This window comes from Ictalurus furcatus, chromosome 11, assembly GCF_023375685.1.
Source record: "Ictalurus furcatus strain D&B chromosome 11, Billie_1.0, whole genome shotgun sequence".
Classification (NCBI taxonomy): Eukaryota; Metazoa; Chordata; class Actinopteri; order Siluriformes; family Ictaluridae; genus Ictalurus; species Ictalurus furcatus.
In genome coordinates, this window is record NC_071265.1 from 24,322,998 (window position 1) to 24,467,176 (window position 144,179).

Sequence of the window (144,179 nt, forward strand, 5' to 3'; positions counted from 1 at the left end):
AATATTTGATGTAAAGTTCAAACTAACATGTTTGGGTATACAAAATTAAAATAAAGTAAAATAAATAAATAAACAAACAAACAAACAAACAAACAAACAAACAAAGCTGTCTGTAACTTTACCCACAAGCCCACAAGAAACCAAATGGAAAAGCTATCCCTTTCTAAGTTACTTCATCTATTTGTTTAATTCTTGCTAATTTCCTTACCAGTGATTTGTTGTTAAGGCCATTAAAAGCTTAATATTTTGCCATTTTGGGATTGGCCTTTATTTTTTGGCCAGGAGTGTACATTAAACCTACACTATACCTACATTATAGTGGCACTCTATCTACTATATACATACTTTACACCTACACTATTCCTATATATCTACATTAAACCTACATTATAGTGACACTCTATTTACAATATACATATTTCACACCTACGCTATTCGTATATTAAATGTACATTAAACCTACATTGCAGTGACACTAGATCTACATTAAACCTACATTGCAGTGACACTAGATCTACATTAAAAATACTTTACACCTACACTATTTCTACACCTAGACTACACCCTCATTATACCTACAATAAACCTACACTATTCTTATACTAAACCGACATTATTAGTAGTAGAGATTGTTGGTTTTCCTGGTGAGTGTATGTAACTAATAGCTAGCTTGCTTTATTTATCTTCCAGTGAAGCTAAGACAAAGCCTAGGGTGTAACATCAAACTTAAATACAATTTAAACATAAATCATATATTGGGTTGTAGGCTATACATTTTGGCTAATACTGTTTATTATTGGAACTAGAAAAACAAACAAACGAAAAACGCTGGGCCGCGAATGCCTACATGAGAGATGCCTACAAGTGACTTACCGCTTGCTAGTGTGAACATAGGGTAAGATAGTGGTCAGGAAATGTACACACTGTTTAAATACCCCAGCAACACGGCTGTTCCTGATGTTCACAAGGCAACACCCACTACCGCATGTTGCTGCTGTGTTGGGAAAAAGCTCTGGTCAGCGTTGCTTGTTACAGTGGTCCTTTTCTGATGATGGATGGTGTAGAAGGGATAACAAATGAGCTACAGTCAGTAAATGATTACCAAAAAAGTGCACCTATAATATGTGGAGAAGCTGGCCGATGAGTGAATATAAAAGGTAGGTGTAATAAACTGGCAACTCAAGAGCTTGAAAACAGAGAACAGCCTTAAATAAAGAGAAACAAAGATTTCTAGAGTTAATCAAATGGTAAATTTAAGGTAAGTGGCTAATTATGAAGTAGCTTTCTCTGTCTTATTACCATTTGTATTTCAAGGGCTACAATCTGGCTTTAATAAGACCTCAAAAATAGAAGCACAGGTCAAGCGGTACCTCAAGGCATACAGTATCATGTGGGGCCCTGTATCATGTTCCCCAAAGCAAACACATCAAGTTCTATATTGTTTTCCTTGTCCTTGCTTGTTGTTTTTAAGACATGTACCTAAATGCATGTCCAAGCCATGTATTACCTTTAACCTTTTGAAGATATGAAATACAAGCATAAATATAACTCTCCAACACACAGGCTCATTACTGATTGAACAGAAGAAGAAATAATAATAATAATAAAAAAAACCCTCAGAATCCCCATATCTTTCTTTTAATCACAAACCTCTGAATCTTCAGCTGGCTCGAGTCCATTTTTCTTTTCTGTTCTTTACAATGAAGTATGCAGTTAATCTTGTTTATCTTGCAGGGTCAATATTAGGACTGTTAATCCTTTTTGCACATGTGGAACGCAAGTGCATCAAGTGGAAAAAGGCAACAGCCTCATAATTAAGCAAACAGTGAGAAGAGGCCAAGGGCTTTGCATGCTAAGCTTCTATTGGGAAATGTGCCAAATAATATGGGCATCCATACGGTGTGAATTATGCCTTTTTCGGATGTTCAAACTCAAATTCTTTTAGCGTGAAAGCAGAAAGGCAGGCTAGATTCAGATAGCTGGCATTTTTTGCGCAGATTCTTTATCTGTCTGGATTTGTGCATGTAGACAAGCTCGGGCTCACTGAAATTGTTGAAAAAGCCCGTCATATGAACGTGATCATGACATTTGAATTGTTTTTATGACTGTTGATCCTGTTATAGTTTTACACACATTATTACATTATTAAAAGGAACATTACATTGTCATCAAAAGCAACAATAATTAATAATGATCCCAAGTAATGATTTAATAATAATCATTAAGTACTTATTTACTGGGACACACCACAACATTTAAAAAAAAAAAAGATTTTATTGTGCAAATGTTCTATATACAAATCCCATACTCAAAACAGAATTATGCTTAAAGGTATAAAAGATATATTCAGTGTTCATTTTAAATTGAGTCCAGCTGTCATGCTTGTTCTGTCTAGGCTTGAGTGCATGGTCCCCCGCATTAAGAGGATTCAACTCCCAGGAGCCTGCGGCTCTGCGTTAGCCTCTTGGACTCTGTGGAAAGAAAAATCAGAGTTGACTTGTCTGGCCGAGCAGTAGTGCCTGAGTTTTATCAAAAAAATTAAAATAAAATTAAATAATCAAACGTCTAGACTTGAAAAGCGTACACATCGACCAGAAGTATACCGCACATTGAAATAAGTCAGTGTCCCCAATCTGTATCCTTTTCTCTGTGAACACCCATCAATCAGCTGTACATACAAAGTAAAGGATAGTACCCGACCAGAGGACCAGATTTTTCCCCATCCCATTTTCAGAATCAATTCAAAGGTGGCACGGTGGAGAAGTTGGTATTATTGCTGCCTTACAGCTCCAGGGTCTCCGGTTCAAATCGGGTTACTCTTTGTGCATGATCTTTATGCATGTGTTTCCTCAGGGTGCCTTGTTTCGTCTCACCTAACTGCCTATGCTAAACTGACCCAATGTGTGTGGGCAAGGTGCCATGTGATGGACTGGTGCCTCTCTAGGGTGCATTTCTGAGATAGGCACTGGATCCACCACCACCACCACCCTGACTAGGATAAAACAGTTACTAAAGATGAAAGAGCTTCAATTCAAGTCTAATTCTGTTTGCATAATATACACTAATTGAGCACTTTATTAGGAACACATGCACACTTACTCATTCATGCAATTACCTAATCAGCCAATCATGTGGTAGCCGTGCAGTACATAAAATCATGCAGGCATGGGCCAGCCGCTTCAGGCAATGCTCAAATCAACGAGCAGTATGGGGAAAGTGTGTCCTTGTTGAAGAGAGAGGTCGACAGAGAATAGTCAGACTTGTGTGAGCTGACAGAAAGGCTACAGTAACTCAGATAACCACTCTGTACAATTGTGGTGAGCAGAAAAGCATCTCGGAATGCACAACACACTGAACCTTGAGGCGGATGGGCTACAACACCAGACCACATCGGGTTCCACTTCTGTCAGCCAAGAACAGACAGCTGAGGCTGCAGGGGGCACAGGCTCACCAAAACTGGACAGTTGAAGATTGAAAAACATAGCCTGGTCTGATGAAACTCAATTTCTGCTGAGGCACACACATTTCGGGTCAGAATTAGGCACTAGCAGCATGAATCCATGAACCCAACCTGCCTTGGGTCAACAGTCCAGGCTGGTGGAGGTGGTGTGATGGTGTGGGGAAAGTTTTCTTGGCACACTTTGGGCCTGTTAACACCCATCATCCCTCCCTTAAATACCACAGCTTATTTGAGTATTGTTGCTGCCCATGTGCATCCCTTCATGAGTTTTCTGTGACTGTTGCGGCCAAAAAGGTTTGTTTTTACTGTGGCTTTTTTCAAATTCTGCGATGCAACTTGCTGAATTTTTTGTGGGTTTTTTTTTTTTTTTTTTGCAGAGAACTACTTGAATTGGTGAAATTGCTACTGCAGGAAATTGTTTCGCATGGTCTTTTGCAGTGATGTTTGTTGGTAAACGATACCTTTAAGCTGTACTCATGTTCCACACACATGAATCGAAAAGGGCTTTGGCTGAATGTGTGTTGTGATGACATCACATGACTCACCCAGGCCCGGATCTGCGGAAAATCTGCGTTAATTTTGAAAAATTGCAAGCTCCTTCGAATATTACAGCGCTTGCTTTATATTGCATTCATTTCTGCGATCGCAAAATCCTGGAGGGACCGATTTACCCATCTTCGAATTGCTACTTCCAGCAGGATAATGCACCATGCCACAAAGCAAGTCGTCTCAAACTGGTTTCATGAACATGACAATGAGTTCAATGTTCTTCAGTGGCCTTCCTAGTCACTGGATCTGAATCCAGTGGAACATCTTTGGTGTATCCAGTATTAGTATAGTGTTCCTAATAAAGTGCTCAGTGAGTGCATAGTTCCATTCTTACACCTCAACAGCCCACCACCAAAAAGTAATTTTGCTTAATCAGTTATTATTATTAATAATAATAATAATAAAATCATTAGGTTTCTTAAACAAGATTACACAACTCTCCTCTAATTAGCAAAAGCTGTATCAGTAGAGACAATAATATAGTAATCCACAGAGGATATTCAAATTTGATTTCATTTTAATAAGAGGATTCCTTGGATAGCTTTAAGTAATGTGTTCTGACATGTTATTATATACAGGGTCTTACATTCCTCTTCAGCTGCAGCCCGTTCACCTTTTTTTTTTTACCCTTCTCTCTGTTCAAGTGCTCGTCAGAGCGCTTACTGAAACATTGAGCCAAATCACATGGCTCTCATAAGAAAACTTCTCACTATTAATTAGCACTACAACTCAAGCTTTGCGGTCAATAATCCACCTACACCATTTCCTGCAATCGCTTCAAGCAAGACAACTTTGAACATTAGAAAGCAAGTGGGACGCGAAGCAAGCAGGAGGCAGTGAAGTGAAGAAAACCTGCAGGAAGGCAATTTCGGAAGGTTCGGTACACAGCACCTGTGGGAGATCACAACCTGTGAGGAGGTATAAGGCACCGATGTATGATTTGAAGCAGAATTAACCAGTGCAATCCAACATCGGTTTACTAAATGATTCTGCGGAGTGTATTAATGCATGCGGCTACACTTCATAACTCTTCGCTTTAGATTAGACGTACGGACTTGCCAGGGCTGCCAGAGCCTCATGAATGAAGTAAGGCTTCTGTCTCTAATAATCTGGGTGGATCAGGAGTTATGACTCCTGGTCTCGATTCTGAAGTCTGAGTGTGTCTGACATATGCTAAAACCTAATTTCATCAACTCATGCATTTCAGCTCAGCTGTTAAATACACTGTGTAACCTTGAGCAGTGACTTTCCTTCACAGCTGCTTTTAAAATACACTTCACGTTCAATCAGCAGAGAGAGATACAAGGACAAACACACTGTGGATTCACCTTGGAATGCGCTCAACAATATTTAAGCACCATTTAAAGATACAATTGGTGATTTCTTACTGGTACAAATAACCTGCAAAATATGTAGAAGTGATTAAAAAAAATAATGGTTTAAGCCATAGCCTCAGCAAGTGTATTATGTAACGGAGAAAACCCATTTTGAAAATGTATTATGGTCTGAAGTGCTTGGTTGTGTTTGGATGGGTTTCTTGTCATCTGCTTTATATATACTCCCTAATGACCGTTCACTCCACACACAATTCAGTCTGAAATTAGCAAGCTCCCAGCGCAGCCAAATAATTCTCTTGTGAACAGAAATCTATGCGGTGCTTCAAAAAGAACAACAAAACCACAAAAAACTAAAAGACAAGAAAGTAGCAAAAGCAGAATGAACGCTGCCAGCAATTTCCCATGATGGAGTAATTTATTACAGACCTCCTGGAAAGGTCTGTAGACTCAATCTTTATAAAGCTTTGAACTGTTTGAACGGCCTGCTTTACATAGGACATCAAGTAGATATGTTTTCTTTCCATTACAAAGAAAAACAGGGAAGTAAAATCACTCGACCATTCTCATAAATCAATATGAGCAAAATTTCATGTGTTTAGTGTTTTAACTTCAAGCAGTTACATCCCTATTGTTACATACATTTAACATGTATGTAATGTAATCTTTTTTTTTTTTTTTTTTAACTACACAGAAAACTGCCTGTTAACACATGAATGATGACGGAGTAGTTTAGGATGCTCTGGGGAGAAGTCTGCAAAAGAGAGAGAAAATAAAATAAAACTTACCACCTAGATTCAGCACTACAGAGCACAAACAAATAAATGAGCTGTAATCTGAGCACATCTAAAAATGGGATGCTGGGTCACCCGGCGAGACATGGTGGCGGTCGTCTTGCTACAAAGCTGAATGGTAAAGGCCACTAAAACCCACAGTGGGTGAAGGTTTGAAGGTGACACCTCCTCTGCACAACACACTCTCAGACTGATGACACTTTTATTACAACAGCTTTACTGTAGGGAAGCGAAAGGGCCTCACACGCATGTTTTCATTACTCCCAGGATGGCTAAAGCTCCTCAAAGCCGCTCCTCAGTGGAACCAGGCAACCCGACTATTGATCAGAGTCTTGAAGCAGCCATGGAGGACAACATGACCATTTGAAATACCAGAACAATAACACTTCTCTCTATCTCTCTCTCTCTGGACAATTATCAATGGAATTATTCAACAAATTAGCCAAGTCAAATAATTTTCAGATCAGATCTTAACTAGTAGAACTAATCAATTTGAAATAGAGAACCCTTAAGCAGTGAGAGATCGTGTGCCAAGGACTTTTCTCCTTGACTGTGATGGCAGAGTTAAGGAGACTGCAAATCTAAAGAGACATGCATAAACAGAGCATGACCTTGGATCATCTATGCAAAGCTTTTTGTAAGACTAGAAATAAATGGAATGGTGCAAAAGTGCTGGACATTTGAGAAATTGGTTTGTAAGCCTCTGGATAAGTCTACTGAGGCAATTATGTTTAGAAAACGCAATAAAGAGCTATTTTTCTTTTTGCATTCTAGTATCTTTGAAGACCTTTAAAGGACATGTTAAGTATAATTTAAGACCAAAATTGGCAGTGTATATAAACTATACCAAAAATATAAAAAACTAAATTTGCCAATTTATTGTCTGTTTATCCGACAACAAAAAAACAACAGCAACAAAAAAACATTTTTAAACCTTCCCCGCTGGTTTACGGTATGTCAGTGGTTCTCTGCCTGGGGGCGCACTCAGAGATCTGAAGGGGGGCGCAAATTGTTTTCTAGAAATAAACACAGACAGGGCATCATTTGGGACCATCGGTGCATGTTAATGCTTTTCAAATAGAATGTTGAAAAACTCCGGTTCCCTCTGTATTTTCTTTTTGCTGGGGAGAGGCGGAGCTTAGCCTGCCTTTTATCTAGCTGTCAGTGCGGACCAGTGTTGCCAACTTTGTGACTTTTCAGACCCCTTTAGCGACTGTTTGTTTTTTGCAAAAAAAACCAACAACAACAAAAAAAACACCTCGCGACAAATCTAGCGACTTTTTGGACAAACCTTAGCGACTCACCCCCCATTTCCAATATTGTGTGTGTGTGTGTGGGGGGGGGTGGGTCACATGATAGGGGAGGCTCGGGGGGGGGGGGCTTTAGTGACAAAAGGTTGAGAACCTCTGCTGCATGTTATCGCCAGTGGAATGCCATAATATTCAGCTTTTATGTAATGTGATATTTAAACATAGTGCTGACAGGTCAGTGTCAGGTATCAGAGGAGACGTATAGTTCAGACATCGGAATCAGGTTGAAAATGAACGATTCCCAGCTGCAATTATGCCCAATATTGAGGTGCCTATGTTGCTGACAAAAAAAAAATCCTGCATAGAAAAACCCTAGCGTACGTCGATGGAAAAGACGGCTAGTTTCATTTATTTATTTATTTTTAGATGTGTGTCAAGCAGCAATGAGAAAACAGCGAGGCTAAAGTTTGGTGTGAGCACTGCACAATACTTAGCAGTTCCTCTTTTTTTTTGTTTAGTTCTCCTAGATAAAGTTTGTGCAAAGCAAAAATGAACACAACCGGACACAAGTCTGCTTCCTCCATATCCTGTCCATTCAGTGAACCAGCTTTTTCTGCTAAGTGAATTTTACTCACCATTGGTCTGACCACCGATTTAGCTGAAAAAACTAGCAGTATCATTTTTTTTAAGGAGTGTCCCTGATCAACATAGCAAGGAGTCAAAGCTTTGTAAATTTGACATCTGAATTTTACATCTAACCCATCAATTTCCAAATCGAATGGGCAGGTCCATGGATTGTACACACAACGTCACAGCCATAATTCACCTTCCGCATACCGCTTGCGGGAAAAACAAACAAGGTGTTCAGATGATTGTGATTATTGCCGAGGTCAAAAACAAGAATGATGAAGCTCCTCACACACAAGCTCTCACTGTTTTTCCTCCTCCATCACCTTTTCCAGCTCTCACCAGACTGACAGCGTTTCAATTAATAGTTGTGTCTGAGGGTTTATGACACAAGCTGAATGTTGCAGATAAGGTTTCTCAGTGAAGAAAAACTCACCTAGGTGAAATCTTACCCAGAATGCAGCACTAAGCAGTCGCTTCCCACTCCCAGAGCAGACAGTTTAAAAGGAAAACAAATAATGCAGCAGGGGTTCGGTGACATCAATGGTTAAATTACCCTTTAGACAAATGTGAGATGGAGCAGGGAATGATTCACAAACACAATGGTGAAGTCACACTGAAGACAAATCCATTATCAAAACACATCATGACACTAAAACCATTTTAATTCAGTGGGGGTCATTAAATCTGAGGTCTTTATAGATGTGCCTTTCTCCTTGCACTTCCAACTACTGTATGCATCATTAACAAGATCGAGATCTATTTTCTTTTTTAAATTATGAATCTTCCACTCATAACTCATCATTCTATTATAAGCAAAGGGACCATTTGTGCCTCTGTAATTTGGCCTGAGGTCACATCATGACAGCGTCCAGAGAAAACGAAGCCAATTATGCCGTGAATAATTATAATTAACATTAATTAACAGTGCTGTTTGTGGTCAGGCTTCAGAAAAGAGGCGAATTACAATATATATAAATAACGGTGATGTCTACAATGACCAGTTGATTTTTTTTTTAGGTCTCCTTTTCTTTCACATCTATTACTAAGGGCCATATTTAGAATTAAACTGCCTGAAATCAGCTCAAAAGCTATGCAAGTAGACAAATTTTTCAACTTATTACTCTAAGAAGCCTTGGTATAATTGGTATTCTTGGTATTCTCTTGCCTTTGAGGTTGCCAGATTTTATTTGACTATAGGCCACTTGCCTTAAAACAAGCAGAATTAAAGAATATAGCTTTAAAACATGCAGACTGATAAAGCATATCAAACTTACTAAGCGAAATATGCTGTACATTGCAATATAAATATACAGCATACAGAAAATTCCTCAGGTTTGAATATAGATGTGAGCACTTTTGACAATAGATACCTACTTAAGTGCCACCTAATAACACCACCAAGTTATGCAATTAGGCAAAATATATAGCAACAGAAAGACAGAACAAGTGTTTATGTATCAGGGTATATCAGAGATATTTGAAATGTAATCCAAGTTACTGACTACAAGAATTCTAACTGAGCACGATTACACAGTAATCAGAAATTGTCTACAAAACCCAGGCTTTATGAAGTACTCAGAAAAGCATTCCATGTGACAGCAAATGATATCCTGACTAATATTATTAAATTAAGATCTATCAATATATTTGGTTGAAATAGATCATTATTAACCCTCCCTGATGGCCAGACTTTTACAACTAGTCTTCCAAGTAAACAAGTTAGCTATAATAGCAAGCTAAAAGATGCCTGATAGTCATTACTGCAAGTGTATTATTTCATGAAATTGTATCTCCAGTCTTCAATTTCGTACTATTGTTTAACTTGGTCGCACAATTGTAATTCATCAGCGTTCACATTAGCCAAATGGTACAAAAAATTTGCAAACTGTTCATGTTAGACTAACACAACAACAGCCATTGTTTTTCTTATGCTTTCTTTCTTGATATCCACCATAAATCACTCATGCTTGTTAAAATTCTTATGAATTTCAGAGCAGATTGGGCTGATAATTTTAACAAGCTTACAACATTACCAGTAATAACGAATAAATAGTGGAAGTAAAAAAAAAAGAATTGAGATACTGGATAAAGATCTGGTTCAGTTCTATAATCCAACTTCGGTCTATATGTAGCAGAGCAACACAAACAGCTTGCCTAACCACTGGGTAAACTCTTAATTTAATAGCTCTTGAGAAGGCAAATTTAATAAGCTAAGAAACGGTCATGGATATGTAGAGGAAGTGAATGATGAAATAAAAACTGGCAAGTAGGAATTACACCAGAACAGGACATTACCATGAATAATAGTGTACTTGTGTTAGGACAGAATATAGTAAGATCTCTCGAGAGATTGATTACAACCTATTTGTAAGTAACTGTTACATTAACATTTGACCTGTCACATGGATATTTTGATAGATCAGCTCAGAAGATGCACTGCAAGGAAATGTGAGGCAGTGCAAGGGAAATTAAAAGTCCCCATTCTCCTATAAACGGTTGTAAGTGAAGCCTGCAATCAGTCCAAGTACAACATTATTAGGTCCTCAGTCTACTGTTTCTTTTTCCTCTGTAAAGTATAGGCTTAGAAGACAAACTTTCATGGAAAGCATCCATGTTTCCCGACTTTTGTAACTAGAAAGCCTGGAGGTCGAAAATGACTTAATTCGGAGTCTCAATTTCCCACTTTGAAGTTAAATTCAACAAAATCCAGCCCAAAGCGTCATATAACTCTCCTGCTAATACACATGCAGTCACATTGCACTTAATCATACAGAGAAAGATGTTAGCAAGACCTGAATAATTTCTTTAACATATGACATGAGAACACTATCGCTCATAGAGAAAACATTCGAGAACGACGTTCTTACTTCTTGTCGAGAGCGTAAATAAAATGTGCTACCTCAAAAATATTATCAGGAGAGGAGAATTACTATAGCTACACAAAGTCGGCCCCTTCGTGGAAATGCATATACATGTTTGTTTCCTTTAGTCTTTATTAATGATCGGCAAACATTTAAGTCAAATCATGTCAGTTAGAACTTTTTTAGGACGGGGCTTGAGTCTATGCAACAGTTAAGCTTACTTGGGCTTCTGGCTAGCTAATTTATCATCATTTATCCAGCTGGTTAATGTTAAATAAAAGTCAGAATGTGATTAAAATGAAGTTTTTTATTATAATAAAAGCAGACTAGAAGAATAACTTACACAGGTAGCGTCCTTATGGTCTTCAGTTGAAAACATCGGAAATGGAGCTACAACACAAAACCAAAGAAATGTTTACTTGGCATTTATACGATGTGGAGATTCAACAGTGAGACAGGGCTTTTTGGCATATTAGAACAAGCGAGCAGTGATCACTAGCCCTTGTACCTTGAGATACACCCAGAATTCCAACACTAATCCAGGTAAGCTGATCCAACTTATCAAGCAGACGGATTTTCTGGAGCAGGTGTGTGGATTAAGGGCTGGAACTGATCTCTGCAGAACCAGAGCTGGTGATCACTACTTCAGGGGGTACAAAAGGACACGAATGCCATCATGACACATAGGTTTATGCAACCTTATGAGAGTAAATACACGTCAAATGTGTTTGGAACGAAGCCGTCTGCTTAGATTATTGCGTCTCAATAATCGGTCAATAATTGAAAATTTAGAAACATCCGATGATCAGGGCCGATTATATCCTGTCAATCAAAAGAGGGCGGGAAAACATGGATTTCGTGCTGTGTGTAAAGATGTCTCTTGTGTGGAATGATGACAAAACTGACAAGCTCTGCACTGCTAAAATTTTACACCGGAAGTGAGCAGCAGTGAAGTAGGAGTTTCGGCGTCGAGTCAAAAATTTTCCCCCCGCGCTGATCATGCTGAATTAAAGCGCCAGTACACCGTTGAAAGATTTAAATGAAGATGAGTTGACAAAAAGGTATATATATATATATATATTTCACAGAAAAATATATTTGTAGAGTAGTATAAAGTTTATATTAGGCCTATATATGACCAGTTTGTTGTTCAATGATGAAGTAGAAATGCTTGTGTTCGTGGTGAGGGAATGTGAGACTAACAGGAGGTTTTTTTTTACAATTCAGTCAATGTTAATATGAATTAATAACATTCAATAAGTTAAGAAATCTTACTTTAATCATCAGAATTTACTTCATGTGTTAATGTTAATTAGAGTAATGTGTTTTCTGTTGATGAGACCAGTTACTGTGAAAAAACTTGTTGAAATGGAGAGAATAAAGTTTTATATGCATTTTTTTTTCAGAATTGTGGAATGAATTATTATTCATTTAAACGAAGGTATAAAAGGCAGAACTATCGGTATCGGCCGATATCACTCTGAATAATCGGTTATTGGTATCAGTTGAGAAATTTAGTATTGGTGCATCTCTAGTCTCAAGCATTGGTCGGTTTTTCAAATGCTAATCTGTATCACCAAAGAGGGAGCAGGCAGAGCCATTCTTTGAGATGAAGGAAGATTAAGGAGCTGCCATAGCAGACAAAATTAGTCAATGATGGACTGCAGATGTGACCATTTTTCTTTAACAGTTTCATCAATCACTGTTCAAGTTTTCCACATTGAACTCCTATGTAATACCTTAAAAACACAAACATGAAGAAGATGAGGAAAAATATACTAAAGCAGTGTTTAGGCACTTACAAGTAATACAACTCTTGGAATTCAAGAATTACACATACACAGGTTCTCAACAATCAACTTCTGAAGGTGGCACGCACGGAAAGAGAACGACGCGCTTATATCCAGGTCTACTTGTGGGATGATTACAACGTTGTGTTGCACTAATGAAAAAGCATACATACAGAACAAAGCCACTTTCGGGCCAGGACAAAGTGAGGAAATCGCGACACTGGAGGTGGGGTGGCAAGCGAAGGGCCAGTGCAAGCAAAATTGAAGCAGTGGAAGGAAAATTGAAAAAGTCTTCGGCTTCCTATAAAGTTGAAAAGATTGCAGGTGATTTCCTGCAGTCACTCCGAATGCATTATTTGGTTCTCAGTCTATTGTTACTTGCTCCTCCATAATATAGATTATATGCCTACACATTTTTGTCCTTAGTCATGCTCTACTCTATTCTTAATCTCTGTCCATCCACATTTCCTCTTCTTCCTAATCTCCTTCCACCTGCTCTCTTAACCAATAAACCATAAACAGACTGCTTCAAGTTAATGCTACTACCACTTTGCCTGTTTCTCAGCAGCTCTGTGATTCTTTTCTACGGTTTTTTAACTCTAAGATTGTTAATGTTCGCAAAGAAATTCCTGTTAACCCTGACTGTGCCACTTCACTCCTTCGTCCATCTGGGTTCACTGGTGCTTCTTTCACTCATTTCTCACTGCTTAATTCTGCGGCTCTCACAAGGAAGGTATCCAGCATGAAATCTACCACTTGCTTGCCGGATCCAATTCCCACGAACCTATTTAAATCGTGCTTCGCTGTATGGTTCCCTACTATCCTCAGCATTATAAATGAATCACTGGAGACTGGGGTCGTTCCAGCAGTACTAAAGACTGCTGCTGTTACACCTGTACCAGAGAGAGAAAATGTTTCTGTGGATGATTTTAACGATTTTCGTCCCATCTCAAATCTTCCGTTTTTGGCAAAAATACTTGAGCGTGTTGTTGCCTCTCAACTCTGTACTCATCTTACAACCAATAACCTCTTTGAACCCCTTCAGTCAGGTTTTCGTAAATTTCACAGCACTGAAACGGCGTTGGTCAAAGTCACCAATGACTTGTTGATGGCCTCTGATTCTGGAGCTACCTCACTTCTTATTCTTCTTGACCTTAGAGCCGCCTTCAATACTGCGGATCATGGTCTTTTACTTACCCGCCTTGAAAGTGTTTTTGGTGTGTCCGGGACAGTTTTAAACTGGTTTAAATCCTATTTTACTGACCGTTCCCAGTTTATTTCTATGTGTGACTTTAGGTCTGACACTTGCTCGGTGCTCACTGGTGTTCCTCAGGGTTCAGTTCTAGGCCCTCTACTCTTCAATATTTATCTATCTCCACTTGGGCATCGGCTGCGATCGCTCGGCCTCCATTATCACTTTTATGCCGACGATACCCAAATCTACATTCACTCTAAATCTGGTGAAAACATTGATGCTTGTTATCTTTCTGACTGTATTTCTGAGATAAAAACATGGATGAACAATAACTTTCTGTGCCTGAACAGCGGGAAAACCGAGGTTATGCTTATGGGTTCCCGTCATCAAATTCGCAAAGCGGCTCCACTGTCTCTGTTTGTTGATGGCTCTGTTTTAGAGACCCAAAGTAAGATGAGGAACCTCGGTGTAATTTTTGACCCCAGCCTCACTTTTGATTTTATTGTTCAGGGCACTGTGAAGGCATCCTTTTTTCACCTCAGAAATATAGCCAGACTACACCCAATGCTAAACTTATCTGTCGCTGAAAAGTTGATTAATCCATTTGTTGTCACACGGCTGGATTATTGTAATGCCGTTTTAGCCGGAGTTTCTAAAACCGCAATAAACAAACTGCAATATGTTCAGAACTCTGCCGCCCGGATCCTGACGGGAACCAGGAAATGTGACCATATTACTCCTGTTTTGGAGTCCTTACACTGGCTCCCGGTCAGGTTCCGTGTCGATTTCAAGATCATGATGTTGACATATAAGGCATTACATGGATTGGCTCCGCAATACTTATCTGGCTTATTAATCCCTTACACCCCAAATCGCAGACTGCGCTCCTCACAGTGCAATCTGTTAACTGTTCCACAAACACACCTGAAATCTATGGGTGACGGGGCTTTTTCTGTCTACGCTCCTTCACTTTGGACCTCTCTTCCTCCTGAACTCAGGGAAGCCAAGACTTTTGGCATTTTTAAAGCTCTTCTCAAGACACACTTTTTTAAACTTGCATTCGACTGCTGATGTCTTTTTAGAGTGTTTAATAATTATTTTTATTATTAATGTTGTTGCTTTTGTTCTTATTAACTTTTATTTTTCTGTGGACTGTGATTTTATGTACAGCGCTTTGAGAAGCTGCTTTAAAGGCGCTCTATAAAATAAAAGTTGTTTATTATTATTATTATTATTATTAAAATAAAGCTGCTCTCAGTGACCCAAGCTCTGAAATCAGCAGAGCGATTGATTTAATTTTTGATTTAAAAAAAAAAAAAAAGGAACAAACAAAACACACACAATTATTATATAAAATGTTCAAAAACATAATAAAAAAGAAATTAATTTAATTAACTTTAGAAACTGTGGCTTTAAACACGGTGGCTTAGTGGTTAGCACGTTACCCTCACACCTCCTGGGTTGAGGGATCAAATCCCACCTTCACCCTTTGTGCACAGAGTACTCCAGTTTCCTCCCTCAAGACATGCCTTGCCGGCTGATTGGCTTCCCTGAACTATCTGTAGTGTGCGATTGTGCAATGCGATGGGTTGGCACCCCGTCCAGGGTGTTCCCTGGGATAGGCTCCAGGCTCCCCGTGAGACTGTGTAGGATAAACGGTATTGAAAATGAATTTAATAAAAAAAAAAAAAAAAAAAAAAACCGCACACATTTGCCTTGTGATGACCCTGCAGCATACACGCACAGCAGGACTGCCTCACCATGGCCATGAGATGATGAAATGAAGCCGCAGTAACATTACCAGCGTAACTTGACAGACTGCATCTGTGATCAATTTACTTTCAGCCGTTTTATCCCTCATACATGTCCATATTTAGGAAACATTTTTCACACTAGATTCATTTGAAATACTTGAAAGGAGCATAACACAAGTATGGAGAATTATCCGAATAAAGTTGGACTAACATTAAAATGAGCAAAACTAGCAGGAAAAAAACTGAATCAAATGTACAAACACAAGGCAATGTGAGCAGCTTCACACTGGTGCTACAAAAGTGTACCAACACAGTCATCTGAAACATGTCATGACCTGAGCACTGCAGTACCATCACGTTTAAGTTGTTATAACAGTGAAAACTGAGTGCCATGACAGCAAATTATTAATAATAATTTACATGACTGCAAATTATGTGACTGATGGGCAACCTGTACACTACAAAGAGGAGAAGGCCAAGAACAGATCTCTGGGGAATGCCTTTGCTAATATTATACCAATGAACTGTTGTCTGTCTGTCTTTCAGGAACATTTCATATAAACACTGATATATACTGAGCAGGTAGGAAGAACTAAATGAGGACTGGGGCAGGTGCAGGTCTGCAAGGTTAACTCGCATCAGGAGTTCGTTCATAATGCGATACCTAACTAGTTTCAGCACGCAGATTACACAGCTCCAAGTAATTCCCTCCTGCAATTACTTTCTCATTTTAGACAGACAGCGCAAGGAACCTACGACCATATCAAGACAGCCACAATGCAAGTCTGACCCATGTGAATTTCTGTGTGCACCATGTGTGTGTGTCTAGAAATATGTTTCAGCCACCAACTAACTGATGTATTTTACTTATGATGACAACAAATGGTGGTCTAAAAATAGAAAAAATGCAGTAATTACGTTAAGCACTGCTGTTTTTCCCCTTCTATGTTGAGACAGCCACGTGATCCACGTGAATGGACAAAAATAAACCATAAAGTATTTTCTAGCACACCACGCAAGAATATTGAGTACATTATCTCTGACTATCTCCCTTAAAGTTAACCAAACTGCAGTATAAACTGTACACTCACCTATCCAAGAGCATTATGTATTAATGCTCCAGGTTTTAAACCAATAAAAGAGTTACCCTTAAGCCATTGCTCTGTCGGTGAAATGCCCATGGGTTTCAGGCCTTCTTCACATAATACCAAAAAACACCCTTTCACATGATAAATTCACTGCGCACCTTCTCATGGCTTATCGCTTTATTTTTGGTGAACCAGGATCCTGATAAACTTTCACCAACTGATAATTCACAATTAAACCTAATCCCAAATGACTTTCTATTCACAATATACAGTATCTCACAAAAGTGAGTACACCCCTCACATTTTTGTAAATATTTGATTATATCTTTTTAGCAAAGTGTCACTTCTTCAGTGTTGTCACATGAAGAGATATAATCAAATATTTACAAAAATTTGAGGAGTGTACTCACTTTTGTGAGATACTGTATATGTATGAGCACTGCATAGGGTTTGCAAGGCTACTTGTTCTGCAGGGCGCATGTGTCTTGCTGATCACATTCTACAATCCATAATGTCAATAATCCGAACTGGCTTTCCGGTGTGTAACTAATTCCTTAAAAAAATTCCTTTGCTCTAAAATCAAGGAACAACAACAAAATTTACAAAGCTTTCATTATTCAGAAGTCAAAGGCGTAAACAGCAAACTGAATTATGCATCAGGAGCTGAAGATGTTTACTTTTATTTTAGCAAAGGCCAGAAAGTGAGATTCCACTGGAAATAGCAGCATCTCAAGCAGTTCAGAGAAACTTGAATTTCTGCTCTCTTCAGGTTGGAGCAGTATTCAGTTTGGACCATTTAAGAAAACTTACACACACTGAAATAATATTAGATTAATAAATGGTAAATATGACGGTTTAAGTTTGCTAGTGTTCCAGCATCAGACTTTAAGATTAGTGCTGCATACAAGCAGTGGGTCTTAGTACTGCTACTAATAATAATTGTGGAAATATCTGATACCAGAAAAACATATTGGATAATGAATCCTGTAACAAATGGCAAAGACTGGAAGTGGATTTGTAAAATATAGCCTATTTATTTTTGGAACTGAAGTTTATATATAAAAAGAGACTTGATTTTAAAATGTAGCTGACTGGCATTTCCAAATTGTCTGTAGTGTGTGAGTGGGTGTGCGAGTGTGTGCGCGGGTGTGCGAGTGTGTGCGCGATTGTGCCATGTGATGGGTTGGCATCCACGGTCCATGGTGTCCCCCACCTCGTGCCCCTGGAAGTGAAGTTTGCCACATCTTCACTTTGCAATATTTTGCCATTCTTCCTTGCAAAAGCATTCTAACTCAAACTGGCTAGACATCTCCTGTACACAGCCCTCTACAGGTCACCCCACAGCTTTTTGATTGGGTTTAGATCTGAACTCTGGCTGGGCCATTCCAAAACATTGAACTTGTTTTGGTGAAGCCATTCGTTTATTGATTTGGTGGTATGCTTCAGGTCATTATCATGCTGAAAGGTGAAATTCCTTTTCATCTTAAGTGTTTCAGCAGAAGCCTTAAGTTTTTTTTGCACCAAAATTGACTGGTATTTGGAGCTATTCATTATTCCCTCCACCCTGATTAAAGCCCCAGTTCCAGTTGAAGAAAAACAGCTCTGAAGCGCAATGCTGCTGCCACCTCCATGCTTCAATGTTATGGTGGTCTTTTAATGTTGCTGTAGGCCTCTTGGCAGCCTCCTTGCCAGTTTTCTCCTTATCCTCTCATCAATTTTAGAGGGACATCCTGTTCGTACAGTCACTGTTGTGCCAAATTTTCTCCACTTGTTGAATACTGTCTTTACAGTGTTCCATGGTATATCCAATGCCTTGGAAACATTTCTGCAACCTTCTCCTCATTCTTATTTTTCCCCACAATGAGATCCTGTACCTGCTTAGTAAGCACTTTGTAGCCCATGGAAGAATTGCAAATAAAGGGACACAAAGGTCAAATTAACATAAACAAAATGAAAAAGATGGATAAGCATGCAAACAAAAGGACATTGTGTCGCTATTACACAGCGTGGTTATTCAGATGCAAATGAATTGGAATAGCACTGACTGAAGAGATGTGGGTTTCGTTTTTGGTCCAGCTTTAAATTAAAATATTTAGGAAGGGAATTCCAAAGCTTGGGAGCTATAATGCTAAATTCCCACCACATACTGAGGGCAACCTAAAATGAAGCATCACAAGAAGACAGGTACCAGAGGATTTAGGTGTGTGGGCAGGGTTTTAGAGATGACCTATGGATGGCATTAAAGGTTTTTTATAAGAAGGTTCAGCAGGACAAGTTATACAGTAAAATAGTCAAGACGGAAACTGATGAAGGGAAGAACTAGCGTTTCTGTATATTAGCTGTTGAGTAGAAGGTGGAGTCTATCAATATGGTGAAGGTGTAGGAAGGCAGTCTTGGTTAGTGAGCTGATGAGTTAACAAGTAGTACACCACCACCAAGAAGGACTCTAGTCCTACTTGTTACTAAACTAGATATGACCAGAACCATATCTACCTGCAGTTCTCACCTGGTGTCCCACTGAAGCTAAGCCGGGGTGAGCCTGGCCAATACCTGGATGGGAGACCTCCTGGGGAAAATTAAGGTTGCTGCTAGAAGTGGTATTAGGGAGGCCTGCAGTGGGTGCTCACCTGTGGGGTCTAATGCTCCAGTATAATGATGGGGACACTATACTGTAAAAACAGCACAGTCTTTTGGATGAGATGTTAAACTGACTATCTGTGGTCATTAAAAATCCCAGGACACTTCTCATGAAGAGTAGTATAGCCTGGCGAAATTCCCCCATTGACCCTTATCCATCATGGACCCCTAATAATCTCCATCCCTGAATTGGCTAGATCACTCTCCTCTTCTCTCTACTAATACCTGGTGTGTGGTGGGCAATCCTGGCACACTATGGCTGCGGTCACATCATCCAGGTGGATGCTACACACTGTTGGTGGTTGAGGAGATTTCCCCCATACAGTGTAAAGGGCTATATAAATGTAACTAAGTAACTAAATTTGAATGCTTGAAATACCCTTAAAATATACTTCAAACAGGAGGAAGCTATTAATGCATTTGACCTTGCAATGACCTTGAACCTGTTTGGATCAATTCCAAAATATAAGTTCAGCTGCTAGTTACAATGATGATTCCACATAAATCCAATAAACATCCCGCCACTCATTTTGTGCTAACGTGAATCTTGGAAGCTATAATGCCACCAGCACCTAGTGGTGCTGATAATACCAGAGGCATGATAATACCAAGAGTACAGACAGTTAGAGAGTGTGTAAACTGGACTCTATTCACGTCAATACACAGGTCAGAAAGGGCACTAACAAGGCAGACCAATTACAAGTTGAGGAAAAGGCGAACTGGGGGTAGAACTGATATAGATCTGAATGTCATCAGCATAATAGTGAAAACTGAGGCCATGATGGTGAATTATGTACCCGAGAAGAAGTTAAATGTAAATTATGAAGAAAAGAGGTCCAAGAGGAGATCCTGAAGGGCTGCTTTGAATGACATGCTCAGTGGGGGATTTACTGTAGCATAGCAATGAAGTGTTGTATGTCTAACGTAGGACATAAACCAATGAGGGCGGTACCAGTAATGCCTAAAGCTGAGAGGAAATGTAGAGCAAAGGTCAAAGAGAAGAGACCGAGTGTCAGTCGCAGCAAGAAGGAATGTCTTAATGACCCTTAGATGATCACTCTCAGTACTGAGGAGGGGATGGAAACCAGACTGGAAGTCTTCGAAAAGATTATTTGCTGCCAGCACTTGGGAGGCATCGACTCTTTCCAGCAGTTTAGCAACAACAGGTGGGTTTGGGATTGGCCGATTTGGGACCAGCAGGACCTAAATCAGATTTCTTAAGAATTGGTGTGACTGCAGCCATTTTCAGATGTAATCATACAGAACCTGGGGCAAGTGACGCACTAAGTGACATTAGACAAGCATTCTTTAAACAGAGCAATAAAACAACATTGGCATGGTCAGGGATTGCATTACCTCTTAAGGTATTAGTATTATTCTATTAATAAATACTCTAAATAATATAAATAATTGTTGCTCTTTTTCAATTGGTGTGATAATTCCTGCGACATATTTGCTTATTTGTGTTGTTCAAAATTAACATAAAATTAGAAATCCTGAATTAATTGTGTTATTTGCTGGAAATTAATGCATTGATCTCACAAAAAGTCTTGCATTATGTTGAGTTGAATTTCTTAATTAACTCCTTTATGAGTGATGGAGAGGTGGAAAGTCAGCATAGAATTCAGGAGAAGAAAACCCTGAGGTCAGATATATGTTGTTAGTAAATAGAGTCAGTTTTATTCTAAAAAAAAAAAAAAGTGAACAAAAACAAATTCACATAGCTCAGTAGAGCCTGAGCTGGTTAGGGGCAAGGTTTATTTATAGGCAGTTTATTTACAATAGAGAAAAGGGTTCTGATTCGGCATTACAATCGGTTACCGATGGAGGAGAAACAAAATGAGAAGCGTAAACAGTGACACAAATTAAGTATGTGACCATGATGCCGAGTAGAAAAATTCACATTGAAACATGTATAAACATGCATAATAAAAATCACCTAATAGTAATTGGGCAGAGGATAGCACAGAGACAAGAGCAAGTAGACCACAGTAGTTTAGGTAACAAGTCAAAGTGTGGTTTAGGGGGCAATAGATTAAGATCACAATCAGTGGGGTTAGCTTCACAGTCTTATATACTATATGCTTTGTGCAGGTTCAGGTATAAATAGTTATTACCTGCTTGCCATGTTTCAGTAAGAAGCAGCATATCTGATTAATTGTTGGGGGTTATGTCAGTGTGGCTTTTTCAGCTACAGACAATTTAACAGACGTCGTGCTTGATCGTCTCACAACAGACAGGGTCTCTAGGGAGAGTTGTCAGGCCACCAAAGTTTATTCCATGGTACGTAAATAAATAAATAAATAAATAAATAGAAAGAAAAAAATGTCCAACCTGTTGGATTAGTAAATGTCCAACCTATTGACTAGACAGAAGGGACTGCATTGGGCAACAAACAACAGCTGAGCAAGAGTGTCTGGAATTCCCATCTCCTTGCAAGAACCATAAATTACAGTTTTCAAGAAGGGGCTGAGTTCAAACTGCGAAGTTGCGACATAGTACACTCGAACACTGTGTCAATGATGTAGCTTGCCAACAACTTTGCACAAGCACTCTGATACAGGTTAATTGTTTATCCAAAGAACGCATAGTTGTCCACTAGAAAGAAGGCACTGTAGTGGCCAAAGACACGCAAAACATATTGCTAAACACCTCACATACACTGCTAGAACATGGCGCCTCACAGCACCCGAAATTAGAAACAGATAGACCCCTAACAGAAGACTGATACGGGGAAGAAAAACCACCAAATAAAAACTGTCAAACGTGGTTAGAAATAACGGAGGCTCAATCACCATCCATGCTGAAACGATGTGCATCACATCGGGGCAGCCAAGCAGTAATTACTGGACTTGTCTCAGAAAATGGCGACAGTGAGAACAACTCTCAGTCGGTCACATCCAGTTCAGACACAGACAGGAAAGACATGTTTTGTGTTCGGGTGTAGTGTATGGAAAGTGACAGTGGTGTCCTATTAGGATTTCATATATAGTGCTGGTACTCTTCTAGAAGACCAATTCTGTTAAATAGACTAGACAATGTCTTCAGTGACAAGTCTGGGATTTCTTGTGACTAGTGAATTTGTGCAATAAACTGAAAGAAAAAGTCCCACTGCTTCACAAAAAAGCTAATCAATGACGGTAATCACAGGAAATGAAATATCCTATCTTCAAAGAAATGTCCTTAAAATTACCATTACGATATAGTCACTGTTGAATTTAAGGTGTTTGATGGTATATTCATAATTACAGCAGTGCACACAGCCATCTAATAATACTTTTATTGCTGCTTCAACAGAGCATCTGGACCAAACACTTGACACAAAAACCGGACTGTTCTTGACACTAAAGAAAAAAATAGATTTAAAGCATCTAAAATGAAGGATTAACTAGATATCATGCTTATTATTATTGAATAGAGTGTCATTCATTGACGATGGCTGTGCAAACAGTGATAACCTACAATCATATGTCAGAATCATACAGAACCATAGATTCTACACATATGCTCAATCAATATTCCCACTGATAAGCACACTGCACCTCAGCAGAAAAAACCCAAAAACAAATAGATGGGGGTAATATTAATAACCAAGTTGTGTCCTACAACTTAAATTAGACCAAACGCTGTAACACTGTATTCAAAGTGTCCGAGGTCAGCATCATCCATCGGTAGAAAAAAACTGTACGATTAAGCATAAAGTTGTTTTGGAACTAGAACAGAAGCATACTTTTCAGCTGTCACTCTAATTGGACAAATCCCGCTGCATAATCCTGCTTAATCCAATGTGAGCATTTTCAATGGCTAAGAAGCATGATTAAGTGCACGGTAAAGAGATAAACCTTGCGGTTATGTGACTCTGAAACCTGCTTTGAGGTCATAAACAAATCATAAAACATTTCAATGCAATTAGACCACAAAAACGTAGCATTAAATGAAACATCTGTCGTTCGTTATTATTTTGTGAATGCGTTTTAATGAGACTAAAGTAACCTATTAGATGGTATAGGAATCACTTATGTAACAATGAAGGAGGTGACATTTCAAATGCCACCACAGCACTGATGGGAAAGTGCTTGGGTACAAAAATGCAGCCTTAGGAAAAGAGAATAAAAAGGGACAGCATGAAAAATGTCAAACTCATGACAAACCTGTGCCTTAGGAATGTGTGGATCTGCCTGACAACAATTTCAAACAAACCACACCAACCAAACATCTTTTACAATTAGGCTCAACACTATCATACAGAGCACAACTCTAATGGCAATCCAAGCTCTATTGATGCCTTGGTGTGGACAAAGCAAACAAATCACTATCTATCATTTCCAACGGTGCTGAAGAGCCACCTAACTGTGTAGAAAACTGTTCACACTTGGATACAATTCTGAAAAATACAGGCTTTGCTGAAGTGAAATATCTTTCTCTAGATTTCTTTTCATTAAAGTTTTTATTAGGTCATGTAAACATTTGTTTAAAAAAAAAAAAAAGTGTGTAAGCTCTCTTCTTGGTTTTGAAGATGTGAATAATGCATCTCAAACTTTTTGACAGCCAGTACAAGATTACACACTTAAGTCTTTCAATTTCCTTATTGCATGGAACTATCCAAAAACTAAATCAATTGTGAGAATAACCCATTTAGCTAGCAAGGTTTTAAGTTATCTTTAGACAGACTGACTGTATTACTTCTGTGTTTGTTAAACTGGCTCCTCAAACATCTACAAATAGATTTGGTGAACTATAATTGCAAGTATATTGTTGTCAAAATTGGCAGCAAAAACTCAATTTTGGTTAAAACCAGATTTATCATGGCTCTTTACCAGAATTCAGTCTGAGCGACTTCCTGCAGGTGTTTCCAGGCCACCTCACCAACTGCTGCACACCAAATTACATGAGGTACAAACAGATCATTGGGGACTTGCCCAGACTCAATTCTATGTACATGTGGAATGTGTTTACATACTCTGTAATTATTTACTGGCATTAAAGCCTAAGTTTTAAGGTTTGAGAAACAGAACAAATTCCACATGTATACTAATTTCAGTAATGAATTACTCACATTAAAACATTAAAATTAAAAAAAAGTTTTAATGTGTGAGGAACAGAAGAAATAAACATGCAGGTTACACGCTATCCTAAAACAGGTACAATCCATCTTGGCTTCACGTCTTTGATCGATTATACAAAATTCCCTAAAGCCATTATGCGGATAAAGAGATCAATAATTCCCACAGCAAGGGAAGCTGTATCGGAGGTTTACTTCCATTAATAGTGTTGCACGACATGCATCTCTGGCTGTGCAGCGCATGGTTTCCGAAACAATAATTAGAGCGATCAACAACGGTTCATCATCATGATGACATTGATCGCTGCGATATGAACCACAAATAGGACAAGATATAATATCATGAGTAGTAATCATATATGTTGTGCATTCTAATAAAACTGAAATGCACTAATAGGCATAAACAAATCATGAGAAGAGGGTTCGCATATTCGGAAGCACATTAATATCTGCATAGAGATACCCGAGTCATTTAATAGTGATTTAATAATTTAATAGTTGAGTAGTTAGTCACAGGAATTTCTTAGTATTAGTTATATCCCCTTTTGCTTTAATGACAGTGTGCACTCAAGCTGACATACACTCCAGAAGTTTGTATAAAACCTGATAATCCATGTTAGATCAAATCGATCCAGAGTGTTGCCTGAACACACACACACACACACACACACGTCAATAGAGGGGATAAGCCGTGGGCTTGCGGATGGCACAACAGAAATGCATTCGCTGTATCGTCTGAAGAACCCAAGATTGAATCCCAACGATGCCACGACATTAATTCCTAATACTGACTTGATGATTTTGGGACACTACAGTCATTTTAATGGAAAGTTAATTGCTCCTCAGCAGACTGTAAACTAGTCCAAATGAGTGTGTGAGAAAGTGACTGACAGTTGAAGAAACACAGTACTCCTCTTTCCACTCGTTTCACGAAAAGGTCTTATCGGTGTGACAACTAATAGAGCATAAAATGCTAGAAGCATAATTAATCAGATTGCTCACATACCTGAATGAGTTTTCGACCATGCATTTCAAAAGCTGTTAATATTCACTGCAAGCAGAGAAATAAGAGTCAACATGCACTCCACGTATTAAAAAAAAAAACCCATCCCCATACTGTACTGAAAAAGACCAGGACATGAATACAGAGTGCACAGCACAATACAAGCTCAGTCTCAATGCTACATTTTGCTAAAATGTTTCTAAATTGTCATAATACATCATCTCTGATAGACAAGTTTCCAATTACCATTCTGCAGAAGCTTGTGGATACTTGCATCTCTCGTGTATGTGCATACCAACAATGGTGAACCAGTCAGCCATGTATGCTAGAGATGACACACTCTGCTTATTAAAAATCATAAAGAAATAGCTGTGCTATGGCATAAAATGTGGTATCTGGTGTACTCATCATTTGACTATTAAAAGGACACAAGGCTTCAAGCTTAGAGCCTATAAATAGTATGGCTATTAAATATTAAAAAGTTCAATACATTAATTTTTACCTTTACCTTTCAGATAAACGGTGTTTCATCCTCCAGTAAAAGTGAGAAATGACGGGTGAAATATACCAAGTCAAGAAAACTCAAAACACTGCAGAGCATTTCATTCTAGATGCTTATGTCATTAAACATGCCAGTTAGGGTTGTCATCACGGACGCTAACGACTAGTCAATGATCGATTAATTGTCGTTAATAATCGAATCGATAAAACGTATCGATGGTCGATTAAACAAGGTCATCATTAGAGCGTGTAGTTTTGAAGCGTGTGCCGACTCGTGCGCAAGACATGCGCAGCAGACACACGAGGAAAATATTAAGCAAGCGCACTGTAGTTACGTTTGGGATCATTTCAGTTTAAATGGCGATAATGTTAATCGCCAACATTGTGACTGCGTTTTAAAATACAATACGACAACGAGCACCATGATAGACCGTTTGAAAATGTGCATCCGGCAGCCTCCGTGTCAGGATATGAAACTACACAACCAACGATGACCAACGTTTTAGCCGGGATAAACAGTGGAGCTCAAAAGGCAGAAGGAAAAACTGAACGACAGTGTAAAATGATTGCAAATGACATGATGCATCAACTTTGACGACACCAATAGGCAACGTCGTTTTCGAGAGCTGATCGATTTCATTCGGACGAACTACAACATTCAGTCAGGAATGGATTCCGAAATGGATTAGTGTATCATCTAACGGGTATGTTTAACTTCTGATCCTGTGATATATAAATAATGATATGTTCCCCATGTGAGGTATGTACAGTATCTCACAAAAGTGAGTACACCCCTCACATTTTTGTAAATATTTGATTATATATTTTGATGTGACACATTGTATATTATAATCATTATATTTGATTATTAAATGTCCTTTTATCAAATGATCATAATCACATCGAATCATTTTACAATCCTACTAGCCTATTATTTACAGTAAAAAATAAAAATAAAAAAAAACTTTTTAATTGGGTGAGGAAGCTGGCATTTTGAGTAGGATTTTCACCCTGTCAAGACGGTGGCTATTTGCCACTGCAGTAGAAGCATCTTGTGGTATTAAGGTTAACGATTAATCGATCACTAATTTAAACGATGGTCGATCATGGGAATTTGAGTAAACTGACATGCCTAGTTGTCATGATAACAGTATTTTGGCCTCAATATCAATACCAGGGGTAGTATAATAAATTTTGATACCAACATGATACTTTGACAATAAATACATAAATAGATAAATAAATGAAAGAATGAATAAATTAAATACCCAAACTCCTACTGTTAGGGCCAAAATACAATGTCATACTTTCCATGAACAAAAATGTAAACAGAATAAATAAGGAACTAAAATAAAACATGGTTTCATTTAATACACATACACAAAAACATGTACGAAAACTTACTTATAGCAGTTATAGTCCACTACTTTATGACCATAAGCTAAGCTAATAATAGCACCCTGAGGTGGAACATAAAGGTTATGATTGCATTTGTCCTTGTATCTCCTCCTTGGAGTATTACATTTTGTAATCTTTTGAGCCATGAGTCTGATTTGTTTTTGGCCTGCTCAGCTAGCTGGCATTGTTAAATGCACAAAATCTTTGAAGTATGGGGCAAGTCCAAATTTTAAAATGCAACTGGTTTTGTTCCGTGGTCACTACAGCAGCAGTTTTGGTGTTTGTGGCGGTAGTAGTAGTTGCTGAAGAGGTTACTTTGTCGGTCACGACAAAGTAACTAGACAGTTTTACAGCCGATTTGTGGCTATCGGACTCCATATGAGATTTAGCAGCGTTGACACCCATTGTACGTTTTACAAACAACGCAAAATCCTTCTCCATTTTGACCACCAACAGGCTGCAACCACGTCCTAAATTCTTTGCCTTCCAGCCACTTTTGCTGGAATTTGCACTTCCCTATTTCTTTGCGACTTTACGAAATTTACTTTCTCTGCTCCAAGTTTTACTCCTCCAGGTACTAGACTGCCGCTGTCCAAACATTCGGCGTTACGGCAATTTTGCACTGGCAGGAGGCAATTACCAAACTGGTTCCGCGTGTTTATCACGCCAATGTACAAATTTTGCGACGGCAAATCAAAGTTATTACTTATAAAGGCTTTAGTCAAAATAAATTGGTAATATTTTTTCTTCAAAAAGATCTAAAAAGATATTAATGAGTGTGTTAATGAAATTTAATGCTTTTTAATGCCATTGAAGACCTTGATTTTCGCTAAATTCATTTAATGACGATGCTTTTCAATGCCCCGCTGAAACCCTGTGGTCTATAGTCATTAAAACCTCTGTGCAATCATTTTGATGTCAGGACATTTTCCATAGTACAAAGACTTTGTTAAAACATTCATTTTGTGCTGTTACAATCCACTCAGCTGCTCTGGCCAAGCCCTCATGATTCTGAGACAGATGTAGTCCAATCCTGCAGTGTTGCTGAATAAAGTCTTTTAGAGCTTTTCCGTCATTTGACTGTCTGTCATTGTGATAGTATTCACCACCGCGCCACTGGATATCACGTGTTAATTATAAATACTGATAGGCAAGTAATTCATGGTGGATTCAATAAAATGTAAAAAAAAATAAACTAAAATAAAAAAAACACAAAGGACACAGAGCTGCCACAATAATAGGCAAGGATAGAGATTACCCATGTGCTGATCTCACCCATGAACTCCCTCTATAGGGAACAATTACATGAATAAAAAGACTGCGTTTAATGACTTTAAAGATGTTTTAGCCTTAAAAGTGAAATACACAATTCTGATAATGTTTTTGATTTGAAAATAATCTTGTTTGGGGAAAACAAGGAAAACTTCACAAATGATTCCAGCACCTTTATAGCCTGTTGTGTTACTCTCTAGGAAGCATGTACAGCATATGATTGCATTTAATTTAACTCAAATACTTTACTTATCCCTTGCACCTCAGGGAAAGGCACAAAATGTGGCACTTTAAGCACTTTAAGACAAGAATTCAACAGTTTCCACACGTTTTCTTGTAGTAATGTAGAACATGAATCCCACTGTAAGGTTTTACTTGTACTGTACTTTAGTGGGCACTTTAGTTACACTCTGTGCCAAAAAGCAAACTTGAAAATCGGAATTTACCTGCTGTCAGACACTTCACTGAGAATCGGGCTTAGTGACCCTGAGTCAAGTTCGATAACAGAAACTGCCTCATCGTTGTCAACTTCCACCATCAAAGAAACTGGGGGCTGGGTTGTGTTTTGGACTACTGTGTCATCAGCTGAAAGACAATGGTCAAGCAGTGAAAATATATAATGAATGTACAGTATAACATGTAACTGATCAATTGTTCAAATATTTATGCAAAAATTAAGAACATGTCTCCTTCACAAACAGATTTTTATCCAAGACCTACTCGGTTTCCGCAGAAGACGTGTCGTATATTTTTGGTCGCCTCACACATCCACAAGTATAAACTGGTTTCCTACATTACGTTACTTTGTGACAACAAATCAAAACTTCTTGTGGAAAAGCCAATTCCCTCTAACCATTCGATTGAATATGTGGAAATATAATGTTTTGAATTCATTCATGTGAAAAGAACTCTTTACTTTATCTGACAAGGAATGACCCCATAGGCCAATGGGACTGAACGGTATAAGCCATAATCCACTTTTACTTATTGTCCACTCCTTGACTACAGTTCACTTGTTTTAGACAGAAGGTCTATCTCTGACAGAACTAATGCAGTCCTTACCACTGCAACATGATGCCTCCGCTGATTTCCCTCCTTCCTGCTTAATTTGTGTTCTCCTGGAATTTTCCAAACGACCTCTGACTTGAGCAATTAAACGGGAAAACTCACCGTTGTGTTGTTTCCCTAAGAAAGACATTGAGAAAGATTAGCGTGGTTAATATAGTTGAATGTTTCGGTCATTCAAACTGGAATACAGAATTAAGGGGTTTTTCATAATGCCAGAACAGAACTACAGGACACCGTTAGGTTCTAAACATAAGTTAACAATAATTGAGCCAAAAGCACATAAATCAGTAGGAAAATAAAGCCCATGTGTGTTGTACAAAAATCCAAAGATAAACCAACATGATAAGTTGAAGTTTAAAAATCAGAGCAGATCTTGACTAGTGACCATGATGAATGTGATCTTGTATTTCCTTAACATATGGAGTTCATACATGTGAATATGATATGACTGAGTAATGCTTTGCATATGGAATTACTGCAGTGTGTTAGAAAAAGCAAAAATCTAAACTGATATCATGGTAAAATGATATAAACTATGAGGTTATTCACGAGACCTAAAGTTAAACGTTAATGGATATATAAAAGTAGCCATGTATGTCCAAACACTTGAAAATGCCTTTCTTTGGACACGGCTGTTTCATGTACTACAGTAATACAGAGCCTTGTCAAGGGCAGTGATGGTAATACAGTAAAAAGGAAATCTGAGAATGTTAACATTACACCACACTTTTCTAGATGCAGTGGAATTTGTGCAATATCGTACGACATAATACGTGATGCACTACGAAAGCCAATAGAAAACAGTACATGTACATCTGTACTGATTTGTTAAACAAGTCAAAAAAGTCTAACCACAATTAAATGCACTAGCCCTGCAGTGTGTTTCCCAAAACGGTGGTCATAAAACAGACACCAGAATATAATGAAAACCCTGATATTAGGTTGTACTTTTATCACAAAAGTTTCCATATTTTCCTTCCCTTATTCTCAATGTCACTTCTTATCAGTGCTCCAGCTTGGCCTTGTGTACTATCAACCATCTCTCCTTAAAAATATCCTTGAAGCCGAAAATGTTTCAGCTGAGGAGCCTTAAAATTATACATCATCTCAGTTTCTATCTTTCTCCTAATAAAGCCAAAAATGGGGAAATATCATGTGTCAGATAACTCAAAAGGTACAATCATATACAGCAGGATCTTGTGCCTGGCTGGAACTGGAAGATGCGAAGATGTAGAGACGTGCGCAAATGTCACATTGCCTACACTGAAGAAATGCCACATCTCAGCTCCTGATGTCAACGGCTTTACATTTGTTTCTGTGCAAGACTTGGGTATTGCCTTATTATTATTATTATTATTTTAGTGATATGGGAATTGTTACAGTAATATACTGAGATTTGTTTGCTTTTAATATTGATAGATGTGTGTTAATGATGCTTCAAATAAATGAGCTGAAATGCTGAATTCTTGAATCTGATTGGTCAGGAGGTGTGCATTCATTTTCTCGAATAGCTCTGGCTGTAATTTAAACGATTTCTATTATGGTTACACAATGGTTTAAATTAATGTGCTCGTTCTATAAATGCTCTCATTTCTGTAGTAACAATTCACTCAAAAGGGACATATATGGTGGAAACTCCACATAATCTAAGGCTACAAATAAAGTTTCTTTTTAAAAAAAAAAAAAAAAAAGTGTTATTTAAAAAAATGTCTATGGTAAAGATTTCAGATTAGACATTTATTTAACATTAATAGAAGAAATATCAGGTGTTAGTGCTTTGTTAGGTTAGGGTTTCCACCACGGGAGAGTCTTCAAACTAGAGGAGTTTGTGCCAAGCTGCATTTCTTTATCTTATTAACTTCAAGGAGAGGGGGGGAAAGAGCGAGCGAGCGAGCGAGAGAGAGAGAGAGAGAGAGAAAGAGAGAGGTTGGTGATTGCTGCTGCAACAGAAGTGATAATAGGAACTAATGTTACATTCCATAACATTAACAATAAAGGGTTAAAAAGCAGGGAGATTCATTGATTAATAAATTATAAAACGTAACTGTTAGCAAATCCCTGTAGTACAAGAGGAATAAAATGCTTTGATATGTGCTGCTAATGGAAAATAATCCACTCTGTGGATTTTTCCACCTCACCTTAAGAGTGATTATTTTTCCTATAACATCATGCTTCATCATATTTTGTTCCTTACATAGAATATACCATAGCTTTATTGTAGTGCAGTGTATCTCTGAACTACAATACAATAAAATACAATAAAATCTGCCATGCTTGGGACTTCTGCAATCAAGAACCACTGTTCTAGTCGTTGATAAAGATTAATAACAATGATATGACCTACTAGCCTTAAAATGTGGAAAAAGTCACGTAACACAAACAAACCCATTTTAAATATCGGTGGATTTAAGTGTGAAAATCCTCACAGTTTGAACTCTAGTATTTCAGTAAGACAGGGTTTTAGACAGTCTGGAAACTGCATGTCAGCACAAAATCTATTGGAAATGACTGTCAGGTTTCTGCAGTTTCTCTTCGCACTACTTTGCGTGTGACCTTCAGTTCAGCACATCTGCTTATTATGTTTGACGCCACTTATTCCATTTTATTGTAGACACCAGATGCCACAAACACAGTGTAATGCAAAGCAAAGAATGCTAAATTTTGGATATACATTTGTTTTAAATATGACGCTGTCTACAGAATTGCTGAAATCAAATTTATTTTGACCTTGAGCTCGGTGCCTAATCGATGAAAGAATCAGAACAGATCAAAGACACACAAACACACACACACACACACAAAAAAAAACAACACGTTTGGGAAAAGTGTTATGAAAATATTTAGTATGCACACTACTTCATAACAATTTTTGAAACTGATGAATAACAAAGAATAACCCTCACACTTGACCTGTACTATTATGTGGGATGCGGCACACTTTTAATACTCGCTTGATTTTGAAAAAGACAGGCACAGCCATGGGTTAGCGGTTTTTCTGGAATCACAATAATGTACAAACAAAAGCAATCATGAATTTAGGCATGTGCGTACTCAAACCTCTAAACAGCAGTGAACATTCCCTGCTGACAGAAACCATGTTTAATCTCCAGCGTAACGAGCACAGACAGCAAAACCAAAGGGGGTTAATTCATATTTTTGGTGATTTCGTTCTTCCTAAGGCATGTCAGAAAGGTTCAGCTGTCTGATGCAGGGTCAGAGAGAGTATGTTTTTCTAAACGCTGTACACGTTTTAGCCGAAAAAGTTTGATGGCGATTAAAGCCATATAAAGGCAATAAACACTGAAGGTTCATTCGGTGAAAAAATAAAGGGTTCTAACTGTTCATGACCCATGGATACCTATTTGAGTAAAGAGTTTAACGTCCATGTTGTTCACATTTCCAACTCCACTGACCTAAACAACACCATAAAGCAAATTCAGAAAGAAGAAATGCCTCAATTCGCACCATTCTGTTTGACCAGCAAAGATGAACTATGACTCACCACTAGACTTCGCAATGTCAGGGTGTTTGTGTTCGCTCCCTTCTCATTCATTCTCAAGCTCATGTTCCCATTCATCATCACTTCCACCAGGCCAGTGAGTGACTCATCATGCCTTTCACTGATTATTCAAGACGTTATCTCGGCAGGTCTGTTATTTATAGAGACCCCCTTATGCTGCACATCAATATTTCAACATCCTTCCTAACGTGATTATCTTCCTACAAGCTCGATTACACATGTCAAACACCAACCGGCTTCTTCTTTACTGCAAAGATAAAATAAAATAAATTAAAATCACACACTGAAATGATTCTTAAGTCATTTCATTTCTTTTATTTACTTCGGGAAGCAGGGCATTAGGGCAAGCTGCACAGAAGAGTAGGCTTCAGCTTAAAGATGTGAGCTGTGCTTTAGATTTACAGCCCTGTGAAGGGTGGAGTTTGATATGAAGCTCATTTCAAGGTTCTGCACACACACGGTATATAGGATACCTGGAAGACATGGGAGTAAACACAGCCCGTCACATACATCCTCCAAGCACTCAGAAGACTTATAGGATCTAGAATGAGATTTGTTTTTAATTTATTACTGCGCTCTGTTGAAATGCCCGAGTGTGATGCGTGTACAATATACGATATACTAATGTTGCATCCTTTTGGAATGCGCAAGCTGTTCAGTGTCTTGCCTTGTTAAAATATTGCATTAGGGGATTATTGAAAGGTGGTGAGCAAGATAGCAATGGACACTGCAATACATTTAACTTGTATTCTTTCAAATCTGGACCTGGGAGGAAAAAAAAAGAAAGAAAGAAAAAAAAAAAAAGCACTAAGGTACAGAGTGGAGATCTGCCCCGGAGCCAAAAATAAAATCACATGTTTAGTCTGTTTGCGCTGGACCCTGGTCTGTCACGCTCAGCTGTGGAAAACCACATTCAGGTAACGTTCAGATCGAACTCTAGTGTGGTTCTGAATGCAGTGGTTGGGGGGAGAGGGATAGTGATTCGATTATGAATCATCCAAACTGCAGGAAGTGTTTGGTGTGTATTTGGGATGCAGGAGACATTTTTATACTGATGGGAGTTGATAAAATGAATGCTTGTGACAAGAGAGAAGCAGAAATGCAGTGTGTTCTGGAGATCTGTCCTGACGAGCAAAAATAGAAAAACGGTGGACTTGACAAAATACACGAAATATTTCTATCATTATCTAGTAATGTATTGATTCTTGGCTCTGTGTTCTCCGTGCTCAGGTGAGTTTTTTGATTTCTATGGCCACTTGGTAGAGCATTGTTTACCTTTCATGATGCTGTATTTCTGACCAATGAATAACAAGGCCCTGGGTGTGATTTTTAGTCCTACATGCTCTCCAGCCAGCATTTTTTTTGCTTTTTGGTTCCTTTAATGCAGTGAGAAAAGAACCTAAACCAAGCAGCACATATAAACCAAACCAAAGGTATCGAAACGTAGCAACTGGACTAATAAGCATGAAAATGCCCAAAGAGACATACAGTTCCTTCCTAAAGTATTGGAAGTCATTTGGGTTTGAGATCAAAAGATGAGTGAGACAGCAGATCAGAACTTCATTTCCTCATATTTACATCTAGAGGTGTTAAACAACTTAGAACATGGCACTTTTTGTTTGAACCCACCCATTTCGTCAAGTGATCTAAAATATTGGAACATATGACTAATGGCGTTTCTTGCCGCCCAGGTGTGCCATGTTAAACTGATTGCTTAAAGAATTATTAGCTCTGAATGTCTACTCTTGGTTGGAGACCTAGGTTTTTTCTGTGAAGACTGCATTTGACGTTAAAAAGGATAAACCAACATGCAGACCAGAGAGCTGTCTATGGGAGAAAAGCAAGCCATTTTGAAGCTGAGAAAAGAGAAAATCTATCAGAGCCAATGCACAAGCACTGGGCATTGCCAGTACAACAATTTGGAATGTCCTGAAAGAAACTAACAACCAGAGTACTGGTATACTAATAACCAGACATGGAACAAGTTGAACATGTAAAGAAGACTTCAAGTGCAGAAATATAGAGGCCATACCACAAGATGCAAACCATTCGTGAGCAGTAAGATTCAGGAGGACAGCTTGGAATTTGCAAAATAAAAAAATACAGAGATGAACAAAAAAGCGATGGAAAGGTTAAAATGTGGAGTAAGAATGGATCTGCTCATTATCCAAAACACAGAAGCTCATCAGTCAAGCATGGTGGAGACAGTGTCAAGCATTGGGCTTGCATGGCTGCTTCTGGAACAGGCTCACTAATCTTTATTGATGATGGAAATCATGATGGTAGCAGCAGAATGAATTCGGAAGTCTACAGAAACAATCTGTCTCCCAATTTACAGAGAAATGCATAATATCTAATTGGGAAGAATTTCCTCATGCCGCAAGACAACGATCCAAAAATCACTACACAACAAATGACTTCATCAGGAGAAAAAGTGGAAGGTTTTATACTGGCCAAGTCAATCAGCAGATAAGCAAATTGAGCATGCACTTCACCTCCTGAAAAGGAGACTAAAGACAGAAACCACCCAAAACAAACAATAACTGAAAGAAGCTGCAGTACACACCTGGAAAAGCAAGACTAAACAAAAATGTAACAGGTTGGGTGATGTCAACGGGTCGCAAGCTTAATACGGTTTTTGCAAGCAGGGCTTATGCAACCAAATATTAAGTGTAATTTACTTTAATTTACGTCAAGACTATGTTTTCCTAAACTTTTGCCACGTTTTAAGTTGTTTAACACGTCTAGATGTAAACATCAGGAAAGGTAAGCTGAAATTCTGATCTATTGTCTCATTCACCTTTTGATCTCAAACCTAAATGTCTTCAATGTACAGTATAGCGAAAACAGAACTGGCCTTACTGTTCCAATACTTTCGGAGAGGACTAATGAGTAAAGGCCATTCCTGCTCTAACTCCGTCTTAGTTAACAGTGCTCCCATGTCCCTTGCCCAGTCCTGTGTATAATTTGCACAGCATAACAGACTAAAATAAAACAAGCTAATCTCCTTTAACTTGAGAGCTAACGTAATTTAACATGATTAAAAGTCAAAAGCCAAAAAGTTTCAGCTATGAGCTGTAGTGTTTAGTGTCTTTGTTCTCAATACGTTGAACTGAGAGGTGACTGTGTGCTGTGTTGGCAGCAGATGTATATGACTGCTGTGCTCTGTGGCTTATTTAGCTGGCTTTCATCAGTGTCTCCACATACCTGCGTGTTCCTGATTCTGAAAAGTCATCAGTCCATGCTAATCATCCGCCTAGTCAAAATAGTCTTAGTGACAGGCAGTCTGCTCAGCTGGAGTGTGTAATGTAGCAGGCAAAACACACTAATGAATAGTCAGAAATAAAGTATAAAGTGCAGAAGTTGGAGAAAAATCGGTTGCTCGATGCTCACCAGAAGCCACTTGAGTTAATTACTTAATTAGCAAAAACTTAAAATTGCTCATTTAAAAAAATAAATAAATAAAAGCTTTTTATTTAATTAGTAATCAGGACTTAGAGGTTAAAAACATGCCACATACCTCTCTTTAAGGAACCGTGCCACAAGTCTCAGATCTACACATTTCTCTCCTATTTCAAATACACTTATAATATTATATATATATATATAATTTATATCCAAGACTTTTGCCCAACATTCACATTTATTCATTTAGCAGACGCTTTTGTCTTACAAATGAGGAAATACAAGCAAAGCGATATAGCAAGCGGAGAACAGTACAAGCAGTGCCACCATGCAAGATTTATAACTGCGTTCTAGAGAAGCAAAGTGTACAGAGTAGAGTTTTTTTTAAACTCGTGGCAGATTCTGCTGTCCGGATTGAGGTCGGAAGTTCATTCCACCACTAAAGGACAGTTATTTTGAAGGTTCTGGAAAGAGATCTCATGCCTTGCTGAGTAGGCACTACTAAGCGTCTGTCGTTAACCGATCGCAGATCGCATGAGGGAACGGAAGCCCAACAGACTGTGTACTTTTGAGGAAGGAATAACAAGCCTGATGTGTTTCAGTCTTTAGTTATTTCTGACAGAATCACAATACGGAATCAGTGCTCGCTAAAGGGGTCAGTGGCCTGCGGTTTGCCTCGGACTGCGGAGATTTTTCAGTTTTGCTTCCGTTGGACTTGAGTGCAGAACTGTTGAGTGATACTATTGACCATGATATTTTAACAGCAAGGCTTGAAAACACGGTTGGTTTATATGGACTACAGGGTGCCCCAAAAGTCTCCAGAGAAGTTTTGTGCATGATGTGTTTGCCATGTTTCCTGTTAAAGTACATCGCAACCTTGCGACAGCTTCCTGATCCAGCCATGAGAATGACTTCAAAAGGTATTCTTAAAGGCTATCTGAAAAAAAAATAAATAAAAAAATAATAATAATCTAAACTAAAGTATCAAAAATTTTGGAAGACATTTTACTGAAAAGTGTTAACTTCTGGGACACCTTTGGGGGGGAGGGGGGTGTCCAATTACGTGTGACTTTCATTTTTCATAAGAAAAATGACCCAACTTACGGTAATCGCAGTGCAACTGCTCAATTTCACTGGCTGTGTGGTTTTTAGTGATGACTATTGCCTACAAAGGGGAAAAAAGGAAACATTAGTTTGTAGCAAAAGCAGATTTTTAAAGACATAACAGATTGGCATGCGTAATCGACACACGCCATTGAGAGAAAAGGCAAGACGATGCACATACAGGTTTTCTTTTACTGTCCAGCTGATTCCTCATCTTCTCATTGTTTTCAACCTCTCTGGCAATGTCCTCACCTGTCAGAATGAAAAAGGTATATTACATCAAGTACACAATGACTGACGTTTTACTGACCATACTGAGATTACAGTGACTAGAAGATTGGCAATAAATTGATTGGGGATGGGTAGAATTCCAGTCCTAATACTAAAACTCAAAAATGGATCACTGTAACAGGTTTCACCGTTGCATTGCTACAGAACGTCCCGATTCGCTCAGGCCAAAAAAAAAAAACAAAAAAAAAAACACCCTCACTAGAAGTACGGAAGGCAGTATGACGATATCAGTAATGTGATAAATTGTGTCAGAAAACACTTTCATGAGATTGTGGGCATCATGATATCTTCACAATTTTTATTTTCACAAACTCTGGAAGCTGATTTAATAAAGTTTTCTGCTGTCTGGATCATTAAAGTCGGAAAAAGAAATTTTTGAACACATTAAACAAGAGTCTCAGACTTTTTTTATAAAGTGCTGTTTTGCTGGTAGTTTGTTAGGCATATATCACGAGGCAAGTCGTGTATTCAAGAAATGATATTTTTGTCATATCGCCCACCCTTAATTGGCAAGGAGTATAATCTCATTGTCAATTAATATAATCAAATAAACTGAGCTACGGTTGGGTTTTAAACCCTTTTAATCGGTCTTAACATGGGCAAAGAAATGCAATGAAGATTGCATGTTTTTTTTTTTTTCCAAGCCATATACATTCATTTCCCGTTTTTACCATTTCAGCATATTAAATGTCGTTATCCTTGCCCTAAAACAAAAAAACATTGTAGAAATTAATTGCCTCGACAATTTTTGGCTCAGTCAGTAGAATAATTTTTTCATCTACAGCAGATGGGCTTAACCTTTTGTAACTAACCCCCCCCCCCAAACATCCCCTATCATGTGGAACTCCATCCCCCCCCCCCCAAACTATTGGAGGACACCAGATATAATGATCATCTATTCTATATTAAATCTATTTAGCTATATATAACCTAAACAATAATCTGTTTTGATAGGTTTTTTTTAAAAAAATTTTAAATTTACTTTTATAATTTGTTTTAATAACTTTTATAAAACTACATAACAGACGGGTATAGAACACGAATTAACTTTTTGATTGATAAAGAAAGGGTGATCTTGAAAATTGATCTTGTTTCTGAACACCATAACTAGTCTGAACAAGAGAACTAGGCTGTAATAACGTGGACTATTTTACATGTAAAATATACTGCATTCCATTAGTCTTGTGTACTAAAAACATCCGCATACGAATGATGTAAATTGCGAAGAAGGACGCGGCTCGTCGTCCATGACATTGTTAAATCAATCGGTGGGACACCTGCGCTTGCTTCTTTTTTACATTCACATCTGTCAGCTGCAGTGCGAGCAGTGGGATGTGCTGCTCCGGCTTTCAGCCCCTCACTGAACAGAGCGGACGCAGAGAGAGGTGAGAGTGAAGCGCGAAAGCGAGACCTCGCACTTGCAGGACAGTACTGGTGATATTTGGAAAGTCACTAAGGTTTGTCATTAGGCCCCTTTTTTTTTTTGCAAAAAAAAAAAAAGCCGCTAAAGGGGTCTGAAAAGTCGCTAAGTTGGCAACACTGGTCTGCACGGACAGCGAGATAAAAATCAGTCTAAGCTCTGCCTCTCCCCAACAAAAAGAAAATACAGAGGGAGAGAGAACGCAGGGTTTTTCCATTTATGCACATTCTATTTTGAAAAGCAATAAAATGCAGAGTACCCAAATGATTCCCTGACTGTCTTTTATTTCTAGAAAACAATTTGCGCCCCACTCCCGATCTCTCCGCGCCCCCTCGTTGAGAACCACTGATCTACAGCATTTGGCAGATGCCCTTATTCAGAGTGAGCTAAGCTGAGTGCACACTACAAGACTTCTCTCAGAAAAATCTCAGAATTGCTGACCCTTTGCTTGCGATCAGTTGTTTGCTATTGTATGGTGTACACACTATGCGAATAGGAAACCAGGGCTAAAGTTGTATAGTGTGCACTAGGCTTGACAAAAGTGCTACGTTTGGTCTCAATCAAAACACATCCTCATGAGAGTTAAAAAAAAAAAATAGGTCAGGGTCTAAGAATACTATCAAGAAACTAGAAGTTGAATGTAATCAATCCAAACCCTTGAACTTTAATCATTCTATCAGCTTCTACCGCAAGCTACCAGAGGGAAAAAATAGCTATAAAATGAGACTCTTCTGAGAAACAAGGTCACCATCCAAGCAAAAAAAAAAAAGGACCCAATCCAGTTAAAGGAAGACAAAGTCAAAATGTTTGCAAGGGCACAAGATAGCCGACAGTGGTTTTTACTAGATTCGTTGCCCTCCACAGCGTGACTAACTGCACAACTATAAAATTACCCTCTAGCAAACTTCTAGCCTGTTTACTACACTATATTTAAACACAACCTGAAAAAACACACTACCTACGTACAATCCTTTTCTCACAGCATGCTCATTCAAGAAAATATATATAAATTAGAACAAAGAATAGCTTGTAAATTTCCTTTTTTTTTCTCCTCCATAGTCTAAAGAGATCCAAACGTATGACTACTAAACAGGTTGATCTCCGTAACCAAACTTCGATAAATACCGGGGAATGTGTCTCAAGGGAAAATACATTTGGCAAATAAGGAGACAAGAAAACCAGTTCAGAAGGTTACATTTTTTTTGAAAAGTATTTTCTGGGCTTCATCTTTTGTTCCAGCTGATTTATTTAGTCATCTCTTATCGACTGATGAAGACGTACTCGATCTGGGGTTGACTGCATCACACTGTGCGTTGTAGATGTGTGTGAACTCCTGGTGCCGTCGGATGAGCTGCTCTCTGGAACCTTGCGTGGACAGATGGCACTCTCTCAGCCTTCTCTTTAGCTCCACCATTGTCAGCAGCGTGTACACCAGTTTAGCCATCGGCCTGCGCTTCCGAGACCTGACGACATACAAAACCGCCCGACAATGGTCAATTTCAAAGCATAACAAGTGCTGAATAAGAATAAGTGCTGGGATTTAAAGGAAACTCTTAAGAATAATGTTAAATATAAGGGAAAGTACCTTTCCAGCCTATTAAATTATCTTTCCAATGTTAAACAATAAGGTTAAACCAGTAAGATACAGCTGTGCCCATAAATTTACAGTACATACATACTCCTGCAGAATCTGCAAACTGTTTTGGACTGCCCTGAAACTTTTGAACAGGATGATCGGTGTAAATTGTTATTATTTGGTTTAAAGATCTTTTTTCCCCCCCATTTAGTTCTGCCCTTCGGAAAGCTACACAAGATAGTTACATGTCTTCCAGAAGACAAAACAATAACAATTTACACCGATCATCCTGTCCAAAAGTTTACATCCCCCTGGCTCTTAATGTATCGTGTTGCCTTCTGGAGCATCAGTGAACGTTTGCACCTTTTGGAATAGTTGTGTCCGAGTCCCTCAGTTGTCCTCAGTGTGAAAACATGGATCTCAGCATCATATAGCCGCTGTTAGTAAAGGGGTTAAATATGCAAAAAAAAAAAAAAAATGCTGGAAAAGGAAAGAATGTGCAGGACGTGGAGGATTTTTTCTGAAGAACAGTGGACAGTTTAACTGCTCAGGACAAACAAGGGACTCATGAACAACTCTCACAAAACATAAAAACTGCCATGGATCATCCAGGTAACGACACACAGTATTAATAATCAAGCATATGTAAACCTTTGAACTGGTTCATTTGTGTAAATTCAATATTATATGTAAACATCCGTTATGTGAAATAGCTTATTCAGGGCAGTACTAACTAAACAAAATGCCATTTTAAATGATCCCTCTTATTCTTTTTTTTAAATTATTAACATTTTGCAGATTCTTCAAGGGGTATGTACAGTGGGTGTAACAAGTCTGCTAAAATGGCAGGTTTTTTGTGATGTAAAAATGAAAATCATGTCAGAACCTTTTTCACCTTTATTGTGACGTTGTAACGTAAATATCAAGTGATGTCAAACAAAAAATATCATATGATTGCATTTGCCACACCCTTAGCACGAAGATTCATTTTATTTAACTGGAAAGGGAAGATGATGTCATGCAACACCTTCGGCTGGAAAACATTTTCACTGAAAGGAAGGGTGTAAACGTTTTTTTTTTTTTTACCACATGGGAACCATTCACGGATTATTTCAATAACACTGCACTGACTGTACTTTAAATTTAGTCTGATGCATACAAAAGTGTTACGAGTATATTTGTACCAAGATAGCCCCCCCCCTCCCCCTTATTTGTGTGTGTAATAGTTTATTTGGCATTGCTAATTTTATTTTAAAATGCTAAAATGATAGAAGAAGTGTGTTAAACGGGAAAAGAAGAAGATAGGTCACTAATTTGTGTTATGTATTTAATTTGGAATCATTTTTTGTACCAAATTTTACAATGAGGAGAATGTTTAAAAAAAAAAATAAAAATCTGTGGGGTGGCCTGAGGAAGGCTGTGCACAGGAGATGCCTTAGCCAATTTGACAGTTTTTTGCAAGGAAGAAAGGTAAAAAAATGGCTGTCAAGATGTGCCAAACTGACCGACTTTTACCCAAAAAGACTGAACGATGTGATGAAATCTAAAGGGGCTTCAACTAGGTGTTAATTTGAGGGTGTGCAAGCAGGTTATTTTTTTAAATATATAAAGAAATAATTTTCCCGTAAAATGATTATTATAGTTTTTCACTTTAATTAATAGGTTAAAATAAAACGTTGAAATGGTTCAGACATGATTTATCTTGGTTTCATTATTTTACATCCTACAAACCTGCCATTTTAACAGGGGTCTGTAGACTTTTTACGTCCACTGAAAATGAATGGGGTACAACTGTATCTGCTGTGTAAGACAAAAGCTGAGCTTTCAGAATAAAGACACAACATGACGAACTCCATTAAGTCACTCATCAAAACCCATTTAGACACACAGGCCAAAAAACACCACATATTAACCATGCATCATATTTCCATCCATCTGCCATCAATCTCTCTGTGTGCATGTGGAGTGCTGGGATACGCTTAAGGCCATCAGAATGCTGAAGCACAACCACATTCATCAGTCCTTCCATGAAGTTCTGCCGCAAAGCCAATCAGGTCAACCTCAACTGCCAGGGTGGAGAATAATTGGGCTGCATAGAAACACGTTCACATAAACAAAATCCTGGAGACGCAACGATCATCTTTTATGATTCTGAAGGCAAATTTTCTGCCTTGGCATGAGGTGAAGAAATAAAGAAATGGTTTAAAGCTGGGATATGGCCACAACGCTGATGGAAGAAGAAATCCAGGGAGATAAAGTGCTGCTATCTAAAAACGTAGCTGTGTTCACTGATGACAAACATACCCGAAAATACATTTGATTTATAAATCAAACATTTTTCATGACCAAGGGACTCAACTGAAAAGGCAACACCGCCCTTCAGAAACTGTGTGTGTGTGGGAGGGGGTTTGTTTTGTTTTTAAAAACTCTCGCATTACAAACACATTTGGGTGCTAGTGCTAAAAAGTGGACATATTCTACATGGCGGTTTTCAGTGCTGTCCTCTACAGCTGTGATTAATCTGTGGATGTGTGTGCTCACCACATCTTCAGACAAACAAATGAGTAACAGTGCTTTTTACATCATCTGTCAAGATGCTAGATGTGTGTAAAAAGCACCTTCTAATTGTATTACTCTAAGACAAACGTGGACACTTACTTTGGCTCTGTAAATGCAGAACCAGAAAAGCCTAGCTGGTCGGACCTAAGGGGAAGATAATCATATTTTGTAAGACACAATGAAACTCTTCTTATACAACGATACAAAGAGCATTATGTAGACCTATGCAGAAATTCTGCCCCGGTCACTTTAGTATGCTGCCATTAAATGTTGGGTTTGAAAGTTTCTGTCTTCTGCTGCGAGTATATTTACAACCATAGACCTTATTTTAAAAATATGTCATTTTTCACAAACCAGGAAAGCAATACAGCTGCTGTATTTTATGAATCTTACCCATCCATAACTATATTTTACGAAGGCACTGCCACGGGAAAGCTGCATTTTTACAAGAAGGTTATATGACCATATAACAGTAATAACAGTAATGAAAGGCTCCGAATTTCTTTTACGCGTGAAAGCTTGTAACACTGCTGTCATTGCTGCTACAGGCAGTTACATTCATGTTTCAGTACAAGTCAGCTTGCAGTAATAATACAACTTCGTTTCCAAACCTTCTAAGGCTATCCTTCTTGTCCCCACTGGTCAGGCATGTATCCAGATGTTTATTAATGTGTTGCTGCGGCACTTCTAGTCCACACACTGGGCAGTCCACTGGAACACAATACCAAAGCAGAAACGATATTTTTAACACATCTGGACAACTTTTTTGTATTACAAAATCTTACAAATCATGCAAGTCCTTGTGTTTCTGTAGCAAAGAGAAATTGGAAAAAAAAAAAAAAACCCCACTCGATTCTATTGTAATTACACAGTCCGGACAGGATTTCACCAGGGCTTTTTTGTGATTGTTGCGGCCATAAATGTTTGATTTTGCTGCGGCTGTTTTCAAATTCTGCGACCTTTTTTTTTTTTTTTTGCAGAAAACTACTTGAATTGGCAAATCGCAATTGCACAAAATCGTTTGCATGGTGTTCTGCAGTGATATTTGTTGGTAAACGATACCTTTTAGCTGTACTTATGTTCGATGCACGTGAATCGAAGAGTCTTTGGCTGAATGTGCGTTGTTATGATGTCACATGACACATCTCGGCTCAAATCTGCAGAAAATCTGCTGTAATTTTGAAAAATTGCAAGCTCCTCCAAATATCAGAGATGCACCGATGCTAAATGTCTCACCCGATACCGATAAGCGATTATTCAGAGTGATGTCAGCCGATACCGATAGTTCTGCCTTTTATGCCTTCTTTTAAATGAATAATAATTAATTCCATAATTCTGAAAGAAATACAAATAAAAACTTTATTCTCTCCATTTCAACAAGTTGTTTCACAGTAACTGGTCTCATCAACAGAAAACCCATTACTCTAATTAACATGAACACATTTACTAAATTCTGAAGATTAAAGTAAGATTTCTTAACTTATTGCATGTTATTAATTCATATTGACATTGACTGAATTCTAAGAAAAACGCCTGTTAGTCTCACATTCACTCACCACAAACATTTCTACTTCATCATTCTACTTCACAAGCATTTCTACTTCATCAGTGACATCAAACTGGTAATATACAATATAAGCATTTTTATATATGAACATTAAGTGGATATGAAATATACTACTCTACAAATATATCTGTCTGTGCAATATATACGTTTGTCGTTAACTCATCTTCATTTAAATCTTTCAACAGTGTACTGTCGCTTTAATTCAGCGCGAGCAGTGTGGCAAAAAAAAATGACAAAATTAGACTCGACGCTGAAACTCCCGCTTCACCGCTGCAGCGTCCGGTGTAAGTTTGTAGCAGTGCGGAGCTTGCGGCGCTTACAAACTGCAGTTTTGTCGTCATTCCACACAAGAGACATCATCTTTACACACAGCACGAAATCGAGGTGTTTTCTCGCCCTCTTTTGAACGACAGGATGTAATCGGCCCTGATCATCGGAGGTTTTTAAACTGTCGGCCAATAGCTGATAGCGTGAATAATTGCCTTTATCAGCCGATACCGATTATTGGCCGGTACATCGGTGGATCTCTACCAAATATTGCAGAGTTTGCTTGATTTTGCATTCATTTCTGTGATCGCAAAATCCCAGAAGGACTGATTACAGAACTCAAAAGACTTATAAACTTATAAAGCAGTGGTTCAGCAGCTTCAACAGCAAAATAATAAAGCAAAAAAAAAAAAAAAAGAAGAGTCAGTGTGTGCAATTCACACACACACACACACACACACACACACACTCAAGGAACAGGAGGAATAAACACCAAGAGACAGCAGATGGAGAGTAAAATTTGTGCCCAAGCCCATTAAACTGATTAACCATCACCTGTAGTCAGTTAGTTTAATATATAGGCTATTTTTCTTTTTTCTTTTTTTTAATGCTCATCATTTATTGCTCTAGATGCAAGTTGTTAATTTTACATACACGTACCCATTCTATTGTTTGAAGATGATATAATAAAAGGCTCAATAAAAGGCTCAGAGGACCACCTGCCCCTAAACGCAGCAATTTTGAGTCGTCGTAGCAGAGGTGAAGCGACCGGAGCTCGGTTCATTTCCGCCAGATATGAAAGGCACTTTCCAGAATGTAAATGAAGAAGTAATCTTACGCAAACCTTCGAAAGGTGGCATCAGGCAAAGACACCATTCAGATTCAAAACTCATCAGCACAATACTAACATTTAAAGCCACTGAGAAATTCTCTCTTCTCAGAACTTCACAGCACAGGGTAAAGAGACGTAAAAGCAAACATTTGCATAATGAGCTGTTAGAGCTGCATGTGGCCACCAAGAGGAAAGTAACTGCAGAGGTTTCGGAATGACCTCAACAATATAAAGTCTTTACAGAAAATTACATAAACCGCCTCACAACATTTCACGAAATGTACCAAAACCTTTAAAATAAAAGTGCTAAGCAGTTTAGAAATCACAGAAGAGCATACCTTTAAAGTAAAGTATATATTTCAACAACCTGTGCTATATTATTTACATCTTCTCTGCCAAGGAGACTTGTTAGTATATCACAGTTTTGTAGCAAGGCATGGTGCTGACTATAAAAACAATCCATTTCCATAGAACAATCAACAGGCTATTTTTGCTAGGAAACAGTTACGCCGTAGACAAGTCAACAATTTGGCAGCAGACAAGGCTTTCTGAAATCAATGAGGAGCGGAGGCTTTGACTCTTAACAGAGACCTCCTTGTGAGTCAGCGGTCCGTCGTACTTCTTACCACTTACCGAAGGCGTATGAAGATGCTTTGCCCTGCCAGCTTGCATGCACCTACGGCACGCTCCTAGCCTAACTGTGCCAGCCTCCCTGAAGATGGTTATGGCTCAAGAAGCATTGGATAATGTGACGCAGCCCCCATCATCGAATGTACTTTTCTGCATAGCACCTGTGACAACAGGTTTTCCTGTGCCACTTTGACAATGACTCCCTCTCTCTGGTTCTCCTCCAGATGAAGCACTACACCTTGCTATGTGCTACCCAAGTGCTGACTACACATGCACTAATAACTCCTAAGGGAAAACTTAAGATATAGCATTGCATGTGGCATGCACTGGGAATATGGTGGCTATTCTGAACCTAGCATATGTGCAGCCTCTCCAATCACAAGATGTTGCTCGACACCTCACCCCTGAGAATGGGATACACTCTGCCAACTTAATATATACACTATATGGCCAAAGGGAGTCGGAATTCTCCTTGAGGTTGGCATCATGGTGTGTTACTAAGTCCGACCACTAAGTTTTTTTTTGTTGTTTTTTTGTCGTTTTTTTTTCGTAAAATATGCTGGTAATGGAACAATACTTTTGTTAAAATAGAAATGTTCAAAACAATACAGTGAAAGTTAATGTTTTCGATACAATTTTCATGGAATTCTCTTTGGATGCTCTACCAGAGGACAGTTTACTCACACATGCCTTGCGTAGACACATTTTGATATGCTTTTAAATGAAATGCTTTTAAATCAAGCCAAGGAGAAAAGGCAACATAGCAACCATTCAAATCACCGTTTCGGCACAAAGCACAGATCTACAGGTCTGAAAATGCCCTAAAAATTACATTTTAAATTGTATTTTAGTGGAATGCTTTGGCACCTAAGCATGAACCTGAAAGTTTTCTTTCTTTTTTGAGTGTTTCCAGCAGTCTACAGAATAAAGCGGTATAATAATTATGAACATGAGTAATCCAAAACACCATGAATATAGGTTTGCATCACCTTTGACCACAGGTTTAATATCCTGCGATGTGGAGGGAAAAGCACACATGTCCAGCTTCTTTTCTTTCACTGCTGTGGTCGCAGTCACTGCACTCTCTGGCAGGAGAGCGCCTTGCACACACACCTCCATGGGCTCCTGTTTCACTGGGAACAGACCCTTAGAGCCTGACTGTGCTCCTATGGAAGAGCTGACTGGGGCACGTTTCTGGAAGAAGTGAGTCAGAGGAGTGCCCTCTTTTTTAAGGGCTTTCTGCCTCGCTGCTTTTTCTCCAACGGCCATTGTCGGTGTCTCGGGGGAGATTGGAGGGGACTCAAAAATTGTCTGAGACAGCTGTTGCCTGGAGACACAACAGAGAGAGAGAGAGAGAGAGAAACATAGCAAGTTAGTTAGGTTATCGATATGCATTTATAAAACTGGAATGTTGGTGAGTGGGTATATGATTGTGTACTGACACTAATGAGAGCAAATTATGACTAATCGTTATCTGCTTTCTGCAAGATTACAAAATCAGATTAGGTATCTGCAAGACCATTTTTTTTTTTTGCCAGACAGATTCTACTATTAATTAATTAATTAAAGCTATACAATTTGTTAAAATCACATGCATATATATATATTTTTTTTTACTCCAAAACCCCTTCCAAAAACATTTAAGGCACTTATTCATTACATTCATAATTTATTTCTATCCTGGAACTTGAAACTTACACATGAAACTAATGTTATGAAATGAACTGCTGATGCAGATATAGCCTTCTGCTTTTTATTTTCTGCTGACACATAAATAACCTTCGTACAATGCTAATATTGACTTCATTATCAGCATAAATAATCCAAGATAAAAAAAAATTTCTATACTCCAGAGATGGCTGTTTGTTTTTCAAAGACAGGCACAAATCGTGAATGAACTGTAATGCCAGGCAAGGAAAGTGCATTAAAACACCAGGGCTGGAAGAGTTAATAAAGCTGTATTTGATTAGCTACTGACTACTAAGGCAGAAATATCTCAACTTTTTTTTCCCAAAGGGAGCCAGATTAGACCCAATCAAATGTCTGAGGACATTTTGTAAGTTTACAGTGATCTCCATTAATATTGGCACCCTTGATAAATATGAGCAAAGGCGGCTTTGAAACTGTCTTTATTATTTAAACGTTTGTTTAAAAAAAATTCACAGAAATACTCTGTTCTCATGGATATCAAACAATTACAAACAAAACTCAGGTTTTATCAAACAATCTTTGTTAAATATAGGTGTGCAACAATTATTGGCACCCTTTTAGTCAATACTTTGTGCTACCTCCCTTTGCAAAGAGGACAGTTCTGTGTCTTCTCCTATAATGCCTGATGAGGTTGGAGAATACATGGCAAGGGATCTGAGACCATCCCTCCATACAGAATCTCTCCAGATCCTTCAAATTACGAGGTCCACGCTGGTGGACTCTCCTCTTCAGTTCACCCCACAGGTTTTCTATGGGGTTCAAGTCAGGGGACTGGGATGGCCATGGCAGGACCTTGATTTTGTGGTCAGTAAACCATTTTTGTGTTGATTTTGATGTATGTTTTGGATCATTGTCCTGCTGGAAGATCCAACCATGGCCCATTTTAAGCCTTCCTCTGGCAGAAAAACAGCCCCAAAACATTAAAGAGCCAACACCATATTTAACCGTGGGCATGAGGTAATTTTCCATATGGCTACTGCTCTGTGTGCACCATAAAGCTCTATTTTGGTTTCATCGGACCATAGAACCCGATCCCATTTGAAGTTCCAGTAGTGTCCGGAAAACCGAAGACGCTTGAGTTTGTTTTTGGATGAGAGTAGAGGCTTTTTTCTTGAAACCCTTCCAAAACAACTTGTGGTGATGTAGGTGACTCTAAAATTATGGACTGTTGTTTTGGAGACTTTCTGACCCCAAGATGCAACTAACTTCTGCAGTTCTCCAGCTGTGATCCTTGGAGATTTTTTGGCCACTCGAACCATCCTCTTCACAGTGTGTTGAGACGATATAGACACATAACATTTTATTTATTATAAACATTATATAACATATAACATTATATTGATTCATAACATGTCCAGTTGACTGGAACTTCTTAATTATTGCCCTGATGGAGGAAATGGGCATTTTCAACGCTTGTGCTACTTTGTTATAGCCGCTTCCCATTCTGTGAAGCTCAACAACCTTCTGCTGCACATCACAGCTATATTCCTTGGTCTTACCCATTGTTATGAATCACTAGGAATGAGGGAATTTGTCCTGTGTTACCTCATATTTATACCCCGGTGAAACAGGAAGTCATGGTTGAACAATTTCCTGTTTCTAATCACCCAGGTGTCCTACAAAAATTTTACATATCAATGGGAATATACTTCAAATATATTTTTCCTCATATGAATTCATAGAGGTGCCAATAATTATTGCACATCTATATTTATCAAAGATTTTGTTTTTGATAAACCTGTGTCGTGTTTGCAATTGTTTGATATCCATGAAAGCAGAGTATTTTTTGTGAATTTTGTGAAAGATAAAAAGGTTAAACAATAAAGACAGTTTTTCAAAGCCTTGTTTGCTCATATTTACCAAGGGTGCCAATATTAGTGTAGGGTACTGTATGTACATACACACACACACACACACACACAATAAGTTGAAGTTTAAGGGTAATTACACTGAAATCAAGTGGAATGGAGTTAGAGCACTTGTACTGTATGCAGTTTCTCCATTTCATGGACCAAAAGTAATTGGACAAACTAACACTCAAATTAAATTGTCATTTTCAATCTGTGCAAAAATCAACTTCAGTTAAGGAATCTTTCAAGAATTCACGATCCAGTCTTTGTGCTTTCCAGCTCTTTTAGATTCACCCCTTCTCACTGTTAACTCTGCATTTTTGTCTGTAGCCATGACTAAATACAATTCACTAAATTCATTTGCAGGTGTAGGCAGAGAAAGAGTAAGAGAAGCCACTGGCTAGTCAACATCTGTCTGCGGGCTGCATTTGGCCCAGGGGCCCAGACTTTGCACTCACCTGTTCTAATGCTACTATGCTAAATAGTGTAAGATCTTCATTGGAAATGACAGTTTAGTAGGCTAATCAAATCTATGAACTATCCAAAGTACTGCTCAGATACTGCTATAGTCTGGCAAATTCTGGCCTGGAGCTACTGATTATCAGTAATAAAGTGATAAATTAAAGGGGAAAAAAACGTGTCATAAATTGTTGAGCTACCGCAAGCTGCCAGAACAGCTTTAATGTACCTTAGCAGAGAACACAATTCCTTCAAAAGATATTACCCCAGTTAGCAGTGTGAAGGTGGTGGAGAGCACGAACACGCTGGTTACAAAATCTCCTGTAGGTGTTCAACTGGGTTGTGATCTAGTGACTGTAAAGACCATAATATAAAACCTGCATCATGTTCATACTCATCGAGCTTCTGCCCGAGACTGACTCCTGCTTCAGTAGATAATGTCATTTCAGAGTTTTTCCTTGCTATTGTAGCCTCTGGCTTGCTCATTAGGAATTTAAATCATCAGCTGCTTTGTTACAATGGCTGTTATATATATATATATATATATATATATATAATATATATATACACAAATAAATAAGTGAATTAGGTGTTTTTCAACATACGGATGCACAGATATTGGTAAATGTAAGTTAAACTATTAGGTGTTAGCAAGTAATATAGGTCAGGGCAGAATAAATTAGTAACTGAAGATAAATTCATGTAATAATGTAGGTCAAGGTTATTGCCTCATTAAAATTCCCCTGGATCAAACAAACAAAACATCAACGTCGATTACAAGAACTTCAGAGTCAGTCTGAGTGGAGACAGGATTGTGTGTGAAGCTAATATGAAGTGTGCAAGTGGGCATGTTTTTCTTCCTCTCCCTTCCATCACTCCTTTTTCCGCACTCTCTTGATCTCAGATGGGATCAGATCTATTTTTAAAAAGGCAGAATCCAATGCACAAAAGAACTAATTGGGCATTGTGTGCACGTGTAAACTGTAGGTCACCGTAATCGCACTGCACGATCATGTCTGCTTGTATAGAGCCGCAGTAAACAGCAGATCAGACGGGAAATCTGTCACACATGCAATTTCTTGATTGTGCACTACAAAAACAGACTACAATAGTGCTTAATAATGATATAAAAATATACCACCCATACCGTTAAAACTGACAGGCTGTCCACAAAAGGATGAAGAACTACTCTATACCGGTAGCAGCAGATAAACATAATCTAATTACCCTGTGTCTGACTTAAAATCATACATAATAAATCTAAACTATGAAAACACATCAATGAAGGGCAGTATTTTATACTTTCAGAATCAAAAAGGAACATTTTTCTTTCATTGCACTAAATAAAAAGAATTATTAAATGATCTCACAATGCTGCAAATCTGCAAATAATCAGGAAAGATCAGTCATTAATAAATAAAATAAGCTTTTAAAGCAAAAACAGAGCTTTTCACTTTGAACACACTGCTGTGTCTGGGAGCTGATTGATCCCTCACAAGCTGTGGGAGAAAGAGGCGAGGGCAGACAGGTCAAGAGCAATGGCACATCAGAGAGAAAGTCGATGCATAATTGCATTCCCGGTGTCCCCTTAAGCCCGATTCAGCTCACTGATGGATAGAAATGTAAACATGCAACACCTACAGTCATGAATGAAAGTTTCTGCAACCAATACATGATAAGACACTTTTTTGGTTAGCCAAGAAAAGAAAAAACAAAAACAAAACAAAAAAAACCGTATTTGATAAAAAGTATTCATCCATCCATTTTCTATAGTGCTTATCCTACACAGGGTCGCAGGGAGCCTGGAGCCTATCCCAGGGGACTCGGGGCACACACATTCACACACTACATACAAATTGGAAATGTCAATCAGCCTACAACGCATGTCTTCGGACTGGGGGAGGAAACCAGAGTACCCACGGAAAACCCCCAAAGCATATGGAGATGCAAACTCCACGCATATAGGGCGAAGGCAGGAATCAAACCCCCAATGCAGGATGTGCAAGGCAAACATGCTAACCACTAAACCATCGTGCACCCAAAAAAGTTGCAACAAATCACAATCACAACTTTGCAAGAAGAATAAAAAATAAAACTAAAATCTCTAAACTATAAAGTCTAAAAGTAAGTAACTATATGCCTCTGGAGAATCAGTGCAGACTAACAATAAGGAGAACAATGAACAGAAACTGCACTCCATAAACAACCCATGCATATTATTATTATTATTATTATTATTATTATTATTATTATTATTATTATTATTAAGGTGCCGATATTGGACAAGCTGAAAAGATCTGAGTGTCTCTCTGGATGGATGGGTGTATGTGCGAAAGAGAAGGCCGATGTTTGGCAAAGAGCCAACACAGACCACCACCAATAAAACCTTATCCCTACTATCAAGCACTGTGGATTGAGTGTCTATACATGTGGCTCTTTCTCTTAATACGGCCCTGGCAACTTGACATAATCAGAGGAATTTTGTCAAACACAAAAAGAAAAATTCCTAGGAAGAATGTCAGTCCATCAGTTTGAAAAGTTCAACTGGGCACAAAGTAGGGTTTTCAACTAGGCTTGTGACATATTGATTTTTCATTCTGCATGCAATGGGTCTTTTAAAAGAAATCCACATTAGCAATTTAATCAGCTAGATTAAATTGACAAAACTACCTAAAATCTTTTGCCATCATGCGATCGGTTTATAGAAAAACCGAGACGTCACTTTATCGCAACATCAATCAACAACAAAGTATTAACTTTAACCTATCTTAAACAGGCCTATTAAATCCAGTTATTACACACCTTTCTAATTTATATATATATATATAAATCTTAAATAATTGGATAGTATTTGACATTTTATTTTCCAAAGCAACTTGCCTGAAAATACATGACTTAATGACTTAAGGACAGCAATGTTGACTGTGACTTTTGATGAGGCACCAGTTGCTGAGGTCTGCCTTTTTGCAAAAATTTGCAAAAAGATTGCTGGCGTTTCTGCCCTTTGCAGCAATACATTATTTGCACAGCTTGCATATTAAATTTGTCAATGCAATACCTGTTTTTCTTACTTTTGTACAACCAAAGACTGTATAGAATTAAATTTGTGCCTAAAAGTATTGAATGTACGTTTTCAAGAAATTAACAATATATACAAAGAGAAAGAAGAAAAACCACTCTCAAACTGAAGACACTGATCTCTGTGGCAAAAGTTTAACAGGGTCTTCAAATAAACAGCAGTGTTAACAATTTTCTGTTTCATTTTTGCCAATCATGGTTTATGTACGCGCGGCCAGTTTTCATTTACGCTGTCAGACTTTTCGTAGTGCCCGCCGCTCGGGCACAAATCTCACGTGTGGGCGGGGCGATTTGCTTTCATTGCTTTTCCGCCGAAAGCAGACCTTTCAACAGGACAACGATCCTAAGGACACTAGCAAATCCACCATGGAATGACTCAAAAAGAAGAAATGGAGGGTAACGGAATGGCCTAGTCAAAGTCCGGATTTGAATCCCATTGAAATGATGTGGGGGGGGGGGGGGGATGTGAAACAGGCAGTACATGCAAAACAAAATCTCAAACATCTTGCAACTGAAAGAATATTGTGTGGAAGAGTGATCACAAAATTCCAGCAAGCCGATGGTGGACAATTATGCAAAACGCCCACAAGAAGTCATTTCCGCTAATGGAGGCAATACTAGCTTTGGAGGCCAAGGGTGTACTTACTTTGTCCACAGAGGAATATCACACATTTTGTTCAAATTTTCTGAGAATTAAATTGGATCATGAACCAAGTACCTTGAATGGATTCGTGACTGCAGTGAATCCTTACAGGCCTATTTAATAATGAACATTTGGTTTGGACGTCTGATTTGAAGACAGTGGTCAACATAGGCACTTTAATAATATTCTCACATCAAGACAGAGTGATACTGTATGTTGTGAGACTGTCAATAATATTGCAGTTTTTTGCTTATTTAATTAGGAAAAGACTTTCCACTGAAACAGCACTCATGAGACGACACTATGGAAATAAGTCGATCAAATGGAGTCGTGTTCCATCATCCCACAATGCTGTGTGGCATGACTGAACAAAATATAACTGTTGTTTTTACAGTATCTTGTATACACACACACACACACACAATGGCCACTTTAATAGAAACACCCATACAGCTATTCTTTCAGTATTTTTCCAATCAGCCAATCACGTGGCAGCAGCACAATGCATAAAGTCATGCAGAAACAGGTCAAGTGCTTCAGTTAAAGTTCACATCAAACATCAGAATGGGGGAAACTGTGATTTCTGGAACTTTGAGCAGTGATCATCAGTTTTGCGGGTGGAAATGCCTTGTTGATTAGTAACGTCAGCGGAGAATGGTCAGAGTGGTTCGGGGTGACAGGAACGCTACAGTAAATAACCACAATTTACAACTATGGTGAGCAGAAAACCATCTCTGAGTGCACAACATGTTAAAATGTGGTGTGATGGATGGGCTACAACATCAGAGTTCCACTCCTGTCAGCCAAGAACAGGAATATGAGACTACAGTGGGCACAGGCTCACTGAAACAAGCCTGGAAAAGAACATGGATGATATAACATTAAGTGATATGAACATCAACTGAAGTTCTTGACCCAATTCCCATCTGTCCAGAACCTTCAAAATGACTGTCCCTCAGTGGTGGAATGAACTTCCAACCTCAACCCAGACAGCTAAAGACCCACCTCTTCTGTGAGCAGTTAACGAACCCCTAACTTGTCCCCTGGTCCCTCCTTTAAATAAATAAACAAATAAAATAAAATTAAAAATCTGCACTTACTCTTTCTCTTACACCTCAACTCTGTGCACTTTGCTCCTCTAGAACTCAATTATAAATCTTATATGGTAGCACTGCTTGTACTGTTCTCCACTTGATACATCGCTTTGCTTGTATTTCCTCATTTGTAAGTACCTTTGGATAAAAGTGTCTGCTGAATGAATAAATGTAAACGTATGTCTGTATGAGTTTACACATTGCTCTGCTGCCACATGATTGGCTGATTGGATAACTGCATGAATGCGCAGGTGTACAGATGTTCCTAATAAAGTGGTTGGTGAGTAGAAGTTCGACCTTCAGAACATTCCACACGATCACTCAAACCAATTCTCTGAAAACACACACACACACACACACACACACACACACACACACACAGATCAAAAGAGGATTATATATATTGCCTGTAAGGTCCTTGATAAACTTTGCCTTTCGCATCGACAGGCGACAACAGGAAATTAAGCAACTGAGAGCAACAGAGATATCTAAGGCACTTCTCTCCCCAGACTGATGGCCATCTCTTATTCCAACAAGTAGTAAATTATCCCTTCACACACCAGACAGCATTGGGAAAACCGATGTCCGCCAGTGACCCAGACTCACAGCACAAAGTTTGTAGAAGACAGCAACTCGACCTATATGAAGAACTGATATAGATTTCTCATCAATCACAGTTGCCTCATGATATCCATCAGCACAACAGATTTACCTTGAATCAGTCTTACAGAGGTCATGTTTGAGAAACATATTTGCAGGACTTGAAAAAGAAAGTGTGTGGGAAGAGGGGTTCACATTAAAGTAGCTTTTAAATAATTCATGTCCACATTCTCACACATCGAAATGATAGAGATACAGTACACCATGGTTTGTAGCACTCATGAGTGTTTCATTATGGCTCTCTGATCTTATAATTGTCTCACAGTTGTTTCTGGTGGAAACTCTGGCCCTGTTCACAATTGGTGTTAATATCCTTCTTGGAAGGATGTGGACAGCTGAGGCAGACAGATGTTCAAAGCTGGTCTTTTCATGTCCTCTCAAATGCACCTTCACTGACCACGTGATTGTGTTTCATCAGTAGCAGGGTGCCAAATCTGCCAAAAGCAACCTGCTGTCATTTCAAAAGCATCCCCACCAATACTAATCAACAACAAAACTCAAAGGAAGTGTTCATATTCAGACACTGGACAGCATTTTAAAATTAAACCATCAGGCGTTCAATCAGGCCTAAACCATTCACTGATACTGGCATCTGGCTGCTCAGTAACCTTTTTTGTGCTATTCACACTTCATGTGCTTTAAACAATCACACACAACCACATAAATGAAAAGAGAGGAAAGTAACAAACGAATGTAAACGTGAGTTGCGTTTAGACAGTGTGTAGCAGGAGAGCAGTCGCACACTGACTGCGTTTACACGGACAGCGGTAATCTGATTATTGACGTTATTGTGAGTAAGACAATATTGTGATTAAGGTGTTTACATGAGTCGCTTTTAGAATACTCCTTTCATGTTCCCGTTTTACATGTTATAGAACATGGATCGATTAACAGCACACGTCATTACGTCACCGCGCCACGCCGTCCGACGTTCCCTCCAGAATTTCACGTATCAACATACACTTCGTCTTCATTATGGTACCGTATACAGTTTTGGGTGTTTCATTTTACGAAAGCTTCAAGCGCAGTTAATTATTTGGCATGCTATACGTGCAAATAGACGACTGCTTGAAGCCGTGGACTGCGTCCAAAACCGCGTGCTACTATACTTATCTACTATATAGTATATAGAAATACATGCATTTCTCCTACTATATAATAGGTAAGTACGCGGTTTCGGACGCAGCCGTGCTCTCTTGTTTGCCGTAAAACGGTTGAGCGCTGCCGTGTGTGTATCCTGTCACAAAATGCGGTGAAAACTCCCACATGACGTTAATAGTGTGATTAAGGTGTGTACATGTCTATAACGCACGTCGATAATGTGACTAAAACAGGAGTACTCCACACGTCTTAATTCGATTTGTGTTTAGTTCGAGTATGACTTTAATCGGATTAAGGTCATCAATAATCGCTGTTTACATGCTAGTTTCTTAATCAGAGTATCGTCTTAATCGGGTTAATATCGGATTATTGTTGTCCATGTAAACCGTACTGACTGTCAGCGTTTGAGGATTTGAAAATAAATAAATCAGTCCCTCAGGACACAGAGCTCCAATGAAACAGGGCCTTTTGACTTTGTAAAAGTTACACAAACCCCTGATTAAGCCACACATTCAAAATGGATCAAGCTAATAAACGCAAAATCTGCATTCAGTTGCAAACCGAAATCATCAATTCCAAGGCAGGCTAGAAAAAGCAGTTCATTTGAACCCAGTATAAAGCTGTGATCTCAGCACATTGCTATTTACAGTATGTGACCTTGATCCTAGGTGGGTTTGCAACAGACAGGATGTGCGAGTACTGAGCAGAGCTCAGGTGTTGAATCCCAAAAACTTCACACTCAGACACAATCATATTAACACTTCCACATCTCCAAAACGCACCCCCCTGCTCTGGGTTTACAGACTTTGTGTGCTCTAAAGTCGACACAACCACAGCCTGAGAACATTCTGTTCACATGTAACCTGAGACACGTGCCCTAGGATTAAATCTGAACGTGACAAAATTCTGCCTGAACCTGACCACCAGCGCAGACACCAATAAAACCAAACGTTCCTAAAGATGGAGCCTTGTAACGTCAGCCTTCATCTGATCATCAGGAACAAAATCTAAATTCTGATCTGCTTTTCTTTTGCAGTCGACTGGCTACTTCACCGGCTCTCATCTCCATATCTCTGTGATTATAATGTAGCCATCTGGCAAGTAGCATTCAAACAGAAATGGGTAATAAGCATCATCCTAGTGGGGTAATCCTGTTTCTCATCACAGCATCTGGTATCCAATACAACGAATGTGTTCATAAAACTAACTTTTATCAGAATCAGTATAATAAGTGTTATTACCCAATAAGGCCTACATTTTTGATTGTTTGTTAGCCCTACTATTTCCTATATAAACATCCTATTCTAATTTCAGGGCTTATTGGTATTAATCAGTATTTTGCACATTTTTAACTTAACTGGATATCTGAGTGCAATTTAAAAGAAAATATGAATGATGTGTTTTGTTTTTTTTTGTCCTCAATTGATAGTAATTACCTATTCCGACTATGATCGCAAGACTCTGATACACAAAAGTTATGAAGTCTTTTAGAGAACAAGAACTTAACCATCAGATATCTGCAACTAAGGAACAGTGTGCAACCAAAACTAGCCCAGTTTCCCTACTTAAAGGCCTAAGATGACATTCTCATCATTGAAATGAGGTGTATAAGGAATTGACAAGCTTCAAATCCCTCTCGCTGTCAATCATTGACGGCAAATGGGAAAAGGAGTTCAGGCTTGTGTTATCTACAGAGGTGTGCAACTTTAAACAGATGGCACGTTCCACATGTGAAATGGATTTAAATCAAAACACATCATTACCTACATTTATTTGTTCTGGTATCAGGCAAATTAGCCATGCCTGGTACTAGACCAAATGCTATAAAATACAGACTGACAGTATGTTTACACGGACAACAACAATCCGATATGAACCCGATTAAGACGATACTCTGATTAAGAAGCTAGCATGTAAACAGCAAATTATTGGTGACCTTAATCCGACTAAAGTCGTACTCGGAGTAAACACAAATCGAATTAAGACACGTGAAGTATTCCTGTTTTAGTCGCATTATCGACGTGTATTACAGACATGTACACACCTTAATCACACTATTAACGTCATGCGAGAGTCTTCACCGCATTTTACGATAGGATACGATCACACACGGCAGCGCTCAACCGTTTGACGATAAACAAGAGCGCGGCTGCGTCCGAAACCGCGTACTTACCTACTATATAGTAGGAGAAATACATGTATCTCGGCTACTATACAGTAGGTAAGTATGTGGTTTTCGACGCAGCCCAAGGCTTCAAACGGTCGTCTATTTGCACGTATAGCACGAGAAATAATTAACTGCACTTGAAGCTTTCGTAAAAAAAATTTAAACGAAACACCCAAAACTGTATACGGTACCATAAGGAAGACGAACTGCATGATGATACGTGAAATTCCGGAGGGGACGTCGAACGGCGTGGCATGGGGACGTAATGACGTGTGCCGTTTATTGATCTATGTTCTATATCATGTAAAACTTTATGACTTTATGAACCCAGTGGTGTATAAAAGACATGGATTTAAGTGTCTAAGTGCTTAAATATACACATTAATATAGTAAGAACTATAATAATTTCATAGTACTTTATATAGTAATAACACTGCAGCATATTATATTTTACAATGTTAATGTAGTTGATTAGCCAAGACAGGTTTGGTGTTTAGTTCTGCACTTCAGCTACAAGGATAGGTATGTCATACAGTGTCAGAATCCGAGCAAGTCTATTTGAGATACTGAGTTAAACATGTAGCTTTACTGCAACTATAACAGTCTACTCGTGTGGTTATATTACTGATTGAGATGAGAGAATGAGCAGAAAATAGAAGCCAAATGCAGATCTCTCAAAAGACTTTGTGCCTTTTGTGCAATTTGTTTTAAATGTAAATTTTAATCGGAGATTCCTTCAACGTAGGCTACGTCCACGTTAATATGAATAGATTTGAAAACGCATCTTTTTCCTCCATGTTTTGGCCTTCTGTCCACACCGAGACCGTGTTTTTATCTCGTGAAGACCGAACTTAATGAAAACGCTCTCCCAAGTGGATCAATTTGAAACGCTCCGTTTTCCTGCCGTCGTGTGGACTGAGAAAACGGAGACGTTCAAAAACGATGACGTATTTTTTCGTCATGTGATACAGTCACGCGACCCATTCAACTCAAAACAAACAAGATGGCGGACGATGTACCGTAGATGGAGAGCGTTTTAAAACAAAAATGCAGTTTTCAGATCTATCAGGATTGATGTAGAGGAAATAATTTGATACTTTCTGCTTCCAAACTTCTCTTTAATATATTTCACTTCACGTCCTCCAAACTTTCAGTGAATAGCAGATATGGATGCACCTCTGCTTATTTGAGCTCATCAAATACACATGTTCATTGAGGATAACACATTTTTCTAAATTAAACAACGAATCGTACTTGTTGGTCGGGCAACACCTGCTTTGAGGGTGACTTAAGTCTTACGCAACTTCTCTATGCCTGAATGGTAGATAATAAACTGTAACGAGAAGGAATGTACCTATCCTTACGAAACATCGTAGTTAAAAGCATAAAAGTTACCTCACGGCTTGAAAGCTCTGAACAAGGTCATCCAGTAGTCTGTTGTTCCTCAGCTCTTGTTCGGTCAGTGGCTGAAAGTGAAAGTTGATATCACGTTAAAGTTGTGACATTCGTTTAAAAATATCCTATATTAAATATCCGAAATAGTAAAAGGCATGATTTAGGCTCCAGGACTTATATCCCACATTATGACACAGAAAAATGGAATAACCTATAAGAGGACTCACACTCAGGGTACAAGTACACAGATGTGTAATACCCACCGTGTTGCAAAGAGGACACAGCAACTTGTAGGAAAGGAATTTCCGTATACACAGGGAGCAAACTGCAGAGAAAACCAAACAACAATCTCGTCAAAAACATTCTATGCACATGCATACCGTGGCAGACATTTTGCCATGTTTATTTTATTATTGTTTACGTGTTTGTTATTATTTAGTCTATATAAATAATTTTGGGGGAAAATGTTTAAATTTGTCAATTATTTTGGTTTACAGCTGTGTGCGTTTAAAACAGTATGCACTGTACATAACAGGAAGGGGCGGGGAAAATTGCGTTGCAAATATCACGAAAGAGAATGTGGGTGAAATACAGTTTTTTTTGATGCCGTTCAGCTTTCTGTTCCACTCCATATTATACCACCATACCCCACTATGAGGTCACTGGACTACAGACACAACTAATAAGTAATAAATGAGCATAGATTTTATACAAAACGCGTGTCATGGACGTGCATGCTAAACAGCTCACAAATTCATCTGCACATGGCCTGGAAATCTGATACCCAAATATACAAACACTTCATAAATTTGACTAACAGTTGGGGTACAGACTTACAGTTATGAGAACACTGCGTCATCATGGATATATTCAAGAAGTCGAAGCAAATGGGGCATCGGAGCAAAGTGTCGATATTCTGGTTAAAAAAAAAAAAGAAGAAGAAAGAAATCAAAACAGGAGGCAAATGATAAAGATCGTGATTATTCGTTCATAGTAACAAACTTTTCTGAAGGGTTTCTGAATGGTAAGCAACGAAATGTAAAAACACTAACAGTGTGCAGTATGGCGTATACTTCGGTATGACAATACTTGAGGACATTTCTACGATACACGATGTGCAGCACGATATATAATTTAGCTAAAAAACTGTCGGCAAAACAGTATTAAATAAACAAAAAAAAAAAACATTAAACTGAGTTAGACGATACTTTTCTTTAATGCCTACAAAGATTAACTTTTTAAAAATTACATCTAACCGAGAGCGTACATTTTTAGTACCGTTTAATTTATAATTATTAAAAATGTGAAGAAAAAAAAATAAAATACATCACCGTACCAACGATATCTCAGTAAAGTGTATCGTGTAATCACTGATCACAATATCAATATTATAGTGATATATCGCCCAGCCACACTTGATAGTCACATATTAAGCACAAACTAGAATGAATGTTATTTATCCCTGTTTTCTTCAACACCATTTAGGCTCTAATGTTTTACATTGTGACAGATCCTAAGACTTTTGGAGTAAATTGTACTCATTTAAATGCATTTTGGTTGGTAAGTGGGTTTGATTAAAAAATAAATAAATAACCCATACTATTATTAGAGTTGTACTAAATCTGGTGTTTCTGTAAAATCAGAACGCTGAAAGATGCTGAGATTGTGCAAGGAATGTTACTGTCCTACATTAGCAAGCTGACTACTTAGCTGTCGGATTTAACAGATGTTAAAACTGGTTTAAAATACAATAACAACGGGAAAATAAGCGTTTTGTTCATTATGGCTATCACTTAGCTGTCATTTCGTGACAGCTGACTGTGACCCTTGCAGGACATGCACAGCTGACTGTACACCAGCAGCTAGCTGCTTTAGCTTGCTACACAGCTAAGCTACTTTACCTGATTGAGGGCTTATGATGGAAACTTACTTTCAGGCATGACAAGTTCCGTGGTAAATCCGCTTCAACTGGATGAGACATTTTACCCAACAACTGGTTAAATGGGTTGATTAATAAACTACGCGATGTGCATTGAGTTAATTAACGCCGTTACTGAAACAGATACAGAAATTGCCCGCGCAGTTTTTCAGGTCGTACGCTGACGTCATTTCCGTTTACATTTCTAAATCGGAAAGAGTTTGAGGTCGTGTTGAGGAAACGTTCCTCTCATTTATTTATTTATTTATTTATTTATTTATTTTTTCAAGCGTGAGTTCATTACTGCAATTTGTTATGATGTAAGAGATCATTTGTTTTTGTTTGAACCTCAACCTCAAAAATCTGCTATTGTAATAATGATGTCAGTGAGCTCTTATGTGCTGATTTCAAATCACTTTTCTAATCCAATAATACCATTTAAAAAAAAAAAAAACAAATAAGTAAATAAAACATTTAATGTAATAAACTACTATGTCTTTGGGTGGACTCAGACAGGTGATTATCTGGCTTTTTTTCCTGTCTTCTTTTTTTAAAAGTGTTATTGTGTCGTTCAAGTCCAAGGCATGGAGAAAAACTTTCTTTGTTTTCTCTGTCCTTTCAGTGTTATGCACACCAATACATTACTATATCCAGAAAGTTTATACATATATATATATATGTGTGTGTGTGTGTGTGTATGTATGTATGTATGTATTTGAAGACATTCTCATTTTAATTTTATAGTTTGTCTAGTTTGGGAACACAATATTGTTTTTGATGACTCATCCTGTACTAGTCTTGTGTTTGTTCAATTAAATGCTTTCTAGAATGTATTTGTCATGCCCCCAGAGGTCTTGCTATACATTAGCTGCTTCTTAAATAATAAAGATCATCTGTCTGTGTTTGGCCATGTCTTCCAGCACACTATTCACTTTTCCAACCCTCCATTAGTTGAGAATAAAAAAATGGTTGGAGTTGATTCACTTTGAAGAGAGTAGAATTTATTCAACTGCATGGTGATGTGAAAAGTACATCTCAACATGTTTACCAACTTGGGCCTGTTCAGTGCTGGAATGTCTTAGTACCTCAGACTGATCAAAAACACCGTTTCTTCTTTCTCTCTCAGTAAGGGTAAGTAATATAATTGTATCTACTATTCAGATGCATCCTTGTGTGGCTCTCCACTCAAACATGTACGGCTTATCTCCAGTAACACACACCATCTCATCGTCTACGGTGTCATCCTCCTTGAAGTTGACAGGCGTGCCACAGTAAGAACTCTTCTACAGTTAATAAATGGCTCTATCTACACTGTTTGATGTTCTCCACATTTATCTAGTTTGTTAAGGAACTGTCAAGTTTGTTTAGATTCAGCAGAGGTGTGGCATATTTTAAATGCTGTTTGCTGTTGGGTAAATCAGTCAAGCACTTCAACACACCATCACTCTGAAATTCCTGTAAAGTGACTGGTAAAAAAAAAAAAAAAACAGAAGGCAGCAGTCAGAAAAATACATTTATAGAGAGCAGAGTGCACAAGAAGACTCAAGAGCATACCAAAACTCTTTTTTTCCCCTCTTCCCTCTTTTCTCTCTGCCTGTCTCATATGCAGGTAAAGTGGAGATTATACAGTGTTTTCTTACATTCTGTCCTGAACTCTAGTCTGGTTTCTATTTTCTGTTTCTATTTTTTCCCTTTAATGACACATTTAAAAGTTTTAATAATTCTTGAATCATTTATTGTAATAAATCATTCATAATTTACGGTGATCTGTATTTTGTTTTGTTTTACAAGATTGTTTTTATTATTTAGTGCATAGTAACTATGCCTGAATAGTGGTAAGAAAAAGGTAATGGGATCAACATGGTATAATCCTGGTACTGTAACATTACCTTAGTTTAGTTTTGCCATGATTACTGTGATTACTATTACATGATTACTGTCACTATTACAGCTATAGTAAAACCAAGATAATATAACCATGGTTACCATGTTTTTTTGGCAGAAATAAAACCATAGTTGTGCCTGGAAGATACTTTGTACATGACCTTTATGGTAACCACTAAATGACGAGCTAAGGTTAAAAATAAAATGTGCTGTGGTATCTGGCACAAAGACGTTTGCAGCAGATCCTTTAAGTTGCGAGGTGGGGCATCCATGGATCTGACTTTTTTGTCCAGCACATCCCACAGATGCTCGATCAGATTGAGATCTGAGGAATTTGGAGCCTGAGTCAACATCTTAAACTCTTTATCATGTTCCTCAAACCATTCCTCAAAAATTTTTATGCATTGTGACATCAGGCCATCTTCTTCCATTACTCCATGGTCCAGATCTGATGCTCATGTGCCCACTAAAGGCTTTTTCGGCAATGCACAGGGTCTCTGACCGGTCTGCGTCTAGCTGCGATGCACTGTGTGTTCTGACTAGGGATGTCACTAGAACCGATACTTCGGTACCAAGTCGGTACCAACATTCTTAAAACGTGACCGTACTTGTTTTTCTGCAGTAGCATAAGTCACGATGTTAATGAAGGTACCGGGGTTGCAGTTCTTCCGGAACTGATGGGGGCAGCAAATACGCGCAAGTGTTTTAGTCGGTCCAGAAGTGGTAAAGAAGAACAACAACAACTACAAGCACACGGGAAAAACTACAGAAATTTAGCTCCGCCCCGACTTATTGAGAGGAAATGTGGTAAGAGTTAAATATGGAAATACTTCGCATTCGAGGCAGATGACAACAAACATATAATCGATGCCGTGAAGCCGGTGTGCAACCGATGCTATCGTTCATTTCAAACAAAGTGAGGAAACACCTCGAATTTGGTGAAGCACCTGAAAGACGGTCCTATATTATGTTTGTTTGAGACAGCTGGCATTGTAGCCGTGAAACCAGCTAATGTTATGCTCCATGTAATGTTTGCGATAGCTGGTTATTTGTTAACGACGCTAACGCATTGCGATGTTATAAACTACCTCCGAATGGGCCACCATGCATCGCCATTCAGCCCGTGTCCTGTCAGCAAAATGTAGCCTAATGTCACTAATAATTATTGAACTGTTAATGGGTTTAATAAATCTTTTTGGCCTGCCACCATATCACTGAATTTAAACTAATGCTTGCATTCAGAGTATACGGGGTGTGTGTGTGTGTGTGTGTGTGTGTGTGTGTGTGTGTGTGCGCGTTTAGGAGTGCACCTCCACTGTAGCCTCCACTCATTGTCAGACAGTGTTTGATAACTAAAATATCCCTCTCTCTCTCTCTCTCTCTCTCTCTCTTGCCAGTATCAGCCAGAGGAGGATGTCCTCTAGGAGAGTTTTTCATTTTATTTTTTGTATTTTATTTTTATACCACACCATGCTATCGGCTTTGGTATCGAGTATCGTGTACTTTTGGTGGTATCGGTACCGACTACTAGATTTTTGGTATCATGACATCCCTAGTTCTGACACCTATCTATCATTGCAAGCATGAACTTTTTCAGCACTTTGTGCTACAGTAGCTCAGTAGGACCAGATCGGACTAGACAGGCTAGCCTTCACTCCCCACTTGTATCAGTTTACCTTGGGCGCCCATGACCCTGTCACTGGTTCACTGGTTGTCCTTCCTTGGACCACTTTTGGTAGGTATTAACTACTGCGTACTGGGAACACCTCACAAGACCTGCCATTTTGGAGATGCTCTGACCCAGTCATCTAGCCATCACAATCTGGCCCTTGTCAAATTGTGCTCAGATCCTTACGCTTGCCCATTATTCCTGCTTCCAACACATCAACTTCCAGAGCTAACTGTTTGCTCACGGTGGCTTAGTGGTTAGCCCGTTCGCCTCACATCTCCAGGGTCGGGGGTTCGATTCCCACCGTGTCCTGTGTGTGCGGAGTTTGCATGTTCTCCCCGTGTTGCGGGTGTTTCCTCCGGGTGCTCCGGTTTCCTCCCCCAGTCCAAAGACATGCATGGTAGGCCGATTGGTGTGTCTAAAGTGTCCGTAGTGTATGAATGGGTGTGTGAGTGTGTATGTGATTGTGCCCTGTGATGGATTGGCACCCTGTCCAGATTGTACCTCGCCTTGTGCCCGATGCTCCTTGGGATAGGCTCCAGGTTCCCCGTGACCCTGAAGAGGATAAGCGGTATAGAAGATGGATGGATAAGAACTTAAAAATCTCCCATACGGGCTAATAAAAAATTAACCAGCCCATACTGTGTAAAAATATGAAAGAAATGGCATATTGGTTTTGCCATTTCTGCGTATTTATTTCAGTACTGTCAGTACTGATGTTATATTCTGACTGCTATATCTCATAGGGAGGCCAAAAGAGACATCAGCTAAAATTATAGCACACAGTGTGCGAAATAAGTGTTGACATAAAATCCAGCAATTAGCAAGAAAAAATGCAAAAACAATGCCTGTGAACTCAGAACCTTATAAGCATTAGTGTTACTCAGAAGTTTGCCAAACTACAAATTAAAACAACAAGAAAGCAGTCCCGTTGCTTCAGCCAGAGAGAGACAAGGGAGGCTGGTAAATCTTAAATGGGGCAAGATATATTTTGCTAACAGCAGAAAGGAGCAAAAATAATTGTGCTATTGATCATAGAGTAAGAGTTGTCAATAGAAACAACAACGGTATGAGCGATTATCTCCTGGCTGCTCTACCATATTTTTATTTTTATTTTATTTGCATTTGCTTGTAACATTTGCAGAATATTATATGTATTAGAAATATGTGGAAATATATGTCCTGTTTTGGGTCATCAACCCTAGTAATGCATTGCTGGTTGAGACTTATTGCCTCACTCTGTGGATCTCATGACACACTGAATCTTATAACACAAACATATTTGAGGTGTGAACAATACATAATTAGATCAGTAATCATTGGTAAACAACAGCAACAGCAATTCAAGCATTTAAGAAATGCTTAATTTTATAATGGTTGGTTTTATAGCTAATTTGTATGCTTCATTGTGTTGGCTAAATCGCACACTGTAGAGCCCAGGCACGGTATAGCAGACAGTCCAAAACCTTCTCTCAACCTGGTAGTGGCACAAATGACACATGACAATCTCACACAGTGAAGATTACGCTTGCCTGGTGGGTAGGGATGCAAAGTGTATCTGGTCATCGGCCAACAACACCAGACAACATCAGCGGTGTGCTCCGCAACTGAATGAGCAAGAGAGTGTGCATCAATGTAGCATCTCTCATTTCCAATATGTGGGTTAGGGAATGAAAATGAAAATGACTTGTACATTTATTGAATGAAATTGCTTTCGATTGACAAAAGCAGCTCCATTCTGACTAGGCACCCTTATAGCAACATGTGTGCAGTCAATTGCTCTGATTACATTTTCAAAACCGGACATTGCTGCAAATTGCTCTTTGATGTTGGCCTGGTCATCCATCTTGTAACGATATCTGATGTACTGACTTTAATAATGCCACCCAATATGGCTAGCATAATGGAGCTTAAGTGTGGCTCTGAGAGGATATCCCCAACCTAATAGCTAATTTGCTCTAGAAGCAGCCACTTGCCAGGAATTGTTGTTAAGACCTGTAAGTGTGCAGGTGCTGCCTGGTTCTGCAACACTGGTCTCTTTAATCCTGCGCCCATCTCAGAACATAGTTACAGAAGAATGGCTCTTGGAAATCTAAATCTCTCAATCTGTATTGGCTCATTAGCCAGTCATCATTGGCAAGTAAATCTTCATGGTGCTTGCTAACTCAATTACTCACAATTAATACCAACCAAAATAGGAGTTATTAGTTCAATTGTGGAGGTGAATAAACTAATTGTCGGCTGCAAAGTTATGTGGAGCAATACAAATCAATACATAGAAACCACTAATAGACTAGTCTACCCGACTAAAAAAAAAAACTCAAAAAGATAGGGTTCTACAAGGTCTGCCTATGGAAGACATCAGCAGGACGCTTTACAGCTAAAAACTTTGCTTATTGAATACCCCCACCCCCAACCCCCAACCCCCTCTCAGGGCCTCTCAGGTTTCAGACCCAGTCAAGTTTGCCAATTTGTTTCAAGATGTTTGTTCCTTTTATCAATAAAATTAGCTCACCATCAAAAGAGTAGATCCTGTGATTTAGATCAAGGGGTTCTATTCAATGTACTTCATACGTATCCAAAGGATAGTGGTATCCATACTATTCTACATTTGAGAAGGCTGAACTGGTTCCTAAAAGGCCTCTCTTTCTGTAGCAGATGCTATTTGTGCTGTCTAGCCACATAACTGGTTCATGTCAGTGGATTTGCATGATACATATTTGCATGTTCACAATTTTTTGAGGTTTACAATTCAAAGTCCTACTATTTGGCCTGTCTCCTGTCACCTTTGGTGGCCGGAAGCATAAGGATACTGCTGTCCTTGAATGACTGGCTTCTACAGTATGTGCCCCCAACTAGGGGAAGGCCATCCAGAACATATTCACCCTCCTCGCACTTGGCCGCACTGAGAACGTGAAAAAAAAGCTCCCTAGTAGGCCACACAATTAATTGGCATGAAGCTAGATTCACTCAGAATTCTAGCCACCCTATCACCCCAATATGTGGCTTAAATTATTGAGCTGGCAATCAAATTCTGCCAGGTCGCTATTTGTGGTACCAGGACCTGTTGAGAATGCTAGACTTAACTGTTAACCATAGCTGCAGCAGTAGTCCCTTTGGCCTTGTGGAATCAAGGAAATTTCAAAAGTGCGTTATTACTGCCAAATTTCAGTACATTTCAATATACAGTTTTGAGTCTGACTCTGTGTCTGTCTTACCTTTTTATGCTGCATTCCAAAATTAGCTGGCCATAACAGTATTCTCTACATTCTTAGAAAAAAGGGTTCTTTCTAGCACTTTTACGGGGGGCTTTGGTTTGCCCCAAATGGAGGAAGCCTTAAAATTGCCCAATGAAGAACCCTATGAACCCTACAACAGTGGATTTTCCTTTCAGAAAATGATTTAAACCTGAAAACCTGAAATGCTGACCACTCCAAGAACCATTAACACCCCCCAACAAACACCTAAACAAAGCAAAGTTTTCTAGCAGATATGAGATTTTTTCACAAGTCCTGTCACAATGAATGGAGTTTGTATATGTATTGAATAGACAGTCATTTATTCACTTTTTACAGCTCTTTGCCACTGAATAAAGCAGGATGCATTTTAACATGCACACAGCAACATCCAATATCATTTTGTCTTATTCAAGAAGAAGGAACTCAATCTCTGCTCTAGAACAGCAGTGCTTTGTGACTTTATCTCCCTCATGCAGCTTACCCCATGATGCTCAAGCATAAACAACTGCCCATAATGCTGATGAAGAATGTAATCAAGTTATCACACCTTCCTAAACCTAGTGCTGCAATGATAGACAACATAGACTGACCATTTCAAAAGTACCATATTTTACCTTTTTTTCTCCATTCGACTCTTGTAATATAAGTTACATACATTGCTCACAGAATGTGCTTGGGTCACAAGCATGTGTAACCCATTAAAAGAGACTGAACCGCTAATCCAACCTCGAGTCAGCACTTGAGGAACTGGAAAATGAGAATACCACGCATGGAAAGTACACCACATCTCCAAACCACTATGTAGCCTGAGCAGCATTAGCATAATCATAATGAAAAATGATACGTGCTGATTACTGATACTGTGCCATGATGCTGCAAATTTAGGCTCAGGGTTTAATACTGTACACCGGTGATCGTGAAATTTAGGAATTTAGTCCGCAGTACTGTTTAGCAAAATGATGTCACTATTGTCACACACATATGATAGGTTAAACAATAATTATTATTATTTTTATGAAAATGCATTATGCACAATGCTTTTTATTTACTGTGCAATTTCTGTGAAATTAGTCCATATGATGCTTGTTTTTCATACACTGAAATGCTTTCTGCATGCAGGGTTGCCAGGCCTGCAGGAATCACTACACTTAGAGGATGCTCACCCAGCTTTTTTTTTTTTTTTTTTTAACTTCGCAGAAAATAAACACATCACAGATATGACACAGAACAATTTTTGTTTAATAGCTGAACATTCTGGCTACATGAAACATACCTCAAACAAGTTAAATTAGAAATTGTTTTAATTAATGGCAAATTTTTGCAGATCCCGTAGAAGAAAAAATATGGCATCACTCAATGTTGAGGAAAATATTATGGAATCATCAACAAAATAAATCACAATTAGTACTTTGTCACTAATCCTTATGATGGCCTGAATTCTTCGAGGAATTCACTAATGGAAAAACAATATTCTCCATCAAGCTGGTTCCAGCTTTCTTGAATAGCATTTGATAAATCAGTTTTGTAGGATGGAACATTGTCATGGAACATTTTTTTTTTAAATTCCATCATAAATTTTCAATTGGCCCGAGATCCGGACTGTTTGCTCGTCATTGAGTTGATGTGCCTTTCCTGAAGAAAAGCTTTAACACTCTTGAATCATCCTGAAAAATGATTTCATCATCACCAAACCTATTTTCTTTCTTTGTCATTCTTCTATAGAGCTTGTACAGATTTGAACGACATGATGTTTCTCCAGGACCATAGTGCAACACATAACAATACAGTAGTAAAGTACACAAGACTACATAAAGTGGAAATGCACAAAGTGTGAGACAAGTGCAGGACAATAAACACACAGAACAAAAAATACACATACTGTAATAAATACACAGAATGACAAACACACAAGGCAATAGATACACAGGAAAACAGAACAGTGTTGTGTGGGACTCTATTGCAGAATGGACTTTAAAATATTACGCAGTGTAGCAGCAATAGATTTGTTGTGCGGGAAAGCTATTGCACAATGAACTGTAAACTATTATGTAGTGTAGCAGCAATAAATATAGAAGCAATAAGAGTTTCATGAATAAAAATGATTTGTTTCCATAAAGTGCAGGTGTGCAGTGGTACTGAGTCATACTGGGTTAGGTGTTTGACTAGCCCAGATTAGTGTTGTGGGAGGCAGCAGGGGGTTGAGTAATCTGCCTCAGGGTTAAATTTAAAAAGATATTGAAGATGCCTGTATTAACACGAAAACAACAACTGTAAATATTAAACCAGTCATCCTACCATCTTCTAGCACTGTGTGTAATAGTATATGTTGCACTATTTGGCCTCACTTTTTAAGAAAGCCAGTAAGTCTGGAATAATTTCTGGTTGAAGTTGCTGTTCTTTGTCTGGCAGAAGGACACATCATCTCCTGATGTTGTGATCCAGGGTTTCCTCACTGGTACTCCGTGGGGCTAAAGGTCAGGAGAGTCTGACTATCTGTTTGGCCAATCTGCTAAAGCTGAGGGATGAAGTTGGTACACAGAGAATCTGTTTTATTCCAGAGAGTCTGGCAATGCTGGTATGTAATTTGTCTGCCTGCATCATGCCACGGCCCTCTCCTGCAATTCTCCTTCCATTTGAAACATTAAGGAATGCATAGGAAAATGAGAGTGGTGAACTAATTAGGCTTTGTACCAAGGACTTGATTAGGTAAAAGTGCACTACCCTGACCATGCAGTAATGCTAGTCATAGGTCCTACAAATACAAATGGACAGCTTTCTCAAAAAAAAAAAAAAAAAAAAAAAAACCTTCTAGTTCCAGAAAACGTTTCTTTTTTGTATTATTGGTACATAGTTGCAGACTGCATTTTTTAATTAAAAGTGACATAAAAGTCAACTTTGCCAATGTAATGTTATTGTTCAGGAGTAATTAACAAGCTAAAAGCTATCTCATCCAAATAAGCGCATGCACTCTACTGAAAAACAATGGAACATATTACAGGCTTCTTTGGGTTCATGGTGTGTATGTAAAGGATTGATACTATAACTTAAAGAGCTCTGCTGGTTTAACAGGTGACTACTGACAAATCCTAGATACATTTAATTCTTTTTGAGATCCATACATTTGCTGATCTCTGATGGTGACCTTCTAGTAGAAGGTTGTGATTTATTAAGTGTCATTTTCCTGTCTGTGATATTCACATTCAGGGCTGGTTCTAGACATTTGGAGGCCCTAAGCAAGATTTATGTTGGAGGCCCCCCACACCCCTCCTCTCCTCCCACCACCTTTCAGAATAATTAAAAAGCACTTGAAACCTTTTTTTTTTTTTTATACAACATCTATATTAATATTTGTATATTTTTACTTATATGTTTACATGAATTAAACTTTAACTAAGGTAAACACTAAAAAAAAAGAATTAAAGAATGAAAGGTCATCTGGACCATCTCTTATTCCTTTGTTAAGGATGCTATCATGGCCATGGCCACCAACAGAGGCACTCAACTGCACAGGATTTTCCCCTCCTATTGAACCAATATAGACTATAGATATAGTCACATTATGTGTTGTGCAGTATATACACTATATAGACAAATCGACTGCTAGTGGAAGTGACAGAGACAAACTACTAAGCAGAAAGAATAGTTCATTTCTTCATAAAATTGTATGCTTATTTTTCAATAAATATAACAACAGTATTTATGATTTGAAAACTAAAATGAAGTATTATGTTAGAGCAGTAATGTTAACATCAGTGGAATTTAGAAGATATACAGACAGTTGGGATAAAAATAGTGTGTTTGCTCTTTGACTTTGAATACAAACTTCTTTACTTTTACTTGAGTACTTTGCTAGTCAACTCCCGACACAATGTCATTGTACGCAAGTGTCTAACAGTCTGGATGCCTCGACAGCGCTCGTGCTCTTTTGAACTCAGAATAAACTGGTAAATGATCTATCCCAAAATGACTATCCCAAAATTACAATCACTCCAAAATAGATGATGACAACTCACATCCTTTCTATGCGTGCCTGTTTAGCCTTTCACTCAGCAGGCCCTGAAGGATGTGATCATTTCTGTGCCATCATAAGTCACTGACTTAAAGTCAGTCATCTGTAGAAAAGTTGCATTTTTGCATTTTGTTCATCGTACCTTATCTCTTCATACATTCAGAGGGTGGGACCCACTTTGAAACGGTGACATTAATTGGCTTCACTACAGGTGAGTGACAATTCATCTATGGACAGTGGACAAAGAGCCTAGTCTTTTGATGCCCGTCTTGATTGGCGTATAGGGATGTGACGGTTATGGAGGCCCCGCCTCCAAGCCCGAGGTAGCACCGGCCCCGTTCACATTGGAATGCTCCTGCATATCAGGATCTTTGTTGGGAAATAGGAAAGCATTTTAAAACATTCAAGGTTATCTGAGAGAATTGGGAAATAAACTAAGGATTACTTAATTGTTTTTCAAGTTAACCGCTGTCCATCACATTTTTAGCGTATAAGTGATTAGCACAAACAAAAAAAAAAATTCTCTGTATTTAATTACACAGTGAATGAGTCTGGATTGGATGCTGAATGAAGAGAAGTAAACTCCATTAAAACTACTAGATTATGATAGGGAAATATTAATAAATAAGTAAAAAATTAAAAATCCAGTGAGGATCAGTTCTGTGAGCAGAAACACACTGTTGACGAGAGCGGCCATACTGGTTACAGTTGACAGGAAGGCCACGATAATTCAAATAATCACTTTATATATATATATATATAACTGTGGTGATCAAAAAAAAAAAAAAGAATCTTGGTATACACAACAATCAAACCCTGAGGCATATGGGCAACAAAACATATGGACTCAATTGCCTATTACAGGGTTATTCTAATAATTCACTAGATAGTAGCCTATAGCATAAGTAACTCAAGCCAGTACTTAATTTAGTTTGAGGCTATTTAGTTATTAATGTCATCCTGCCTCACTTTGCTTATAATTCTAGTTCTCCAATCTGGTGCACCAACACACTAATTAGCTAGCTTATTAGTCAAATATCACTAATGGCAATACCAAAATAGCAGTATTTTTAAGAAGCATTCTTCTGTGGTTAAATTAGATTGCATATCTGAATACAGTGCTTTATTCAGCATACTGAATATACAGTAGGCGATTCCTTAACTGTATCTGATTCTAAGTTGCTTTGGTAATGTAACATTAGCTGCAAGCATATCCAATTTCATCTCCACATTTTCATCTGTATAAAAGCAGTGGTGTTGTTAATTTGCTCTTTTTGGGAGTAAGGGGAGTTGGAATGATATGTTAATGAGGCTACATCAATCTTGGATCCATTTAGCTCTCCATCTCTCCATAAGAGATGAATCAATAAGCTTGCCTCATTAAAACCAGAGGTGACTAAAAGCAAACAAAGCCATTTAGCCAAGTCCTTGGCCATAAGCCTGTCTATAAATCTGTTGCTTTACAGCAAATGTTGTCAAGAAATTTCCCTATTTCTTTTGATTTCTGCATGGTTTTGTCCTTCTGATAATGATGGGGCTCTGAATCAAATATGACATGATCAATATTGGACTTCATAGATCAACTGCCTAACTTTTTGCTTTTGGTGTCTAGCAATTCTCTTATTGACGCCTCCTTCATCTCAGGTCTGACAGGCTTTGACCCAGTAATCGATTGATGTCCACCATCAGTAAGGTTATATCAATGCTTTGAGAGCACTTACCAAGACTTTTTATGTGTGTCTTTTGTCTTTTTTATTACAGTGTATAATGTAAGCCTACAGTATAAGCATCACAGGCATCCACAAGACGAAGGCCATCAGAATCACCATAGCGGCAGCAGATAAGGCATCTAGATGGCTGTGGATCAAAAGGAATGGTCCTTGGGCACATGCTACATAGACAGGGATGAGATGAGTGCTGGTGTTATGCGCTAATGAATGTATGATTCTGGTTGTGTTAGGTAGACATATTTGTGTGGTGAAATCCATATGGAACCAGTGGCACTGAGCATGCGTCTTAGGTCATATCTGAATGGTGTTAGGGTAATGTGAGGAATCCATACGGAACCATTTGCATTGAGCATGAATTAATGGTGCCAGTGGGACTTGCTACGGCCTTAGTCACTGGAGCCTGGTATAGCCCTGGCGGCATTAGTTGGCAAGGCTAAAGGATGAGCAGAGTAATCTGTAGAACATAAGCCACAGGGACACAAGTCAGGATCTAATCACCCCCAGCTAGGTCACCTGGGTGAGGGTGTCTGATGGTGAAAGACCCGAAACACCAAATGATCCCAGGTTACACTGATGATGTGTCCAAGTGCATCATGAGATGTATTCTAAAACCAATAAAATGTAATAAGTACAAATAAAAAGCTTAAATAAAATGCAACTGATAGTACAAAAAGAGAAAAATCTTAGAACGTCAACATTTAAGCATCCAGTTTCGTGTTACACCTTGTCATATTTGTAAATCTGTATGGCATGTGATACAACTGGGCAATAAGTCCTTAATAAATGGCTTTGCTTTTAAGTGACAGTGCATTGAACAAGGAGGTCTCATTTGGCAAAAACATGTCACTGATTTCTCTGTCCTCACATTCTATCATTGCATCCCTTCCTCACATACTCAGGAGAAAAGCAAAGGATTAAAAAAGAGGAAGGAATGCTAAGGAATGCAATGGAAAGAAATGATGTAAGGATGCACGCATCACATCCCACGGGAAGAAATGTGAGCAAGCTGACCTTAGGTAAAATTGATAAGACGTTCCACTTTAAATTAATAAGTTGATATTGAAGTCCGGGAACTGGTGTTTTTTTATTCTCATGTGGATGAAAGCAGGTGGTCAGCTCAAAGGACAAAGAAAGCCTACACAGATCAACATGGAAGAATAACAGACGTAGCACGGTGGTCTCTTTGGACGACGTGATGTGTTTACTGTGTTCATTCATTCCGCTTCATTAACTGCCTTCTCCTGGTTATGGTAGCTGTAGTCTAAATTACATATTACTCTATATTTGGGGTGAATAGAAACAACTAAGTTCATGAGAAAGAAAGTGGGTACAAACAAAAATACATTACATTGATACATTGCAAGCCTGTTACTGAAGTGACATGTATTGATGGGAAGATATTTACATTTACATTTACAGCTTTTGGCAGACACCCTTATCCAGAGCAACTTACAGAAATGCTTTGTAGCCTTTATCAAAAATAGATTAACACACTGATGCAGGAAATGAAGAACACTGATACAGGAAATGAACACCACAGCTAAAGATAATCAAATACTGCTAGATCTTGTAGTCGAGCTTGCTTTCTTGATTGTGAGGATAAAGCAATAACAACTGGTATGAGCAAAGCCACAACCTATAAATGTCCAGACTGCCACAGTCATTACAAACAAGAGATGATTTTTGTCGCACCTTTCCAACAGCCATTTCATTAACTTACATTTTTTGTTATGTTGCTTTTGCATGTACTGAGGTTATTTCACTAAAGAGTTGTATGTATCGCTATGGAGGTATAATGCTGATGATACTGTGTGATATTTTGACTGGGATAGTTTGTTAGATAAGATTCAACAACAGGATTCCATACACCAAGTATTTTTGTGAAATCTTGCCATTGGCTGCATACAGATCTTTTGTGTGGTCTTGGTCTTTTGTGTGGAGGTTCTGGCTAACAATATATTTCTGCTTGCTGCGCCTACTGATATGGAGGGTGGCCATCAATTTCAAAGACGTGCCTTTGACTTTCACTTTCACAGAATTCAGGATATTGAGATATTCTTTTCACATCCCTTCTGTGAAAGCTCTGGAGAGTAATTTATTTGCAGCTCTATTGTCTGTCTGACAAAGTAAACTTTTTTTTGTCATTGGTGAACAAAAAACTCTGTGAGCTGAGGTTCTGAGCCCGTTACTACCTACACTCACATCCTGCTCTAATTGAAACACCTCTCAGCACCTCCAGGTGAATAGCACAATGTAGGTGAGTAGATAAATAAGACCATTGTTGTTAGCAGAGGAGAAAATTTTCCATGCTGCCCTGGCTGACCAAAACATTTTGTTGGATGCACAACAACAACATATATGGCAGTTCTCACATTGCCCAGTCAGTCATGCTGCTCCAACACCTGAAAAAACAACAACAACAACAACAACAACAACAGATTTTCCCTGCCACCAGTACACAACCACAAGGCACAGTTGTTGTAGCCAGGCTTGAGAAATGAGCCCACTGTTCCCTTCTCTGACAGAATGAGAAGCCAGTGTCGATTTCTGGCATTTGATAAACTGATTATTGCCGGAGATCTACCTAGATGGTACAATATTTGTAAAGTGCAGAGTATGTACTCTTTGATAAACTGATTAATGCTGCAGATCTAACTAGATGGGGCAATATTAGTAAAGTGCAGAGTATGCAATAAATAAAATGGCAAGGTACTATATACCCTCAGTGAGAACTTTATTAGGAAGACTATACTAATACTGGGAAGGACCTCCCTATGCTCTCAAAACAGGCCCAATTCTTCATGGCATGGCTTCCACAAGATGTTGGAAATGTTCCTTCAAGATTCTGGTCCATGTTGACATGATTGCATTACACTTTTCCTGCACATTTTTCAGGTGCACTTTTATGCTTCGAATCTCCCATTCTAGCACATCCTGAAGGTGTTCTATTGTATTCAAATCTGGTGACTGGGAAGGCCATGGGAAAACATTGAACTTTTTGTCATGTTCATGAAACGAGTTTGAGATGACTGAATTGGAGCAGAAAATATAGTTCTATACACTTCAGAATTCATCCTGCTACTTCTATCAGCAGTCACATCATCAATAAACACCAGTGACCTAGTTTCACTGATAGCCATACATGCCCATGCCATAACACCATGTTCTCCACCATGTTTGACAGATGATGTGGTATGCTTTAGAACATGAGGCCTTCCTTTCCTTCTCCATACTATTCTCTTCCCATCATACTGGTACAAGTTAATCTTGTATCAAAACTGGGCAGGCTTTTCTTGATTGTTAGCAGTGGTTTGCATCTTGAGGTAAACACTCTATATCATGAAGGCATCTCTTGATTGTAGACTTTGACAATGATAGCCTACCTTCTCCAGAGGGTTTTTGACTTGTCTAGTTGTTGTGAAGGGGTTTTTCCTCAACAGAAAAAGAATTCTGCAATCATCCAATTTAGTTGTCTTCCGTGGCCGTCCATTAATTCTTTTTAAGAATGTACCATATTGTTGATTTGGCCTCTCCTAAAGTTTCTGCTATCTTTCTGATAAGTCTGTTTTGTTTTTTCAGCCTAATGCTGGCCTCCTTCACTTGCATCGACACCTCTTTGGCTGCATATTGAGTTCCCATGAATAGCTATCAATTCAGTGCTTGGAATCTTTGACTTGTTACTTATTATACATACATGGACAACACTGGCATTACTAACTATATGTCACTTTAGTGAAGGAAATCTTTAGTATTCATTTTAAATTCAGAAATATCAGGTTCAGTAACAACAAAGTGTAGTAGAAGCAACATGACACAAATAAGTAGAAACTCGCTGCCATAAAGAGGATCTGCTGTTCTCCCACTAATCACTTAATCATAGGTAGTCATGAATGAATTATATCTGGTGTTCACTTTCTTCAGCATTCATTTATAATGTTCTTCAAGGCTGCATTCATGGCAGTCTGTTTGTTATGCAGTTGTGTAATATGGCAGATATCTCAGGAGGTTTTAAATTCAAATGCAGTCGTTTTATTTAAACTAAATTTACACTATCAAAAAACACAATCAAAAACTTAAAATGGGAACCAGGTAGAAGTCAACACAAGTACAAGAAAAACACAGTGTCAAAGGAAATCCAAAAATGAGAACTGAAAAAAAAAAGAAAGTCAAAGCATGAGAGACAAACCCAGAAAACACAATGATATGATTTGGACTTATAGAGAGATCAGCAAGACTTTGTAGGAAAATTTTACCAGTAGAATGAAGATGAGGAGCACTCCTTTGACGACAATGGTGTATGCATTCTAGAAAGGATTCCATCTAAGTCAAAGTGATCCAAAACCATTTCAGAAAAGAGTGAAATGTGTGTTACATCACCTGTTATATACTGACTGTGTCAGCCTGATGTGTTTACCCTGTGGTCTAATTTACATCTCTTAAAATCGTGGTCAAGAAATACTGTATATTTGAAAGAAATGTAAATTGTAAATGAAATATTGCAATTGGTTTTAACATAGGCCTTGTGGAAAGCTAATTGCATTTAATACATTCCAGAAAACCAAATGCAATCTTCCAATGATTTAAAAAAAAAAAAAAAAAAAAAAAAAAACATTCTTTGATTATTCTTTAATTTTCTAATTAGAATTCAATATTTCGAAATATTCAAATCCTCTATATGGGTTATACATACATAGTAAACATACATACATCATGAATAAGCAGAACAACCCAGAAATAAGGGTAGAAAACAACCTTGTGTGGGTCATATTGAACCAATTTTGAGTAGTTAAACATCTCAACACACTGGGTTTTACACATAACAGCATATGTTTAAATTAGCCCAATGGGAGTTCTGTTATACACTGATGCAGCACTTGGTTACAGAAATGACTCAAATTGGGTGGCATTTAACCTACCATTTTTAGAGTGATGTATTGACCACTAATTGGTCAATAAAATAGTTCAACTCTTTAAAACTTGCTTTAAAAGGAATGACTTTTCCACATCACAATGGAAATGCAGCAACAAAAAAATGGTTTGCTTCAACTGAGATGAGTGGAGGAAAGGGTGAGACGTGCTGTCAGAGCTCCCACTGGTTTCCTCTCTTCCATTCCAACAGGCAATACATTGTTGTTGGTTACTGTAAACTGAAACCAGGTGAAAAACAGTATCCATTAAGGTTGATGAGGGTTAAGGCTTTTGGCTGATTTGAAACATTAAAGGTTTTGAAGGTCATTGAGAATTAGTAATAGGTGTTTTACTCCTTCAGGCCAGTGTCTCTATTCCACTAGTGCTGCATTAATAGCTTCTAACTGTTCTTGGATTTTCAACATAATAGTTCTGTTTCACAGAGTTCAGCTTTCTCAAATAAAACGCACAAGGTAAAAGTTTGCCTAAACTACCATAACAATGAGACAGGATTGCTCCAGTCCTGTTTCAGAAGCATCCACCTCTACTACAAATCATAGTGAGGAGAATGCATTTTCTTTTAGCATGGGGCACTGATGAACTTGTCATTGAGTGCTAGAAAGCCATTTTCCACTCCCTCTTATTCACTTCTGACAATAAAAGTTAGTCATTCTGTCATGGCTTTGACCTTTTCCTGCATGCAAGCAAGGAAAATTTTCTCTGAGGTGACCATTCAATGCACACTACAAGCAGTGACCTTTGTTCTGGCTTCTTTGTTTCTTCACCAGTGAAAGTTTATTCCCATGGCTTTCTCCTCTTCTTTTTGGGTGACTGTCTGTGAAAGCTTATATTGAAAAGGTTTTGTGCTCAAAGGAGATTATCATTGTCAATCCTAATGACCAGTTAAATATTTTGGGACAGGGTGAGTTGGTTATCCTTTCACAGCAGTTCTGCTTGAAGCTGGTCGCTAAGTCAATGACACCATTTTGGGATTCCAATCACTGTTGAGAGCTAATGTGTGGAAGGCACGTGTGTAGTTTGATGTGGAGCTGCTACCTTGGCATAGTGGGAGTTTTTCTACCTGGGTCTTTACCTGATGTGGGATAGTTTGGGATCTGCCTCTTTGACCTGTGACTATGATAATCGGATAACATGTTGGCAGTGAAAAGTTGTGATAGAAACTTCCATTGCTTTGTTATTTTAAATGCAATCTGGAGGGGTTGGCTGAGAAATACATAATGCATTTCATGAGTCTATTCATGAGCCTTGGGAGCCATTAAACTTTTTTGGTAGGGCCATGTAAAGGCAAAGTAGGGAAAGCTGAATGAAAACTTTTCCTGGCACATAAAAATAACAAGCCAGTACCAATTCATCAGTCAGCTATATAACCAGCAATGTACAGTGTACATCAATGTACAGCTATATGTACAGGTGCAATTGAATACCATGTTTTTTGTGATTGAATTTAAAAAAATGGAACTTTCATATATTCTAGATTCATTACACATAAAGTGAAATATTTCAAGCCTTTTTTTTAAAATCATGATTACAGCTTACAGCTCATGGAAATCAAAAATTCAGTATCTCAAAATATTAGAATAAAGAATGAAATGTTCTTCAGTCCTCAACAAAACAATACAACATCCATGCAACACAGAAAAAAACATTTTAGTGAGAATACATCACTCACACTTACAGGAACTAGCTAGCTTTCTATATCTATATTGTGAGGCAAATGAAGACTTTGCTGTTTGAGAACTTGTCAAACATTTGATCTGGTTAGCACATATATTTACTGTATATTTGTCTTCTAAACCAGGAAAGTGTTATAGCAAATACTTCCAATGAACCACAGACTTTAAAAGCTACTTCATTTTAAAACTCTGAAGTAATTTGTGTCTGCAGCAATAATGAATAATGGAAACACAGGCATTATTAGGAATGTACTATTAATGGATTTTGAATTTGATAAATTTTACTATCGTACAATTTTTATCTAGAATGAGTACAGTATAGCTTTATAGGTTGCTCATACAATTGTATTTGTCACTAATTCTTAATTTGACAGTATGGTTCTTGTCAGGAACAGGTAGTAAATGTAGTTTATGTCTACTATATGCAAGGCTACTAAAAATGATTAATCTGATGGAAACATATTGTATGAATGCAACAGTATTTTTGAAGCAAATTAACTGTGAGCCAGTGATATGAAGACAGAATGTTGTGCTTTATACCAGGAAGAACATATGACAAGATGGCACAAAACATACCAACCTGTGTCTATGAGTAATCTTGTGTTTACTCGGATGATTAAAATAACACGATCCCTATTTTTATCACACTATTTCAGACTGTGGTTGAATGAATATGGACCTCATGCTCTTTCTCTCTTTTTCTCTGAGGAAACTCGTAAATGTCACAGCCAATCACTCCGCTTGTGCATTATCTTGTTAGGCAGACTGATTCAATAGCTGTAACCTAGGACCATATATCATCAGCACTCACTTCTTCTTTCACCTGTGAAATAAAAGGTCCTGTGAAATAGTCAACAACACAAAGCCTTTGTTATTGTCACATTTGTTCTGACTTAATTTTGAAGTGAGTTTATTTGTTTACCTAACAGAAGACCACTGAGGTTCTGCTTTTCTATCAAAGTTGGGTCTGTGAGGCATAGCCAGGGTGTCCACAATATTAAAAAAAAAAAAAATAATAGTAATAAAAAAGTTATTTTGTGGGAAATAAATCCACCATTAGCAAAAGTATTACAGAATTTTACAGGTTTTTTTCTATTCCTAATATGCATTGGTCAAAACTGTAGCCACACTGTCAAAACTCTTCACACAGTCATCGAAACAGAACTCTATGTGGACCAAACTGTGAATCATTTTTCATTGCTTTCACACAAAATGCATCCAGTGGACACATCTTCCCAAATCCATGAACTCCTTTGTCATTCATTGAAAAATATATACTGTTTTGCAGGTGGTGGAGTACCACCTGCAAAACACTATATATTTTTCAAATGCTAACACACTGCTTTCAAAATTGTTAAAAACACATTCAAAACAGAATGATGTCAAAGATTGTGCATTTCCTCAGTAACCATATTGAAATATATCACAAATCATAGCAGAATATTTACAATAATATGAAATAATTCTCATTCTAAACACAGCTAAGTGCAATTTCAGCTGAAACCTACCCAGGTGTCTTGTTTTTAGCCTCGTTACCATCTTTTAGTAAAAGGGAATGGCTTTGGAATGATTTAATTTGGAAACATGGATCAAGGAAGACAGCTTGGTGGGGAAAGAAGAGTGGGAGAGGGAGGGAGAATGCGTGGAAGACAAAGAGTGGTGGTCTTTGATGAGGTAAGGGCCACAATTATTGACTATATTGTAAACCATGATCTCGCTTTGAGAGATTAAATCTGCAGTGTTCAACAGTTGTATCAATAGTATGAATTTTCGGGCAAAACAGCAGGTGAGATGTGCATTCTTCAATGATAATTGACCTACATATTACAGTACAATACAGTATGTTTACATTTTTACACTTACTGACATTTATATTATTGTTTTGAGTTTTAGGATATAAATGTTGCCTCCTGTAGGCAGGAGAGGCAGCATCTTTTCAGATGCGCAGGAAATTGCCATTGTTGACGTGCAATAAAACGGCAGGAAATTTGGGAAAGAGTGCTGGCAGACAATATCACTCTTGGGAATGTGAATATGGTTAGCACAACAACAATTGCCACAGTCCTAGAGAAACATAAAATAATGATGAAGAAGTTGTACACTATACCCTTTGAGAGAACTATATATATAGTGTATGTATGTATGTATGTATGTATGTATGTATGTATGTATGTATGGACTCTGGAGACAGCAAAACTGATTGTGTGTGTGTGTGTGTGGTGGAAATTCTAAAACAATGTATTATTTCCAGTTTTAAATAAAATAACATTTAATAAAATCCCAGATTTTCAATGTGGTCTCAGACTTTTGGATCCCACTGTGTATATACAGTAGCTGCACACAGAGGCCTATGCACTTCTGATTGTCCATATTCACAGATTTTATATGCATTTTCCATAATGTGCCCCATACAATTAAAATGAATGGCTGGCAAAAGCTGCCTTACATCATGCTGAGTCAGGTTTTTCAGAGCATTCAGGGTCACCCCCCCCCCCAATCTTTCTGTTAATGCACTGCAAAGCTGATACTGATATTTCCTAACCTTTTCTCATTTACTTAATAATAGAACCATTCATTAACTGAGGAAGCTTTAAAACTCTATATAAATGTATTTCAATAAACAAAAGAATCTTTCACTATATACTATTTTATTATGATGAACAGTGTCATTGTTTCAAATGGGACAATACATGTTTTCATTGCATTCGGAAATAACTCTGATGAATGCTATCACACTCTTTATTATGCTTTTGAGTCTAGCTGAACCAGCTGCCTTGTAAAGACCTTATCAGTAATACATGGTCTTCTCTCAAAATGCAATGCTAAACTCAGCATGAAGCAGGTCTTTAAAGAGCAGAAAAAACAGCAAAGGCAACGTGGAACAAATGAAGCAAGGGAAGAAGTTCTTTTCCCCATAGCGTTCAAAGATTCTGGGTTTGAAAAATACACGAGACTAAGTGAGAACGTGATTGTAAATTCATATAAATGGTGTTCCTGGAGAAATAATGCACTTTCATTACAGGCATATTACATCATACATGTCTAAGCCTGAAATCAATGCAAATGAGAAGTATTCCTATGCATGGAGGATTATGTGAACAGTTTTAGCACCCTAAAGTCAAACTGGAGAAAGTAGAAACTAACCAACTGTGTGGTGTTAAAGCCATAATGAGACTTCTTCTAAATTCTGCTTTACATGTGTCAAATCTAAAACTTATTAGCGGTCAACTAGTATGCAGAGACGTCACGCTTAGATGAGTGACACCTCCTGGCAGTTTGTAGAAATGAATAGATGACCTTTGTGAGTCATCCAATTATCTATCAGTGAGCTATCAGGCAATTCTCTTTTTAAAGCTATTTGGAATACCTAACTGGGTGCAACTCTTTTAACTGGGTATTTATTTGCATAGTTCGCCCACATTCCCTTATGATGCCTTTCATTCAATCTGAATAAGCTCTTGGCATATGGCTAGATGCCTGATGCAGATGTATTCATAGCCAAGAGGATGTCATTGAAATGAGTCACCATGCAATCCTGTGAATGTCTTGTGCATCTCAAGTCAGGAGTGTTTACTCTCTGTGTTTTCTCACTGTGTGGATGGAAGTTAAGTTAGCATCTGTAGACACTTCTTTGGCCAACAGCTGGTCCAGCATTGACACAGACTGACAAGACAGGACAGATGGTTCAGTGTTTACCTCCCCATGTGATCTGCTAACTGCCAGACTGCAATCACCTTGCTGTATTCAACAAATCACGCAATTTGTATCTCACAGTTGGTCAGTTTCTGGCTCATGTCACTTAACCACTTCAAATTACATTCTAATATTAATATGTGACACTGTTACTTAATTTACCCCATCAACCATCTTTGCTGTCTCCCGTAACCAAAAGGCTGCTAGACGTTACCTTCTCTGATTTTTTCCTTTCTTTTGCCTGCTGTTTACTGCTCTGTGTGGTCCTGGAGCACGTCCTATTCCCTGATGCAGAGATAGCCACTGTGTTGCCTTTTGAGCCACAGAATTGCGTGCAATTACCTGACCCTCCTTCCAAGAGTGAATTTACAGACAAAAACATGTTCCCTTTAAACCTCACTTACAACCACAGACCATGTTCCTTTCACAAGTAAACATGCTCAAATACTATTCTACGCTGTTTAGTTTCCAGTTGCAATTTATGCTTGGATTGATTCATTATCAAGGCCATATTATCAAGGATTATGTCTGCATAAACTAATTGGATGTGTTATTTAAATAATACATGGTGAATAGATATGGGCTGAGACATATGCTTCATGATAGTTCATCAAAATCAGATGAAACAAAACAGAGTGCAAATATACAACAGTGTAAGACGAGTGCAAAACAATAAATACACAGAACAGAACAATAAGTACACAGGACAATAGATACACAGAACATAAGCTGTAAACTGTAGACATGGACTGTAAACTGTAAGCTATTGTGTAATGTAGCAGCACAAGTATAGCAGCAATATTGGCAGCAAAACGAGTTCCATAGTATAAAGTGAATGATACAGCTATGTAAAATGCAGTGTGCAGTGGTATGAGTCTTACTGGGTTAGGTGTTTGGCTAGCCCAGGTGAGCGTTGGGCGGCAGCAGGGTGTTGAGTAATATCTGACTTCCTCAGGGAAGAAACTGTTGCGGAGTCTGCTGGTGGTGACGGCACGGATGCTCCTGTACCTTTTGCCAGATGGTGAATAGTCTATGAAAAGGGTGACAGGGGTCGTCCGCAATACTGGGAGGGGGGGGGAGTTTGGCTCTCTTCAGCCTCTGCAGGAAGTGGACAAGCTGCTGGGCCTTCTTGACTAGCCAGGTTGTGTTGAGAGTCCAGGAGAGGTCCTCAGTCATGTGCACACCAAGAAACTTGGAGCTTTTGACTCTCTCCACAGTTGTTTCATTGATGTGCAGTGGTGAGTGATCCACTTGGGTTCTCCTGAAGTCGACAATCATCTCTTTAGTTTTTAGTAACTTTAGTAACATTAAGAGATAGATTGTTGTCTCTACAACATTCCGTGAGCCGGTTCACCCCCTGTCTGTATGCTGACTGATCGTTGTTGCTGATGAGGCCCACAACTGTAGTGTCATCAGCAAACTTGATGATATGATTAGCACTGAACTTAGCATCATAGTCATGAGTCAGCAGGGTAAACAGCAGTGGACTGAGCACACAGCCCTGGGGGGCACCAGTCTTCAATGTGGTGGTGCTGGAGGTGGAGTTGCCGATCCTGACGGACTGGGGTCTCCCGGTCAGAAAGGCCAGGATCAAGTTGCAGAGGGAGGTGTTTAAACCCAGCAGGCTCAGCTTTGTTGTCAGTTGTTGTGGAATGATTGTGTTGAATGCTGAACTGAAGTCTATGAACAGTATCCTTATGTAATTGTCCTTTTTATCTAGATGGGTCAGAGACAGATGGTTGGTAGCAGATATGTCATCCTCTGTTGAGTGGTTGGGATGGTATGCATATTGAAATGGGGTCCAGTGTGGTGGGAAGACTGCGCTTTATGTGTTTCATGACTAGCTATTCAAAGTACTTCATAATGATAGGCCAGTAGTCATTCAGGCAGGACCCAGATGATTTCTTCAGCACAGGGATGATGGTGGTCATCTTGAAGCACACGGGGACAACTGCTTGGCTCAGGGAAATGTTGAAGATGTCTGTGAGGACATCTGCAAGCTGATCAGCACATTCCCTGAGCACCCGGCCACATACGTTGTCAGGACCTGCAGCTTTCTGTGGGTTGACTCTGGACAGAGTTTTCCTTATGTCTACGGCAGACAGACGAAGTATTTGTACATTCCTTACACATTGGCATACAGTTTTCACCAAAAAGATTTTATGTACTGACTTAAAGTCATATTCAAAGAAAAAGTATCAATACCACCACTTCCCTTTCTCAACAACTTTATATTTATTTCTCTGCACACATCTATGCTCACACATATTTTCTTGTGGTCTTGTTAATTCTCACACTTTTTCCTGGCTTCAGAGCATGAATGTTCTTCCCTTTTAATGTGTGCTATAATTAGCCACCTGTATTGATCTGTTGAATGCATCCTGTATTCAGGGCGACAAGGCATCTGCCAAAACACCTCTAATTCAGACCGATTACAGCAGCATCAGCACCTCAGAGCAGCAGCTCTGCATGGAAGAGGTATGGTTGCCATAGCAGCATTACCATGACATCACTATAGCGTTTAGCAGGTCAAAATGAGAGTAGCACATATCATTTATCAGCAATGTGAACATACCTTCTTCGATCAACTTAATTGGGATTTTTACCATTTGACTTACATAATATGTCTAACACTTGACCCAGTGTCAATACTTGGTAGACCCACCTTTGGCTACAAGTCTTCTGGGATCTGTCTCTATCAGCTTCACACATTTGGATCCTGATTTTTTTGCCCATTTTCCTTGGCAAAATTGCTCAAGCTAAAGTCAGATTGGATGAAGTCCTTTGGTAAATAGGAATTTTCAAGTCTTTACACAGATTCTCAATTGGGATTGAGGTCTGAGCTTTGACTGAGCCATTCTACCACATTCAGGTTCTTGGTTTTGAACCACTCCAGTGTAGAATTGGCAGTTTAGCATTTAGACTGCTTAGTTGTTCTGACCCGAAGGTGAATTACTGCCTCAGTCTCAAGGCTCCATCTTGCCCTCAACCCTGACCAGTTTCCCAGTCATGCAATATATATTAACTATATGGCCACTTTATTCAAGCTTCTTGCCCCTCTACCATAAAGCCCAGCAGCTATGGTTGTCCTGTACACAGCTTCACCCATCTGATCTGTGGATCTCTTGGATCCCTTTTTGTTTGTTCAATTCGGGATGTCCGGAACTGAGTCAGGTGTGTACCCATTGGATGATGATTTCACACATGTTCTGGTGTATGTAGTCTTCTCTGGGGGACACTTGAGTAGGGTTGGATCATCTTCTAGTCCTCTCTGTCTCAGGAAGGATGGTTTCTGAGAAATTCTCTACTTGAGGGTTTTCATAGATAAGTGATAAAGCATCTGGTTTCATATTTTTGGAACTGTGTCAATATGTCAAGGTGAAGTTAAAAAGAGTAAGAAAGAGGACCAACCTGGTTTGACAGGGATTTAATCTTTTTTGCTGACGTGTTCTAAGTTCTGTTTATCTGTGAGGATGGGAAACAGGTTTTCAGCCCCTTCTAGCCAATGCCACCACTTTTTCAGTGAGCAGATATCACAGTTTTATTCTGCTGGTGTTAGTATTCTAGAGAAGAATGCATAGGAGTACTGTTTGGCTTTGAAATAATATCAGTCCCCACTCCATTTGTGGATGTGTCAACCTTTACTACGTACGGAAGTGAGGGATATGGATGATGAAGTATGGTTGAATTAGTAAAGTGTTCTTTCAGACTCTGGACTGCTTAGGTGGCTTCCCTTACCACTTACATGTTTTGACACCAGAGGGGCTGCTATAGAGCTGATTAAGCTTAAACACACACAGAAACACCTATCTCATCCCCCAACCCAGAAGCCTTACTGAGAGTTGTTGAAACTCACATTTTTCCAGCTTCACAACTATATTAGCAGTTTTTAAGAGAGACAGAACTGATGGAGCTGGCACAAAGAACATAGAGAACTTGACCTTGAACTTGAACATGAACCTTTTTATTTTCAGGTGATTCTCAGTTAAATGACCTGAAATATACTGAAAAGCATTTATACCTATATAAAAGCAGAAGTTCTGCAGAAATAAATTAGTCCTCCTTTCCTCTCTCTCTCTCTCTCTCTCTCTCTCTCTCTCTCTCTCTCTCACACACACACACACACACAGGGCACTAGACTGTGGTATAAGACACTTTAGTTAGCACATGCTGTTATAGGAAAATAATCACCTCCTTACTTATCACAAGCTACTTAAGAAAGTAAATGATGCTTCATCATATCCATAAATGAGTGATGGTACCAGTTGTAATCAATTACTATATGATTAAGAGAAACATATTCAAATGTCTTGCTGAGGTAATACTGAAAAAAGCATTTGCACTGCTACACGTTTTATTAGAGACACATTCCTTAAGCAGTCAATAAAGTATGACTGATTTGACTGTGTTCCTCAGCAGGAGCCAGAGCAATGCTGTCAGTTATTCAGTCTGTGAAGAAGCTGACTCACTTTTAAACACATCTTAATAGAATGTTCACCACAGTCCTTTATCAACAACATGCAGTGTACTAAACGCTTTCAGTTTGATTCACAGAAGGATTTTACAAAAGATCATTAACAGGCTGAACAGGCCACCACAACAGTCTGCTCTAGCATGGTAAGGGGGAGAAAAGGCAAAAGCAACAAAAAAATAAGGCAAACAGTGTGATACCCATGATTCTTCCCCCTTTGAAAGATTCTTCAAAGGTTCTTCATCTTTGTTGAGTGTTACTCTTTGTAGATGTGCAGTAGGATATTGATAATAGGATATCATAATCACTCAAAATACTTTAACTTACTCATCCCAGAATGCATTAGTAATATTAATATGATCTAGTCACTCTTCATCTGTCAGTTTAGAAATAGAACACACAAATAATTTTGCATTTCACTTAAAAGCTACATATTTGCTCACTGCTTCTAGATCTTTCTCCAATGAAAATCTTGTTTAGCTCCGACTTTAATCAGTGTAGACAAAACCACCTTCCCTGTTACAAATAAATGATATTCCAATGTATAACTGTGTGCAAACCCACTCTGCTGCTATCTTAGCAAGTAACAGAATCTTCAATAAAGGTGAATATATCTAATATTTCTCATATTTGTATTTCTAGACATATTTGTAGTATTTTAAAAAAATTGAAGATGTTTGTCTTATCCCATTGGAAGATATTTTTGTTTCTTTTAAGCATTTATTAATTGAAAGACAATGTAATAGGATAATTTCAATGAAATTAGTTCATAGTTGTTTTTGAATATTCAAAGTGTTTTTACTTGCTTTTTTTTTTTTTTTTTGCAGGTCACAGGTTTTTGTTGATAACACTTTGCTACTTCTGAGTGGCCTTGAGAGTGAATTGACTGCTTCTGAGTGAGTTTGCCTCAAAGAGCCACAAACATTTCCATGTTCCTGAGAACAGCACAGAATATGCACTTTTAGATCTGCATGAATTTGTTTCTTAATATTTCCATTCACACAGTATTTTTTTTCTACTGAATTGATATTCTGTATATTGCTGTAAGACCACAACCAGGGGCTCACTCATCCCACCACCACAGGGAGCCCTTTCTTTTTTTGCACCAATGTCAGATATATTTCTCCAAATCAGCATGAAGGTTTTTCTTCAGGTAATGACTAAGTATTCGTTTATGATGACTAGGAAAGCACTGGATTGGGCATCAGCTGTCTGGGACACGAACAATTAGGTACAGACCTTGTTCGATTATTTCGCAAAACAGTCGGTCTTCCATGAGGGGCTTAATCACAATTTACAAGCAGAACTTGCAAGCCAAGATGAAACTACTACCCTATCTCAATATATCAATATGGCTGTTAAGATGGATTATTTAATTAGAAATAATCCCCAGTCTAAAGTGTCTCAATCCTATTCACCACCAATCGCATCAGTCAGCCATTCAACTCCAGAACTATCAGAACCCATGCAAATTGGATATACCAGGGTGTAATTAGAAGAACGCCACCGATGTTGGTGCAAAAGGCTGTTTCTACTGTAGTCAATCAGGTCAATGTGCTGCATACCCCACTAAAACCAAGACCTCCAGCAAAGAAGTGAGTAAGAGGATTTCTCCATTACCATTCAGACAAAGTTTCAAACTATCACTAACAATTGATTTTAATGGACGTTCTAACTATGTTTCAGTGTTAGTGGATTCTGGGGCAGCTGGGGCAAACTTACCATGCACACCATCCATCAACATAACAACCATCAACAAGGAACCCATAGGAACTGGCATCAAACAACAAACCATACTTCTGACTATACGAATTGGTCTCTTCCACACTGAGAAGATTTCATTATACAGTGGGGGAAATAAGTATTTAGCAGAGGATGATTGGGTCGGGAGAAGTGCGAGGGTGTGGGACAGCGCTCATATTAGGCTCCAACATGCCATCCGGGCTCAACGAATTCAAGCCGACTGTAGGAGATGTCCCCAACCCAGATAGTCTGGTTGTCTTCAAGGGATCTTCAACTGCAGCTACCCTGCAGGAAGCTCAGCCCCAGGTATGTAGGTCCATTTTGTATCCTAAGACAAATGAATCCTGTGACTTACAAGCTGGAGCTTCCTACTAACGACCGAATCTCTCCTTCATTTCATGTGTCATTGTTAAAACCAGTCCACCCTGCATCTGACCCTGAAACCACTGAAATGGAACCTCCACTGCCTTTGGAGATTGATGGAGCTCCAGCATACCTGGTCAGAGAAATCCTAGACTCAAAAAGGAGAGAGGGCCAGATGCAATATTTGGTGGACTGGGAGGAATACAGACCAGAGGAGAGATTGTGGGTAGCTGCCAGAGACATCTTAGACCCCTTGTTGATCCACGAGTTCCAACTAACGCACCTCAATCGCCCAGCACCTAGACCAAAGGGACGCCCTAGGAGAAGAACACCGGGACGTGTCCGTAGAGGTGGGGTTTCTGTAAGACCATAACCAGAGACTCACTCATCCCACCACCCTCTCCCGAATATTGACTCGACTCTGTTCCTTTAAAAGCCATGTGCTTTTAGCGGCACATTGCAAACTATTGGCAGTTCACCTGCCTTACTGAGTGTTTATCCAGTTTATTCTTGTATTGCCTCATGTTATGATATTCTGCCTGTTTATTGGATTTATGTTTCTGGATTAGCCTTTCTGCCTTGTTTGCCAGTTGGATTGTTTGCCTGTTATCGACCACTGCCTGTTATGCTGACCACATTTGAGCCTTCTGATTTGGATTTGTTTAATAAACTCTTCTGCATAATGGATTCTAACCCGACCTCCAGCCCGAGTTCATTACAACTGCACAAGGGCTTTTCATTAAGTAATTGCCTGACAGTTCATTTGTCCCAATAAAATAAAAATGAGACACTCTAGAATAAAGCAGCAGGGAAATTATCATAATAATCCCTGTTCAGACATAAACAATTAAAATTACACTTAATTAAGAAGAGTGCACATTTAGTACCAGTCTGTTAATTGCTGCTGAGGAAATACTAAATCAGACCAACAGAGATTTCGTTTACCCAGCATGCATGTCACTGAACGTCCAACTTTGTCCAGTACACATCATGTGCTCTGTTTGTTTATGCTCACAAGATGGGCAAGGTTAAGTGGGACACAGAAATGCTGATTCAGGATGGCCTGTTATTCTCAGCTCTGGTGTTGCTGGACAACCAAAGGACTAGAAAAAAAATCTAATGAAACTAATTTCATTTCTAACCCCTTTAAGGTGAAGGTTTACTGCAGACCCTTTATGCAGCCACATATTGGCCAATTTGTATTGGATAGATTTTAGTCTTGGGATTCATCCTGTATGACAGTCAAGATGCAGAGGGATTTAAAAATGAAATAGCCTGCCAGCATGCAATCACTTATTTTTGCAAGCTGTTAATAGTTAGCTAGCTGAGAGATGTGACCTACAGTGGTGCTTAAAAATTTGCGAACCCTTATATATTCTATATTTCTTCATAAATATGACCTAAAACATCAGATTTTCACACAAATCCTAAATATAGACAAAGAGAACCCAATTAAACAACTGAGAGAAACATAGTATACTTGGTCATTTATTTATTGAGGAAAATGATCCAATAATACACGTCTGTGAGAGGCAAAAGTATATGAACCTCTAGGATTAGCAGTTTAATTTGAAGGTGAAATCAGAGTCAGGAGTTTTCAATCAATAGGATGAATCAGGTGTGAGTGAGCACCCTGTTTTATGTAAAGAACAGGGATCAATCCAAGCCTGATCTTCACAACACATGTTTGTGGAAGTGTATCATGGCATGAACAAGTGAGATTTTTGAGAAACTGAGAGTTATTGATGCTCAACAGGCTGGAAAAGGTTACAAAACCATCTCTAAAGTGTTTGGACTCCACCAATCCACAGTCAGACAGATTGTGTACAAATGGATGAAATTTAAGACCACTATTACCCTCCCTAGGAATGATCAACCAACAAAGATCACTCCAAGAGCAAGACGTGTAATAGTCCACAAAGGAGCCCAGGGTAACTTCTAAGCAACTAAAGGCCTCTCTCACATTGGCTAATGTTAATGTTCATGAGTCCATCTTCAGGAGAACACTGAACAACAGTGGTGTGCATGGCATTGTTGCAAGGAGAAAGCCAGTGCTCTCCAAAAAGAACATTTCTGTCCCTCTGTAGTCTGCTAAAGATCACGTGGACAAGCCAGAAGGCTATTGGAAAAATGTTTTGTGGACGGATGAGACCAAAATAGAACTTTTTGGTTTAAACGAGAAGCATTATATTTGGAGAAAGGAAAACACTGCATTCCAGCATAAGAACCTTATTCCATTTGTGAAACATGCTGGTGGTAGTATCATGGTTTGCGCCTGTTTCAAGAGAGAATCTCAAGAGAAAGTGGGGCATGCAGTGAGACAATGAACTTAAGCACACAGGTCATTCTACCAAAGAATAGTTAAAGAAGAATAAAGTTAATGTTTTGAAATGGCCAAGTCAAAGTCCTGACCTTAATCCAATAGAAATGTTGTGGAAGGACCTGAAGTAGGCGGTTCATGCGAGGAAATCTGCGTTGATCACACCAGATACTGAAAGCAAAGGTAATATTTTGTCTCATTTGTTTATTTGGGTTCTCTTTATCTACTTTTTTGACTGTGAAAATCTGATGATGTTTTAGGTCATATTTATACAGAAATATGGAAAATTCTAAAGAGTTCACAAGCACCACTGTATTTATTCATCAAACCTGTTTTAATTACATTACTTGGAAGGAAATTGTTTTTGTAAACTGTACCATTAACATGGCAGTTAACGTGTTACAAATGAATGCTAGATAAATTCCAAGCACAGTGTTACAGAACCTCTGCTAGCATCTCACACTGTCACTGGTTGGAGTAAAATCCCATCTGTTATTCTTGAGCATTTCTCTGCATCCTCCTCAAGTGCTTTCCTTTTTTTTTATTCTTTAAATTCTATCTTTGTTCTCTTTCTAACCACAGTTATAGTCTACACTGTACAGAGATGAGAAAAGTCAGTGGCACAAAATTAATCATTTCTATGCACTCCAGTCTAAGAGACTCATTACTTGACCAGTTGCAATTTAAGGAAATTCAGTAGCAATTCAAGGAAAGCTTGGGTGCACTATTTAGCCTGGGGTTTGCTTACTTATTCCCCAAAACAACTACAAATAGATTAGGTTTATGTGTTTACCAAAGAGCCACATAGCTGCTTTCATAAATGTAACAATATTCCACAGTAATCAGCCCACAATATTAGTGCCACTACCTATTAAGTCATAACATTTCCGTTACCATTGCTGTTAAACCAAAAAGTCTGACCTGCTGTAATACGTCCACTTTTACAACTGCTGACATTCTCATTACACCCTTGAATACGTGATATTTCAAAGTCAAAAGGTATGACTTAATAGGTAGTTATAGTATAGAGAAATGGTATACACAAATCAGACGCAGCCCATTATCCACCTTCCTTTTGAAGAATTCATGTTTCATATAGCAGAGATTGGAGAAAGAATAACTCTGTGCCCTTCCCACTTACAGGCAACTGTCTGAATTGCATGAATTCCTAGTTATTACCAAATGAATATCTATTCATTTTCATTTCATATTCACCATGACTCCAGAGCAAATTTACATCCACCTGCTACCCCAGGTAATCCTTACAGTATGTGTTGGTGGATATGGGGTGTATATCTTTTTTTCTCTTTTAACTCTCTTTTATCTGGCTACTGAGGTCTCACTGATTTTCTCAAGCATCAGCCTTCAATCGCAGTCCTGAGGGAGTTCTGATCGGCTCTAGACTTCAAAAGAGGATCTACTGTAGGTTCTCTGATGCTTGGCAGTGGAGATCTGAGCTGCTCTAATGTTTAGGCATTGTACTGCAGTCGTCTTAGCATAATTACAATTATTATGGCGTTTGGCAGATGCCCTTACCCAGAGTGACTTACAATAACCTCATATCCACAGATCATACCACGCCCCAGAACTATAAACACACAAATCCCATTCATTCCACTACAATTTTTTTTTTTTTGCAATAATACAACACGTACTAATTATAATTGACAAAATTTTGGTTCTCATCAATATTTGTCTTTATTTGATACTGATAAAGCATGAAGACATAGCAATGAATAGAAACGCATAAGTAATATCAGCTTACATTTGATCACTGTATTTGATAATGAAAACGAAAAAAGATTAAATAAATTGTGTATTCAGCTAAAATAGGGACTCTCAAAGGGACAGAGCAAAATTTTTCGTTAACTTCACTCAGTAGATAGATGTATTCTGATGAATCAGGAGAAATTAATGAAATATTAATGCATATCTTACCTTGGTGTTCAGAGACAATCAAAAGGATTTTCAGAAGCATCAGCCTTACAGGAAATGTAATGAAGTTGCAAGGTCCTATTGACTGCTAATGTTTACATCAAAATAACAGAAAAAAACCCACTTTCCTATACTGCATTACTGCTGTTTATTGAACCAGGCTTTAAAATCTCAATCTAGCACACTACTGCCACCATGTGGAGCACTACTGCAGTTTCAGTCATTGATGCCAATGACTGAATATACCAGTGGGCACCAACCTTGTTCCTGGAGATCAACCTTTCTAAAGACTTAAGATCCAACCCTAATCGTGCCCACCTGATCATCTAATCATTGCCTTAAGAACTTCTTGATGAAGTAAAACAGTGTGTTAGATTTTGGTTGGAAATTAAACCTGCACTAAGGTAGATCTCCAGGAACATGGTTGGTGACCACTGGTATACACCGTAAGGGTTGACGTAGTAACAGGGAGTCAAAAATGACGCCAAAATGTCTCTGAGGTTTTCTAGTGGGTGGCTGCAGTACAATCTTTAACCCCACCCATTTCCATGTTAGTGAATATGGAAAGACCCAAAATCACATTTAAAGTTACAGCTCCATAAATTATTTTTGAGAATAGTGTTCTGCAATTTTTGCAAGTTCAGTTGACCTTGATATCTCCCCAGATAATTTTCCTTATGATAAATGCATTTTAGAGGAGTTAATTGATGAGGTGATTTACAGTTTTGGGTTGGGCTAGAAGACAATCGATCATGAATGCGCACACGCTTTCCAACATAGACCTGAAGCTCTTACTGAGATTACAGCCCAGCAAACTTCATTTAACATCTTTAAAACTTTTTAGATTAATACCCATTGATTCACAAAACCTACCAGTTACTCAGCACTAAGCATTGGTGGGATACTATGACCATAAATATCCAAATCTTCATTAAGTCCTGCTAAATTTTGCCTAAGCCAGGGTATCCAGATCTCTGCTGGCCGGTAAGCTCCTTCCTTCACCAACATCAATGGTCATACCTAGCAGTGGATTTTCTCACAGATCTTTTTCCCCTTTAAGAACACTACTATTGTCTTAGTCAGCAACAATTGAATTGTCATCAGGTATTTTAGAATTCCAGAAGATAGTCTAACAGATGACCCCAAGTTCACGTCATATTGTTTATGTAGAGTTTGGGGGTTTCAGTGAGTTTAATGTTTGGGTACACAAAACACACTTTAAAAAAAAAAAACAAAAAAAAACGTCAAATCGAATGTTTTTCAAATCATGAGATTTTCTCAGGACCTTTTTTGCCGATGACTAAGAAAATTGATTGAGTTTCCTGTCCTGGGTTGAATATGCCCAAAACTTCTTGCATCACACTAGCTAACTCCCCTCTACGCCCTATCGATATTGAAAGTCAGCCAACTTACACCATTAAGGAGGGGTGACTCATCTGACAGGCTGAGAGGTGAGTGATAACTCATCTGACCATTGCACTATTTCCACATCTCTGTAGACCAGTGCAAACTCCTGCTATACCTACTACAATATCTCTCTCTATGTGGGCGTTGTCAGGCTGTTCTTGCTGACAAGTCACATTCTGTAAAAAGTAAGGAAGTAAAAAAAGCGCTATATAAGTGCAGACCTGTAGGTCTGACAGTCTGAGTTTCCTTATGCATTACTGCACAAACATCACAGAGATAAATCTAAGTTCTGGCACTGTTCCTGTGAACAGTGCCAGAACAAACAGTTCGACAGGCCATTTTCGACAGTTCGACAGGCCATTTTGCCTGTCGAACAGTTCTCAAACAGTTCGACAGGCCATTTTGTAACAGTTCAAACAGTTCGACAGGCCATTTTGCTCCAAAATTGAATTCAACTGGGCCTGCTCAGCATGCCCCAGACCATGGTACGATATTATTTGCTTAATTGTATCGTGCACTGCATCTAAATCGAAGCACCTGCATTATTATGTTTCTCTCACTGATATTTTCCCTTTAATCTGTCACCTACCTGTGATTTTATATACAGTATCAATCATTTAGAGTGCTTCAGACTTATAGTACTGTATAAACAGATGTTTCGGTCACAAAATATAATTATCTTTAGGCTTCTTCAATTATTTGAATTATTAGTGCAAAATAATCAAAACATGAAAATGCTGAAGGATTAGAGCGTAAGATGTCAAAAAAGGTCATTTTTTTTTTATTTTGGATTTGAGAATTCTTCACATCCAAACAGTGGCATGGTGTACAGTTAACCTACATCATAGGGAGGATTCAACCATCCAAACACACCAAACAGCATCATTAGACAAAAGGGTTAATAGGAGGGCGAAAAACAGTATTTCAATATTCACAACCCACTACTACAGACAGATGCAAATTTGATTTTTTTTTTATGATTGCTGCGTCTAGAGAAGGAGGAAGTCTGTTACCATAGCATACATACAATCAAGCATACATACAATACACACCCATTAGAGCATACGTTCTCAAACTGACAGAAAAAAAAAAAATCTTCCAGAATTCATGGTCCGCATACAGTCCGTAATGGACAGGAGTGCACCAAGTGCATCAGTTATCGTGCAAGTACCATAGAAGATTTGACTAGGCCTTAAATACTGCAATGCATTAGCTAAAAGGATAGGTAGAAGGATTATACGAAGAGCAGGAAGTCAAAGCTTTTGTGCAGCACAGTCTCAGGTCATACATAGAGGAGACAGGAATGATAGGAATGATTGAACATAGATAAGAAACAGATGGTGGTTATTAAAACCTCAGTATGAAGTGATACAGACTGCAGCTTTCATACATCTGTCATTAGTCTCTAGCAACAAGTTCAACAGCTCCTACTCGTGAGCACTTACAAAGAATCCAGTGCAGGGAAACAAGCCGTATACTGATAGCTGAAGATTTGAGCAGGCGTTCCTGACAGTTCAAATTATAATATGACCAGGAAACTTCATCGTAATTAAATCAGTTAATCAAAGCTGAAAAATTTATGTACCATAAAATTGTTAAAAGGTAAGTAAAAATAAAGTTTGTCACATAACATATAGATCATACAGTCATTTACTTTACTTAATTTGGAAATGTGCTGTTTGTGCTCATATTTGGAGTGTCTGTTAGTGGTCAATGTTTCAGATGAGCTCAAAAACAACCGAATTAGTATTAATGATTTTGACATCATGACTAATGTCAGGGTGGAGGGCAGTGTGTCCATGTACATAGTGGATTTCTTCATTAGAGATGATACATTGTGCGATTTACTGTAATGATGCACAACTGTTTAGTTGCTAATTTTAATTTAACGTTGTATTCGAATGCTGTGTTGTATTCTAATGAAATACAAATTTCATTATTCCATGTGTGACAGCGCTCTGATTAAACGCATAAATCCAGCATTCTCCAGTAGAGGGAGATGAAGAGCACAGAGGAAACTCTTTCTGGCCTCTAGAGGGCAGTGCAGGACCTGCTGCAGGACCAAAGACGCAGTGTCCGGCCTTTCCAAACAAAGGCAGCAGATGAATCGCCAGTCGGGGTGGAACTGGATCTAATTAATGACTAACGACTCATCAGAGCACCACTACATCTATCATGCACTCATAACTAAAAGTACTAAACCCTACCTTTCCTCACTAAAGTGGGACACTCAAGACTACATCTTTGTACCTGTATTATTATCCAGAGGGTATCCTGGGAACACTGGGTGTGAGGCATGGATGGGATGCCAAGCCTTTCTCAGGGCACCATGCACACATACATTCACACACTTATTCACACCTAGAGGCAATTTAGCGTCCACCTACATGCATGATTTTAACAGGTGGGAGAAAACCGGGGAGCCTGGAGGAAACCCATGTCAGTCCCACCAGGATTTTGTAGAAATTAAACTGAAACTCCACAACATTCAGAGGAGCTTGCAATTTTTCAAAATCACCACAGATCTGGGCCAGGACGCATCATGTGACATCATCACACCGTTCCATGTGACGTCATCACCATGCACATTCAGTCAAAGTCCCCTTCGATTCACGTTTCAAACATGAGTACAGCTAAAAGGTCTCATTTACCAACAAACATCACTGTGAAAGACCGTGCGAAACAATTTAATGCACTTGCAATTTCGCCAATTCAAGTAGTTTTCCGCAAAAAAAAAAAAAATCAATTGCAGCTCAAATTTTGAAAAACGCGAAAACAAAATCAAGCATTTTTGGCTGCATCAATCACAAAAAACCCTCCGCGAAACCCTGTATGGACTGCCATGTGGACACGGGCATACATGCAAAACCCCACACAGACATTATCCCGAGCTCATAGACAGGGGACTCTGCAGCTGTGAGACGGCAATGATGCATGCTACACCACTTTTAAAAACAAAATATGTGCACTTGAAGATAACATCCCATTGTCAAGGAAAGGTACAATTTGGAACAGTTTTGTCAGGGGCCGAGTGTTTCTAATTGCTAGTGTTGCTTTCTTACAACGGCATGCCTCAAGTCACAAAAACCTTAAAACAGCCACACTGCAACTGTATAAGTGGAAAACATGTATGACAATGCCATTTTTACTCTCTCTGGCTTGACATCATATTTCATATGTATGAATCAGTGTGTGAAGTGTCACAGTAATGCTATGTTAGTATTGATGAATGACCCTCTTTGTCTCCTTTTAAAGGACTGTGTGGTAGATCTGAGAAAGGCACAACTGCATTGTCTCAGAGAAGCACATGCACATCTGTCACCCTCTCATGCACAATGAAAGTCCATGCAGAAGGTGAGGCCGTGCTAGCTGGGCAGTAATTAGCGACTGACCACTAATTACTGGATGCTAACACGACCGGGTATAAAATGCTGACAGTAAGATAAGGGCCAAGTCATTGTAATGCAACATAAAAGAATGGCACATTGATCAGGGCTATGACTCCGACAAAGATGCCTGTGCGTGTTCGGAAAAAAAGCCTAAATAACGAGACAGATAAAGATGTCTGTGCTGTTGATACATTAAGACAAGGGCTCCACTCTCTAAACATCATCACACTGCCAACCAAGCAGAGTGTGCAGTAACAGTACTTTTTCCCAGCAGAATTTTCTTGCAACTATACAGGCATTTACAATTAGAGCAGAACAGGCAAGAGTCGGCAAATAAGAAGGCAAAAAAATAATAATGTGGACACGTTTGATTATCTGCGGTGAGGATGAGATTAGAGACTGACTGAAGCGAATAATCGGTTCAGTCGGGCAATCATTGTGCCTGAGTAAGAATTCCTCCTCCAAGTGCAGTAAGCAGGAGGAGGGGGAGAACTGGAAACCAGCTGTAGATGAACTGGAATTGATGTGACAGAATGGGGGCAAGTGAGATGTTCCCTGAAGGATCTGCTTTGCATTGAGGTGGGAATTATCAATCTGGGATTAGCAAAGCTCTCTATATCACTATATAACCCCACGCATTAGAAATATAACACACTCAAGCCCTTTATGATCTTGGGAAAATAACGACTCATATTAAGAATGATATAAATAAGAACACATTGACGTTATTGAGGATTAACTGGTCATGTATGTGTACAGTTGTATAATATGTGTATGTATGTTTGTAGAAGTCGTTTGTAGGTTTGTGGCAGGAATAAGAGTTTAATATGATATTGACTAGGTGTTGTACAAAAATGTTTTTTTTGTTTGTTTGTTTGTTTGTTTCGATCCCCCCCCCCCCACATTATTGTAATATTGCTAATTGTAATATTTTTCTATAAACAGTTCAATAGGCTACAGCACCACCTGCAAACTTTGAAAAAATAGGATTACACATTGTCTTTGCAAGGCATAGCAATATAGCTATTTTTTTATATATTATATGTCTTTATTGGATACATTCAAGATGAATATAATCCATATTCCGAATTGGTTTCCTTAGCTAAAACATTATTCAAGAAAATCAATATTTACACCATTTGAGTGTAGTTTTGAAAAAGAAAAAAAAAAAAACGATTCGAGTTTGTGTCCGTTTTTCTGGTAGGTACAACAGAGGGTTTTCCCTACCAGAGAAGGAGAACCATTTCAGGAAGCTAAGCACCCTTGTATATCCTGGTGAGGGACCATTTTCTAAAAGTGCACCCAAAGAACCTGAAGGCTCCTTATGAAAAGATGGGATTGTTTGAATAACTGGCCTGGTCCAAGTGTGTTTAATATTTATGAGTTTCATAAATGCTTTTTTGATGAAGACAGAATAAAGTGGAATATATTTAGAAGTAACGGCTCAGACAGCAAACACAAAGTACCCATATTTATGAATGCAATCTTTGTTTGCTGGTTGGGGCTGTTTTTTGTGAAATGCCATCTATTCTTGCCTGCTCTGTCCCCAAATATACATGTTTGACATTTAAAAAAAAAAAAAAAAAACCTACTTAAAAATTATATACAAAGTAAACTACATCTTTACCACAGGTTTCTTACAATTAGTTGGTAATGGATATTGGTTTCAGTTTCTGCATCTCATATATGTTTACAACTTGGCTATGTTGTTACTTAACATCCTTTATACTACAAAACAAAAGGCATTACCAGTTCAAGTACAGTATATCTCTATTTACAACAACCCATGTGGGTGGTCTTGAAGTCACAGGCTGCTTTGAGTGACAGTCAACTTTTAGGGGAGGGACTATATAGTACCTCCCGTGAGAGAGCTCCACCCCCTCAATAGCAACACCTCTGGCCGAGCAGTGCAGAGAGAAACAAACAGCAATTTCATTTAGTATTGCTCTACTGAGTGTGACTAGCCTAAGAGGGTGACATTTCTGATTAAGGTGTTGATAATAATTATGTCTAAATACACATATAGACATATAGATATTGATATGTGTATGTATGTATGTATGTATGTATGTGTGTGTGTGTATATGTGTGTGTGTGTGTGTGTGTGTGTGTGTATATATATTCACACAGACACACTTATAATGTATAGTAATATATACTGTAGGGTCCAAAACTCAGACTCCACTTCTAAAATGTTTGTATTTTCTCCACCTATTAAAAGCAAATACAAACCTCCACTTAGTTAATGTGTATTAAGCGAGGATACATGTTTTAAAATTTGGAAATTCATCATATTAAACTGAAATATAGCTGAATATCCAGTTTCCATGCCATTTGCTTCATTTTTAAGAGGTTGTGATGCCATACATTTCAATTAAATGGTAACACAGATATACTATTAACACATTTATTTAGTTTTTTACAGGTAAAATTGACTGACTTAATTATTATGGCCCACTGTGTTATGCATTACCATAGCTACTGTTTTCGGTAGCTTGCTTTCTTTGTAATCTTGTTTGAGAAATTTAATCCAATAAAATGCATTCACTTGTATACTAAATAACAAATAAAATTGGTTTTTAGTAGTGGACTCTTTCAGACCCTACTGTACGTGGCACACAGCTGTTATTATTTTCCAGTATGTTTTTACACCTCATGTTACCACACTGAGTGCTAAAAAAGTAAACTTTGTGACTTCATATGCCTCATTGCCACAGTAACCATGGCCCACTTCTGGAGTGTTCTGAGGCTCATTCTGAATTTCAAAATTCTATACCTAAAATAACTGTGAAACATTTCCCCCTTCAATTTGGGCTTCATAAGGCTGGCTGAATTGCAAATCGGAGAGCCAACCCTGACCCTGGCTCCTGGTGGAGCTACATGCTGCCACCGTGTTTGTCGGCTGTGTTAGATGAGGGGCTGCTGGGAAAGCTCTTGTCAGTGGGGGTGATGGCAGGGCTGCCCACTCCAGACGAGCCAGAGCTGCTGGAACGCTGCTGCTGAGAGGGCACGGGGCGTGTAGGCCTTATAGCTGGAGGTCGCAGCTGGGCACTGGGCAACCTGGCACACAGCGCTGGTTTGAACGTGCTCATCATCATGGTCTCGACAGCACTGGAGGAGGAGCTGGTCCCACGCCTCAGAGCCGCCTCGGGGTCGCGGATGGCGATGGTGTGTGAGGGGCTGGCTGGCTCTGAGCTTATAGGGTTTTTCAGAGGCTCCAGTGTGTCCAGCACCACGTCCGGGGCCTGCTTGGCTGTGTTCTGACGTTCCAGCTCACGCAGCTCATGCAGAGCTGTGCTCATCGTCTTCTCTATGTCCTGCATGATACGCAAATACACAAAGACATTCATTCTCATAAAAATAACATGTAGTATCTTAATAACCAGAGTTAATTACTACACTAATGGCGTTTTAAAATATCTAGGCTTTAGCATATAGATTGGGGTTGAGGTCAGGGCCCTGTGCAGGCCACTCCTGTCTTTCCACTACAACCTTGGCAAACCATGTCTTAATGGACCTCGCATTGTGCACAGAGGCACTATCATGTTGGAACATGTTTGGGTGTCCTAGTTTAAGTGAAGGGAAATTGTTCCAGCATACAAAGATATTCTAAAAATTGTGTGCTTCCTACTTTGTTACAACAGATTGGGGAAGAACCAAATATGGCTGGGATGGTCAGGTGTCCACATGCTTTTGGCCATATAGTGCACATGAGAATTAGCAAAGTAGCTGTACTATAATTAAGATAATCATGATCTACACCCAATGTAAAAAACTGCATGCTGTAATTTTATCTAATTATCATATTCCTTGTTTACACAAGACTGACACGCCCTCACACAGTTCTGACAGGCAGAATAAATGAGGTTTGTTTGCTTTTATTCGTAATTAAAGTGTAGTTAGGAATACATATTTCTTGAATATATAATTGTTAAATGCTAATCATGCTTACTGACAAGTCTATAGTATCACAAGAATTATTTAAAACATTTGAGACAGTGTTGTCAGGGGCTTTAAGCTTCTTTCTAGCAAGACTTTCATCACTTTCTGGAATACTATCTGTAGTTGCAGAACAGATTTATAGTAGGGGTTTGAGCTTTGGCTTCACTGAGCGCTAGGCTTAGCCATAATTTTATCTCGGGGTCCCATATTTCACAGCTGTACTTTATCTATGACATGTATACAGCGCCTCATCCTGGCCTCATATGCTATAAAACTCACTGCTCAGCTACCCTCATTCAAACCAATGGGCCTGGCTTATGACTCCACAGGCTGTATGAAAGCTGCAATGATAAGAGGTGTTAAACTACACAAGCACTCATTCAAAGACAGCCAAGATAATTGAGATTAGGCACACACAGGCACTCACTCAGGCAATGGCAAGGCAAACATGAACCTATATACTGTATAAACTATGGGGGGAAAAAAGGAAACATCATGGCACATAACCCTCACTGGTCGAATAACTAATAATCAAGGACAGAATGTATCATCTCTCACCTCATCTACATGACAAACTATCAGTAAACTGAGCATTCTTGAGAAAATTAAATACACAAAAATGGCATCCCTTTTGGGTTTAACATAAACTATGCCCTTGTGTAGGCCATTTGTTTCCCATTAGCTAAAGTGCAAACACACACTGAGTTGCTGAATGATCATTAGATGTGCCCTGTGCCTCGGTGTTCATTAAACTGATGCTGAACCAAATAGATGACTCTGTGCCAGACTATTCCTGGTCAGTTGCTTCACTTCATGGTCATGCACATGTGCAGAGGCCTCATAGACTCTCTTATGGTAAATGATGTATATAGAAGCTAATTGTAGGTCAGAGGTAAAAGCTTTCATCAACAGCAGGTCAAACAGGCACAATCTAGCATTATTATAGCATTATTATCTAGCATTAATATTAACAGGTTAAATATTTTAAAGCAATAATCTAGCTTTTTCACATTTAAGCTTTTAGAATATACCACATTTAAATTATACATAGAGTAAAATGTATATTTCAATCTACATATCCAGCAAAATCTCAGAAAGTTCCTGACCTCAGCTAAGGCCTCAGCCTCCAGACTCTTATGGTCTCCCAAGCTGCTGTGGCGTGTGCCAGTGCTCGGTCTCAGTGGATGGCCCTCTCCATACACCTTTCTCTCAGGGTAGTTTATAGTGCCAGCGCTGCCAAACGTGCCCAGACGTCTCTTATCAGGACTCTCCAAGCGGCTCCTGCTGCTCAGCATGGCTTTGTGGGGGCTGCTGGGACATGCAGCTGCACGAGGAGGTGTGTCAGAACCACGCGGAGGACTGTGGCTATCTGTAGCACTGCGGCGCCGTGGGATAGCTGCACCATCCGAACGCAAACGTACCCTCAAAACAACAACACATGCACAGTTAATTACACCCTGACAAAATACAAATTTACTCCACTGCTTCTGATGCAGAATAGGACTCTCAAATATTCTGAAGGTTGGCACGGTGACGCAACGGGACGTAATACTCTTACAGCTCCAGGGTTCCTAGTTTCGTCCTGTGCTTGGGTTCATTTACCCATTAGTATGTTTACAACATTTGCATTAACTGCAGCCACAGGTTAAAAAAAAGGGCACACTGAACTGTAAAATCATAATGACTTTATCTACTATGCTAATATCCTGTTTTCATTATCAACAGTGTCAGCTATATGAACAACACTGCAGGAGTAAATCAGCAAGGCTGTGTGTTATTGTGTCTCACCTGCCCATCACTGCACTGAAGTTATACTCTGGTGCTGTCTCACATGGTGAATGGAGGTCATTTTTGGATGAGGCCTTGTCATCTAGCAGCGGCCCACTGCTCGCCTCACTGTCCGCCTTCTGGCTTAGATTATCAGAAAAGGCGTCGTCCCTGAGACAGGAGGGCAAAGGCAGAACAATAGGTTTAGGATGGCTGAGAGCACATACTGAGAGGCAGTCTGTTCAGTAAAACCATTTTTTTTTAACGTACACATTGTACATACTAGTGTTCATTTTGTCAGCTATTTTTAAATTTCGTCTCAGGCTTAGACCTGTGTCAAATGTCCTTGATGGTTTTTTATCATATTTAGTCAACCTTATCCTGTTTGTTTGCTTTTTAAGTAAAGTTTTAATTGACTAAAAGTCTGGCAAATGTATTTTTTATCTTAGTCAAAGAAAACCGTAAGTATTATAGTCTAGTTTTTTCTAGTTTGTTCATTGAAAACTGTAGACATTTTTAGTTATTAGATTATTATAATTATTACCACCGCCTTACTAGTTGTCTTAATATAGCTTTTAAAAAAAACAACCTAACGTTATCACCAAGATGTCAATTCCTTTGTGGTTAGCCTTCATATGCCGCTTGAGGTTTGTTGTATTCTTTCCAGATACTGTGTCCACATCACTTCCCTTCTGATATAACAAGGCATTTGGTTTTTTTTCTCAGCCTCATTATAGAGAAAAAGGGCCCAAATATCAGATCTTCTTTCTCGCATTGTTTAACGAATGTTAGCGTGAAAAGTACCCCCCACTGTGCTTGCTTAGTCCTGATATGCCACCCGCAGCACAGGAAAGGAAACCGCCGCTTATGCCGTCCAGTGAACAGGATATTTGGATTGAAATTTAGAGAAAAAAAAACAGTATAATATTTTGTTGGCGATGAGAGAAAAAGAGAGATTTTGGTAAAGTTTTTATTTTCTAAACTACATTAGAAAAATAATATTTCTTGTAAATAACATTGCATGTTGATATAGTCACAGTTAGCGTTTAATGACATCAGTGTCATCTCACCATCATCCTGTCTTAGACAATTGTCTTACTAATTGTCTTCTGGGGGGGGGGGGGGGGGGGAAGGACCTTCTAAACTGACACGAGCAGCAATTAACAAAGCCATAAAAAGCACCTCATTTTTTAATATTTGCCAAAACACCCGCGCTTTATAATAGCATTTCAGAGCACTAAACTGTATTTGCTCCAATATGTTTCTCAACCAAAAGCTTCCACTTACTAAGCTCCTATCATTTTTCTTTATCTGGCTCAGGATTCAGGCTTGATTGGCTCCATTCAACACCATACCAAGCAGATAACAAGACCAAGAGAACACTCCTATCGGCACAAATCGTGGTTTCACACAGTTGGCTTTAATTGCTGCTCAGTGCCAGCAGAAATGGAAAGGGTTCAAAAATATTATTAGAGAAATAATGCAGGCATGACCGGCTGCGCTCCTGAGACAGAGAACTTTTAACCCACAGTGATCATGATTTCCCCTTGAAGCAGCGTGCTCTAAGCGCGAATGCGCGAGCACCCGCTTTTCCATTGTTGACAGTAGTGACATCTGGACACGTGTGTTTTGTTCATGTTTCTGTCACGTCTCCTCCCTGTTCTGTTATTGGCTGGGATTTCACGTGTGTCTGTATTGCCCTCAGCTGCTAGCAGTTTAGACGCTGATCATGTCCACATATATACCGCGCGCCTCCCAGCACACGGCGCGGAAGATTATCGTAGAGTTAGATTAGTTCGTTTAGTAGTCATAGTCACGGTCCATGTTTAGAGTTAGTTCACGCTGGATTATCCGCTCCCAGTTCCTCGTCATAGTTCATGTTTCTCGTTTTGTTTATCGACCCTGTTTTCCGTGACAACGACCTTGATTCATGTTTAACCCTGTGTATGCCTGTTTGCCGATCGCCTGACCTTCGCCTGTTTTGGATTACGTTTTTGGATCACGTTTTGGATTTGTCTGCCTGTCTCTCTTTTAAAATAAACAACTGTTCATACTGCACTTGCATCCGTCCTATCTCCGCTCCGTCACGATACGTGACACACAGTACAAAAGGCAGACGATTAGACAGACGCTTTTATTAGTGCTTTAGTCCAAGGAAGAAAGTTTTACAGAAAAATGTTATGACATGACTTTCTGCATAGTTTGTAACAGTGCTTTCTCATCGATTGTAGCGAAACTGCTGCTTTAAGAAAAACGAACAATCTCTGAATAACAAACAGCTAAATGGGTCGTCCTTTTTAGTTTTAGTATTGTTTCAAGTAGTGAAGCTATTAATTGAACTACATTTCCCATAGTGGCGTCATACAGTTGTTCTTTTTAAAAACAAAATCATGTCATTGAGAAACCCTACATTGTAGACTTGCAAATTACATTTTTAGTAGTTTAGCTATTTGAGTTTAAACTGTAATATGGAAAAAGTCAGAGACAACTGATACAGTCACTCCATTTTAAACAAGGTCTGAGTAAGATTTAAAAATCATGTAGTAGTCTTCCTGTTATATAAAACAGAGGTGCCAGCATTGCTAACAAGAGAATCCTGGCAGGCAGAGAGAAAACTGAGACGCCATAAACCTTATTGTGAAAAAGGGACAGCTAAATGCAATACGTAGGTAAAACTGGTATTTAATAATCAGCAAATCCTCCATAGTTTCTACTAAAGAGACCACAATCCAACTCATTTGTTTTCTACAGGCTCACAAGACAGAGGCTTGTGATTTAAAAGGCCATTGATAACCTAGATGAAAAGAAAGTAGACCACCAGAAGCATGCACATCTTTCGTGTCCTTTCCTGTTCAGTGACCTAGCTTTTCTACTGGGTCAATTTTACTCTTTCCCTGTGTCACAGTTAATAGACTTATACTATATACTAAACGTATGTCCTCTTTTTGTGAAGAAAAAGTACATACTTTTGAGTGTGTATTACTATGAAAGTACTGGTGCATACTAACACGTCGTGTAACGGAAGAGAACGTTGTTGCCCGGAATAGAACACCGTCACCGTAAACAAACACCTCACTACATTTCAGCTTTTCTTCATTCATTATTCCTTATATAATTTACACTATATCATTTAATTGATCATTCCCTTGATTTATTTTTCCACATTTCATTTATAGCTCTGTAAACATGCATTGTTCAATTTGACAAAGGAAACCGTCACAAATCTCCACCTCCCTCATGCAAGGAGTCGTGGGTAATATTAGCTGTGAAAGTGTCCACGTATCCACACGTATACCACAATAGTAGACCATCCGGATACCTTTTGGGATACTCATTTCAACATACTATGAATTGGGACACGCTAATTCTCATCTCGGATACTATTTAGTATGGATAGTAAGGGATAGTCAGAAAAGAATCGTTTTCAAGTGACGACTGTATCACTGTAGCAAGGGGTCAAACATTTCCAACTAAAACGGTGATGTTGGCACCGCTGCATCTTGATCCCTAACGAGCAAGCTAGAGGTGACAGCTGCATGGAAAAACTCCCTGAGACTACATGAGGAAGAAACCTTGAGAGGAACCAGACACAAAATGGAATTTACTTCCTTGCCCCCGTTGTTTGATAGACAATCTGCAAATAGCCAAGAACCTACTAATGTTCTAGTAATCCATAAAAAGTCCAGATTTATAAAGCTTTCCCGAAAAGCACTTGATGAAGTAAGCTAAAGATTTAGTTTCTAGATTTATCTCCATGGTGCACAATATCTATTCAGCACTAATCTGAACTCTATAAATCTGTCCTGAATGTTTTGGCTTGATGCACAGAGATTAGTGCAGTGGTGCGTGGGGATGTGTGTGTGTACTCACAGGTCCTGCACTACGATGTACTGATGAGGGATGAGACCGTCCACACCGTTGTGTCTGCCTTCCCACCAGTCCTCTGACGCTCTATGGTAGAGCAGCAACGATGCTCCCTTCTTAAAGGAGAGCTCTCGCGGTGTGCGCCCTACGTAGTCAAATTTTGCGATTGCTTCTATCTGCTCCACCTCTGAAGGAAGGGGGAAAATATATTATAGTGCAATTTAGCTAGATCGATAGATACAGTAGATATAGATAAGATAGATATACATAAAGAATTAGAATAAAGTTAGAAAGAAAAGCAGATGAGAAAGCAAATATTAGATGTAAACTGAAATGTCACAGACAATATTTATTAACAGTCATCCATCCATCCATCCATTTTTCTCTACCAATTATCCTACACAGGGTCCCAGGGAGCCTGGAGCCTATCCCAGGGAACAAGGCGGGGGGGGGCACCCTGGACGGGGTGCCAACTCAACAGAGCAGAATTGCACACACATTCACACACTACGGACAATTTTTATACATAAAAAAAACAAGCTCAGCCACGCACACACACACACACACACACACACACACACACACACTCAGATCCTAACAAAAGATTAAAATAACAAAAAAAGCCCCATACACATGTGGATGCAATTTCATTTCCTGCTTAAAAATGACCCTCAGCTCTTTCACTCTCACTAAGGTGCTCAGAATGCAAAGTGGAAAACAGGCTTTATCCAAACCTTAGCAAATTGCCACCTCACTCTGGCCGCATGTCATTATTCTAAACAGACAGCAGGCTGCCCATCTACCTCTTCAGCTCTGTGTCTCGGATCGAGAGCTGGGTCAGGAACGGTTAAATACATGCATAAAAATAAATAGTTTCCCAGTAGGGAATGTCCCCTTCAACCAGCAAAACCAATCAGTTCCATTAAGGGCTTCAGCCAGGGGTGAAATTACCTACAGACATAGCATGGAGGGATAGAGGTGAGACGAGCTCTGCTGCTTTATCCCCTGTGCATTTGAGCAGAAGGTAATACTCTGATAGTAATCTCTATCTATCAAGTGTGCTGGAAACCTGGGCTATTAACAAAGATAAAGAGAGAGGTTGTATATTGATGTGCTGACCACAGCAGAGTGGCATGCTTTAAAATTCATATTATATTGCATACTGAGTTCAAAGTGTAGTTTCTCAGCACATTTTGGCATCACATAGAGAGAGAGAGAGAGAGAGAGAGAGAGAAATAGGCAGGATCCCTGCTGGCAATCCAAAGCCACTGAATCACTGAATGAGATGTGAATTAGGAGGTTGGGCTGTGGAAAGAGCTTTGCTCCCTGTGTTCACTCTGGGGTAGCGGATTAAATCCACAAAGAAATACCGATTAGAATGTGTATCATGAGCTGTTTTGAGCTTGCACATTTGTTTTCCACAAGTGAACAGAGTGAGAGGAAATACAGCTCAAAGTGGCAGATACCCCACAACTAGGGATGCATTGATACCGATACCGATACGATTCTCTTTTACTTGTACTCATAAAAACGTCTAACATCCGATATCGGTAATACTATATCAGGCGATACTATATCAGTCGGCACAAAATGGCAGCAACAAAAAAACCCAATGAAGTGTACATCTCTTAGACTTCATTTAAAAATCAACTTGCTAATGTTATAATGAATGAGCCTAGTAGCCTAAGTGCATGAACACACACGTGCACATTTCATGGCCTACAGTATGTAAGCCAAGCAATTTATATTACAGAGCTAAATACAATGATCTGTGACATCCCTGACTGATTCATATTAAGTAATTATCAGTACTAAGTAGGGCTGGGCAATATACAGAGCCCTCCACTAATACTGGTACCCTTGGTAAATATGAGCAAAGAAGGCTGTGAAAAATTGTCTTTATTGTTTAAACTTTTGGTCTTTTGTTAAAAAAATTAACAAAACTACTCTGCTCTCACAGATATCAACCAATTGCAAAGAAAACACATGTTCATATAAAAAAAAGTTCGTTAAATATAGGTGTGCAACAATTATTGGCACCCTTTTTACTCAATATTTTATGCTACCTCCTTTTGCCAAGATAACAGCTCTGAGTCTTCTCCTATAATGCCTGATGAGGTTGGAGAATACATGGTAAGGGATCTGAGACCATTCCTCCATACAGAATCTCTCCAGATCCTTCACATTTCGAGGTCCACACTGGTGGACTCTCCTCTTCAGTTCACCCCACAGGTTTTCTATGGGGTTCAGGTCAGGGGACTGGGATGGTCATGGCAGGACATTGATTTTGTGGTCAGTAAACCATTTTTGTGTTGATTTTGATGTACGTTTTGGATCATTGTCCTGCTGGAAGATCCAACCACGTCCCATTTTAAGCTTTCTGGCAGAGACAGTCAGGTTTTCCTTTAATATCTGTTGATATTTGATAGAGTCCATGATGCCATGTATCCTAACAAAATGTCCAGGTCCTCTGGCAGAAAAACAGCCCCAAAACATTAAAGAGCCACCACCATATTTAACCGTGGGCATGAGGTACTTTTCCATATGGCTACCTCTCTGTGTGCGCCAAATCCACCTCTGGTGTTTATTGGTAAAAAACTTTATTTTGGTTTCATCAGACCATAGAACCCGATCCCATTTGAAGTTCCAGTAGTGTCTGGAAAACTGAAGGTGCTTGAGTTTGTTTTTGGATGAGAGTAGAGGCTTTTTTCTTGAAACCCTTCCAAAACAACTTGTGGTGATGTAGGTGATTTTTGGATTGTTGTTTTGGAGACTTTCTGACCCCAAGATGCAACTAACTTCTGCAATTCTCCAGCTGTGATCTTTGGAGATTTTTTGGCCACTCGAACCATCCTCTTCACAGTGCGTTGAGACAACAAAGACACACGTCCTCTTCCAGGTTGATTCATAACTTTTCTAGTTGACTGGAACTTCTTAATTATTGCCCTGATGAAGGAAGTGGGCATTTTTAATGTTTGTGCTATTTTGTTATAGCCACTTCCCATTTTGTGAAGCTCAACAACCTTTTGCCTCAAATCACAGCTATATTCCTTGGTTTTACCCATTGTTATGAATGACTAAGGGAATTTGGCCTGTGTTACCTCATATTTATACCCCTGTGAAACAAGAAGACATGGTTGAACAATTTCCTGTTCCTAGTCACCCAGGTGTACTAAAAAATGTTTTTAATATCAAAGGGAATATACTTCAAATATATTTTTCTCAAATGAATTCATAGGGGTGCCAATAATTGTTGCACACCTATATTTAACAAAGATTTTTTTTTTTGATAAACCTGTGTTTTGTTTGCAATTGTTTGATATCCACGAGAGCAGAGTATTTTTGTGAATTTTCTTAACAAAAGATCAAAAGGTTAAACAATAAAGACAATTTTTCACAGCTTTCTTTGCTCATATTTACCAAGGGTGCCAATATTAGTGGAGGGCACTGTATCGATATATTACCGATATCATGATAAATGATTGTGTGATAAACTTTTCTGAGATATCATTGGTATGGTGATGTATTTCTTACGTTTTTAATAATTACAAATGAAATATTACTGAATGGATGCCGTTGATTTTGTTTATTTATTTTTTTACTTAATTGTCTATGTAGTCATTAAAGAAAAGTATCATCAAACTCAGTTTAACAGTTTTTTGTTTATTTTACTACTGTTTCACAGACAGTTTGTTAGCTAAATCAGACATCATGATATGCATCGTGTATCGTAGAAATGTCCTCAAGTATCGTGATATGATATTTTTGTCATATTGCCCAGCTCTAATACTAAGACTGATTAAGAAATGATTCAATATGGTATTAGTATTGGTATATATGTGTACTTGTACTCTGCCTCAAAAATTGGCACTGATGCATCCCTACCAAGAATTGCTTTCTTCTAACCAAAGCTAGCGAAGGGAGAGGGAGAAAACAGGAGCAGAGAGATATGAGGCAGAGAAATAAGAAGCAGATTACGAGAGGGAAAAGAGAACCTGCAATGAAAAATGTTGGCAAAGGAATGTCCTTCTCTCCTCACTGTTCATTGATTAAAAATACTGGAAAAATCATTGAGCAAGATTCTTGCCAACAGATTAGCATTTGTAGGAGGAATGTGTGAAGCAGACACAGAGATAGAGGGAGGTTGAGAGCGTGAGGGAGATCAAGCCCGGTTCATCTAAGGCGCTTTCCAAAACTCAGTAGTCAAGAGCTATTTAAGGTCTGGCTTGATATCGACTCACTGCCTGCCAGCCAATCAGATGCCTCGCTTGCTCTCTGATGATGGAAGCGCAATCTTAATGGCTAAGCGGTAAGTCAGTCAAATCACCACATGCACAATAACAGCAACACAAAAACAACAGGAATGCACAAGATGCACTGCATCTACAGCATATATACCTTTCAGGTATAAATTATTTATATGCATATCCAGATTCTTTTATATTTCCTCTTTTTTGTACTTACAAAAATTGCATGATATATGCATTTTGATTCTCTTTAAATGTTGCTTATATTCAAAAGTAAATTGACAGTCCATGAGAAAAAAGACTAAAGCAGTATGCCTGAAATAATAACAATAATAATAATAATAATAAAGTAAAAAATAAAAATAATAATAAATAATAATAGTAAAATAATTTTTAAAAATAATAAAAATACAGATAGATATATTTATTTAGAAAATATTGTTTCTGAACAAAAACAACCCATAAACAACTCTATCTAAAAAGAACATTAGTAGAGATTGAGAACAACAAATAGTCTAGACTTACAGAAATTTACATTAATTTACAGTAATGCTCTCAAGTGATTTGGAGGTGACTTAGATCTTATATTTTACTGAAGTATAAAAAGAGCCTTAAATTTATTGTCCATAAGTGTGGACACTATGCATGAAAGCGAAAGGGATATGGAGGTGTGGGTGCAATAGAGTTGTGGAACTGATGTTTTTAAAGCTTGTTTCAATAAGAACTGTCTGATTCGATGGAAGCATGAATGAACAAATGGGAAGATAAATAAATAAAGTGTCTGCTGTACCGTCATCACTGGTGTGTGGCTCAGTTCCGTTGTCTGTCTCATCAATGGTGCCTGGTTCACTATGCGGGCTATCACTACACACACACACACACACACACACACACACACACACACACACACACACAGCTGTCAATATAAAGGAATTTCCACTATAAAATAAAAATTTGAGTTCCATTTTCAAGAAAAATATACGCATTGAAGGGCAAAAATTACAAACATTGTGGATACACAAGCAAATGTGACTACAGACTTCAGACAAATCAGATTTGGTTACATATCATTTGCAGTGCAGATGCCAGTCTAAAGATCGATTTAAGAAATGAATAAAATTTGCCCTGCTGTCTGACTGACATCTGTGCTCACTGAGCACTTACTCACTAGCACTATGAAAAGAGCTCGAGTTTCACCTCTACCTCCATTATGGCTTTTTGAGAATTTTTATAACACAACCTTATAAATTCCTCATTTTATTTGGAGCATAAAATTCAGTCAATTTACTACCGACCGGTGGGTGTGTACTGGCACAAATGAAACCCAGATCGGAATATTCAAATAACTTTTCTACTGAGGTTGAGCAAAGCTATGAAACCAACTGATGTACGTATTTGCTTCACTGGGGATGTGATCCCTGTGAAGATAAAAGTTTTTCTCATGCAAGCAACGTGAAATTCCGACTGTGAGCCACTCATACTCAGTTACCCCACTAAAAAGCATATTCAAGATAAAAAAACCCCAGAATTTCTGTACTGCTTGTAGACTAGTTAATTATTGACTGTAATTTTTTTTACATTACAGTTCAAAAAAAGATCTATTTTTTGATACCTTAAATTCATAAAAGTCTCCATTGACTTGTTAGTTACTAGTTGAAGTCTAGTTAGCTTGTTAAATGCATTAATACACAATATGTTGTATGTGCAAATATATATATATATATATATGATCTCTGGTGGAAGGGATAGTCAATATTCTCTTATAACAATATTTCCAATGTGGCATATACTATTTGCTTTCTAAACAAAATTTTGACTATGAGTTGTAGTGTTCGCTCTCACTGCACATAGAATATATTATTTAAAATTCACACTAGCAGTTTTTCCCCCTCTCGATATGTTTAACTACAGGATTCACATTATATTTAAACATACATACCAAATAAAAACCTTTAACAACAAAAAATCTATATCTGAAACACTTAATATGTTTGACACAGGTGTCCAGGCTACTGATTTATCCATCCCCGATACATTCATTACTTTACCAAATTTTTACAATATCGTGATACAAATCTATCATGATACATTAATCTAAGACACACTCAGCAACCATGTTGAATCACTTCAAGTGTAGTTCTTACCAGTACTCCTCTCCTCCAGTCATGCACTTCTCATATACAGGGCCGTCAAGTTCCCGGTGACTTGGGAAGATGACCTCACTGTGGATGATGATGGTCTTGATGACTTCGTTCACGTGGGCCTGACAGGCCACAGGGTCCTGGCCGTCCGGGATGGGCATCAGAGTGGGGCCGAAGCAGATGGCCAGGTTGTAGGGATCCATCATATTCTCATCGCTGTACTGCGACAGACTGTTGGTGGTGGGGTGAGAGAACAGATACTAGGTCTATAAATAAGTTTCCGGTCATACAGGGCATTTTGAAAGCTCTAGTAGTAGCAAGGTATAATCTTGGTAATCTTCAAGTAAGATTATAATGAAGTATAATTAAATGAAGTATGATTAAATGAAGTATAATCTTCAAATAAGCTTTGAAGCATCAGTTTAATTGAATGTTAGGAAATTATACAACATTTTAGGCAGACATGACCAATAAAACAATTTGATGCCTTTGAACTGATGACCATTTTTTGAGTTTATTTGTGATTGTTGCGGCCAAAAAAGCTTGATTTTGTGGCGAGTTTTTTTTTTTTTTCAAAACTTGTGATGCAATTTGCTGAGTTTTCTGTGCTTTCTTTTGCAGAAAGCTACTTGAATTGGCAAAATTGCAGTTGCACAAAATTGTTTTGCACGAAATTGTCTTTCACAGTAGTGTTGTTGATAAATGAGACCTTTGAGATGTACTCATGTTCGATATACGTGAATCTAAGCGGGCTTTGGCTGAATGCGCATTGTGATGACATAACATCACATGTTGGCCCAAATCTGCAGAAAATCTGTGGTTAAATTGCAAGCTCCTCAGATTATTGTAGAGTTTGCTTGATTTTGCATGAATTTCTGCACTAAAATCACAAAATCGTGGAGGGACTGACATTTGGCTTATCTTAGTATTACACTGTCATTCGACTGGTTTATCTTTTTATTTAAAGGAATGCAAAGAAATTAAGTGAATTCATTTAAAGGGATACTCCTATTTTCACAACCAGATCTCTATCTACCACACCTGCATATGTACAATTACCATGGACAAAAATGTCAACGTACTTTCCTGTACCGAGAAAATATCAGAAAACCTGTGTACTCACTTGTAAAGCAAGTCTAAAGGCAATTATCGAGTCAGTCAATAAGTGTTTAAAGTGAAACAAAATTTTTTGTAGAATGCTTTCCTGAATTCATTGGTGAAAGTATTTGTAATCAAGCTCTAGTTCTGTATAAGATGTGACTGGTGTTTCATATAGAAGATTTTGTGGTTCTCTTTCAAGCATTCGTTTGGTATGTCACTATGGGAAACCTCAGGCATGACTGAACCTGGAAGCACCAATAAAACCACGTATGTCAGTTGACAGACCAATCACGGCCGTGAAGAGGGAGTACTGCCTCCCTAACATATAAGACCCTGCTGAAGGTCTCTTCTCGTTCTCTTCCCTGTAAAGATCATACTGGAAGCTATCCTCAGCAAGACCTGCTAACGTGGTTGTTTATCAGTTCATAGACGAGCCGTCAAGGTACATCACTGTTTCTTTCCTAAGCGGCACGTTGTGGTGAGTCTTCTACTTCATGCGACCGCTAGTTCTGCAGGCGGAAAAGCGATGGTGAAAGAAGCCTCGCATCCGTGCGCATGTGGCTCTATGATTTTGGGCAAGGATTCCCATCCCCTGTGCATCGCATGCCTGGGGGTGAAACATGCTCAGGCGGCACTCAAAAACCCCGAGTGTCGTCCCCACCCTGGCAGTGGTGGGTGAGTGGGCTCTGTGGCTGGGGCTGTCTGGGCTGTTTGACAGAGTGAAGGTGGATTTCTTAGATCCCCTGGTGGAGCCCACATCCCTATAATAGCATGGGACTTCATAGGGTATAGCTCCAGAGGGTCTGAGAGCCCATTCTACCAGAGGCATGGCCACTTCTTAGGCACTGTTCAAGGGTATTTTAGCCCAGGACATTTGTGTTGCAGCAAATTGGGCATCGCCACGCACTTTTGTCCAATTTTATATGCTGGATGTTACAGAGCCATCATTTGTTCATTCGGTCTCAGAGGGATAAATAAAAAAACCCAACAATCTCACACACTGTTACTCCCCCTCATACGTCCCTTTATTTATTCTTAGAGGAATAGGTTGGGATTTGTATATGTATATACACTTATTTGCATCAGTTGACTGGTTTGCTTCTGACAGCATATCTGCAATACGGGAGTTGTCTATATCCCATAGTGAAATACCAAACAAATAGTGAGATACCGAACTTTAGGTTACTCATGTAACCCTGGTTCTCTGATAACAGGAGTGAGGTATCTCATCACACTTCCCTCCTTGCAGTTGCACAGAGAAGAGATATGCTGAAAATGAGGAAGGGACCTCCAGCAGTGTCTCATATGTTAGGGAGGCGTGACTGGTCCGTCACCTGGCAGACATGGTGTTATTGGTGCTTCCAGGATAGGTCACTCCCGAGGCGTTTCCTATAGTGAGATACTTCACTCCTGTTATCAGAGAACCAGGTTACAGAAGTTATACCCAGAAAACAAAACAGCGTTACTATGAATGCAGACTTTAATACACTGAAAAAGACACTATTAGCATCACCTAAATATATATAAATAAAATGGTTTTCACTCTGGCCACGTTTTACGTTTAATTCCTACATTGTTTTGAATGTCCATGGAATAAAATAAAATTTAGATGCTATGAGTGTGCCTTCTTCCATGATTTACACATTTGAATGACCATGTAATATGAAGCAATGTGATAACATGAAATTAAAAATGACCTTATATGGCCATGGGCATTGTTTTGACTCAGGACAGCTGGCATTTATGCCATGTTGACGGCGTACACAACAGCGCTTCACCTTTGTATGTTTGCTGAGAGTAGGCTGGTTGAGAGGCAGGAATTTGGCCAATAGTTGCTGCAAGCCTTTTATAATCGATCAATTGGTGTGCAAGAAGGCGGGACTTACACAGAGAGGTTAAAGCAATGCAAACATGCGCACACATGATGCAGTATTAGACCAAAAGCGCATCATAATAAAACTAAGGCCGAATCCCGGACATTTTTCAAATTTAGACGCTTTTTTAAAGTCCAAAAAAGACGATATGTCCGGGAAAAGAGGACGTATGGTCACCCTAACAAAAACATTTCAGAGAACAATTTGTGTTCATTTCTACCAAATTAATTTTGTGCAAAATTTATTTGTGCATGCACTAGGAGGTTGCTCATGTGAGCCACAACTGGCGAGAGAACCTGACCTATAATCAAGCAGCTGTCTATATTGTGTTATGTCAAAAGATTAAGTTCTTTGGTTTTAAATGAAAAAATTGTAATCCTGATAGTATTCCCATTTTTTGCAATATGTACCTGTAATCTGATTACTTTGTTTTTTGATGTAACTGTAACAGATTACAGTTACCAGTTTTGTAATGCCGTTACATGTATTCCGTTACTCCCCAAGCCTGGTTATACCTTACCAGCATAGTCAACACTCCACAAAGTAGACATGGAAGTGTTTCAATTTCTGTCACATGGACACCAAAAAACCAGGCTTTCATAGGTAACTACATAAGAAAACTTTGTAAGTTCAGCTTTGGTAATACTTTCTCTCACATCATTGTCATTTTAAGGCATCTCATATTATTACAGTGTAATTCTTGTGAATTGAAACATTTACTGACAGAATTCAACAATCTCTCTTTGACTTCCATTTTAAGTGAGTTTTGAGTAAGCGTGTTTTATCATGCTTTTGGACAAACACGCTGAAATTCTATGTGAAGTACAAATGTGATGGATAGACACTAGGTTGAAAAACACTACACTTTTAGCCTCTTGCTGTCTTTGGTATTTTATCCAGTATTCCTTCCGACCTGCACAAACGTTTATGATTTACAAAGCTGTCCTTATAATACTGTCTGTCAAGTTCTTGTTGCATCGACCATGTCCTCTGACAGACAAGTTAATAGCACACACTTAGCCCCAATTTACAGGTGATAATTTTGTCTGGATTTACTGCACCACTGTGCAGAAATCACAAGCTCACACTTTGGTGGGTAAAAGAACACGTAAAGTGGTGCTTGAAAGTTTGTGAACTCTTTAACATTTTCTATGTATCTGAATAAATATGACTCAAAACATCATCAGATTTTCACACAAGTCCTACAAGTAGACCAAGAGATCCCAATTAAACAAATGAAACAAAAATATTATATTTGGTCACTTATTTATTGAAGAAAATGATCTGGTATTACATATCTGTGAACCTCTAGGATTATAAGTTTAATTTGAAGGTGAAATTAGAGTAGGGTGATTTCAATCAGTGGGATGACGATCAGGTGTGAGCACCCTGTTTTATTTAAAGAACAGAGATCTATCAAAGTCTGATCTTCACAACACATGTTTGTGGAACCGTATCATGGCACGGACAAAGGAGATTTCTGAGAACTTCAGAAAAAGAGTTGTTGATGCTCATCAGGATAAAAAAAGTTTACAAAACCATCTCTAAATAGTTTGGACTCCACCAATCCACAGTCAGACAGATTAAGTACAAATGGAGATTAAGACCATTGTTACCCTCCCCAGGAGTGATCAATAAACAAATATCACTCCAACATTTTCTGCAATAAATAAATGACCAAGTATAATATTTTGTCTCATTTGTTTAATTGGGTTCCCATTCCAAAGGGAACTCCACGTTGCATTAGCTGAATGCTGCGGGAAGCGCCGATATCTGAAGCTTGTGTAACATCATGTTTATAGGCCTGCCGTAATCAGGTGACGTGGCAATTAAGCGTGTTGCGTGATATATAAATGACACCTGTGAACCGCGCGGTCAGAGTTTTTATCTTCAGCGAGACTGCATGTTGGTCGTTTGTGTAACGCTCGCAAAAAGACTCTTCATTTCCTCTCTATCTTTTCCAAAAAAAAAAGAAAAATCTCTTTTCTTTTCTGTCCCTTTAAAAAAATGGGAGAAAAGTATGAGTGAGAGAATTCAGGAAGTGGGTTAATCCTTGCTCCCGTTTCATCACGGGAAGGACTGCACACCTTCTGTGTGAAGTATCTAGGGTGGAGCACGCCATGGCAGCCCGGGAGAGGTCTGACTGTGCGCATTGTGAACGCCTTACAATTAGGCCGCTTCACTCGTGACTCGCTCTCTTCTCGGACGAAGGGAGTTGGGTTTCAGAGCCTCGCGGATCTGGGCCGGGGATCTCGTATGGATTTGGAAGAAGAGTCAGCCTCTATCTCTTGCTCTGTCTTCCAGATCAAGTTCTCCGCTGGATTTTGGAGCTCGGGTCGCCACTCCTCCTTCCACTATGGAAAGCCAAAAAAAACCCAACCCCAACACACACGAAAAAATAAAAATAAAATAATAATTCCTCTCCAACTCCGAGAAGACAGAAGGGTGTGCTAATAACTGAGAGCAGCATATAAAGAGCTGCTTGAAGTGATTACTAAGGCTGGATGAGCTTTTTTCTCCCCAGTGAAAATAAATCCCTCACACTGCAGAAAACTCCCCTTTCTTCCTGAAGTGCATGACAAAATATCACACTTCTGGGGGAAAACCATGCATAAGCCGTATTTATAACCCCGCAATTTCGGATTATTCGGCCATCGTGGGGAATGAACGGCATGGCTATTTAACTATGCTGAAGGTGGAGGAGGCACTTGCGAGCTACCTCTCTCCATCGACGGCAGGTAATTTAGGGGGGCCGGCTTTGTCATCCAAAGGCCACCGTGGGGTTGGTGGGCAAGGCCTATGCAGTAGTGGGTCTTGCTTGTGGGTCACTGCAGACAATGGCAGTGTTCAGGCCTACCAAGCAGACCTGCTGAGTAAGCTTGACATATGGTGGCATTCAGCCAGTTCCTTCCCTGTTGTGTCGAGTTCACCTGGACATCCATGAGTGGAGCCTGGGCCAGCGCTAGTGCGAGGGAGGCACAGAAGGCGAGTAGGGCAGCCCGACTCCAACCGCAGACAGCCAGGGGAACTGGGCGGCCACAGTTGCGGCCTGCTACTAGGCCTGATCTGAGAATGGTCATAAAGGCTAAGCAGACAAAGGAGGAGGGGTCCTGAGGGGCCGTAGAGGGATGTATCAGGGGACATGAGGTTGTTAGGGCAGTTAGACCCCAGTAATACTGTAGGGCCTCCCCTACCCAAGGCTGTCCCAAGTTTTCAGTGTTCTCTGGTCAGCGAACTGTCACAGGGCAACAAAAATCTGATGCTTTCTCTCCAATAGAATGTGGAATAGTTAACATCACTAAAAGATCGTCTGGCAGCATGGAAACTACTGCCAAATGTGTCTCCATGGTTTCTGTCTACCGTAGAAAAGGGTTACCGGGTCCTGTTCAGAGCTTGACCCCCCCGGTTCAGAGGTGTGCTCACCACAGTAGTCAGCACAGAGCAGAGCCCGACATTAGCACAGGAAGTAAGATCCCTCTTGAACAAAGGGGCCACAGAACATGTACCCTGTTCCCTGAGGGAGGGAGGTTTTTACAGCCTTTATTTCCTGGTCCGCAAAAAAAGAGAGGAGTATGCGGCCAATTTTAGATCTGCATCATCTGAACTGTACTCTTCAGACATACAGGTTCAAGATTCTGATGCCCAAACTTATCGTTCCACAGATTCAGTTTGAGGACTGGTTTGTGACTATAGATCTAAACGGTGCATATTTCCACATAGAAATATCGCTAGCTTTATCCCCTCGCACCTTCACAAAGTGCATGGATGTCATTCTGGCTCCATTGTGACTCCAGGGCATCCGTGTACTAAACTTCCTGGATGACTGGTTAGTTCTAGCACGATCCAGGGAACTGGCAGTTCAACATCAAAATGTTGTTCTCGCTCACATGAAGAGCTTGAGGCTCAAGTTGAACCTCAGAAAAGTATGCTTTCTCCAGTGCAGTGGACAACTTTTCTAGGGGTTATAAGGATTCTACTACAATGAGGGCATTTCTATCCCCAACATGCGTAGGTTAATCCTATCAACATTGAGCAAGATAAAGCTGGATCTTGGCATCCCCTTCAGTCACTACGAGAGACTGTTGGAGCTTATGGCAGCAGCAGCCAACATCATACTATTGGGCCTATTGCACAGGAGACCGTTTCATTGGTGGCTGAAAAGTTGGGAGTTTCATACTCTGAGAGTATTCAGTGTCACACGCCGATGCCTACATGCTCTGAGAATTTGGAAGTGTCCCCAGTCTCTAGCCTTGGGTCACACTCCAGGGGTGTCTCCTTATCGCAAGACGGTAATGACAGACACCTCCCTCACAGGCTGGGGTGCGGTCTTAGACGGCTGTTCAGCTCATGGTCTCTGGAGCGGCCCTCATCTGGAGTGGGATATAAATTGCCTAGAAACACGGGCCATATTTCTAGCGCTGAAATTCTCTCTTCCTCAATTGAGAGGTCACCATGTGTTGACAGACAACACAGCAGTGGTCTCATATAGCGACCACCAGGGAGGATTATGTTTGCGCCCCCTGTTCAGGAAGGCGCAACTAAATTCTTCTCTGGGCAGAGGGAAAGTTTTTTCAGTGTGTGGGGCAGGGGGTGAGGCTCAGGGATTGGTGGCTCCATCCACAGGTGGTGGAGTCCATATGGTGGAAGTTTGGCCAAGCGGAAGTGGATGTGTTCGCCTCCGAGGAGACAACACACTGCCCGCTGTGGTTCGCCTTCACTCCTCCTGCACCAATAGGGCTGGACACTATACTGCATATGTGGCCGAGGTCACATCTATATGCTTTTCCCCCGATCGCTCTGTTCCCACAAGTATTACAGCCTGGATATACATTCCGGCCCAGGGTGAAGTATCTTGCAGTGACCCTCGGGCTCGGATCTTTTTGAACAGGCCGTACCCTCAGTATGACGGAGTGGGTATTCTCGTTCCTGCAGCATTCGGCTAACGCAATGTGGAGTTCCCTTTGAAAGGGAACATCTGGGTTACGCATTTAACCCTGTTCCCTGAGAAGGGAACAAGATGTTGCGTAGCTATGTCATACTGGGGCATGCCTGTGAATTGTGTCTTCGCTTCAGATAAAGAGATAGAGGCTGACGGCGAGGTTCACAGGTGTCGTTTATATATCACGCGACACGCTTAACTGCCACGTCACCTGATCACGGCAGGCCTATAAATAGGCATGATGTTACATAAGCTACCAGATACCGGTCACGCGCGAGGGCACTTCCCGCAGCGTTCAGCTAATGCAACATCTCATTCCCTTCTCAGGGAACAGGGTTACATGCATAACCCAGATGTTCTCTATATCTACTTTTAGGACTTGTGTGAAAATCTGATGATGTTTTGGGTCATATTTATGCAGACATATAGCAAATTCTAAAGGATGCACAAACTTTCAAGCTCCACTGCAAGTTAGGTGCAAGTCATGACTCAAAGTTTAAAATTTTTCTGGCATTCAAGGTCCATACCACCAATTGGATTCACTCAACTCAATTCCATAGTGACATTACACTGCATCCAGACACCATTGTAACTAAACACTACTGAAAATGGAAACTTAAGTGTATGAGAGCTTAAAATTCTGGAGGACCAGCAAAATGAAAAAGCACATAAATAAAGAAGCTGTCTAGATAAAACTTCAGGATGTGAAACTGATTTTTGTTCTGCAGGGGAAAGGGGAAGAAGAAGCATTAATAATAGTATAATAAAACAAGACAGGTATAGTACAGCAGAGAGCAATGGCTTTTCACTGGCATAAATAACTTCTAAAGTACTGCAGACAGCCAGACGTGGCAATGAATAGGACATAAACAGTAGGGGCTGTTCAATAACTCTGAATATAATGAACACCAGTTATTCATACACCTGCTGATTTACTATGCAGCCGAGTCCTTTACATACAATAGAAACACAGAGACATGTGTGAAACTAATCACACACTCACTCTCATACATAAATAATACAGTTATGTCAAGAAACTGAAAACCTCAGACTCACTGATTGAGGAATGCAAACAGGTATCTCATGACGATGATGATGGTACGTGGAAGAGTGACTATGATCTGCTGAAGGTGATGGACTCTTTCAGCAGATGACTCGAGCTCTGAAACAAACACACAAATAAAATATTTTTCAGATATCACATTTGCCTTTCATAATCGCTTTACCAACTGTTGCCAAGTTACTCTAATCCATGAGTATTTATTTGGTGCAATCCATTTTCTTTTCCTCATTCAGTTAAATTAGTGTGACATTGAACACTGAAGACATGCAATCATGTAGCACAGAAGAGAACTCACTAATGGTGGAGATGAAGTCCAGGAAGCGTTCCTTTGGGAAGATTGGGTTCTCCAAGCCTCTGAAGTACAACTTCAGAACCCCTGCCACTGAGTTTATGTCATGATCACTCTGATCGTCGATAAGTGGGTCTTCACCTAAAAGAGGAAATACTCAGTGTGTTCATAATTCATGAGGCTGTACTAGTGCAGAAGTTCCTCAACTGCAATTTCCTGATGTTTATCCATTTATATATGCTGGGCAAACATGAATGGGAAGAGGGCTATGAATAAATTATTGCATAACACACAACAAGGGCTATGTGTCTAAAATACGGTATGTGGTTAAGGAGAAAAAGCAGAGCCATGAGTGAAAAGCTACTGAGTTGGATAATGAATATTTCTTACATTTTTTGTCTTACATTTACATTTATTCATTTAGCAGACAAATGAGGAAATACAAGCAAAGCATTGTGTCAAGCAGAGAACACTACAAGTAGTGCTACCATACAAGATTTCTAATCGAGTGCTAGAGGAGCAAAGTGAGGAGAGGTGTAAGAGCTAGTGTAAGTGCAAGTAAGGGGTTAGTTCATGGAAGAGGTTGGTCTTTGAAGGTTCAACTGAAGGTTGTGTTTGTAGGGGTGTAATGATACACACAATTCAAATTCGACATGATATGATACCTTTTCAATGCAGCAAACATAAGAATTGCCTGTATATATGTCTTATGCAGGCAATGGATTTGAACTCGCGATCTACCAATGATAGGATGGACGTGTTTCTCTTGCCCCACTCAGAAGCTATTGTGCTCTTATTTATTTGGCAGATTCTGCATACTGTAACGATTTGCCCTGCCATTCACTGGCAGTCAGTATTGTAACTTACAAGGAAGTGCTCCCTTACACCAGACCTTAAAGATTTGGGCAAGTTTTCCAGCTCATGCATGCAGCTGACTTTGCTGCTTTTCCAAAACTAATATGCTAGTATGCAAGTATGCAAATATGTGGGACATTAGCTTGTGAAAAACTGCATGCTTAGGATAAGCTTGTGTTTTTTTTTAAACCCCTGCAGCCTCTCCTGATTTGAGGTGAAGATGAAGCTACTTTTTCAGAGGGAGTGTGTGCTTGATTAAGCTTTATTATACCTCACGTAATATAAGCAGTATTGTACGACATACAACCTACTTTATTATGAATGTATTCATATTCTGTTGAATGTATTCTTTGATTTGTGGCGGTATCAATTCGAGATCTTTGTATCAAACAATACATCTGTTATGTTAATTGTTACATAATCTTTTCTGACACAAGCTAACGAGTTAAAGAAATAAAAGCAATTTGAAAACACGTATGCTTCCTCCCCTGCAAACCCACCTCTCTCAAATGAATTTTTGATATCGTTGACTTCCACCTGAGATCCAGGAACTCGGAATATGCCTTGCTGCTGCAGACCTGAAATAGAAAATGAAAAATATGACACCAGAAAGACTCAAGGCATGCCAAGGCATGCCATTGAAAATGCATAACATAAAGCAGGGAAATGCAATATGGCTGTAAAGTGTCCTTCTGTTCCATGAGACACATGCCCTCCTGCTTTTGAGGGACATGTGGTTTCTATGATAGCTACTCTGGTCAGTTTCTGAGATTTCATTAGATAGGGAATGCCACTAGGCCAGAGCAGACATGATGTGTCAGGTAAAGGAAATGAAATGAGGATGGTTATCTGACTCAGTCCTATGTCACAAAAGAGAAGAGTTTGGAATGAAACAGGAAGACTGTGATGGTCTGCTCATGTTGTTATGTGTGAAAATGTGTGGACATGTTGTCCTGGGAGGAGGAACCATTACACACATGCAGCTATAGAGCTCGGTCGAGGATATTTTTCAACTGGGAGTTAACAGAGATGCAATAAATCACACAGCTGTCCAGTTTTACTGCTGCCCAGTGTTCAGACCATAATATGCCATCTAATTTACTTAATACTGCCCTCCTTTTTATTACCCAAAGGACACAGATTAGTAACAAATAAAAAACCAGCTTCAGTGCCATCAGAATTAGCAGTGGCAATGAATCTTGAGGCACTGTTGAAAATTCCAGTACAATCATAACTCTGGACCTGAGTGTCTGAAACACTGCTGGCTGCATCTCAAAATACTCTAAATACCATAACATAAATCATAGTATTATACTGATGCATGGCTGGTGTTTTTATTGTTTGTGGACAAAACCCTTTCTAAGAAATCTTATACTCCAGAAACAAAAATCAATAACTACACACAGTGTCTCATATAAACAAAAAATGGCTTCCTGTATCTTTATCAATCAATATCACTGAATCCACTTTCACTGCGACTGAGTGGAAAAGCCATATTCCACTGACTTTACCTCACCCACTCTCCAACAGATGGCACACTGGAAGAACTGTCTCCTTACAAAGCTTCCAACAATCACAAAACTTTCAGCAGATGCATCTGCACAGATGAGTATTCAAATTAGCATCTGCGCTAAATCTACATATCCTCCACCCTGCCGTTTAGTGTGCATAGCACTCTCCATGAATGATAAGAAAGAGCTGTGTTTATAATAAAAATGAGAGCTCACTTACAACCAATAAGAGCTTCTAAGAAGTGCAAACCAAACTTAAATCTGGACTGCTTACCATACAGATTGATGTATCGAACGCAGCTTTCCACCACAAGAGGAATGGGCTGACCTGAATCCTGAGAACAGTGATGTGAAAAACACACACACACACACACACACACACACACACACAAGTTATAATATGGCTTATAAATAAACTGTAATGGTGGTATGTCTTCACATGTATGGAAGTAGTTGCCAAATAGAAGAAATGCAGACATTTTTGTGATCTAATAAATGAAACCAAGATAAATCATGTCAGATCTTTTTCCAGCTTTAATGTGATATAACAACCAACAGAATTCACTTGGAAAATAGAAAACTTTTCAAATAGAAAAGTTTTAGGAAAAAGTAATTCCACAGGTTTTTGATAGTATTTAGTTCTGGGCTCTGACTGGGCCATAACAAAACATTGCTCTTTTTCTTCTGAAGCCATTCCTTCATTGACTTGGATTTTTTTGAAGGTGACATTTTTCTTCATCTTCAGCTGTCTAACCGAGTCGTGTAGCTGTTGTGCTAAAATAGACTGGCCTAGTTAGTCCTAGCTAAAGAGAAACAGATCCATAGCATAATGCTGCCACCACCATGCTTCACTGTGGGTGTGGTGCTCTATGGGTGATAAGCTGTGCCAAACATATATTTTAGAATTATGCCCAAAAAGTTCTACCTTTGTCTCATCAGACCATAACAAATTTTGCCAGATGCTTTGGCGTGACCACGTAGGTTTTTGGCAAAGTTTGGATGGGCTTGTTGATGGCCTTCATGGTGTTCCATGATACATCTAATCCTTTGGAAATTCTTTTGTATCGCTCTCCTGATTGATACCTCTCCATAATATGCTACATATGTACATGCTTTATAGAAAGAACTTCCTACAGAAACAACTGATCTTTATTTGGGGTTAATCAGAATCAGTTCACCGATGACAGGTGGACAATAAAAAGCACAGTCACATGTCCCATTATAAAAGGGTGTACACACTTGTGCAACCAGGTTAATGCAAGTTTTTTCTTTTTCTTTTTCCTAAAACGATTCTATTAGATTTTCACTTGAATTTTGTTGGTAGCTGTATCACATTAAAGTTGGGAAAAGATCTGAGAGGATTTATCTTGGTATAATTTTTTACATGACAAAACCTTGCAATTATCAAGGCTCTATAGACATTTTATATCTATTGTATGTATGTATGTATGTATGTATGTATGTATGTATGTAAATATGAATGTGTATGTGTGTATGTACAGTGCCATCCACTAATATTGGTACCCTTGGTAAATATGAGCAAAGAAAACTGTGAAAAATTGTCCGTATTGTTGAACCTTTTTATCTTTTGTTCAATATAGGTGTGCAACAATTATCGGCACCCTTTTAGCCAATACTTTGTGCTACCTCCCTTTGCCAAGATCACAGCTCTGAGTCTTCTCCTATAATGTAGGATATGCTGGAAAATACATGGCAAGGGATCTGAGACCATTCCTCCATACAGAATCTCTCAAGATCCTTCAAATTTTGAGGTTGACACTGGTGGACTCTCCTCTTCAGTTCACCCCACAGGTTTTCTATGGATTTCAAGTCAGGGGACTGAGATGGCCATGGCAGGACCTTGATTTTGTGGTCAGTAAACCATTTTTGTGTTGATTTTGATGTATGTTTTGGATCATTGTCCTGCTGGAACATCCAACCACGGCCCATTTTAAGCTTTCTGGTTCTGGAGGCAGTCAGGTTTTCATTTAATATATGATGATATTTGTCCATGGCGCCATGTATCCTAAAAACTGTCCAGGTCCTCTGGCGGAAAAACAGTCCCAAATCATTAAAGAGCCACCACCATATTTAACCGTGGGCATGAGGTACTTTTCCATATGGCTACCTCTCTGTGTGCGTGAAGACCACCTCTGGTGTTTATTGCCAAAAAGCTCTATTTTGTTTTCATCTGACCACAGAATCTGATCCCTTTTGTTCCACTCGTCTCTGGCAAGACCCTTGAAATATTTTTGGATGAGAGTAGAGGTTTTTTCTTGAAGCCCTTCCAAACAACTTGTGGTGATGTAGGTGACTTTGGATTGTAGTTTTGGAGACTTTCTGACCCCAATACACAACTAACTTCTGCAAATCTCCAGTTGTGATCCTTGGAGATTTTTTGGCCACTCGAACCATCCTCTTCAGTGTGTTGAGACAATATAGACACACGTCCTCTTCCAGGTTGATTCATAACATTTCCAGTTTACTGGAACTTCGTAATTATTGCCCCGATGGTGGAAATGGGCATTTCCTAGTCACCAACATGTACAATTTTTTAAAAATATCCATGGGAATAAACTTCAAATATATTTTTCTCATATGAATTCATAGGGGTGCCAATAACTGTTGAACAGTGATAGTTAACAAAGTGTTGGGTTTTTTTTTTTTTTGATAAACCTGTGTTTGGTTTATATCCATGAGAGCAGAGTGTTTTTTTGTGATTTTTTTAACAAAAGATCAAAAAGTTAAACAATAAAGACAATTTTTCATAGACTTCTTTGTTCATATTTACCAAGGGTGCCAATATTAGTTGAGGGCATTGAGGCTTTGGGTTCTGTTAGTTTGTTGGCATTTATTTAAATACATTCAAATATTCAAGTACAGAATATGACTGAATTGAAACTTTGGGGTTTAAAGCATGCAGAGTCATTATAGAAAAGAACAGCACATTAGGCACATCTGTTCTCAACAAATGTTCATTTCCAATTAAAGTATATGTTAAGTATATGTTAAAAGCGATTATAAGGTCAGTGTACTTGTTGTTTATTCTATTTTCATGTCCATAAAAAAATGAAAAATACAACGAATTGCTCTATGATTATTGTGTCAAAATCCAGGTGAGAGAAAAAAAAATCAAGTAATTAAAAATATATAAATATATTGTCAGAAATAGCAGATAAATCCATTCAAAAAACTTGTGTTTCTTTGTAAATTAAAAACATGGGTCAGCAAAACGGGTTGATGCTAATTGGGCCATAAATCCTTGGTCTAGGCCAACCAATACACCTACAGTATGGCTCTTTAGGTTTAGGTAGCTTTAGGTTTTGTAACTGTATTCTAAAATAATTATAGACAAGGAGGGAAAAAGATTTTCCTATACAAAAAAACATGATCTTGTCACATGATTGTGATGAAACAAAAGGCCTTTCCTCAGGGACTATTAGGAGATTCTGTGCTGAATATTTCTTAAATAATTCACCTCTAATTCCAAACACATTTGGAATTAGAGGTGTAAATAAAACTATAAATGAGGCAAGCCCTGGCAGACCTAGCTGCCTCTGTATTGACAACTGTATTGATGTAAATAATGTGTTTAGCTCTTTTGGGGGTGTGAAGAGGCCAAACATCCTCATGATTATAAAAACAAATCCTGAAAACAGTTGCTGTGGGTAAGATTAGCATAATTGATCTTCTGTAATAGGCTATAAAAGTGGGGGGGGGGGGGTGGTTAAGTAGGGATGCTCTGATCAGGATTTTTGCAGCCGATACCGATTACCGATTTCTTGTTGACAAGTTGTATATTATGTTGTAGATAACTATATAATTTGTAGTAAAACTATATAAGTTGTAGATAACTATATAATGTTGTAGATTGTTGTTTTAATTGAGAATCAAATAAATAAGCACAGTACATATTCATTTTACAATGAACATTTGAATAGGCCTTTAAAAATAGACGGCAAATGGTGAATTTTTCAATGTTTCTTGAGGCCTTGTAATATTTCCACACTGGTGATGACATGACTGCAGCGCTAAAGTTTAATGTCATCATGTGTTTCACGCCCTCACAGGTTTTACATCATCAAATTGCGATCGGTTCATGAGATCGGCCAAATTTAGAGACTACCGACCGAGTCATAGAATGTGATTATTGGCCGATACCGTTCGGCGGCCGATCGATCGGCGCATCCCTAATCATAAGCAATCTTTCCAATAAACATGAGGATGTTTGGTCTCTTCTTACCATCAGTACAGAGGTAGCTAGGTCTGCCAGGCCCCTGTGCTTCCTCATTTAAAGCTTTAGCCACTTTTATTTCCATAGTGGAATCACAGAGTCACTGGCTAAGAGTCACAGGCATACTGGTTGTCCGTGACTTATGACTAATGATTTAAGGCCTTATAGGCAACAGCGATATGACTTACGTTTTCGTTTTTCCTGCCTGGATTTTGAAACAATGACTGAATAACCATTCATTTTTTTTCCATTTCTGTTGCTGACACAAAATAGAATGAACAAAAGGTGCACGGACCACTGAACTCACTTCTGATTAGACAAGTGAGAATGTCCATTTGTTCACCAGTGGCATAAGAAACCAAAATGACACTTTTGTTTTTGCTCTGTGCTAATGTACCTGGTGGCGAATACGGGCATTCCTTCTTCCCCTAGGACAGAAAGCAGTGGCGAGAGGAGCAGAGGGGTGAGAAAAGCAAGACAATCACAGATTAGGAAGGAACGACAGGATCGCCATGGAGACGACACTGTCGTCCTGAGTCTCAGAGCGGTTGCTGGAATGGCTCAGGATGCAGCACAGGGTGGCACATCTATCATATAAACACAGCTAATCCTGTTTATTTGTTTAAAAAAAAAAAAGACATTTCTGTGTGTCAACTGGTTTTCGTGTGTGAAAACCACCCTTATAATCTGCATCATAACTGCCAGGAGAAGAAGGAGGCGTGAGTTACAGGAAGGCACAAAGGAAGGGAGCTAGCGAGTGCTAAGGAACAGAGGATAAATAGCCTGCGTGCCACAGTCAGCCCTCCATTCCAGTAGAGAGTGCTGTCTATAACAACATGGTACCTTAATGAAGGTCTCCATATTTCCATTAAACAGCTTATGATTATAGACGGAGCGTGGCCGGGGTTTCCGTAGTTTCTGTGGTTTCGGGGGTAGGGTAGGGGGTCTGGGAAATGAATACGGCAAGAAGGAACAAAAACACGCACACACACACACACACACAACACCAAATGTAATGAAATATTACACCATGCAATGTCTAAAGTCCAAATGTCTACCTGAAATCTACAAATTTGATTAACTCAAAAGAAAATGTTTTAGTGGCTAATGACATGTTTAAATAAATAACAGCGTTAGCGTGTTTCACCTTAATAAAAAATAATTATGATCTCATTAATGACCCCTCATACCAACTGTAGAGAAGGTGTGTTCACCAATGTTAAGTGGCTTTTACAGCAGCCTGGTACAGAAACACACACTGTGCTAGGAAATGCTTAATTGCTTTCTAGAGTTGTGACAGCCCACACAACCTGATACAATATCACACTGAACTGCACTTAGCTGTAAATGCCAGGAAAACTACATATGCTGGTGTTTATGTTTAGTTCTGGAGTTATTCTTCAAGGTTAGCCACCACAGTTATTTAGGAGTCATTCTTTCTATGCACTGACTTTTTTCTCCCTGACGAAAACATCTCATATTAACTACAAACCCTAGTTTTGACTGCATTTATTTGTGCACATCCTGAAATGTTTAAGCTGACAGTTTTTTGGTTATTAATAAGTAATACATTGTACTTTTAGCAATTTATAGTAGAGATGCACCGATGTATCGGCCAATAATCTGTATCGGCCGATAAAGGCAATTTTTCCGGCTATCAGCCATGGGCTGATAGTTTAAAAACATCCGATGACCAGGGCCGATTATATCCTGTCAATCAAAAGAGGGCGGGAAAACACATCGAATTTGTGCTGTGTGTAAAGATGATGTCTCTTGTGTGGAATTACCTTGAATTGGGTGACAATTACAGGAGGTAAAAAACAGGAGGTTTTTTAGAATTCAGTCAATTCATTCTGTTAATATGAATTAATAACATTCAATAAGTTAAGAAATCTTACTTTAATCTTCAGAATTTAGTTCATGTTTTAATGTTAATTAGAGTAATGTGTTTTCTGTTTATGAGACCAGTTACTTGAGACAACTTGTTGAAATGGAGAGAATAAAGGTTTTATTTGCATTTCCTTCAGAATTGTGGAATTAATTATTATTAATATAAAAGAAGGCATAAAAGGCAGAACCACCAATTATCGGTACCGACTGATATCACTCTGAATAATCGCTATTGGCTGAGAAACTTAGTATCGGTGCATCTCTAATTTACAGTCATATTTAATGTTGTAGAACATTAAATTCATTCACGTTATCACTTACATGATGGCAGCTATAAACAGTCGTTCTTACACAAGCACCTCCCATGTCTTATTGTAGTTAATAAGACAAACAAACAGCTTGTCATGTTACCAAGAAACTGCAGAGTGTTAATTCGTCTATCTTGAAGACTTTTATGTGTCGGCAAACGTAAAGTAACAGCTTTACCTGTGACTGTTAAAGCTCTGACAATGGAGACTCCTCCCAAAAAATGCTAAACATCTCCTAACAGAAAACTTCACCATATTAACAGTTACACACATTTTTAATCTGTGTATGAGGATTGGCCACCATACAAGGCCCTGTGTAAGTTGTCTATATGGGAACAATTATATATTAGAACAAGCGCGGTAGCAGCGCATGAAAGGAATGACCCACGTAATGCTGCTATCATAGCTGTAAACATATAAACAGAAGTTCACAAGACATTCCTTAATTAGTCCGTACAGGAGTCCATAGAGTATTTTGTGCTTAATTTTGCTGCAGATTTTTTCAAAATTTGCGCTGTAATTTGTGGGTTTTTTGTGCTTTTTTGTGGAAAACCACTTGAATTGGTGAAATTGCAATTGCATGAAATCGATGCAATGATGCTTGTTGGTAAATGAGACCTTTTTAGCTGTACTCATGTTCAACGAACGGGAATTGAAGAGGGCTTTGGATGAATGTGTGTTGTGTTGATGTCACATAATGTGCCTTATTGCAGAGTTTACTTGATTTTGCGTTCATTTCTGTGATCGCAAAATCCTGGAGGGACTTAATAATGTAAACGTTTCAGAAAGGGTTAATGGTTCAAAGTCGTAGCTGATGAACAGTAAATGTCCGCCTCTGGAGCAACGGTATGTGCCATAGCATTTTACTCAGCAGTTTGAACAGGTTTTCAGGAGTATGTGCACAGATGGTGGCTGACATCTGCTTGCCAGCGGACGCTCTATTCTCTCTATCGCAAAGAATGGCACAGCTTTTCTAACTCTACTCAGTGAAAGTACCGAACCTGCCAATGACAGCTTGGGGACAAGTCCTCTTCGACCGCTGTGCAATAACTAAGTCGGGCAGGCCAAGAAAATAAATATTTGCCTTTCCTTCCATTTCTTTCTTTGTCACTGACTTGTTCTGGATTGTTTGTTCAGCTGAATGAGGATGCAAAGAGCGGACTAAGAGAGACATTTTTAAATGAGAAAAAAAAAAAACTACCTTCTGAATTGTAGTACATTTTGCACCAGTTTTCACACTTTTTTTCTCTAGGACAAATTAGCTCTGGAGTTAGATCAAAAACATGCAATTCATATCTTTGCCTAAAGAATTTAAATATAAAGTGAGAACTGGGTATCTATAGTTATAACATTCTCTCAATATATCTTCCATTTCTTCTTAACCCAGATAGAACTTTATAATACTACAGTCATGATTAGTACTTTTATATATTTTAATGATCTATTATCATCTAGCAGTGAATAATGCACTGCGTTTAGGTTAGGCATTAGGGTGTTGTCATTACTGCATAGTGCAAGTAGCTCAAATGTGAATTAAACCAGCAGTATACAGTATATCAACATTAGTGCTTAAAATTGGAGTAATCATTTTCGCATGTAAAACTTGATTATTTAGTGTTTAACACTTTCAGGTATGTACAATCACATGAAGTGTCACTTCAATCAGGAAAAATGCTCTAAAGAACTAATTTTCCCAAAGGTCTTACCTTGTCGTTCCACACTCAGCCCTTTCTCCTGCAAAAGAGGGAAAGAATAATTTTTTTCTGTAAAGCTGCTTTGAGACAATGTCCATTGTTAAACGCGCTATACAAATAAAATTGAATTGAATTGAATTGAATTGAAATGAAGAATTTGGGGGGGGGGGGGGGAGAAGGGGGGAGGGAGATCAGAACTATTATAAGATGTTGTGCTCTAAGCTGTAGACCTTTGATGGATTGGGTGTGGGGTTTTAGTGAAAGTGACCCAGTCTATTGAGAGAAGGATGAATGGGTGAACGGCATCCCTGATATATAGACAAAGGAGTGCTCTGGTCGCTGTAGAAACCTTAACAGTTCCCTGTGGGGTGCTAGACGGCTCGCAGGGGTGAGAAACAGGAACGTCTGCGTGTGGATGTATGTGGTCAATTAACTGTGCTGCATTTGTCTGAAACATGGCAATGTAAAAGACTAAAAAAGGGTTTTGAGGAAACCGACAGACACACCCACAGTGCGTCTGTCACATATAGTCCCAGCAGCCATCACTGGACCAAAAATATGCTAATAGAAAAAGAGGGTGTGTCCCTTCACTGAACAGTGGTACACAAGGGACTATCTAAAAATGAATCCTATGGCTATAAAATGAATCAGCGTTTTAAAATAAACAAGTGTTGAGCAACTTCTTCAAATAAATATGATCTAGGCCATTATATTTATGTCAATGTATCACCAGTATGAAATAAAAAATACAATGGAAAAAATCATTTTACATTTTTTCTTCTGACAAATGTAGAAAAAACAGAAGCAGGGTAACGACATTTTTTTCTCTGAGTGCTATAAAGCATTCGTGTGAAGAAACAGTGCATTTCCTGTTAGTTATTTTCCAGAGAAATAGCTCAGCTGAAGCGCCACAATAATAATCCCTTTTATAAAGTGTCCAGCCCTATTTACCACTTAGTGTTCTCTTTTTCTAATTCCATATCTATGAAAGCTCCAAAAGACCTACTAGGATAATTTTACTCCAAATAATTCTACTTGCTTATCTGCTGTGAATGTCATTGAGGTGCTTTTCTCAGAGAAAGCTTTTTTGAGCAGCCAACCGAGGAGGAAAAAAATCATTCAGAAGTTGCTGGTTGAGAAGGAGCCCAATTTGAAACATTACTCCGTTTTTTTCAGATTGCTGGATTATGCCCCAGTTAGCTTTTAGACTTTTGGCCATGTCCATAGATATGGTGATGACACCAGCTGGCACGTAACTCGTCAACCATGAGGATATCACTACAGCTGAGTGCACCTAGTAAGCCAGATCATCTAATACATCTAGGATCAATTAGGTGAATAATTAAAAACAGGGGTTGTACCTGCAGTCACCATATGTCTCACTCACACACACACACACACACACACACACACACACACGTTTAGCTTGTGGCCAAAACAGGACCCAGACGTCTAGCCCTCCCTGTCTGGTCTGATTTGGTGTAATTGAGTGCCGGGGCTGCTGGGTAGCAGGGGGGCATATTTGTCTGGGAACATCCATACGCATAGCAGGTCTCAGCTGGGTTCTTGCACACTGCGCCGCCATTAGATTAAGACACAGCGCACAAGCAGCTGCCCAAACGCTCATGCTGATTGATTGGGTGCAAACTGCCCATAATAGAGCTGCCAAAAAATCAGGATGAGGGTTTCTCTCTATGGAGAATGGAAAAAAGAACACCTACTTCCTTACTCTAGGGTGGCCTGTAAGTGCAAAATACATTAAACAAACCAAAATAACATAAAAGCAAATCAGAAAATGCTAAACAAAACTAAACACACAACAACAAAATCAAACAAATGTGATGCTCATTGCTGATTGGCTACAGTGTGCGCCATTCTCAGAGACCTTGAAAGCTGGAGGATGTTTACAGTAAGATGACCATAAATGAACGTCCTGATGCTTTTATTCATGCTTAGAGTATTTTATGATGTTATTTTAAATATGATTTCACAGCATTAATATGAGTATAAAATTGGAGTGGGCAAAAATTCTTGAAGGTATTTCTACAAAACACAATATGTATTACCAAAATTATATATCTATTACATATATGTATATGTATTTCAAAATTAATCAACCTTCATGGCAAGCATCTTAAGTACTTAGTAGAGCACCCTTTTGCTGTTATGACCTGCTCCAAATGAGATGCATAGCTTCTGGCAGTGTTCCTGACGAATCTTAACCTATTCCTCATTAGCAATGGCCTCCAGTTCAGTAATATTCTTGGGTTTGTGTGTTGCAACCACCTTCTTCAAATCCCAACAGAGATGTTCTATGGTGTTCAAGTCAGGTAACTGTGATGGCCCTGTAGAATCTTCTAGGACTTCTTCTGCAACCAAGCCTTGGTGGAATTTGAGGTATGCTTGGGATCACTGTCCTGTTGGAAAGTCCAATGACGCCCAAGCTTCAGCTTCCTCACAGACGGCATGGCGTTTTCTCCTAGGATTTCCTGATACTCCAATGAATCCATCTTGCTTTCCACATGCTGCAGGTTTCCAGTGCCAGAGGATGCAAAGCAGCCCCAGAGCATCGCCGAGCCACCACCATGCTTGACTGTGGACAGAGTGTTGTTTCTTCCTTCTTCTTCCTCCAGACATACTGCTGATCCATCATGCCAAAAAGTTCCAGTTTTGTTTAATCGCTCCACAGAACATAATCCCAAAAGGTCTGTGGCTTATTTATATGATTTTGAGTCAACTTTTCTTGTGCTTTTGGGTCAGTAGTGGTGTACATCTTAGTAGTGGTGGAGTTCTGGCATGGAAACCTTCTGAGTTTAGTACACGCCTTACTGTGCTTGCTGAAACCTCCGTGCCTGTTGTCTTTCTGCAGGTCTTTGGCAGTCACTCGAGGGTTTTTCACAACCTGCCATCTCAGAAATCTGGTTGCAGCCGTTGACAGCTTCCTTTTTCTGTCCTGTCCAGGTATTTCCAAGTATTTTCTACCCCAAGCCAGTTCAGATATTTCATGTGTTCCAGCTCAAGCATACCTGATGCAACTAATGAAGCCCTTGATTAGTTGCATCAGATGTGCTTGAGACAACACCTGTTTTGCATATTTGTGCTGTTGTGAGAGAGTCTATTCAGGGGGTTGAATAATTTTGAAACTGGAGAAATAATGATAAGTTGCATTTTCAGTTGAATTTGAGGAAACCACTCAAAGCATTCTTTGTGTTGAACTCTTTCAATTGCTTTTGTTTTGTTTGTTCATTGCAAACAGCTGAAAGTCTGTAAATTTTGACAATAAACCTGATTCGCAATGGGGGTTGAATCATTTTGATTGCAACTGTATAGTGCTGCATTTTTTTAAAAAAATGTATGATACTATTTAATGTCTGTCAAATAAAATTAAGTAATAAAAAAAATTAAATACATTTTTACAAATGTTCAACAATGAAAAGGAGAAAACAAATACATTTAAAAAATTTTAAAGATTATATACAAAAAGTTAACATCATATCACCTGCTTCCAGTCAGTTTGGGGGGAAAAGAATTTAATAAAAAGATATCACAATATCCATGATATATTAGAAAAGTGTATTTTGACACTTTATCACGATATTGATATTATATCTTTGATATTAGGCAGTATATTGCCCAGCACCAATAGAAGCTTGGTTATTCAGAAGAAAGAATTACTCATCACTATAATAGCATGAGTAAATTTGCATTAAATCCTTTTTGCCAGGCTAACTACATAACAGAGTGAAAAAATGCAGCTCTCCAATCAGCATCGGGCATATCGTGCTCAATAAGGACCTACCCTTTCTGTTTTCAGTTAACGCTGATGTGTTTCTGAAATTGCTGTTGTGTTTTAGGTTTTACTTGTTTAACCTAATTCGCGCTCACATTTTTGTTTTGTTAACGTGTTCTGCACTTACACCATATTACGCAGCGTATTAACCCTTTCCTAACTTCCCCCAATAATATAGTGAGCAGATAGGAATTAGGACCTGGAGAAAAGCTGGACCACCATCTTCTTTTAATCACCCATTTGAACCACAAACACTCTTTAAAGACCAGGCATGAAAGGAAGCCTTTCAACGACACTCTTCATTAAAGTGCTGGCTCTCTCTCTCTTAATTTGACATTATCCTGCAGTGACCAAAGACACAAAGAGAGACCTTTACACAAGGTCTGACACTTGGCATTTAGCGCTCGTTATGCAAGCACTCACCTTCCCCCAGCGTCTGCTTCAGGAGGTCGTGCTTGGCCTGCAGTTTAATGATGAGGTTGCTTCCGTTCAGGTACTCTTTGAATTTCTGCACACACAGATGATGATGTTAGGGAGCTAGTGATTATAACACAAGCTGACAGTGACACAAAGGATAGAGTCGCTCGCTATGGCAGATCAAATTTTGTTGTGTATTTTGCACGGCAATAATTCAATACGTTCTCTAAGAAGTTTAATTTCCGTTGTTGTTGCTAAGCCACGAAGCCTCGTCCTGAGAGTTTTATGATTTCATTTACGATATGAGAATTCTGGGTAGACTTTCATTTTCAGTGTATCAGTTTAAGACGTTGTGTTCTATGATTAGATTACAAAAGTGATATCTTGCATAGTAAATAAAAAAGACACAGGTTATTTTATAATTTATACTACATACCTGTGGGCCTCAATGTAGGGTCAGGGGAAAACCAGCGGTTCAGTGAAGCATTGCCAGCGGGTCCATAATTTTTTGTCAAAGTACTGAGTTTTTATAGTTTAGTATAGTATACTAGTTTACTATAATACAGTATAGTTGGACATCCTGTATCCTGTTTGACTGGTCATTTGAACTGAATGGCTTTAATCCAAACCTCATTAACAAACCTCAAACACGAGCAGGCCTATAAATAATCATAAATCTTATGATAATTTAAAAAGTTATATATTCAGTAATGAAAAGCTCTATGTTTGAACCAGACAACAGTTCATTCCAGAACATACAACACAAAATAAATAGCTCAAGCATACATATAAATAATTAGTTGGATTATGTTTATAAAATAAATCTATGCTGATGGGGTCTAGGGAATGTATTATACAGTTAATGGGCTGCAAAAAGAATGAGAACCCTGCTATATACTAAACTGCTTGGGCAAAATAATAATAATAATAATAATAAAAACTTAATGCGTGTCATGTATCAAGTAGGGAACTCTGGACTTCATTTCCCAGCAGCCACTGCACCATACTACATCACTGTCACATGACCACCTGCATCACGTTTCTGTTTAACGAGCACTCCATTATAAAGCCACTGTTTGTACTGCTTCCTTGTCTTACGTATCGTCTATCTATGCTTTTGTCCACGCTTCCATGTTTAGTTTTTGCCACAGTATTTTGCCTCGTGTTATTGTGTCTTTGTATTTTGTTTGTTTGTTTGTTAAATGTTAGAAGATCTGCGCTTGCTTCCATATCCATCTTTATAACGTGACAATGCGCTCCTGGATGAAAATAAATCAGCATGATGCTGGCCAAACTCTGAGTTTGCCTTTATCCAACACTGTCCCTCCCAAATACTCTTTATATTGTCTGTGCTGAAAGACCAGGGGCATGAGGAAGCCCTTCCAGAATAACTGTAAAGTGCACAGGGCCAAATCTGTATTCAATGAGCATTATGCAATACTAGGACACTTCAGGATTTTAATTTGCAACAGCATGTTAAACACTAAAATAATGCAAGGGTTGGAGTAACTAAACATTAAGAAAGAAATTAGACATCCAATATTTTTTTTTGTCTGCTAAGCTTACTGTAGTAAATACATTTAACAATTAAATGCATTTAAAGTGTATCATTGTAGAACTTAATCATGGATGCCGTCAAATCTTTGAACCAATAAATACTAATAATAAGAACAAGGCTTTACATAAAAGTTCCCTTAAGTAACATTATTGAACACAATTCATATTATTTCAGAACTGAGGCTGTGTAGTAAGTTTTAATATTTAAGCCCGGAAACCAGTGTTCATTTAGTTATCAACATTTATTAACATGTTGTAATTTAATTACTGCTAACTTATGTGGACTCAAGGGATATTTAGTCACGGATTGAATAAACATTATTCAGTGCAGGTGATTTCATTAAAATTTAAACAAACGTCACATAATGTGTGTTAATGTACTTTATTACTTTGTCAGGTTAGTCATGATTTATTGATGCTGAGGTTCATTGTTAATTAATGAATGTTATTAATGTCTAATGCAGTACATAAGGCTAGTTAAGGGAACCTTAATGTAAAGCATTACCAATAGAACTACTTTGAATACAGTGTCTGACTCACTGTGAAGTAGAAGAGCTCAGTCTCCTGCTGGTTGGAGCGCCTCTTTGCGATGTTCAGTTTGCTCATGTAGCCTTCAGACGCCACTGATTTAACAGACTCTGTGGATCGGCTGTGCTGGAAGGCATCAGACACGTCAAAGTCCTCAACAGTCAACATGTCCTGCAGCGTCTGCATTGTCGCATCCAGGGTCTTGCGCACCTGAGCAGCAAAAAAAACAACAAAAAAACATGACACATCGTTTAACAGCAACACTTTATCTCATCTGTATCTGTTCTGTAACGCGAAATTTATCCAGTCTATTGCTGTCTGTGTGCATTGTTAATTCCCATATAATTCCCAATGATATAGTTAGAGCAGCCTGACAGCTTGAAATGATATTATATTTTTTATATTTTTCTTGATCTACTTGTATGCAATAAATTCTGGTCTATGTAAATTCTGTTTTCACCAAACAGCCGTGAAAAGCATCTCACTGCACGTCATACTGTGTATGGTTGTGTGTGTGTGTGTGTGTGAGAAATAAAATTAGAATTTGAAATCATTTAACCGTCCACTGGATGTTATCTGTATAACTCCTTGTAAAAAGTTGCTGCTATAAGCCAGGCATGAGAAAGCAGTCCTGTGCAGGATCAGTATTCTGGTAGATGGCATTGAGCTGTTTTGTATTTACACATGCCATCATTTTGGTAACTCAACTGAAATAACCTTGGTACTGGAAAACTGCTACTTGTATTGGCACTACCAAAAGAAATATAATTAATGATTGACTAAAAGTTTCTCAGATTATCAGATCAGACTCAAGTAAATGTG

The 144,179-nt window shown here is 38.8% G+C and overlaps 2 protein-coding genes across 4 annotated transcripts in view; both read right to left on the reverse strand.

The window, feature by feature from the left end:
- Nucleotides 1-1,837: 1,837 nt before the first annotated feature.
- On the reverse strand, nt 1,838-63,780 carry rad18 (RAD18 E3 ubiquitin protein ligase). Of its 3 annotated transcripts, XM_053636078.1 has the most exons (14): nt 62,905-63,780; nt 61,812-61,890; nt 61,238-61,299; nt 60,975-61,045; nt 47,807-48,144; nt 44,133-44,232; nt 43,621-43,665; nt 40,668-40,849; nt 37,857-37,927; nt 37,676-37,736; nt 29,641-29,763; nt 29,025-29,163; nt 11,222-11,268; nt 1,838-2,471 (listed from the first exon to the last, which is right to left on the reverse strand). In XM_053636078.1, exons 1-13 carry the CDS (start codon nt 62,953-62,955, stop codon nt 11,244-11,246), a joined length of 1,347 nt encoding a protein of 448 aa, XP_053492053.1. In that variant the 5' UTR covers nt 62,956-63,780; the 3' UTR covers nt 1,838-2,471; nt 11,222-11,243. The 3 variants fall into 3 exon arrangements, with proteins under 3 accessions (XP_053492053.1, XP_053492052.1, XP_053492056.1); XM_053636077.1 differs by lacking the exon at nt 11,222-11,268; XM_053636081.1 differs by lacking the exons at nt 11,222-11,268; nt 43,621-43,665.
- A 38,922-nt stretch (nt 63,781-102,702) lies between these two features.
- srgap3 (SLIT-ROBO Rho GTPase activating protein 3) overlaps nt 102,703-144,179 on the reverse strand; it is a 144,930-nt gene continuing 103,453 nt past the window's right edge. Inside the window, exons 9-22 of the mRNA XM_053636879.1 lie at nt 143,370-143,567; nt 141,279-141,363; nt 137,078-137,105; nt 134,017-134,119; nt 129,214-129,274; nt 127,929-128,006; nt 126,580-126,714; nt 126,278-126,383; nt 117,311-117,538; nt 115,957-116,030; nt 110,926-111,106; nt 107,077-107,226; nt 106,395-106,710; nt 102,703-104,663 (exon numbers count right to left, since the gene is read on the reverse strand). Of these exons, the coding sequence (XP_053492854.1) occupies nt 104,223-104,663; nt 106,395-106,710; nt 107,077-107,226; nt 110,926-111,106; nt 115,957-116,030; nt 117,311-117,538; nt 126,278-126,383; nt 126,580-126,714; nt 127,929-128,006; nt 129,214-129,274; nt 134,017-134,119; nt 137,078-137,105; nt 141,279-141,363; nt 143,370-143,567 (2,184 nt within the window). The 3' untranslated portion in view covers nt 102,703-104,222. The remainder of the gene's footprint in view (nt 104,664-106,394; nt 106,711-107,076; nt 107,227-110,925; nt 111,107-115,956; nt 116,031-117,310; nt 117,539-126,277; nt 126,384-126,579; nt 126,715-127,928; nt 128,007-129,213; nt 129,275-134,016; nt 134,120-137,077; nt 137,106-141,278; nt 141,364-143,369; nt 143,568-144,179) is intronic.

Coding starts and splice junctions, on each gene's coding strand:
- rad18 (XM_053636077.1), bottom strand. CDS start 62,955: ATGTCTCATCCAGTTGAAGCGGATTTACCACGGAACTTGTCATGCCTG. Junction 61,046..61,237: donor TGTGTCCTCTTTGCAACACG/GTGGGTATTACA, acceptor TTTCACTTTCAG/CCACTGACCGAACAAGAGCT. Junction 29,764..37,675: donor GCAGTTGCACTGCGATTACC/GTAAGTTGGGTC, acceptor TGTCTTTCTTAG/GGAAACAACACAACGGTGAG.